Here is a 111,228-nt window from a genome sequence, read left to right on the forward strand (position 1 = left end):
AAACACAGCCATGTTTGCAAAGTGTGAAAATATTTTCTCGTTGGACCTGAGGGGAAGAAATCCAAGCAGCCGGGGCATTTAACAAGCTTCAGGAGGCATGTTCTATGAGATTCCACTGACCCCATTGTGAGCTCATTGTGCGGAATGGGCGTTGAATGTGCCTTTTTAGGGACATATCAGCCAGATTCTCTGCTGATGGAAATCAGTGTCTCTCCATGAAACTCAATGGACCTATACTGATTTACAAGGGAGTGACACTGACTTACGCCGGCTGAGAATCTGGCCCAGAATCTTCTCTTAAACAGGCACTCTCATGCTGTGGAGAGGATCAGCCTTTTAGGGTTGCTTTTTCACAATGTTTTTTTCTTCCTGTGTTTGCTTAGTGCCAAAGCTATTTGTGTCTAAATGAGGGCGTTGGCTCTTTCACAGCTTACTATGCTCCTCTAGAACCTACTGTGAAGCCAACTCTGATGAGGTGTCTCATCCACCTATTAATCACCATGCCATCTGGGCATCGGCAGTATTTTGGATGTTGTGAACATTCCCGGGGCGCGGCCCAGATTGTGATTTAATTGCAGGAGCAGCCATGAAGGCTGCGGCTGTCCTATCAAGTTCCATCGTCGTAATCTGCCCCCAGTGGAAATCCACCAGCGGGGGCTGTAGTTTGAGTCCAGCCTGCACATATAGCTTCTACCTTTGCGACTGATGGTGGAGCTGCACCCATGGTGAGTTCTAACTATAAAGGGCGGCTGGACTGGACAGACGGGGAGGTAGGGTGACCGGACTTCCTGATATTAGGGGCTTTGTCTTATATACGCAACTACACCCATCCACTCTCCCACAAAAAGTGTCCCGATTTTTCATACTTGCTCTCTGGTCATCCTTGGGGGAGGGGGTGCCGGAGGCCGGGCTTAGAACACAAATACCTTTGAGAAGGTGGAGAGGAGCTCAGAAGAACGTTGACCTTTGTGCAGAAATGTTCTCCTTTCACTAGATGAGAGCCTCCTTTGAAGGGAGGAAGCTGATTGGGTGCCATGGTAACACTCACCTCTGCTGCTAGGGCTGAACAGCCACACCCACCTAGGCCCCACCCATTTCTGCACCCAGTTTGGCTTTGCTTCCAGCATGGTTATGGCCTGACTTCTTAGAAGTGCATGGTCCCTACTCAGACTGTTTCCTCATGGACCTCTTTCTCAGGGGAAGGCTCATCCTCAGTCCTGGGCTGGATGGATGCCATACAACACCCACGGGACTTTAGTAATAATAATGAGCCACCTGAGCATTTCCAAGTGAAGCCGTTTCCCTGCAGAGGCTGGGGCTTTGGCTCTTTTTCGTCTCCCAGGAAAGGAGAATCCTGACAAGGAAGAGGCGCTCCAGCCTTTCACATCCTGCCCACCACGTCTGCTTTTAGCACCCGCACTTTAGGGCCCTGCTAGCATAAAATGGATTGGTTTTGTGCCCCGGTCTCCATCCCCAGCTCGGCCCAGAAACCTAGAATAGGTCTCCATGCTGGTCTTTGTCTGAGTAAGCATTGGCACAGTACTAAGCTGCCGCCTTCCTTTAGCAGCCATATCAAAATTCCTTTATCCCTGGTCAGGTCGTGGATTCCTGGGTCTTCCCCAAACTCTCCAATTCCTCCGAGACAAAGCACCCTCCATCACAGCAGACTGGCTCTTCTTTGGCTTCCAGAACAAAGGGCACCGCCTCTCCCCCGGTAGCCCGGTCGTCGGGGCCAAGCCACACTCCATTATCCTCCTACTTCCCCTGTCTGTCACAGGAGACCACAAGCAACAGCTGTGGTGACAGGATTTGCTGCTGTGGTTTCTGCTTTGTAGGCTGGAGGAGGTGGTGGTGGCAATTCCCTTCTGAGTCTCGGGAAGCTGCCAGCCTGTCTGCGGTAGCATCTCTTATGTCCTTGCTGTTGCTGTTTCCCTCAGCCTGGAAAGAGACAGGCAACTTTAGCCCCCTCCTACCCCCATTGCCACACTGTCTGTGGATAGCTATGCTCTGAGGGGTGGAAAACACCTGATCCCCTGAGACCTGTCCTGTAGGCTGTAACACGACACCATCCCATCGATTTCGGTTACAAGAGCAATGCAGTGATGGTATCACGTCACAGTCCACCGTAAACCGGCCTGTCCATAAGCAGCGCTAATGTTATCACGTCTTCTGATGTCTTTGGAGCAGCTTAGGTTTGCATCTTGCCACATCACTGAAAGAAAATGGCCTGCATTAAACCCCTGTGAGCCTCATGCATGAAGGTTCTGTGGTCTGTGGGGACCTACATGGTTAAAAAGTCGCTTCCCTGGTCATTTACCCTGTAGGTTGTTGGGAGGACATTTCAGGCTCTCTTTTCTACAGCAGAAGACAATCACTCTGCCCAGTATGATGAGCAAAGAACTAGTTCCTGACCCCAAACCCACCGTGACCATCACCTAGTGTAGCTTCACTAGGGAGCTGGACAGGTCAGCAAGCAGCAGGCATAGGGTGGCGGCCCATCCTGGTGTTTCCAGGATGGCTCTGCAGTGGTGCTGTGGAAGTCCAGCTGGTGCAAATTCTCTTTGATCAGGTGTTGAAGATAGAGGTAACGCTATATCTAATGTTTGCAGTGGGGCACCATGACCACAGTGCCTGTGGAGGATGGTGACATTGTGTCTTTAAGACAATCCTGATGTAGTCATGTGCCCCAGGAGTAGCTTTCCCCTGAGAACAGCAGAGATGCAGAAGATCACGCAATTAGCTCCTGCAGACATCCCAGGAGCATATTTAACCCTTGTTTCTAGCCCAGAGAAATACACCTGTTGGTGTTCATGGCCGTGTTGGGGGCATATTCCCTTGGGCACGCTCAGCTGGGTTTTCAGGAAGTTCTTTGTTTGGCGGTATATGCCTACATTCCAGTAGCTTTGGGCCCACCCCCAGATTGCCTGGCTGGGGATCAGTGGGAGGAGATTTGCCAGGATCCCCAGAAGGTAAGCACTCTTGGTGTGAGCCCCAATTAACCCTTCACAGACACAACAGCAGTGGTGAAATGCAAAGAATAAGTGGTCGCATCTTTACAAACTGTTCATAGAGGGTTAACAAATGACCGCAGACAGCACAAGCATCACAGACACGAGCAATAAATGCCATAGAAGGTTGTAGGCACTTCCTCAGAAGAGGTTATAGATGCTTAAAAGCTACCTGTTGGAGTCTACAATTGATGAACCATGTATTAAAACATCTTTTAACGCTTTATAGTCTATTGATACAGGGAACCTTAATATAAAGTGTAACAAAAACACCTTCCTGGCCATGGATGGAGCCTGGAAAGAAGGGCCTGCTGTCTGTCCCCATTCCCATTCAGTGCCGTAGGGGACCCAGGTGGTCACAGCCCTTCCCTGTAGATCCACCTGGCTCCCCTCCCTCGGCTGAGCTTCCTTCCTTCTCCTCAATTCTCGCACGGCTGTGAACCATCCACCCTTTTTGTAACCGTGACACCGGTGAGGGAGGGTGGGGTTCCAGGGAAGTGGGGTGTTGTTTATTGACTTGTTTCTTTTGGATTGTTGTTACTTTTTTCTAACTGTTGCACAATTTTAGGGCTTTTGAAACATTTTTGGAACAAGCAGGGAAAATGTTAACAGTGGTTTAAAAACTATAATGAGATATATATAGATATATATAGATATATACATACAGGAAATCTCTATGGAAGTATTTATTTCACACGACTGCAAAAAACAAAATAATAAAAAAAAGGGGGGGGAGCTTTTTAATGTAACAAATGAAAACCCCAGCGAGAGGCTGCGGTGTGTCCTCTCCTGATTGTAACTCAGTGTGGTTGGACTCTAAGACTTGTGGTATCTTTTGTAAGTGAATCCGATCTGTAAAGCGGCGTTTCCGTGTTGGATTCTTTGTTACAGTTTTTTTGAACCTGTGGCTGTGAACAGAATGATCACTGCTCAAATTTTATGCTATATTTTTGGGGGACTTGGGGTGCGGGGGGGAGGGGAATTGTCAGTTTTATTCTTGGTGTTTCAAGTGCAATAAATAGCTACAAACTTCTGAGCATGGAAAGTGATGATTTCTCCCGCAGTGACTCAGACGATCTGCCACTTCGTCTGTCTGTTTCATGGAGTCCAAAGGGTTGAGACGGGAATTGAGTTTAGAGGGGAGAGAGAAGGGATCTTTATTATTTTTTATTTGTATTACCAGACCCGCTAGGCGTCTCACTCATGGACAAAGTCTCCATTACGCTTTTCCCTAAAATATTTAATTAGCTTTAGGAAAACCAAATAAATATGCACATAGACATGTCCAAATCATGGTCATTTATTTATTGCTAGCTAGCAAGTCCGTTGTGAAAAGTGATACTTGTATGTTTGTTAATATCACTTTTCACAACAGACTTACTCAGCCCTGGCAAGCCTGGGAACAAATTAAGGGCTGAATGGAGGGTCGGGGGAGGCAGTGGAGGTCAGGGGAGAAGGCGGTGGGCGGCTGGGGGAGGCAGCAGGGGGCTGGACCCTGAAGCCCCATGGCCGGAGGACAGGGCCCAGGGACAGGGCCCAAAGCCGTGTGGCTGGAGCCTGGGGCCTGCCGCCACGGAGCCGGAGCCCAGAGCCCCACGGCCAGAGCCTGCTGCCCCCCCACCCCAGCGCTGAAGTCCAAAGCCTGAGCCCCACCACCTCTGGGAAGGTGGGGAACTCACCCACTGCCTGCTCCTATGGCGTTGTGCCCCAGCGGACTCCAGCTGGGGGCAGGGCCTAACCCCTGCTCGTGGCCACAGCAACCCCCACCAAGGTGGTGCATCCAGGAGCAACAGGGAGAGGGAGGGGGCGCTACTTTCCCTGGTGGCCGCATGCAGCCACAGTGTCCGTGTTTGAGAAATGCTGCGCTAGGTGCTGACAAGCAGAGAACAAAAAGGAAGTTGATGGCCCACAACTTAAGAGTGACTCGCTCTCCTTTTGTTTATTTCTTCTTCGGGATGGTAACTGAAAGAGAGGCGATCTGCTGCAAAATATTTATTTATGGGAGACTGACTTTATTCCCCTCTCTTTAAACACCACTGGCTGTGACGATTTCCTCCTAAAATAAAATTGTTCCAAAGGATTTTTCTTCTCCCTGGTGATACTGACAAAGCTATTGAGTTTTTTTCAATGGGGCCCCGATTCAGCCAAGCATTTAAGCAAATGCTCACTTTTAAGGTAAAGTTACGTATGTGCTTAAGTGCTTTGCTGACTCCGGGCTCTGGTCCGTTTTCCCCCTGTTAAGTGCCTCCATCTCAGGGTTTGTACTTTGCCCATCCCTGTAACGCAGAGAGAAATACTGAACCTGACTATCTGCAAAGTAAACCAGAATAGAGAATCTTTCCCCTTTCTCCCTCCCCACACACACACTAATTTCTTTCAGCAATAGTCTCCTTAGGTGCTAGTCATAACTAACAGGGACAACGTTTTCAGAGTGAAATGCAATGCTCATGCTGATGGTGTCCCTTTAAGTCAACTCTGTCTTAAGCTACCATCCATCAAGCCAAGAAAAAACAGTCACCTAGCAGAGCTGGTCTTCAGGGGCAGGTGCACTGATAAACCTGGGGGCTACTTTAAAATCATCCCTTCAGACCAGAAGTTGCCTAGAGGAGATGGATGGCTAAGGCAGGTTTCACTGTATTTTCCAGTGTCGGCCAGGTAACGAGCTCCTGATCTGATAAGCAGGCATCACAAAGTAGGGCTTTAAAGATAAAAACTGGTGGCAAGTTGTGTCCCTCAAAGAGACCCCGTCAAACATCTTCAGCCTTCCAAGAGATACAAGGATTATCTCTGGGCTGCAGGGCAGATGCACACAAGCCTCCAGCCGATGTTGGACTCCATCTGATTGATTTCCCTTAGAGTGAGCAGCAAGGGACTTCCCAACTCTATGCCTGCTGGAGCTGCCCTGTCCTTAGTACAGCCCCAGTGCCCACTACTGCTTCCTCTGTGAATGCCTATAGCTGGGGCTGCATCTTTCCTGCTGCCTTCACCCCTCTGGTGGAGCTGCACCTGCCCTTGCAGAAAACGTGGTGGGAGGGCGTGGTAGTTTTTATTGACACTTTCCCTAGGAGGAGTAGATGGCTCAGGATTCCCAGAACGAGCTAGGGAGGCTCCCACATCTAGATCATTAGAACCAATCTGCCCTGGATCAGTAGTGACAGAAAGTCATTATGAGCTGGCAGAACTTCAGTCCTTAGCGGCTGGGTGCCCATATGAGAGCTGGCAGCCTCAGCACAGACGAGGCCAGGGGATTTCTGTCTGCTACTCAAGATTTTAACAAGAATTTGAGCTCTGCTGGCCAGCTGGACCCCAGTGATGCACAGGGTGTTTTAGCGGCTGGGAGATTTGTGTAAGTTCCTTGGCCTTTGACTGCTCTGCCAAAGACAGCTGAACAGAGGCCGACTGGCGGGGTTCAGCCTATCATGTCTGGAATCCAACATGGGGAATGTGGAGTTTGCCCTGGGGGGCTCCTCTGTATGCACCACATGCTGCCCTTAGGCCAGGGTGAGAGCCAGGGCATAGGTGCGTATCTCAGAGTGGTCTAGATCTGCATCCATCTGGCAGAGCAGGGAGTAGGATAGTGCTGCAGTGTGCTATAATATAACGTCACAGCCAGGAAAAGCTGCAGGAACAGCATTTAAAATCCCTGTGCAGGAATGACTGCAGGTCCCCTGATCAGGAGATCGGAACTGGTGAGATGGATACAAGACAGGACCAGACAATGGCATTGGAACAATAGTGGGGGGTGCTGAGAGCCATTGAACCAAACTGTAAACCTTGCATATGATGGAAACCACTTCAAGCCAGGGGAGCTGCTGAACCCCCAGCACCCCTAGGTCCAGCACCCCTGGGACCAGGAGGCCATGTGCAGTCAGGCTGGCAGTGACCCAGTGTCATCTTCCTTATATTATGGCTACTCACAGCCCGAGCTTGCAATACCACAGTCTGTCTGCCAGGGGGCGGTGAAAGACCACTATCTGCGCAGCTGCCTAGTTCACACAGGTAAAGTGTGTGAAGATGGAGAGCGGAGGGAATGTTTCTCAATAGGGCTTTTGGGATAGGAGCTAATCAGGACAGGGCTGATACCTTTGGAAACCCCATGAATTGGGCTGACTCGCTCAGTAGCTCACGGAGACTTCCCTCCATCAGCTCCTCCGTCGAAAGTGAACTTATCTTCCATTGGACATAGACCTTCATCCGTGTGGCGCTCCGCAGCGGGCAGCTGGAGCCATCAGAAGCTCTGGTCTCCCACAGATGCATGGTTTGGATTTAAGTTTGCTTGGCCTCTTTATCCAGAGCGTGAGGACGCTTAGCCAAGAGGTTCTCGTTTCCTGTCTCATGGGGGAATGACAGCGTCAGCAGGGCTGGCTTTGCCAAGACACTCTGGACCAGCCTGTTTGCAACAGGGGTGTTAAGGGCCCCTGGGGAGAAAAAGAGCTCCCACTCTGTGGTGCTTGCAGTGCTGGCCCTGTACAGAGCCAGAGGCCTTGCAATCTGGGGAGAAGTGTTACCCCAGAATCCTGCTGTGCAGAGGTTACTGGCCAGGATCAGAAATAATTATTATAATAATTAATAATATCCTAAAGCATTTTATCAACTGCACGTGGCATCACTGAACTGCAGCCACCTCTGGAGTATAGCGTGGTAGCTGACCAGCACAAGAATGGGTTGCAAATGGAGAGTGGGGGTGAAAATTTGGCCCAGCTCAGGACACAGGGGCAAACCCCCTATTCTTAAGGAAATTGCCAAGGGATTTTTAGTACCCGGAAGGAGCAGAAGAGAGGCCTCACCTGAGAGACCCACGCCCAGTTAACTGTCCAATCCCACTGTGCATGCCTCACAGGGACAGAGGCTGGGCCAGCCCTGCCAGGATTTAAGCCTGCGCTCCCACAGAGTCCAAACCCGCTGTTGTAAATAAGAGCCTCCGACTCAGGGGAGCTGCAATCACCATCCACTTAGCTTTTCAAATGCCATCAAGTCAAGTGTTTTCTTTTTCTTGCACTTCAATCAGGACAACACACTAGATCAGAACGTGTCACAGAACTTGACAGGGCTTGTTCTGCACTCTGAAAACTAACTGTGAATAAGCCAGTTCCCTGGGGACTCAGAACTTATGCTGGCTGCTAGAAATAAAGAGCAAAGCCCAGTGCAATGCTCTCCACCTGGTCTGTAATTCTGGCCTGCTGGGTGCTGATTTGCTTTCTGCCCTGCAACAATAACCAACTCAGCTTCTTTCATTATTGGCAAACTTGCAGGGTCATTGAAGTGTCTTATTACCCTGGATTATCCCCCACCTCTGCTATTCCAGGGTCAGTTTTGCTCCCACCAGTAATTCTGGCTGCATCTGTGCTCATGCCACGAAACGTGGTTGCAAACAGAAGTAGTCAGATGGCTAAGTAACTCACTGATCTCCAGAGGCAAGCAGAGAGTTCGTTAGCATCACGCTGCTGTTTTCACCTGTGCATCACTGCAACTGAAAAAAGTCACACGTTTAAAAATTGCACCTGCTGCAGCCCAAACTCAGACCCAAATGTTCCAAATTCACAGCTGTGCGAAATGCAGAACTGAACTTCAGCAGCTTGTTCTCACCACCAACCAGCTTCCCCAGGTGAAACGGCCCCCAGTGCAAATTCAGCTAGAGGAGCTTCCCCAAAGACACCCTGGGCAAGCTTTTCAAAATGGACTCATGATTTTGGGTGCCCGACTTGAGACACTTTCTGTGTGCTCAGCACTTCCCGAAACTCAGATCCCTTTAAAGTGTACCACGTTGGACCTCCACACGTCACTCGTTTTGGGCTCCTATCCTCCACTCTACCCAGCTGTCTGTACCTGCCAGAGCTTCTTCCCCTGCTCTGTCTCATCCATCTCCGGTTCCTGATGGCTGCCTCCTTCTGTAACCAGAAGCCAAACAGAGATAAGGGGGTGCCTGTGTGTGAGACTTGGAGCTAGATGGTCCTTGGCGAGTTCCCCACAGGGAATGGGACCTCCCTGCTGAAAGGTGTGCTGTGAGAGGCCTGTTTGTGGGGGAAGGTGCATGTTAGGCGGGAAGGGTGATCTTGTGCCTAAAGCAGAGGCCTGGGCATCAGGACACAGAGACCTGGGCTCTATTCCTGAGTCAACGAGGGGCAGAATGTTCAAAAGTGAGCGTAATTTTGGGTGCCTCTGGTTCTGGGTGCCCAACTGGCGACATCTGGGGCCTGATTTTCAGAGGTGCTGCAGTCAGGTGGGTTTGGGGGCTGAGATGTTCAAAGCTGTCTATGCCATTTGGACCCCAGGTCTCGAATTGGGTGTCCAGCTCCCCATGTTAATGGCGTGTGGGTAGCCATGTGTGGGTGTGAAACGATCTCAGAGTCACACCAATGCCTGGGTTGGAGCTATAAATAACAGGAGGGTGTGAGCCGTGGGGCAGGCTGTCAGCATGTTGTATTTGCTTTCTCCCCTCCACCCCCAAGAGGAACAGTGATGTATATTTAATTGACATGTGAGGCTGGCTCTGGGTAAATGTTTTGTAGCCTCATCCTCTGCAAGGGGGAAGTGTTTGCTTAATCCGGGACAACGCCACCCTATTCCCATGGGAATCAAACCTCACCAACTGTGGAAGTCAGCCAGCAGCAAGCCTTTCCCATCCCTGAGGAACCCCACCTGTCCCTAGCAGAGTGGGGGTAGGGCAATGGGTGCAGCCCGTCTTGGGTGGGAATGAGCAGTGTGAGCCTGTCTCCGCTGGCAAGAGGCCACCTCCCCAGTGTGTGACTCCTTGCGTGACCCACAGCCTGCCCTGCACCCCCCCCCCCCGCCCCGAGCTCGCTGCACTGGTTCTACCAGCAAACGCACCCCAGCTGGCCAGCGAATCGGTTCAACTCCCTGCTTTGCTGCCCTAACCGCCAACTCCCCCGGCCAATCAGCCCTCGCCCCGTTACTTAGTTCCCTCGCTGTTAGCCAATCAGCTCTCGGTCTCTTTCTCCTCTACCCAATCCACTCCTGGGTGCCCTCGCCCTCGCCCAATGGCGGGGGGGGGGGCCGGGGCAATAAAGCTGCACGCTGACGCCTCCTTTTGGGTAAACAGTGTCAAGGTCAGAGCACGTCGTTGGCTGCAGCCGTAAATCTTTATTGCATCCCCCTTCCTAGGCCCTGCCAGAAACGGAACTTTCCATAACCCATCCCTTTATGGTGGGCCGCTAATGATTAACTCCGCTGGTGCTGGAGCGCCCCTGGGCAGGGGGAAGGGAGGTACGGTAAAGGAGGGGGTTGCTCATGCACAAAATATAGGCATCCGTCTCTCTTCCAGGGCACAAGCTGCATCAGGCAGGAGGGGGGATGCTTTGCCTTTGGGGAGACCACGCCCCACAATTCAGTGCCCCTTAGAGCGGAGTAGGTAAAATCTCTGCGCCGCTCCCCCCGCAACCTAAAACGCTAAATAGGCCGCGGTCATCTGAGGGAGTTATTCCTCGGGCCCCTTCCCCTCCGCGTTCACAGCCCTCTTCCAGCACACCAGCCGGAGGGCTTGGCCCTGGTGCACCTCCCACCGGTGCCTGGAGCCTGTGATTTCAAGCGGATGCTGTCCTCCAGCCGGCCATGAGGCAGGGGTCACATTGCAGGGAGCCCAGTCCATGTCACAGGGAGGAGGCAGGCGCTGGCTGGGCAGCGACTATGCAGGCAGCAGCCATGGTGTGCACAGCGACAGCTCACCTAGAGCCGGGGGACTCCTGACAAGAACACCAGGGTCTGCCTCAGCGCAGACAGGACAGTGCCAGTGTCTGTAGTTCCCTCCGGGAGGCCCATCAATGCAGAAAGGAGATGATTGAATTCGTATTTCAATGTAATGCTATCTTATCCCCGCTTGTGTCCGTTACCGTAGCATCCCGCAGCCCCAGACACAGAGCAGGACCCCGGTGCGCGGGGTGCTGTACAAACCCAGAACAAAACAACGGTCCCTGCCCCAAAGAGCCAACAGTCTAAGCCAGGGGTCGGCAACCTTTGAGAAGTGGCGTGCCAAGTCTTCATTAATGTAAGGTTTCACGTGCCAGTAATAAATTTTACATTTACAGGGGCCCCCAACAGAACCCTAGACTGGCAGCGGGCTGAGCGGGCCCGCGGCCAGGACCCCAGCTGGCAGGGGGCCGGACGGCTGGAACCCCAGACCGCCAGAGAGGTGAGCAGGGCCGGCGGCTGGTATCCCAGGCCGTTAGCAGGCTGAGTGGGGCCGATGGCCAGGACCCCGGCTGGCAAGGGGCTGGCGGCCGGAACCCCAGACCGTCAACGAGCTGAGCAGGGTGGCGGACAGAACCCCAGACCGGCAGCGAGGTGAGCGTGGCCGGCAGCTGGTATCCCAGGCCATTAGCAGGCTGAGTGGGGCCGATGGCCAGAACCCCGGCTGGCAAGGGGCTGGCGGCCGGAACCCCAGACCGTCAGCGGGCTGAGCAGGCGGCCTCCGGTCTGGGGTTCCGTCCGCCGGCCCCGCTCAGCCACTGCCGGCCAGGCTTTCCATTCACTCAGGCCAGCAGCGGGCTGAGTGGGGCCGGCAGCCGGGACCCTAGCTGGCAGCAGCGTGCCAGTAAATATTGGCTCGTGTGCCGCAGGTTGCCGACCCCTGGTCTAAGCAAATGTCCCGCTCTCTTTGGAAGAACAGCATCGCTAGTCTCACAGCGCCCTCTGTTACTGCATTGCCTTGGGCCTGAGCCCAGAATCCACGCATTGCTAGGCCAGGTTGCCAGCAACTGTGTCACACATGCAGCTGGCTAGGAAGCATCCATTTCCTTTGCCCGAGATGCTGCAGATTTGCCATGTGCCATGAAGCAGTCCGTGTGAACGCAGCCTGGTTCTCTAGCTGCCACAGGGAAAGGAAGGCCAGGGGAGCAGGACTAATCGCGGTATTGTTGGAGCAGAGCATAGACAGTGAGGATACCAGCTGTCTGCATGGAGAGGAAATAGGAGAAATACCAACCAGAGCCACACCGGAGCTAAAGCTATTTTAGTCTCCAGGGCTGGGAGCTGCATGCTGGGGACCTGATCCTGGGAGGGGCTGAACCCCCTCAAATCCCCAGTCAGCTCAGTGGCAATTCATAGATTTCTAGAGTTTAAGGCCAGAAAGGACCAAGCTTATGCCTAGATTGCCAGCACCTCAGGGCAGGGCCCGTCTTTTTGTTCTGTGTTGTACAGCGCCTAGCACGACGGGGTCCTGATCCGTGACTGGAGCTCTTAGGTCTTTTGGTAACCCAAATAATGAGAATTAGCTCATGTAGCCTGGCCTCCTGTATATCCACAGGATAGAATTTCACCCAGTTTCCCCAGTGTTGAGCCCCACAACTTGTGTCTGACCAAAGCCTACCTAGCTAGCTTGGGGCTCTGTGCTGGCACCCAATGCTGCCCCTCTCCGGCTCGGTGTCTGAGCTGCAGCAGCCATGCCGGGATTAGGCAGGGAGGCGAAGGGAAGACCCTCACTGCTGGGGCCCCTCAGTCTCTGGGCATCGAGAGGAGGATTGTGGAAGTGAGTCAGATGGAGTAAGTGTGGAAGGCTAGACGCACGAGGAAAGCAAATGGTGACCCAGTGGAAAGTGGGGCAGGGTGGCCCTGACACTGAGCCACCCTCCCCTGAGTCGCTCGCTCTGGGCACCAGGTGCTGACTGTTGCTGGAGGGGCGGAGAAGGCAGCGCAGGACATCGGGGTGCTCTGGGGTAGAACAGGTCCCAGCTGTCCTCAGTATGGCGTTCCGCATTCACTGGGGCAGGCAGAGGGAGCTGTTAGACAGGACAGCAAGAGCCATTCGAGCCCTTCCCTGGGCTCTGAGCTGAGGGAGATGGCACATTGACAGGGGAAACAATTAGCAGCGTCACCTCCATTAGGCACCAGTCATAAAGGGGAAAAGCAGTGCTCCGAGTGGGGAATAGCTGCGTCTCTCTCGAGTGCCCACCATTAACCCAGCCTCGTGTGCACACGCAGGACGAGCAGCCGGCCAGCGCGGGAATGTCTCGCTCCCAACCGCTCGGGGCTCGATCGCTGCCAGCCGCAGGTGCTGGGATACCTGGGACTCCAGAGGGAGGCAAGAGCTTTATTTCATCGTAACAGTATTTACACTCATTGTCACGTCCCCCTGTGTGCGCACCCATGGCCATGGCCACGCCAGTACACGTTCGCTGTGGCACTGAGGAAGGGAGCGGCATGTGGGAGATGCAGAAGAGACCCCAGGAGATGCCGGAGTCAGTTATATGCTGTCCCTGGGCAGCGCACGGGTGGGTGGCCGGGAGAGGGTTGTCTATCTCTTCCCAGTCTTCAGCGCAGAAAGGAACTGAGATGAGAGAGGACTGCAGGGCAGGCCTGGCCTCGCTGAGGAAGGGCTTCCATCCTGCTCCTTGGTTCACAGGACTCTCTGCTGGCATCCTGGGAGCTGGCTGTTGTGTGTGGGCAAAAGATGGCACAGCCACTCAGAGAGCACTTTCCCTTTCTGGGCCGGCTCCCCAGCCAGGAGCCTGGATTGCAGGGGTTGCTTCTTGTGTATTTATCTTCTTCAGGGCAAAGGTCCCAGGCGGGAAGTCTGCAGGGCTTTGGTCAGCATGGCCACTGCATGTCCAGTGGGGCAGAGTAGCTGCCCACAACATGGTGACTCGTAAGGCCACCAGTGCTAGAGATTGCATTTAGCAGTAAGCACATGGTACCACAAAACTTTGTTTACCCATGAAAGCCATCTACAATCAAACCCAATCCAGTCCAGGATAAACCTCGGGAACACACAGCCCTTCAAACCCCAGTCCAGATTGCCCTGGCCTCCAGGGGATGCAGTAGCCCTCAGGAAGTGGGGAGGTTCAATTTGGATACACACATGGAGCTGAGCTATTGGAGCTGGAGACAGGCTCAAATCATAAAATCCAGGTCCAGACGGAGACTTTAAGCCCATGTGGGGGTCGCTGGGACCTGGGGCTCAGCTGAGCCCACTGTAATGATAAAGGGCCACTTGCAAAATTCAGCCCTGGGTTCAGAGGTGTTTGGGGCCAGGATTTGGCCCTGCTCCATCTCGAATACAGCCGTGGAAATCAGGGTGTCGAGGAAGAAGTCCAGCTTTGCGAGCTTCCCAGCTGGAAGAACCCCCAAGCACAACCTTACTGGTGGTACGTTGGTGTGTCTGCTTCTGGTCTCTAAGGGTGTGTCTCCCATGGGTTTTTCATCCCTGTGTAGACGTACTCAGCGTCTACACAACTGGCTGTGCAGAGGATCATGAATATGAAAAACAACAGCCCAAGACCCTCCATGGGGCAGCTCTCTGGGTGGTTTTGGGAGATGATGCACTGGGCTCCCTGGCCTCTAGGAAGGAACCGGTAGGTTTGGAGCCTGTGTTCGGGTTTGAGCTCAGGTTAAGGGAGAAGTTTGGGCCCTTCAATGCTGTGTCTGAACCACTGCTCAGCTCGAAGTGGAAATAACCCTCCTCCCCCACAAGGTGGCGTCTAGCCACTACACAACTGGTGCGTTAATAACGCAAGAGCGAGCGAGCTGGGGAGCTGCCCGGAACCAGCCCATTTCAAGCCCAGTGTGCAGTGAAAACAGCACGCACAGAAGGGTGGATCTTCATTTGTTTGCAATGTTACACCAACGACACATGGATACTCGAGAACACACGTCACAGTAGGCGAACACGGGGTACACTACAAACCACCAGGGGGGCAGCTTAGGTATTGAACTGCTGCTCCTTAAAAGAGGATGCCCTGCACCCTCCATACACAACAGCACCGGCAGGAGCTGAGCTGCTGACGCACAGACGCACAAACACACAGTGGCTGCCAGGACCCTGCGGGGGGGGCTTTCAAAGTTGGAAATCACATGACCCAGAATGATTGACGCCCTGGCTACGCTGGAGCAGGACGGGCGAAGTCTGGCGCAGAGAGACGTACCCCGCTAGCTCTGATCAAGCTAGTGCGTTAACAGCACTATGTACCCGCAGCAGCAGGAAGGCCTAGCAGCCTCAAGTACAAACCTGTGGGAGGCCCTCGGCACCTACTGGGGGGCAGCTCCCCCCTCCCACCGCAGCTCATTGCTGTTTTTAGTGCACAAGCTCTGATTGCGCTGACATGGGATTGCAGCCCCAGCTCGAGTGCGGATATCCCCGCACTGCACCGTGGACCTGGGCTTGTGGACTCAGTGTTTCCAAGCCTGCACTTGAGCGTCCACACTGCATTGTAAACCTGGGTTCACAGCTGCTGGACCCGGGTCTCACAGCCATGCAAATGCTTCCATGCTGCGCTACGCAGACCTTCTGACTTGGGTCTGCGGCTTGACCTGCAGCCACGCTGCAAATTGCCAGGGCTTGGACCCACGTCACAGCAGATCGCAGACTCTGACCCACTCCCCTAGCAAGGTTCTAGGATCCAGGTCAGACTGATTTGTGTGTGGACAGAAGTGGGACTTGGGCTCAAACCTGAGTCAGAGCCCAGGCTTAGGTTATGTCTACACAACAAAGAGCCTAGGTCAACTGATGCAGGGTTCAAGCTGTGGGCTAAACATAGCAATGTAGATGCTCAGGCTTGGGCTGGAACCTGGGCTGTGAAACCTGGCAGCAGGGGAGGGTCTCATATCCCGGGCTTCAGCCTGAACCCGAATGTCTACACTGCTCTTTTGACCTCCGCAGCATGAGCCCCACAAGCCCCAGTCAGTTGATCGAGCTCGGAGACTCGCTGCCACAGATTGATTGACTGATTTTTGCTGTGTAGATGTACCCACAGTGCAAAGGTAGACATACCCTCAGACTGCCGGGGGAGGAAGGTGTGGAGAGCTGTGTGTAGCACAGGGTGAGCAGGAGACCTGATTTTATAGGGACAGTCCCGATATTCGGGGCTTTGTTTTATGTAGGTGCCTGTCACCCTCCACCCCCATCCCGATTTTTCACACTTGCTATCTGGTCACCCTAGTGTAGAAATTATAACAGGCCATGTGGGGAGAGGACTTCCTGGAGACTTTGACAAGTCAGGACATTCCTGGAACTTTACTCCATGTCATGCAAGCAATGACTGCCAGTCCAGGATTTTCCTATTACCATGTGAGATAAGGGGCACCCTCCCCCCAAACTTCAATAACAGGGACTACAAGGGAAGGTGATCCGTGCCCCCCTTGAGTGGACTCTGGCACTGGAGGAGAAGAAGTGAGACTGGATTTCTGTCCCTGCCTGGAGAAGACTCTGGAGGCAGCCCCTCAGCATGGGGTCTCTGTGCCCAGCGAGTGGGATCTTGCAAAGAGCCCATGCAGAGAGGTTTTTTCCATTCCTTTCTGTGAAGTTATTTTAGTAACACTTCCAATAGCTCCTCATTCATAATTCACGGGCTAGTCAGCGCAGCACAAGCCCTGCAGCACAACGGACCACCGGTGCCAGAGAGCGCGTGGCTGGTCCTGCTGCAGTCTTCACTCGGCGAGTCAGCCGACCCCTTCGCATTGCAAACATGGAAAAAACACACGTCAAGTGCCCCCCACCCCGGCCTGCACTCTGCTCCCAGGGCTTGTGACTGGGGGGGCACTGCCGAGATTAGACATCGCCCCCTCCCAGCCCCCACTCTGCTCCACCCTGGGCGGGAAGAGGGGAGGGACAGCCACAGCCAGAGGCTCTGCCCCACCACCAGCTGCAGTCCACGGAGGGGTTAACCTGACGCAGCCTCACCCTGAGGTTCTGAATTCAGCTGTGTGAACAGGGGCCCAGAGTGCAAATGGCACCTCTTAAGAGCAACCTGCAAAGGACTGATTTATCCCAGGACCAGGGTTTACCTTTCTCTGTCGTGCACAGAAAGGCCTGTCTGGGGGCGGGTTGGTTTGTTTTATAACATGGGTTTTCTTTTCCCTAGACTTATTTATTAGGAATGGCCACTCTGGTCTTCCCTGGTGTTGCTGGAGGCTCCCAGTAGGGGCGGGACACACGGGCACCATGAGGACTGGTGTTGCTGGAGGACCCCAGCAGGGGCGGGACACACGGGCACCATGAGGACCTGGTTTTGCTGGAGGACCCCAGCAGGGGCAGGACACACGGGCACCGTGAGAACCTGGTGTTGCTGGAGGACCCCAGAAGGGGTGGGACACACAGGCACTCACACCCCTCCACTGACAGGGTGGGGTTAACAAAGACATCCTTTCTCCACAACGTCCGTGCGTCATTGGAGTTAAACAGGCTTAGCAACAACAAACACCACCACCAACTACTAGCCTTGTTCTCCACTGCCTTGCTCACTGATGCCTGTGCAAAAGGAGTGCAAAGTGGGTGCATGTCGCAGTCTTTACACAGGGGTCAATGAGTCATAACTCTGGGCAGAGGGCACCCAGGCAGGGTGGGGCGGGCCTGGAGCAGGGTAAGGTGCAGGCAGCTGGTCCCAGACACTGGAGAGCTAACACACACATTCATTACACAGCTTGCCACACTGAACAAAAATCTCAGCAACACTGGGATTCTCAGCAGCATTCTCCTGGAGAGGCCAGAGCATCCCGTGGGATGCTGGAAGGTCAGCAGCTCGCAGCTGCCTCTAGAAAGGCCTGTTAACTGGCCCGAAGGGCCTAAGTGCAACTGTGCAAGTTCAGGGGTGCAGTCCCCCATTCTCTGCTCCCCACCGGGTTCGTGGCCTCCTCACATCATAGACTCCTCTTCCTCCTCGATCTCCCTGTCCACCTCGATGGCTGTGTTCTCATAGCTGGTGATTCCCCCGTATTTCCTCATGTGGACCATCAAGGGTTTGGGGGACTGGCTGCCGGCCAGGGTAGCCACGTACATGCCGGTTCTGTTCTCCTCCAGAGAAGGGCCCCAGTCCATGGCTGGCCGGCTGGCTTGCTGGATTCTCTGTGGTTGAAAACAGGAGATGAACAGCAGTGTTACAGAAGCACCCGCTAGGCACTAAGGCTCAGTAATGGTGACAGATCACCAGGTGAGCGCTTCAGACAATGCCCCAGCATCCAATGCTTTGGACTAGACTCACTCCATAGCTACTGTCAGGGCATCAGAACCAACGGGGACCATCTCTAGCCAGCCCATAGGGGGCACTGTAATCACATGGGGCACCACACCATCTCTAGCCAGCCCATAGGGAGCACTGTAATCACATGGGGCACCACACCATCTCTAGCCAGCCCATAGGGGCCACTGTAATCACATGGGGCACCACACCATCTCTAGCCAGCCTACAGGGGGTACTGTAATTACACGGGGCACCTGTCCAGACCATCTCTAGCAGCCCATAGGGGGAGCTGTATTTGAGTCTGGATGGAGCAATTGAAGCTCTAAAGGTGCCCCAGCCAGCACTTGTGTGTGGACAAGGATTTGCTGCTGCTCTGAGCCCTGTTCCCAGTGGCTGGGCCTCTCCTTGGACAGTCCCCCTGGCTCACTAGTGCCAGTGCAGCACTAACCCAGCACTGCCATTTCTGTGTCACCTGGCCTGGAGGATGGTGAAATTGCCAGGGAACGCTAGTGCCATCTGCATCGGTGCCCTGCACCGTCGCTGGACGCTGGGAGACTCCCTGGGCGCAGTCAGGCCTAAGGGCGCCTGCGGAGATTCCCCAGGGACAGACCAGCTGCAGAAGAAAAAGGGAACGTCGTCCCTGTATTGAAGCATTCCCCGAGCAGTGAATGACGCTGCGTGCCAGGAGCCAGCGGACTCAGGCCCTGCTGCCTGGGGCTGCTGTGTGTTTGGATTAATGCATCGGGCACTTTACTCACTGCTCATTGGCCCTCCCAGGGGTAAAGGCACTCCCAGGAGCCATGTGATCAGCACCCACACAGGCTGCCTGTCTGCCCAAGTCCTGCAGCAGTGGCCCGGGGGGGGGGGGGGAGAGACACACTCCCTCCCCCTCCAGACCTGCATCTCAAAGGGCTGCTCAGCTGGGCAGCTCAGGGGTCTGAGCTGCTGCACTCTTCCTGTCAGGTTGTGACCTGATGCACCTGAGAACTAATCAGCAGGGTGAAAGGCTTTGGGGGCAGAAGCACTGGGCAGGGGGTGCAAGGAGGAGGAGGAGGGGCTTCCCCCTGAGAAGCAGCTTCCCACTATTCTCCTCACATCTGTGTGATGAGAGCAGCAGGGCTCAGGGGACACCAGTCCAGTGCAGGAAAATCACCACCCACCAGAACTGCCATTGCTTTGATGAGTAATCACCAGCTCGCAGCTGCAAGTGACCAGCAGAAACCTCTGCTTGCACAAGAAGAGGAGGGGCCACTCAGGCACAGAGGGAAGGGATTGGCTGAACCACCCTTCCATTAAGGACTGGAGAGGTCGGGACAGCCTTGTCCCAAGGCATGATGGGAAGGCAGCTCAGTATAAAACCCCTAGCAGTGGTCCAGCAAGCTAGCTAGCAGAGTTGTTTATGGTGTATGGGGAAAGGGGGGGGGGGGGGTCTGAATTAAGTGGCTGTATTTGCTATGATTTGTCCTAGGTGCTGTGGCTTTGCTATGCAGTAAGTAGGGACTGATAGAGAGTTTCCTTTATTTTATTAGTCTGTATTAGAGATTGGGCCAAAGCAAGAACCCAGCTTCATCCCTCTCTTGTGGCCAAAGCAGTAGAGAAGCCTGGATCTGGGTGCAGCTTTGCCACTTGAACCCTCTCAGTTGTGTGTTTTCCTCTGTCAGGGAATGAGGAAGTTCGCTGAAAGAATCAGACCTCCCAAGGCCACTTACATGCTGCTATTTTGGGAGTCAGCTTGGTCATTTAACCTCAAGAAAGCAGGTGTCTGCCTCTCTTTGCAATGGCCTCTGGGAGCCCGGCTGGGCTTCATGCTGATATAGGGCACAAGTGAACTAGCATCCTGAGCTCTAATCCTACTCCCTAGGGGGTGTTTGTTGCCCAGAGCCCCCTGTCTCTGCCTGTGGGCAGGCAGGAAGGGTGTGGGCTTCTGGGGTGTGTTAATGGAGTCAGAAAGGCTGTTGCTATGGCTCAGTGTTATCTACAACAAGAATGTAGCTCCTGTCAAGAGGGAGGAAGAACGCTGCGAAATGTACACCACAATAGCAGAATCTTCAGAGCACTGGCCAGGAACAGCTGACTTGACTGACCCAAGCTGCTGCCAAACCTGGCTACCTGAGCCCATCCCAAATGCAGCTGTGGCCCTTTGTAGGAGCATGTGCTCAGAGAGGTTGCTTTTGGGGCAATAGTGAGCCACAAGGGGTAATGGTTATCTGACACAGCAGAGCTGTAAGCATGGACCCATTAAGGCTCAGCATTTGGACAGTTGTGGGGAAGCCTCTCGCCTGACTGAGTTAGGCATTTGTTATTTCTGTCTCTTCCCCTTTTGTTGTTCATCACCATATGATGCTAAAGACCAGGGCGAAGTACTACACTCAGGAAGGAAAAATCAAATGCACAGCTCCGAAGTGGGGAATAGCTGGCTAGGCAGCAGTGCTGCTGAAAAGGATCTGGGGGTTATAGTGGGTCACAAACTGCATATGTCAACGGTACAATGTGGTGGCAAAAAAGGCAAATGTCCCTCAGGGCTGTATTAACAGCAGTGTCCTAGGTAAGACCGGGGAGGTAATTGTCCCACCCTGTGTGGCACTGGTAAGGCCTCAGCTGCAGGGCTGCATCCACTTTTGGGTGCCATGCTTGAAAAATGATGTGGACAAATCGGAGAGAGTTCAGAGGAGAGCAACAAAAATTAGATGTTTAGCAAACCCTGATCTATGAGGAAAGGTTGAAAGAGTTGAGTGTGTTTAGTCTTGAGAAGAGAAGGCTGCGGTGGCATGTAACAGTCTTCACATTTATAAATGGTGGTTCTGTAGAGGACGGTGATCAATTGTTCTTTATGTCCACCAAGGGTTGAACAATAAGCAATCAGCTTAGTTTGCAGCAAGGGAGATTTAGGTTAGATATTAGCAAAAGCTTTCTAGCTACAAGGACAGTTAAGCACTGGAACAGGTTACCTAGGGAGGTTGTGGAATCTCCACCATCAGAGGTTTTTAAGAACAGGCTGGACAAACACTTGTCAAGGAAGGTCTAGGTTTACTTGGTCCTGCCTCATCCCAGTGGGATGGACTAGATCTCTTGAGGTCCCTTCCAGCCCTATGTCTCTATGATCCTGTAACTCAGGGAAATCCTAGGATGAGAAAAGAGAGGCTTGAGAGAGCTGTATATGGAAATCTGTAGCACCTCTTTAGCTGTAGCCTCTGCCATCAGAACTTCACTTTCCTGAGGCAAATCCACTGATTTACACTGGTTTAACCGCATAGCCTGCTATATTAATGTCACAAAACGCACCAAGAGGTGCGAACACACATGGGTCTGTGGCCTGCTGTCCGCTGTGCAGCATGCACCAGGAATCCACCTACAGCTATCCCCAGGGACGCCCCGGTGCAGCCATCCCCCCTCCCTGCACGTGGGCTGCATTCGGAATCTGTGCACAGGCTCCGTCCACGCGTGAGCCATGAATAGTGATATCACCATGTGTTGCCATAGGGCCTGGCAAAGAAGTGAGGCGGGGCCTGTTTCCTCTCTGGATTATCATTCCCGTTCTACATCCCAAATAAGCATGACTTTGTGATGTCCCATGCAAACCACTAGAGGGTGCCACACACCCTTGTAAATACACAGGAATAAGCTGTCATGTACACCAATTCTCAGGATTCGTGGACAGGGAGAGTGGGATGGGAACCCGTGCTTCCGAAGTGAGGCCTTTGTCCTTGCTGGGGCAGATGCATTAAATCCATTCTGCAAAGGTTAGACAATATGGGTATGCTGGGGCCCTCAACTCCAGACCAGGCAGAGCTTGTGGGGGAGCTAACAGGGTGAGCCTGGAGAGCGGAAGGATTGCCCTAGACAGGCTGCAGTGACAAGCCACAGGTTGAGCAGGCCGTGAGGCAGCCCAGTCTGACATGATGCTCAATTCTCAGCCCTCACACCTGGGAACAGCCCAGGAGCTAGCCCCCTTTGACCTATGGCTAGAACGAAGACTCCAAAATGAGCAGGAAGGGGGTTGTCTTTTACCCAGCATGACCAAAGAGCAAGATTTCATGGCACAGAAAACCAGTATCTAGCAGTGGGGAGAGCTGGGGAACGCAGCCAAGGGAAGAAACGCCCTGGAGGGGTAGAGTCCCCTCCCTTTTTACAGGCTGCCGCCCACGTCCATCTGCCACTTACCTCCCACAGCGTCCCTTCTTCTCTGAGCACCGCGACCACCATCCCTGCGGGGATCATCAGGCAGGAGAACAGCCCCATCAGGATGCCCAGGACCTCAGCCCAGTATGGGAAACGGTAACTCCCATACTCTGAGGGCTGGTACTTGACTATATTGTACACCAGCAGGGCCTGCAACACAGGGAGAGAGTCAAAGGGCTGAGTCCTTCCTGGGGCTGTGTGACACAAGAACCCCTCAGTGCCAGCTGGCCAGAGGGTTACAGGAATGACCTGATTCTGGGATGCACATTCTGGTTCACCAACATCATGTGAGCTCTCAAATGAAAGCCAGGGTCACACCAGTCACTAATCTCTTTGTGAACTGTATGTACAGGTGCTATGCAAGGAGTTATGTGTGCACACAACACGGCCAATACATTCTTATTTTGTATCACAGCAGAGGTGGAGAACCAGGTTTTCTGCCAGATGAGGTGTTTATTCACCTGTCCCTCTGTTGACTAGACAAGATGGGTAAGGGAATATCTTTTATTGGACCAACTTTTACTGGTGAGAGAGACAAGCTTTGAAGCTACACAGAGCTCTTCTTCAGGTCTGGGGAAAGTATGCAGGGTGTCACAGCTAAACACAAGTCAAACAAAGAGTTTAGCATAAGTAGTTAGCACATATTCTAAGGGCCCATTCAAGGTGAAGTGGCCCATTTACACCTCTGCAGTCATAGGACAAAAAGGGGGAGGGGGCTAGTGGGTTGCAGATTGTTTTAATAAACCACAAATCCAGTGTCGCTCTTCAGTCCATGACTTGTAGTGTCTAGCAGAGTTGTGAATTTAAGCTCCCAGGCTCGTATTTTGGAAGTGTTGGGCAGATTTCTTTGGAGGCTGAGGACTGAGAGGTCAGATAGAGAGTGATCACTGTCAGAAAAATGTTCTCCCACAGACAACAGGGTGGTTTTGTCTTTTATCATTTTCTTGTGTGAGTTCATTCAAGAGCATAGCAATTGACTGGTTTCCCCTACTTAGGTGCTGGGGCATTTAGTGGGCTGTTGTGATAGGCATATGTGGGGACCCATGGATTTTGACAGGTGTGTTGCGGAGATATGTCTGCAGGTCTGATCTCTGTTGGATGTGAATTAAACATTGTAGCTAACACAATGGATGCCCCTTTACATACAAAATTATTGAAAAGATGTGATGTCAATAAGAGAGCAGCGCACAGGAAACACAAGCCACGGAGGGTTATCCTGTCTCTGAGGATAGACAACAAACTCTGGGGATACAAGTAGAAGTCAAAGAAAACACCCCTTTATCCTGCCCCTAGTAGGTAAATGGGCAGTGCTATTACATTCATGAAATCAGGATCGCAGCCCAGCTGGACTGAAGATGTTACAAAAGGCTTTGAGTGAGATAAAATTTATTAGACAGGAGGCTAACCTGATAGTTAAGGTTAGTCTCTAGAAAATGGGCAATGATTTTGTTTCCAGTTTCCTTACTCATGATCACTTGAATCTTGGCGCTTTGATAGTAAATGCATTGCTGTTTTCACTATCAATGTATCTCAGTGCGGTGGTGTGAAGCTAAGTGCTGGGCCTGAGTTGAATCGTACACGCTGGTGTGCGTACTGTTCCTTTGGGGATGGCAGACCTGGTGTTTTTGGGAGTGTTCAATGGAGAAGGGGCTGAATGCTATGGGGAAACGCTTCAAAGGGGGTCAGAGGGTTGGGGCACACCTAATGTTAACCTGCAAGGCAAAGCTATGGCTGGCATAGCCCAGAGCAGAGGGCTTGGGTGGCGATCAGGCTGGGGATGTGAGGGAGCAGACACCCAGTTAAGCACAAGCAAGACTCTCCCATGCTGGCAGCAGGAGGGAAACAAGGTGACTCCCAGACTTAGCTACCCCGAGGACCATCACAGGCCGTCATCCAAAGTCTTCTGAGGGTTTCACACCCAAGCCCAGCCCTAGAACTTAGTGACACCTCCCCCGCACCCAGAACCTGGGCTCCCCAGGCTGGGATGGGAAGGGGCTACCTGGACCCCACCGAGACAACGCAGGTTGGAGACCCATGCTGATATGAGGGTGCAAAGACCATTCCATGCTGCTGGCTGTGAGGGGGAGCCAGGCGAGTTGGGAAAGATTTTGTCCCAAAGGGACTAATCCAAATGGTGCTGAGACCATGACAATGGGGAGTGGGCAGAGTAAGGGAAGCTCAGCAAACGTCGGCAGGGTCACACCAGTTACCATCATCATTGCCGGGGACAGGAACATCCAGCAGGCTTTAAAGTACAGCCCTGGTTGGAAGCCCAGCATCATGTGAATATCCCGGCAGAACCGCTTCATGCCTAGAGAAAGGAGGAGGAGGTGGCATCAGAAACCAGCCAGCAACTCTAGCTGCGGGTTCTCCTGGCGAATCCCTTGGCTCCAGAGAGGCACCCCACCAGCTGTGTGAGCTCAGGGATTGGGCTGTCAGCCACGGGGGCAGAGAGAGCCAGGAGAACAACGGATGTGTTGTTTCTCCTTCTGTATCACGTGACTTTCTCTGCTCTGCTATGAGAGCAAGGAAGGGGTTAAACTTAGGTATCCGCTACCATTGTGATGACACAAATGTCTCTGGCTTGATCTGGAACTTCCATCCAGCTGCATCGACCCTGGGAAGCAGCAAGAGCCTGGAGCTGAAGTGTCTAGCCCTCTGCCATGGGGTTCATCTGCACAAGCTGGAAACTACACCTCCTGCTCCAGTTCAAATGCCCACTGAATGGATGAGTTTCTCCCCCCGCAGCTCTCACTTCCTTCTTCCTCCACAAGCTTTTGCATGAACCTCTAGATGTTTCACCACTTGCCCTGCTCAGGAGAGTCCATGGAGGCCAGTTCCCCTTACCATAGACACGTGTCACCACCAGGCAGGTTGTAATCACCACCACCATGAGTCCAAACCCAGCACTGTAGTCATCCAGCAGGACTAGCCAGTACATACCCCCCTGGAGAGAGAGAATGACAAGCAGCCAGACCCTCAGTGAAGGACCCGTTATCACCAGAGCTGGTCAACAAGCTCCCACCCGTGTTCCCTCGCCTTTTGGGATGAATTCTCTTGTGCCCCTTTCCTGGTCACATTTGGGAGGCTGAGTTTTAGGGGCCTGAATATTCATGGGAAGCGAATGCCAGTATATCCATCCTTTTTGCATGCTCATCCAATCAGGGGACAGAAGTAATGCCACGCCACATATTAGATCAATTGCAGCTTGGATTTTGAATCTCAAGTATGGAATACTCACAGCGAAATGTTAATAAACATGGGCTCTACTGATTAGATAAATTATTCCCTGCGAATGATTCACTCTGCTCTGAAGTCACCTAGCGTCTCCACTCGCACGGCCCTATCTGGTGGGACGCTCCATCCATTTCTCTTCCTGAGCCCCCTCCCACTCAGTCATAGTCACAAATGATCATGGATCTGACAAACGTCCCCCTGTAAATCCTCAGCTAACTGAGCACTCAGACGCCAGTCAAAGTCGACTCTGACAAGCTGGCCTGTGGGAAAGATTGCCTACCTCTGTCGTGAGAATGAGCCCCATCAGGTACATGGCGATACAGATGATGGCTGAGAAAAAAGCCTTCTTGGGCCGCAGGTAATAAGGAAACTCATCTGTCACTGCAGTAACAATGGTCTCCATGAAGGCAAACTGCACATAACGGAAAACAAGCCACCCTAAGCGTGTGTGTCTGTGTGTGGGGGGTTAACGTATAAGGTTCGGCATGCTGTGTCCTTACCTGGCTGTCCAGGCCCAGGGTCAGCAGCATGAAGAAGAAAAGGAAAGACCAGAGTGGAGAAAGAGGAAGCATCGTCATGGCCTGGGGGTACACCACGAAAGCCAAGCCAGGACCTAGGGGACAGGCAGAGGATGGGACAGTGAATGGGATCGTACATCAGACACAGCTGTTACCGCTGGGCAGGCGGAGGGAGTGTGCCAGCCCAGGCAGGGGATGGCACCACTGGGAGAAGGGGGGGGCGGGAGAGGCGTCCTACAAGAGCAGACAGGAGGTGTTCCCATGTGTGGGATCGAGCAGAAGCAGGCAGGGGCCGGCACCGTGGGAGGGGGCAGGAATCCAGCCTCAAGGCTTTTTCATGCTATTTTTTTAGATAAAAGATCACGATTGCCTTTTCTTGATCAGCAAGAGTGTCGCACAGCGCACGGCAGGCAAGGAGAGCCCCCAACAGCGGGCACCTCCCTCCTGCCCGGGAGGTCTCCCCCTGTCACCCACGGCCCTAGGTTTTCAACAGAATTGTACGCTGCCCGCAGCCTGGGAGATGCCCTGGCTGTGGTGGCAACGTCTCCCCAGCAGGGGGCACTGTAGGGGAGGCTACCCAAGGGGGAGCTGCTAAGTCGCTCATGGCTTCACCCGCCTCCCAGTAGGAGGCCCTATAGGGAATCCCTGGCTGGTGGGAGCTCCCAGCTGGAGGAATTGCAGTAGCCTGCGGATGGAGGAGGTCCCCAGTACCTCAGGTCTCCCCACTCACTGCACGAGCGTCTGCCTCCAAGACCCGGGAGGGAGCCAGCATGGAAACGGACGTTAGCCCTTTGAGAGGGGAAGCTGACGGATCACAGCCTCCAGGAGCCACTAGAGCGGGACTCTCCGCCCTGCCTAGTTCCTTATCGCCCCGCCAAGGCCCTGAACGAGACAGCTGAGCATGATGAATGCCCCACTCCCCCCAAACCCACTCGTCTGTATCAAGCTGCCATTGCTACAACAGGCAGCGCTGGCTGGTGGAGCCGCGTGGCTTTATTCAGCCTCTTGTCTGTCACCCCACCACCACCCAGCTAACATTCCCCCCTCTGCCAGCCCCGGGTTTGTCCTGGGAACGACATCAGTGCATGCAGGAGCTCCTGGGACGTCTCACTAAGCACCGAGGGACAGGGTTGTCACTCGGCCCATTCCTGTGGGACTTGTCGCAGCAGCTCCTGCCCCGATGCACTGGGGTGGCTCATGTCTCTCGTAAGGTGTTTCCCCCTGGGCCCCCAGTCAGAAATGGGCTTTGCAGAGAGCCTGGAGGAGCGAGAAGCTGGCTCTGGTTATTGTTTCAGTGCTCTGGCCTGGCTTTGGAGAGCTAGGCTAGTGCCCACAGCTGCATGCTCAGGCTCTGTGTCTCCTGCTCCATCCCTCCATGTGTCAGAGCCTCCCCTCTGTAAGTAACACCATCCCCTCCTCCACCCATGGCCTCTGGGCAGCGCCTGGTCCCCACCACGCTTGGCAAGGAGAGTCCCAGGGGCTCCCAAGCCATCTCTCCTGCATGGCAGAATGAAGAGCTGGCATCACACCACCAAACCGCCCTTCTCTTCCTCTGAGCGTTCCTTGCGTTCTCTGACACCCGCTGTGGTTTTGTTTCAGTGCCTGGCTCCTCTGGTTCCACGGGTGCCCAGGGAGACATATGTCCCACCTGAGCCCAGATTCCTCCCTGGGGCTCCGTGAGGCGGCTTCAGCTGTTTTATCAACCTAGACCCCTTTGTTACAGTCCTACCAGACCAGCTGACACTTGGGCAGCAGCCTGGACTCACTGCAAGGGAAGGAGCAATGGCTCCCTGCACACAGGAAAGGATAAGGGCCTGATGACTGCACCAGAGGAACTGCTCTGGGGAGTTCTGTCTGTGCTCGGAGCTGGAGAAATAAAAACGACTGGGAAACAGCCACCATTAAACGCTGATTTCAGGCCCCATTAGGTGGCCACATAAACTGTGCTCCCAAATCCTGAATTTGCGGCTGGGCACTTAGGCGCCTGCTTCCCCGTTTTGCCCTGGTGAGGGCCCATTTGTGCACGTAATGAAGGCAGCTGCTTCTGATCCCCAAACCATCATCTCCAGGAAATGGCAACTCAGTGGGAGCTTAGGCTGGACTCATGGCGAGGGAGAAGGAAGACCTGGGTTCTAACGCCTCCTCGGCCCAGCCTGCGTGGCCCGCTGTGTCCCACCCACCAATGGAGGATTTTTCCCACCCACCAATGGAGGATAATACCACCCACCTTCATAATGTGCTTTGAACTCCTCCAGTGAATGGCTCTTTATCCATGCAAAGTCTCATGGTTATTATTGTTTTAAACTATCACACCTGAGTCTTATAAAGCACTTATAAGCCCGTCCCCTCTGCATACACACCCCAACCTACATATATCCCCACACACACATGTATTCACACACACACACACACACACACACACACACATGTTCCCGCTCACACAACAAGAAAAGAGGGAAGGAATTATTATTTTTTGGTCTGACCTGCTTTTGCCACTTGGTTAACCGGGATGCCCAGCTCCTGCGACATGTAGCCCAAGACGGAAAAGATGGCAAACCCGGCCAGGATGCTGGTGATGGCATTGCCCAGGGTGACTATAAATGTATCTCTGCAGAACAGACAGCAGCTGATCTGAACGTGTCCCCATCAGAGCCTGAAGAGACTGCACTGCTGAGAGCTTGCATGGTTTCCAGAGGAGATAGAGGAGGCAGCGGCTGACTGGGGAGGGGCACCAAGAAAAGACCCACTTTGGGGGCACAAGCTGGCTTTCTGCGCCGAGCTGAGATGGGTTCCCCAGTTAGAGAGGGGACAGGCTCTTTTCTCTTTGCCAACGTCCGCATTCAGGAGCCTGTGGGGAGCTGGACTTACAGAGAAACTAAAAGTGCGGAGATGACACTGGGCAACTTCCCCACCTGTTTTGGGTTTTTATTACGAATATCAGGGAAAATCAGTGGTGGAGGGCAGCAAATTCAGCTGGTTCTCAGCTCAGCTCGGCTGTGAAACACCCCTCTCAGCACCGGACAAGGCAACCCGTTCCTCAGCATCTGCTCGGGGCTGGAACCAGGCTAGGGAAAGTGGCACTCAGTGCCTGGCTCGTGCCAAGACAAGGGCCCCTCCTGCATGCAGATGAGGATGCAGGTGTCTCTCCTTACAGGTTGCCACTGGGCTCCATGCATCCCTATCTTTCTGCTTGTTTCTTGCCTGCTTCCTTCTTCTTATCCACCTTATCCTGACCCATCTGTTCCCTTTAAAGAGACAGTTGGTGCTTACCCGTTGGTGCCCCATGATATGCAGCTTCCATTCCGGGAAGAGAGGTTGTAATAACTCTAAGGACCCAGGTCAGTTTGAACCCCACTGTGATTGTCACCCCGAGACTCACCTCCATTTCCTGTGTGAGGACTGGAAACCCACCTGTAAATATTCTGGTGGAAGGTGTTATAAGACGCAAAAGTGAGCAGTCCCCCGAAGCCCACCCCAAGGGAGTAGAAGATCTGCAGAGCCGCCTCTATCCACACCTGGGAGGGGGAAACAAGGAAGAAGAGCTCACTGCACCAAAAGGAGTGCAAATCTCAGCTCCACTCTCAAGAAGAGAGTGCTTTCCGGGCGGGATTCCCTCTGCTCCAGACGGACATGCTGACTCCTTTTACTGAGCATATCTCCACTCTTTGTCTGCATCGCCAACACTGATTCCATCCAACACGGGTCTCTTAGAGTCAAGTGAGGGCAGTTCCCATGGTCCTTCGCTTCTGGGCTTCCTTCACAGAGAACTACCAAATGCTCCAGTGGACTCCAGCCCTGACCTGGTGCAACCACCTTGGGCAGGTGTTTGGAGTCCATGCTTGGACTTCTCCACCTGCTCTGAAATGGAGACCCCATCGGATTTGGAAGTACCGACATGGAGGAGGGAATTCAGTCTAGTTGCTTATTGATTACCCTAGGCTGCTCCACCAATGGGCCATCACCCTAAGGGAGGGAGAAGGGAATCAGTCCAGGGGTTTCTGCACTGGCCTCCAACCAAAAAGCCAATGGTGGAGAAGAACTGCATTTGGCCTCTTTGTTCGGGCATGCTTGGGCTTCTCTTAAAGTGCAGGCTGTCCTGGGCTTCCTAACAGCTGCTATTCATGCTGCTGATGTGTTTGCCGTACTTTATGCTGTGCGGTGAGATCCTGGTTGCAGGGATCAGGCTGGAAATGATTTCCTAGGTTTTCTTTCCTACTTTCAAAGGCAGGAAATGATTTTGCATCTTGTTTGCATGCCAGTCAGCTGGTAAGAGTGTTAATTAGAGCCATGAATAACCAGATTGACCTGCCGTGGCATTAAATGTCCTTATACAATGGAAGCTTTTCTTTTACACACATGTCAGATTTGGGGATTTCCCTGTTTCACAGCTCTGCTTTGCTTGTCATCATCACTTGAAAGCAGCGGCCAAAAGACTGGATCCCAGCCTGATCCAAGTAACTGAACCCCACAGTATATTAAAAGTGCCCTGTCCCCTTCTCACCTTGGAAGACAGCAGGTGATCAAACTGGGGTGTGAGGTAGAACTTGATTCCTATCCAGGCCCCCTCCAGTGTCACACCACGAATGAGCAGCATGATCAGGATGAAGTAAGGGAATGTGGCAGTGAAATACACAACCTGAGGGAAGAGCAGATGGATCTGAGTTGAAGCTTCAGCAAGACCTTCTCTTAACCGTACTGACGCACAGGGGATCTCTGCCCACTGGACAGTTCCGGAGTCACTTGCAGAAGAGGCGTGCCCTTTGGGGAGCGTCTCTGTTCAACTAAAAGTCTGCTTTATCTTGCACCTCACTGCTGTGTGGGTTTATGATGTGGGCAACGCAATGTTGGATGGGTCACTGTGGTGTATCCATGCAATTTACTGTGGCACACGGCCATGCTAATTCCATCGGAAGCAGAGTTGTGTCATTAACTACATTCTAGCCCTGAATAGTGGGCAGGCATTTGATGATCTGCAAACTACCACCCTCTCCAAATTGTGCCTATTGATAGCCATTGTATTTAGCAAGAGAGCTAGTTATTCTAATTGATATTTCCAAGATATATATACACAGCCACACACACACAAATACTGTAGATCACGGAAAATGACCACTTAACCTCGCCAGGTTCATTCTCGTGAAGCAAAAGACAGGGGGCTGCAGGAGGAGAATGACTCCTGGTCTTACCTTGCCGGAGGATTTGACTCCCTTGAGGATACAGAGGTACACGATGACCCAGGAGAGCAGGAGACACAGGCACAGATTCCAGCGGATTCGCCCAGGGTCCCCGATCCCAGAGCTGCCTTGGATATGCAGAACATAACGACTAGGGCAAAAGGAGAGCCATTAATAAACAGGTAGCATCCTCCCTTCAGCAATGTGCCAGGGACCAGAGCTCCTGTCTGAGAGCCCGTACTTTATGCTGCAGCACCTTAGAACCTGGATCTAGCTTTGACTCTGACAATAAAAATGATACTGAAAATCCCTTTGCGCAAGGGCAGCCAAGGGTTTGATTCCTTGGGGGGGGAGTTAATTCCTGACCACACGTTAATGAACTGAGAGATCCCCAGGGAAAGGCTGGTTTTTAGCTTAACTGTCTCAATCAACACAAATGAACTATTTTGAACATAAGAACATAAGAACGGCCATACTGAGTCAGTCCATCTGGCCCAGTATCCTGTCTTCTGACAGCGGCCAATGCCAGGTGCCCCAGAGGGAATGAACAGAACAGGGAATCATCAAGTGATCCATCCCATCGTCCATTCCCAGCTTCTGGCAAACAGAGGCTAGGGACGCCATCCCTGCCCATCCTGGCTAATAGCCATTGATGGATCTATGCCTACATAGGCTACATGTTCCATTTTCACAAGCCCGTGTAAATTAACCCTTCTGCTGGGTCACATGATCATTCCATACCATGGGAGACTCCAACATGGCCAGAGAGTGCAGAAGTTCTTGACCTCGCAACTGAGAACGTCTCTCCCACACCTGCCCCCTGCCAGAATGGGCACTTAGGGTGGCATGAATTTTCTATGGGATGGTCACCCAAGTGTTTGGACCCTCACTAGCTACCAAGTGCTCTGTGCCTGGCAGGGTGGAACGGGCACATTGTAAAATGACATCCAGGGGTTTTGTACAGCCACAAAAGCTATTCAAATATCAGCCTTAAAGAGTCAAAGAAGAGAGAGAGAGACACACACACACACAAAGAGAATGACTGCATTTAAAATAGACAGTAGAACTGTCGCTAATGGTCATCCACTAACCAGGGTCACCCATCCTATGTAATGGCTAGTGAAACTTCAGTCCCTGCAAGTGGTTAATCTCGTCTGACCATGCAGCCGCCTGTCAGAACAGCCAGCAACATAGCCAGGCATTTGGTGGCTAACAGGTTCCACTGAATCAAAAATACACATGGAACCAAGGCCGATTACACACAGACAGGACCAAACCCAGGCCCCTTTTGCCCATAACCACATGCCCCTTCCACCTAAACTACAGCTTCCTGTATCTGTGAGTAAATAACAAACTGTTAGATAGTGAAGCCAGCCATGAGAAGACGCCATGATCCCAGGTGCTAAGCTGGCATATAACATATACGACCACTGTCTCAATGCAGCGACGCAGTCCAGGTTGTGCAGACACGCTGGATAGTGCTGATGACAACAGCCGCACGCCTCATCGTGCACTTGGAGAAGGCGGGTGCCCATCAAGCCATAGCGTGTGTGTTGCAGACCCATCGCCATGGTTCCTACACCAGTCTCACTCACTCCAACCCCCACCCTGCTCTGCCACGGTCTCTGGCTAGCCTCCTTACTTCCAGTACTCCTCGCTCGGGCTGACGGTGTTAGTGATGTTGAATGGGATGGCAGCATTCCCTGCCTTGATGACCTGGTGATCCAAGCAGAGGTCGGTGTTCCACCAGTTGCCGCAGTGCTCCCAGGGCAAGTTGCTTGTCAGGGACGCGAAGAGGTAGAAGAGCACGTAAGCAATGATCATGTTATAGTAAATGGCCACCAGAGAGACAATCAGGATCGTGCCCATTCCAACACCTAAGGGAGGGGAGACGTAAACACAGCTCAGTGTGACGGCAGAGAGACACCCCCCAGTCATCTCTCCCAGGTGCTGCTTAGCTACTGCAATGCTACCACAGGCATCCTAGGGGCCCAGTCCTTGGTACAAGCAGACCAGCTGTTAGGAATCTAAAATGAACCTTAAACCACAGCCATGAGCTAGATCAAAGCAGAGCTGCTAGGTTATTGTGCAGGAAGGAACAATAACCCACCATAGCGAGGGGGATGTTGCATGAGACCATCAAGGATCTGCTAACAGGCTCATTGCTTTCCTTGCTTTTCCTGGCTCAGGCCTAGAGCCGAGAACTCTGCTCCAGCCACGTCTGAGCCTTTCCTCCTGAGATCGCTTTGAAAGCCACAGGCACTGGTGCAGAAATGTGATAGATCTATGCAAGGGGGAAGCTGCCTTCCAATGGGGAGAACTACTCTAGTTTCCTGTAGACAAGTGTCAGCCAGAGAGACTCCTTTTCCCTTGTCAGAACTCCCTTTCCAAAGCTTAGCAGTGGATTGGGGGTTTGCACTGGGTGAGAGAAGTAGCGTATATGCGCATACAGACCTTATATAAACTTTAATGATTTTTATATCTTAAATGAGTTTCATCTTGAGCAGTTTTTAGGTAACTTTTCTCTTTCAAGATGAAACTTTCAGAGCTGTGTTTGCCTTATGGCCCAGCCCCTGTATACCCAGCTTGTCTTATTTGCATGAAGAATGATGGCATCTGATCATAAGATGTTCACGTTTATTTTTACTTTTGCTGATGGATGGACATTGAGTGGCTGGTTGTTGCCTAGAGTCTTTTCAAGCCATTATTTTTATAGGATTTGGGGTCAAACTTTCCATAAAGTGGTGACATAATGTCATCGTAAGTTCTTTTCACCCAGCCGAGGCCATGTCAGCCTTCTCAAAAGTAATCGTATGTTCTCTACGTTTGATATTTGAAGGAGTGGAGGGCGGCTGTCACAGACGTACAGCCTCTGTGGTAGGCAAACAGTGAATATTTTTTAAATTGCTGGCTTAAGCAGGACTTTTCTCCAAATTGACACTAGCTAAGCATGATCTAACTCGAACCTGACTGGAGCAAGTTGCATGGCCATGCAAGAATTGAAATTGAAGGAAGGATCTTTGGCACTGAGGTTGAGGTTCAGTCATTAGATAACAATTTGGTTTCAGTGTCAAAATATTTAAAGAGCACCAAGTTATAGATTCGATTGACTTTGGTGAAGCTTGTTAGCTGGGCTTTATAATGAAGTGGACAGTCAGCTCCTTAGATGCTGTCTTAGAATTTAAAAGGGTTGATTACTTGTTGCATTCATCAGATGATTTAACTAAATGATGAGTTAATTACAATCCAATATTGAAACTAATGTGTTGCTTTGACCTTGATTTGATGGCTGCATTGCTTTATTCTTAGGTTAGTTTAATATTTGTAACAACAGCTTAGCTGTGGTGATGTCCTCTTGATATTTATTTTTGTTTAATAGTTGTAATAAAATTTATGAAATTGACACTGAGTCACATTTCTTTCTGGAAGTAACGTGGGTCCAGAGCCCTGGAGGACCTGGATGGATAGATGCCAGCTAGTCAACCTAAAAGCCTGACTTGCTCCCCCTAATTAGCTTGTAGTTCTCACAATTGCCTTAAAGATCAAAGGATGGCAATGCTAACATGTCTCACCATCAGCCCTCTGTTATGAGGGCAGGAAGAAGGAGGGAGGAGAGAGCAGGATTGGGGTTCATCACGCACCTTTAAAGAGTGGGCTTATCTTCCAGACTGCAAGTGGCCCCAGGCTGGAGAACTGGCCTAGTGAGAGCTCCATGAAGAAGATGGGGATACCACATATTGCCAGCATGATGAAGTAAGGAACAAGGAAAGCTCCTGTAGGGGACAAAAAAGGCAGGGAGGGTGAGCCTGGAGCGCTGGTGCTGGGACAGGAGATTAATACAGTTTTATAAAGCTCCTGAAACATCTCAAAGTGCACAGAGCCAAAGCCTGGAAGGTGATGAGTACCCACCACTCACATTAAAGAGTCAGTGAGGGTTGGGATTGCCTAGGGCGTCTCAAGATTTGACCCTGTATATGTAGGGATCCCTCCCCCCACCACTGCAACACAGTCCTCTCTGCAGCAAAATGCTGTTCCAGCGAGACTAAGCATCAGTTCTTAGGTCAAGGAGTCAACGACTGGGGGAATTTCAGCAGGGAAAATGTCATTATTATCTGCTAGAGTATGGTCAGGACCCCAGGGTTAGCACCCCACGAGTGTGAAAAGTTCTGGGAAAGTTATAGTAAGCACAAGTAAGTCACAGCCTTCATTTTACATCTCTTCTGCAAAGATGGCATCTCCAACAGCAAGGCACCCCTTGGTGTCATATTATCGTGCTAGCTGGATACTGACTCAGCGGGATGCTGCCTGCCAAATCATAACCATTTACTGCAGCGTCCGGGAAATTTATTAGAGGCATTCCAGGACCAGCTCTGACTCTGCTTAGCTTTTGGAATCTGGGGCAATGAGAGCTGGGCAAATAATGCATCAGGAATGGTTTATTTCCTGTCCTTGAACTCTCTGCAAACAGGCTGTCAAATTCTCCAGTTTATTTACTATTCCAAATTACTAGCAAGTATCTCTCTGGAATAATTCTTCATCTGCGGGCTGTTTGCAAATACCCTACTGTGAAGATTTGTGATGATGTGCGGGATGGCCATATCATGGTGGGTCTGATCCTGGAATGGATGACGCATTGTGACCAGACAAGATGCCTAGATGCTGCAAATTTGTTCCATAAGTGAGATGAATACCCGTGGGAAATGTTTGCCAGGATCTACAGAGGTCTGGATTGGACCAACAGCAATGTGAGGTGGCTTTAGAGGTGGTGCCAAAGACCAGGAGGGACTCATAGCGTTTAAGACTATCAAAGCCCAGTCCACATTCCCATTTTAAGGTCTTTGAATAGCAGGCCCCGTGGGGTGCTGTATTGTCACACACAGAGTGGGGGTTCCCAAGCATGCACTGTATATCCTTCTAGGGCATCATCAGATGAAATCATCCTTAGTCCATGGTAAGCCACTCCTGTACTGAGATACCAAGCCTCACAGAAGTGGACTGGTCCACTGAGATAAATCCTAGGCTGTTCCTCCTGACCAGTCTGAAGAGAGACCAGGCAGTTGCAGGGAAATCATCTGAAAGCCAAGAATTTCCAAGTAACTGCAGATTCCCAACCCTGAGAGGGAAGGGGAGAAAGGGACATAAGTGAGGCTTTAGTCCAACATGAGGGGATGGAAGTGGTGCAACTGAACCCATTAAAGAGCGGATGATCGAGCATGTACCTCCCCCATTGGTGTAAGCTCTGTATGGAAACCGCCACACATTCCCCAACCCCACACAGTAGCCAATACAGGAGAGAAGGAAATCCAGCTTCCCGGTCCAGTTCCCCCTCTCTGCTGGGTACTCCATCTCCAGGTCCCCATCTCCTTGGTCGCTGGGGCTCATCAGCAGGTCTGGAATTATGGGCTGACCGAGAAAGAGAAGAAGGGGGAGGAGGGTAAGGGAGTCGGAGAGAAGTAGGCCAGGGAAGGAGAAAGAGAGAATGAATAAATGAGGGGAGAGGAGAGTGCGGGCCGAGACAGGAGAGAGGATGAAACGAGGGAAGAATGACAGAAAGGCAGAAAGGGTTTGTTGTAGAAAGGGAGAAGGTGGAAAGGGAAGAGGTATGAGAAACAGGGTTAGAATTCATGCGGCTGATTCACCAAGACTTTAACCCCAAGGAAGGGTCCCCTAAGAGTCCCCTTATGGTCAGTTCCCAGAGGGCAGGCTGACACAAGTGACTCCAGGAGACCCTTGGCTGTCGTTCAGTGGAATACAATCCCTTCCGCGTTTCTTCCCACTCCTGGCTGAGCTAAGGAGTGCCATGGGGACTCTCCTTGGGTGGCCAGAACCCATCTCCCAAGCACTATCCTGCCTGCTTTTCCCAACCAGAACATTCAGAGGTGGTAAAGCCAGAAGGGACAATGATGAACATCTAGTCTGACCTCCTATAGCACAGGCCAGAGCATTTAGGAGGACAGAATGAGAAGAATGGTCTCTACATTGCCACAGACTGTCACATACCCACTGAGCCTGTGCTGGTAAGAACTGGGGTTGACCCTGCTTATATCCCCTTGCTACATGGGACACGCCATGCTAAAAATGCTGTATTTATTTCCCACACTTTTGGCTTAGGGTGACCAGATGTCCCGATTTTATAGGGACAGTCCCGGTTTTTGGGTCTTTTTCTTATATAGGCTCCTATTGCCCTCCCACCCCCGTCCCGATTTTTCACACTTGCTGTCTGGTCACCCTATGTTGGCTTGAAGTACAGTGCTTCAGTGATAACCATGCGCCTGGTGCCTAAGATCCCTTCCAGGCTCACAGAATCTGACCCCTGATCCGCAGAGTGCATGCTGCTATCACATGGCAGGATATTAACCCTTTCCTTTCCCCCAGGATCTCAAAGCTGGGCCACAGCTCAGCAGGATTGTGGGGCAAATCTTAAAACACAGCTAGTTTTGCTCACGCTCTTTGATCTGAAAGTGTGACTGGATATTTGGCTTTGCAATGAGATATCCAACCCTTCCTGGTGAGACACGCTTTCCATAGCCAAAAAGATGGCAGAGCCTTACTTGGGGGATTGGCTAGATCAGGGGTTTTCAACCTTTTTTCATTGGCAGTCCTTTAAAAAAATTCGAATGGAGGTGCGGACCCCTTCGGCATCTTAGACAAAGTCTGCAGCCCCCAGGGGGTCTGTGGAACACAGGTTGAAAACCACTGGGCTAGAAGATTAAGGCTGGTCCTTACTTTATCTGAAGTCATGCACCCAAATGACCGAACCTCCCTGACACACCATTGCCCGATGAGATCCCTGCACTGGTATGTCCCCCAGCAAGGGCTCTCTGCCACCCACAGGCATCACAGACCAAATGTCACAGGGCCAAAGCCCAGTGACAGAATGAGGGGCTCTCAGCCACTGCTTAGCTGCATGCTGAATATTCTAAGCCCCCAAGCTGCCGCCGTGTATCATGCTCTGACCAGTGCTGTGATGGCAACGAGACAGTGGAGTCAAGTAAGGCGACAGGTGTCATGGGACCACAACAAACTCACTGGCCAATAGAATACACACGGGTCAATGGGATGACGTCCTCCTAGTTCTAGCCCCTCCAACATTTGTACTAGGCTCTTACAAGAAAGACCCTATAAGGGTTTGGGAAACATCTGTATGAACATCTGTCACACAGCGGGGAATCTGCAGGGGGCACCTGGTCCGTAGTTCCGTGTTTTCTGCCCAGGGATGGAGATGGCAGAAGACCCAGCTGCAGCTGTAGAATCCCTTTTGGTCTGCCCCCCAGAAAAAAAAACAGACCAGCAACTAAAAGGTGGCTGGAAAGCCCAGTGCTGACCCTGCCACTGACTCGCCTTGCCAAACCCGCCCAGCACTCAGACAGCAGCCATCCCAGCAGGTGAAATGCTGGTGAAGCCTCCCCTGCCTGTCCCCCGGCCCCCTCTTCCACGTCTCTCCCTCTCTTGCGGCTGAGTTCCTGCTGCTCAGTTTCCATGGAGACAAGGAGTTGTTCGAATGGAGAACGCATGTGTGATGTGTAGCCAACCTGATCATTAAACACAGACCTGCCTGGGACGTGTGGGTTTGCCCAGATGGTTACACACCTATATGCCTCATGCCTGCCTAACATGTACTTCCATGCATGCACACATAGACATACTTACACATGGGCACACATCATGCACACACATCCACACGCCTGCGTACCCATGTGCAAATACACACACACACATTCTGGCAAGCTTGGGAAGAATATCAACCTAATACAAAGCAGCAGCGTCCAGCAGTTTGGACAGAATTCTTCTAAAGTCTCAACAAAAAATCCAGCCTGAAGAATCTAGACTGAGACCAAAATAGTATCACTAAAAAAAAAATAAAAAAAATGCAATGATCATTGAAGACACCATTAAAAACCTACCAGTCCCCGCTGGATGCCCCTATAACAATACAAGGGCTAAATGAAAACCTCCAAAAATTCAAACTCAGAATATCAGGCAGCCCTGTTAGTATATCAGATGAGTGGCTTGAACGCAGCACCGACCATATCAAGGAAGCCTTTCTGAAGCAGTTTCACTTAGCTCTCCAGTTCAGAGACTTCCCTGAGGTATGGTCACAGACTAATTACCCCAATACACATAAGCAGCGGTGACTTTCACTCACAGAGGCACCTGGGTTTGCCGTAACACCAGCGAATTATTCTGTAACCTCCTTAATGAAAGATTTGACCATTAAAGAAGTCAGCCAGGAGGGTCGAGCTGGATTCCTCACTGAGAACCACCCCCCCACCAACCCCATCCTTACCACCCAGAGAGCACGTTCACAGATGTGTGGACTGGTAACCAGACAAGGGATCTGTCTGCTGTGGAGGTTTTTAACAAGCTTTTGACTCAACCTGGTGCACAGGGCTGAACTTAAACGGGAAGGAAAGGGAACGAGTGCCGCAATGTATGACCCTGTTAAATCCATAGACCAATCATCAAACATAACTTAAAAATAAACAGCACAAGAAACGGAAGCCCTTTAAACAAGAAAAGGCAGCAAAACAACTGGGTCACCTCAGGCTGCCCTTTTCCATCACGAATGAGCTTGGCACTCCCACCAAAAACCACAGTGGCGGGCAGGTGATCCGCTAGCACCTCTGCAAGACAGTCGCCAAAGGCATTCGTGTGACAGCTGACACCAAGCTAAGTTTGACACTTGCCCAGTCCAGAATCAGTGACTGCACACAGAAGTGGAAGCCAGGGGAAAGCAAAGCAATGCTGGCCCCCCCAGTGAGCAGTGACTGCGAGCAACCTGGGGTGGAGATGAACTCTCTACTGTCATACACAAAATGCCAGGGAGTGGGAGAAAGAGATTCCCTCACATTATTGCAAATAAGAAGCACATTAAAAAACAATGAGGAAAAATGATGCCTAAGAATGGAGAGACCCGGCAGAGCTGGCGTCAGGGGACAGAACAACCTGCTACCGGGTCAAGGATGACAAATGGACCTAGGCGTTCAAATCCTCATAATCCTGTGAAGCTCCATCTGGGGTAGACTGTACCTACTTATAACAGCGGCTGGAGGGTCTTTGGCAATACTTGTATTTGGCACCGTTAGTGAAATTCAATAGTGATACTAAATCTGCACTGTCTGGGGAAAGCTGGGATTCATCAAACATTGGACCCGCTTCACACAGGGACTTTCATGAGCTGTGGGGCCCAACCGTGCACAGCACAGGGGCATGGTGTTGTATATGTGAGTACACGCCGTAAGGAGCGCTGAGGGGGCTGGGGAGTGCAGCGGGACCTGATCCTGCATCGCAGATAGCACTGCTGCCCAATGACGCCAGCCTCACAGAAGGAGTGCAGCCGGGCGGTTTGCCCCAAAGCCACTGAAATCAGTGGCGGGGCCCCCATTGATATTTGGGCACTGAATCACGCCCAAACAAAGACGCCCGTAGCTAAGAACCTTGTGGACATGCTGCGGTGACGATTAAGACTCTCTCTCCTCAGAAATGCCCATTCTCTGCCCAGGCTCAGCCTCTCTCTTACCCTGGCACCTGTGAGTAAGGCACGCAGAGGGGCTCTAGACTTCTTTCTGCTCTGTGCAAAGGGCTACACCTCAGACTTAGCTTTCCTCACACCTTGTGCAGCCTCCACCCGCTCTTGTGCTGGACGGAGCACAGCAGCCTGGCACATGGGCGGTGAAATACAAGCAGAATGGACACTGACCGGCAGTGCCCCCGGGGAGTCTTTAAAACAAGACTTGAGTGTAAGAGAGGGGTCAGGACGAGGCCGAACCTCACATCACAGCCCTCTCTGAACTTCCTGGGACCCACCCCAAATCCCAACCCCCAGCTCTGTTTGTGAATTTTGGGCCCATCTCCAGCAAAACCCAACTCAGACCTTTATGGAAGCACTGGTTAAGGGAAGTCGGGTATAAAATCCATCAAGCATGAGAGATGTCTTGTTTTCTGTTACACATGAACTTCCATCCATTTCGGGAAAAGACCTTAAACTCCCAACTCATGAATGGAAAGTGGATCAAAATCAGAGGGAAAAGCTCTTGAACTATCCGAGATGTGACCCCCCCCAAAGCCAACACTGTGTAAAACCTCTCAGCAATTGTACTGGGCTCCTTGGAGGAAACTTGATTTAAGAGATAATAACAAGTGTTCAAAGGTTCTAGGTGACAATGAACACATGGGATTGTGGAACGGTTAAAAGGCCTGATCCTGTTATCCCCCTGCCATTGAGTTCCATGAGAGTTTTGCCAGGATAGGGCCCAAAATGTTCTGTAGCAAAACAGCATGAATAATGGGGAAAACAATCCTGGAGACATACGTTTTTACTTGAGCTGGTATTTCAGGAACTAAATGTGTCCCTGAATCAAAGTTTAAAATGGATCTCTATCAGCCGCAGTGATTGCTCATATGGAGACTTTGGAAGGGGGTAGGAAAAACTTGCCTATATGAACTTTTAATGGATCTGGCAGTCACTTTGTCATCCAAAGCAGTAATTTATGGGAAAGTGAATGAGAGGGAAGAGCCCAGCATAAGCTGGACCCTGCACTGAAACATCAGAGGGAGGGGGGGGAAACGTAGAAAAACATCCTACATTGTGCTGGGCAGCATAAGAGAAAAAGTGAACTAGGCAGAGACTTACAATGGGCAAAGGATCATGGGTAAGGGGTGATTTTACTTTAGCTCTCTAAACAGATATATATTACACAGATTATTCCAGGGAAACCTGTTGCAGGAGGTCAGACTAGAAGATCACAGTGGTTCCTCTTGTCTGGGAATCCATGAATCCAGGCTCAGTTACAGATGAGAGCAGGAGTTCTCAAACCTTTTCATGGTGTGGCCTACATTTCAATAGTGAGATTATCTCCTAAACCTCTCCCCTCCCATTCACTACAGTACATCCCCGCCTTCTCTCCCATTCCCAATCCTGCAATGTCCCTTTGGTAGCTACAGGAAAGAAACACCTGAATGTCTGTCTAACTGTCTTTTAATGTGGATTGGCAGCTAGAAATAAAGAGGAGCCTGAACCGTATGACTAGCTCATGGAGGATCAGTCCATCAAGGGCTATTAGCTGAGATGGTCAGGGATGCAACCCCATGCTCTGGGTGTTCCTAAGCTTCTGACTGCCAGAAGCTGGGAATGGACAACCAGGGATGTATCACTTGATAACTGCCTTGTTCTGTTCATTCCCTCTTCTGAAGCATCTGGCACTGGCCACTGTCAGAGACAGGATACTGGGCAAGATGGGCCACTGGTTTGACCCAGTACGGCCATTCTTATGTTCTTAGCTAGGTCACTGCAGACCATTGGTGGTCAACAGAGCACAGTGTGAGAACCTACATACAAGGCTGTAAATGGCACCTATGGGGTGGAACAGTAATGGTAGTATGTGTAAATAGAGAGAGAGAGGTATGGAAAGAGAGTGTTTATACCTCATTCATTTACAGAGAGGGGAATTTAATTTTCAGTAGATTGAACTGTCATTATTTGAGACAAAATCACTGACAAAATAATTATATATATTGAACAATAAGCAAGCCCTCCACGAGAGCAGCGAGCGACAGGGCCAAAGCAGCCAAGGCTGGTCGAGTGACCATATGTCTTGGTTTTACTAGGGCAGTCCTGGTTGTTCATACCATGTCCCGGTGTCTTAGGAACTTCTTTCATCATACCTGAAATGTCCCACGTTTTCGTTTCAGCCATTAGGCTGCTTGGACTTTTAAGAACTACAGAATATGTGGTCAAGACCAAGCTGGAATCCAGTCTAACAGGAAGAGTCGGGCGGCATGAGCACCCAAATGGGAGAAGGGAGCAGTTGAGCAGGCGTTCGCGACACTTGTAACACGTTTTGTGATACGCTCAGACAGGCACTACGCCGAGCGCTATTCTAGCAGGAGCAGCCCCAGCCCACACTTCTTAATGAAGCGCACTCTTCTCTTTCAAATGAGCGTTGGGGATCTGGCGGGAGATTGGGGAGCAGGGCGCCGTGGCAGAGAGAAGGGCTCGGTGCAGACGGAAAAGCTCCACACGTGCTGGAGAAGAAACAGAGTGGTGGAGAAGAGAGAGAGCCCAGAAGCAAGAGGAAGAGGGTCAAGAGGAGAGACAGAGTCTGCGAAAGCAGGGCCTGAAAGCAGAGGTTTAATAGTAGGTTCCTAGGCTGAGAGTTCCAAAGGGGCCGGAGAGGGAGCTGAGTGCCCAGCACCTATGGGATGACAGACCCCCTCAGGGCCCTCTGAACTCCCACCTTATGTGAAGAAAACTCCCTTCATGAGACCCAGTGTAGCCAGGCATTAGGGCTCAGTCCTGTCTGGAAGCAAAGGGAGAGATGGGTGGGAGAGTGCCCCAGTCACATTCACTCCATTGTTTGGTCCCCTCGCGAGGCAGAGGAAGAGAGGCAAGTGGAGGGGAAAGGAGAGGTTTCTGGGGGTTGAAAGGTCTCTGAGAAAGGGGGGTGCTTCGGTAAGGGCAGGAGGGGCCACGCGAGCTGAGGGGGGATTTAAAGATGAGACGGGGTGAGACAATGCCCGCTTTATTTGAAACTATTCTGTAAAGAGCCTCTCAGCATTCTCCATGTCTTGTTAGCTGGATTCGTTTAAAGAATCCCACCGGTTTCCCTTAAGGTCTCCAGATGTTCCCTGCACAACCTGGGAATTGCAAAGAAACCTGCATCCGACTGGCCGTGAGGCTTCAGGGCCCAGGCAAGGGAGCTATGGAACCTGACAGGAATGTGCCAAAGGGGTGACATTTCCTACCGGGGTGACATGTTTCCCTTTCCTACCGGGGTGACATTTCACCTCAGCTGCCAGGCTCTCATCCAGGGCAAATGGAACATTTGTGACCTTTTGTGGTCCTGCCCCTGTCTGGGAGGGGAACACCACTCCCAAGAACTAGACTTTGGGCCGGGGGGAGTCTCTTTATCAGCCAAAAGTCCAGCTGCTGGCAACTGAGGCAGGGGAGCTGGCTGGGACATGCCAGGGAGAGGACCAGTGCCATGTGCCTGCATCCACCCCACCCTCCTTGAGCAGTCTGAGAGGATTGCAGGAACATATTCTCATGCTGGCAGGGACAGGCTCACGGGAAGAGATGCCCTCCCATCCCTGATCCACCAATGCATTTCTTTTAAATACATTCCCTGCCACCTCACAAGGGACATAACCTCCCCACACACCCTTCCTAGCCGCCCCCCTGTCCTGCAGGGTGCAGAGTGTCCCCAAGGGACAGGATGGAAACTCCTCCAAGCAGTTTGGAGCTCCCTTAGGCAGGGGAGAGGCCCCGTCATTCACCCCAGACCTCTCCATCCCCCTGAGTGCAGGAGCTCTTGGGAACCTTCAGAGAGCTGCAGGTTTACAGGGGTCCATTACTTTTTCAGCCCAAGAGGAGAAGCCACAAAGGGTAGAAGCCAGGGGAGGAGCCAAGAGAAGGGGGAAGAGCCAAAGGAGCCAGAGAGAGAAAAGAGGGGGGGTCTGGGGAGGATCAAACTGCTTCCTGTCCGCTGGCCAGTCTGCTGATCCCAACAAAAGATCGCTCGGGCCCTACTCCCTCCCCAGAGCACCTGGGCCCGCCCCACATCCGCTGCACCTGTCCCACCTTGGGTGTGATGCCAGGCGTGCAAACCACCCAACACCTCGAGGAACAGCGTGTTCCACCTGAGCACCCGCCCCGACACAACATGAATCATCCCGACGGAAACACCTGCTCGCTAGGAAAAGCATCTCCACGACGAGGCTGGCGGGCGAACGCGGGACCAGCCAATTAGCTGCGCAGCGCCGGGCGTCGCTATTTACTGAACTTGCTAATTAAAGAGAGCGAGAAGAGCTCGTTACGAAATGACAGCCACCCACCTACTTAATCTGCTACTGAGCCAGCTTTGGCTCCCCGAAACAGAAAACTCTGCTCTTCCCAGGTGCAACAAATGACCGTTAATAAGTACCCGAAACAACCCCCCTACCCCAGGGGGAGAGGAGATGGAGGTACTGTGAGGCTGAACGTTAGTCCCCTCGACCTGCCTGGTTTGCATTAAAAAGGCATCCCCATGCTGGTCAGCCCTGCAGCTTTCCCCCTCCTCTCCTTCCCTGGCATCTCATTCTGTATGGTTACAGATTGCTGCTTCCTACCTCCCGGAGATGGTGCTCCTGGACCTTCTTCATCTCTGAAGCCCTGCTGCGATGCTTCCCCTGCCTCTCCGCGCTCTGACACCTTCGCTCGCCTCGGAGACCGTCTCTACGGCGATGGGGAGGGAGACGAGTCCGAAAAAGAAAAGGAAGAATCCTACTTCTCGCTCTCCGGCTCTCTCCTCCTCGGCTGGGTGTTCCTGGCACAGACAGAGGAGATGTTAACCCTGTCTAGAATGAGGCAGAATGAGAGAGGGATGTCGGGCAGGCAGGGTGCAACCAGCAGGGCTGGCACACAGGTTTGCTCTGAGTTGGAAATCGCTGGGTGGGGAGCAGCAAGTGGGAAGAGGAGGGATCCCAGCAGGCTGCAGATGGGCTCTCCATCAAAAGGGTTTCTGCCATCTGCGGGTCTGTGGGCTGAGTCCTGCTTCGGGAAAACAATGAGTTCCAATGAGGACAACCCCGGTGGCTCAGGGCCTGGAGATCCTCAGTAACCCAGTGAGGGAATGCTCATTGGGTGGGAATAAGGAGGAGACCAGAGCTGCATCACATGTGGAATGAGTGTGCTGGATCTCATTGTGGTCCATCCCGGTCATGGATCCGGCTGGCAATCTGCCAATGCTGGCCACCAATGCCCGGAAGTGGCCCGGGATTGGATCAGCAGGCCATGTCACAGGTGAGGTTTGAGGTGGATGAGCTGTGGGGGGCACTGGAATAGCGGGGCACAGTAAGACGGGGCTGAAATGCTGCAAGGGGGGGCAGGACTTTAATAACAGGGTGTGCTGCAGGTAAGGGTCGAGCGTATCAGCAGATACAATGGGATCAAGCCATTAAGAGTCGGCCTAGATATCCAGAGAGACTAGACTCATGGGGTTCATCCAATCAGCACTGACTGGGCCCTTCTTTATGCAGGCCCTGAGATAGCCCATGCACAAGGCACCCCGGGGTTCTCCAAACATCCCGTAAGAGATGGGCTCTGAGACAGGGAACCCCGAAGCACAGATGTAAATGGCAGACACTGGCAAGTGCCCCAGCAGCCTCCCTGGACAGCGCGACAGCCCAGCAACGTACAACAGGGTTAGTGTGTCTGTCTGGGAGCAAGAGCTGATTCCCCAGCAGGAGAGGGGAACATGTGAGGGAAGTCCCTCTTTCTGGTCGTAGAGCTGCCGGGCAGCATGCAGTTGCAGGACAGAAAACCAGACGTGTCACGCTGCACCTCCCGGTTCATTCCTGCCCATATTTATTTCCCTTCCCCCAAAGAGACATTGCCACGGGAGCTATCGCCTGCAGCAGCCGGCGCTCCAGGGAACAGTGCTAGGACAGGGGCTCTCAAACATTCTCATAGCGCAGAGCACCTCTTCCTAGAGAGATGGGCTCCCAGACATCTCCCCTCCTGCCATGTCCCTGGGATAACTACACCAACTGCCAACCCACAAAAGGAACCTGAGGGACCATCAGCAGCTGGAAATAAGGAGGAGAACATGCCTCATTTACTTATTGGCTTTTCTCTGGAGCAAATCACTGGAATCTGAACATCTCACATATGCTAATGAACTAATCCTCAGAGCACCCACGCCAGATGAGGAAGTATTATGACACTCTTATTCTGGGGAAACTGAGGCACAAAGTGGTTAACTGATTTGCCCAGGGTCCCAGAGGTCTGATGCAGTGCTAGGAAAAAACCTCAGACCTCCTGAGTTCCAGCCCAGTGCCTTAACCACAAGCCCATCCTTCCTCCCACGCAATTAGTCAGCTCTCCAGGAACCACCTGCAAGGGTTGCATAAATCATCAGCTGTCCCTGGATCACAGCTGAACACCTGCTAAGCTAATGGGCTGATGCTGTGACTTCCTGAGGCAGGACTCTGGGCACTGGCATCATACTGCGGTGGCAATTTCCCAGTTGCACAGAATCTAAGACTGCATGCACATAGGCACCATCCCTTACCTCCTGCTTCCAGAGCAAGAAAATCTTTAACATCCCCAACTCTGCGTTCCAGCCTGAGACCCCAGCACAAACCGAGGCTGCAGTGAGACACAGAGGGACAGTGCTGGGATGTCGGGGAAAGATCCGCCCCGGGGCACAGGCCACATCCCCCCATCCCCAGGCTGGGGCATGAGAACGACCCAAGCAGAGGCAGCTCCCAGAGAATCCATCCCAGAAGCTCTGAATGGTGGGGGAGAGCAGTTGGGCTCTTTACTTGATCTCCTGCAGACAAGCAGCCATGACTTAGGTGCCCGACAAAGCTGCCTGGAGTCTGTGTGTTTAGTGAAGGCTCCCAGTGACCTCAGCCTTAGGCCCCCGTCTGCACAGAACTGGGCTAGCGCTCGGCTCTGCCTCCCGGTTCTATTGCGCGTTGGCCCCGTCCGCACTGACCAGTCACAGCAGGTTAGAAATGGCTTGAAATGAGTTCCAGACACAGGCCCCCACCCGAGGGGGGCCAGGGGACCCTCATACCCACAGGCCAACCAGACTCCCCCTAACATGGAAGGGCTATGGAGAATATGGCTCTTTCCCTGCAGTCCCTATCCTCCAGTGAGAGACCCCGCTGGGCTGTGGGCTCTCTGAGGGGCGGGGGCTGTTGCTGCATACCTCAGCTGGTCTGGACACCATGATCCTGCCCACCCCTCCCCTCGCCCTGTAAAATCCGACGGATCAGATCAGATCTGGGCTCCTTCTCTCTCCCTTTCCCCTCCCTCCATCGTGGCTCTGCTGCTGTCATTCTCTCCCCCTCCTGTCTTGCTTTCCTCCCTTCCCTTCTCCTCCTCCCCTTAGCCCTCCGCTGGGTGGGAGCTGGTTTCCAGCCCTGCTCTGCCCAGGGGAGTTGGGATGATGGGCTTTGGCGGCTGCCATACCTACAGGGGTCTCTGCACAAGGCCCAAACCTGGTGTCCCTGCTCCCCCTGCTGGCGGAGCTCTGCAGCAGGCCCAGTTCGGAGAATTCTTGCAGCATGGGAGCAATGGAAATAATTAACTGGCGGGAGGGGTTGATTTTAAGAGGGGGAGCTGCTCCCTGGTGGTTAGGGCTGTCAGGGGCAGGAGCAAACCCCAGGAGGGGAGAGGGGTTATTTAGGGTGGCACGCAGGGGTATAGTTCGGGTGACATGTAGCAAGCAGCGATGTAGGCGGGTGCTCAGCGGGGACCTGCTGGCAGTGAGCTGCACCAGGCTGAGCCATACGATCTCCAGCGAAGCGCTGGGACACTGGGATATTTTAGGACATCGGCCCCTTGCTTGGGGCATTTTGCTCCCAAGCGGGCGAAGTGCTGGACAATGCAAGGACCAGCTCTGCAGTGGGAGGGGACCAGCTCCCCTCAGCAGGGCTTGCCCAGCTCTTATGGCTCTGTTTTGAGGACGAGAGGCAGGAATCCGCACAGTAAGGAACTGGGCGGCTCTCCCTTGCGTCAGGGCTTGCTCTGCCGGTTGTTAGAAGCCCAGCAGGAGGAATGGGCAGAGACTTCTTCAGCCCAGACATCTCTGGGGCATTTATCAGAGTGGCTGCAGATTTGAGGGATGGGCGGGGGGGGGTGCATCTGGAAGGACTTGTTGAGACTGGAGAATAATACCCAACAGTGCTGAGCGTGAGCCCGGCATGGCCATTGTAACAGTGGGTAGGGTGAGCCAATGGCCTGAGTTACTGGTAAGACCCCACTTTTATGGAGTATCCCAGTGAATTATAACCGTGCTGGTATCTTATCCCATGGTGTCTTATCCCACCCACACCCACTGCTGCAAAGTAACCCTGGAACCGCAGTGGAAGGGCCTTCGGGCTGGGCCCCTGAGTGGCATTTCCCTTTAGCGCTGGTCCCGTTGCTCTCTTCTAATCCACGCGTCTCTTCAGCCAGGCTTCTCTGAGTTATGGGGAGCAGACGCCAGGGGGAGGCTGCTTGAGCTGTCATTGGCCACAGGCAAAGCACAATTCACATTCCTGGGTACTTGGAAATCCCTGCTGGCTACTTAGTGGGACCAGGTGTCCCTGAAACCCAAGGATGTCCCTGTTTTCCTCCCATCATGTTGAGCCAAATCCACAGGGGGCTGAGGAGGACAGTTGCTTGACTGAGGAGAGGAAGAAGTGGGTCCCCTTCTCTGTCTCAGCCTCCCTGATGGCCACCAGAACCATCTCCAGTGCACTATCTCCCCCTCTCCAGGATAGCTGTCCTGGTTTGCCCTGTTAGAGGCAGGTAAGTGCCACATCCCTGAGGCTAATCAAATCTGGCCTTTGTTTTCTGCTCTCCCTCCCCTGCCACCGGAGCTGGGTTCTACATGTGCCCTCTGCACGACAGGGGACGTGTTACAGGCCAGGACATCATAGAGCGAATGGCTGAGAAATCCCTACAATGTGCCAGCCCTTGTGGGAATTAACTTGAGGACCCCTCTGAACATCACTGAGCTCCTCTGTCAGAGCTCTAGGCATGAGGGGGCAGGACCATCAGAGCATGGTGGCTTCACAGACATGGGTAAAGATTCCAGGATAGGTCCCCCCACCCCAAGTACCTTGTCAAACATGATCTGTCCAATACAGGGCCTGGCAGCCATGCTGCAGTGGCTGCTAATCTAATGGGAACATCCCCAAGAGCCGCTGAAGCCATGATATCTGCCTCCTGCAATCTGACACTCCATGTCTGTGCGTGAGAGCAACTTTGCCCATAGCCGGCTACAGCAGCATCTGTCCTCAGATGGCAGGAGCATTGGTCTTGCAGTAATGCCCAAAGGTTCCAGTCAGGATCATTACGGCTATAATACTTTGCGTACAGCATCCACAGATCTCAGTGTGAGTTATGAACACCCATTAGCTAAGCCACACAACACCCCAGGCAGGGAGATCACCACCATGGGTTGGTCTAGGACTCTAGATATATTTAATTCAGTCTCAGCATGGGATGGGATGGATTAGATGGCCTCTTGAGGTTCCACCTAGCCCTACATTTCTGTAATTATCCCCATTTTACCAGTGGGAAAACTGAGGCATGGAGCAGTGAAGTGACAGCAAGTCAGTGGCCAAATCTGGAGTGGGATCTTAGAGTCCTGACGCCCTGTGCCCTGCTCTAATCTGGGCCACAGATGGGCTCCTGTGGAGGGGAAGCAGCTACAGGCACTCCTTAGGGAAAGACAGAGCAGCGCCTAGAGAAGGAAATAGTCCCTGGGGCTGGTGGTGCCCCCAGAGCTGGGATCCAGTTTTGGGAAGGGCCTCACGCAGGCAGAAGCAAGGTGTCTGCACTTCCAGGAGCTCTCACACCTCCTTGGCACTCGCAGCCCAAGAGAGCAGGGGGTCTGTGGCTTCAGGGACTGTCTAACGGGATGCTGGCCCGGTGAGCATGTTAAAGACATGGAAGCCACCTCCAGTGAACAAGGACAGCTTGATGCCACCTGGCTGCAGTGCCACAGCCGACGTGCTATTTCTGAATTGATGAGAGCAAAGAGGCCAAGTGGGTCGGGCAAGCTGCATACATCACTTTGAACGGAGGTGCTCCCTTTCTTGACTGCTGGAGGCTGCATCATCACCGATGCTAACGAGGCTCCTATAGATCACCCATGTCTGTAGCAATAAGTGTATGTGACAAAATATTTGTTCAGTGCAACCCCCTTGCCGTCTACAGCTTGGCAGCCAGCCATCTGATGTGTAGTACGGGGTGCCTGGATTGGAATTCCTGCTCTCTCACGGACGTGCACGAAGCCAGTGAATTGTACCCAGGTGACATCGCCCTCTCTCCATGGGTGCTGGAACTAGGGGCGCAGGGGCATGCTGCAGCACCCCCTGACTTGAAGTGGTTTCCATCATACACAGGTCTTACAGTTTGGTTCAATGGCTCTCAGCTCCCCCACTATCAAAATTGTTCCAGCACCTCTGCTTCTCTCTGCTGTCTGACATTTGGATAAAACTTTTCACTGGGTGGACTTGTTTTGTGCTGTACAGCGTATAATAGCTGGGTAGGCCCTTGGTGACATGGGGGGCGGGGGCGTTATTTGGATCACTCTATCCAGCTCTGCCTTGTGAATGTGCAAGCGTTCTCCTGAACCCTCCGACCTGCTTAGGTCTGAGGATGAACAAGGAGCGTAGAATTTGTGTACGTTGGGGAAGGTATTAGATTAAACGATAGAGAGCGAGATTTTCAAAGTGCCCAGGGATTTAGGAGCAAATCCCATGGATTTCCAGTGGGATTTATGCGCCAAAGTCCCTTTAAGCAGTTCTGAAAATCTACCCCTAAAAGGAAAAGGCGCCTACACATAAAAAGAATTAGCTACAAGAGCAAAAGGATGATGCAGTGCCTCAAAGTTTGCACAATTTACCACTTGGAGTCTACGTTTTATGATCTGAATTTCCCAGTGGGAGTGGGTGGAGCTGAGTGAAAAATGTATCCAGTGAATTTCTCCTCTTATCCTGCTATTAGAACAAACAGAATGCCAGATCCCGTTTTTTTCAGCTGTATTCCCTATTTGGAAATACTCCGTGACTGCCCCCGCCGCCCCCACGTACACCAATTTTGTTAACTCCATGGATCGCTCATGAACGACAGCTCTTTGCAGATCTTCACTTTTGAGCTACATTGGTAGGCTGTGAGAGGGCAAAGAAGTCACATGGTATTTCTGTTCCCGGATTGGCTGAGTGTGCAATCACGTAGATTCATAGATTATACAGCCAGAAGGGACCACCCAGATCATCTAGTCTGACCTCATGCACAGAACGTTCCTGAATTAATTCCTGTTTGAACCCCAGCAGACCTTGTAGAAAATACATCCAACCTTGATTGAAAATTTCCAGTGCTGGAGACTCCACCCCAGCCGGTGGTACGTTGTTCCAGTGATTAATTACCCTCAGTCTTTCAATTTTGCACCTTATTTCCAGTCCAAATTTCTCTAGCTTCACCTCCCAGCCGTTGGATTGTTGTCAGACCTTTTGTCTTTTAGCCCGAAGAGCCCATTTTCAGAGGTCTCACTTCTGGCTTACACTGTGCATCGGCAGAACCAAGTTTCTCCCATGGTTTGCATGTGCAACTTTGAGCTTGCCTGGAACATTTGTGCCAGTGAAAGCCAATTGCATGAATGTTCATGGACAGTGGAAACAAAGCACCTGCCATGGGCAGTGGGTGAAACTCGTGATGTCAATGGAGTTGGGGCCATTTGCTCTAGCAGAGAATTGGGTCCAAAATGGGTGTGGGTGAGACAGATGCAAATTCACTTTGGTGCAGACCCGTGTAAGGTGTTCTGCAGAACCGGCCCAGCTCTGGCAGTGGGAGGGAATCTGCCACTCCAGCCGGTTTGGGCCCATTCAAGAGGAGAATCTGAGCAGATCAGGGATTGCAATTTGAATGCTGCTAAGATTAATATCAGGTAATAGGCTAAAAACCCAGACCTGGTGCAGGTGGCAGGGCCTCCACTGAGTTTAATGGGCTTCCTTCAGGGCTGCTGAACCTGGACCAACACTGTAGCAGAGATGGGAGGGACTGGGGGCTGGATCTGCAGATTGGGAGGCTGGGATTTGGTGATGGGATAGGTCCCGCAAGAAGGCAAAGTGGATCTGGGACCAAGCCAGAGGCAGAGGGGCCTAGGAGCAGCCGCAGTTCTGTGTTAAAACCATTGTGATTCCCTGTGCAGATCCCGCCGAAGTGCCGCCTTTTGCTGCTTTCCCACCCTCCTAACTCCCCAGACGCACCGGTTGCGTGTCAATTCTCAGCCCCAGAGTGGAATTTATGGCCACTTTATAAACCCGTGAGAAGACGCGTTTCTGATGGAACGGCTGGCACTGTCCCCGCCCTGCCCCACTGTTCTGTTCTGTCCCGGTAGAGTCTGCCGGTGCCTAGCCAGCCCCCCGCACTCCTTCCATCATAACCCTCTCTGCACAGCTCCCGAAGGCCGCCAGGGAAATAGGGCCGTACAGGCACTTTGACTAATGAGGAGGCAGACACTTTCTATGGAAATGCCCGGGGAAATCGCTTGGTATCGCATGGCAGCTTTCCAAGGACTGAATGGTGCCAAAGGACCAGGAGAGGGTGCTACGGGGGGAAGAGGGTGCAAGGAGGAAGAGAGCCCCCCCCCCCCCCCGGTGCACACACAGGCTGAGCACATTTGCAGTCTATACAGGGTGGTGCAAAGTTAGCAGTACCCGCAGCGCCCCAAGCCTCTCCTAAGAGGGTGGGCAGGGGCATGGTCATATCTCAACTCCTCCCTTCTGTGGCTGTTGGCTGGGAAGGGATGGTGCCGCACCCTGCAATTGTGCAGTGCCCCAGCCATGCTGCCCCGCCCAGCGCCCCCAGCCATTACTTATTATTATGCTATAGAGCAGGGGTGGGCAAACTACGGCCCGGGGGCTGCATCTGGCCCTCCAGCCATTTTAATCTGGCCCTGGAGCTCCAGCCAGGGAGTGGGGTTGGGGGCTTGCCACGCTCCACATGGCTCCCAGAAGCAGTGTCATGTCCCCGCTCTGGCTCCTACAGCCAAGGGGGACAGCTAAGGGGCTCTGCACGCTGCCCCCGCAGCTCCCATTGGCTGGGAACCGCGGCCCATGGGAGCTGCAGGGGCGGCACCTGCGGACAGGGTAGCGTACAGGGCTGCCTGGCTTCGCCTCTGCGTAGAAGCAGGAGGGGGACATGCCGCTGCTCCTGGGAGCTGCTTGAGGTAAGTGCCACCCAGAGCCTGCACCCTGCCCTGACCCTCTCGTGCACCCCAACCCCCTGACCCCTCCCTCCCTCTGAACCCCTCGGTCCCAGCCCAGAGCATCCTCCTGCACCGCCAACCCCTTATCCCCAGCCCCAGCTGGAGCACTCACTCCCCCCCCCCCCCCCGCACCCCAACCCCCAATTTCATGAGCATTCATGGCCCGCCATACAATTTCCATACCCAGATGTGGCCCTCGGGCCAAAAAGTTTGCCCATCCCTGCTGTAGAACCTCAAGGGTCCACCTGAGACTGTGTGTACCCATTGTGCCAGGTACTGTCGTATGTCAACCCAGAGTGCCTGGCACCATTGTCCTTCCATCGGGGCAGTCTGCCATTGCACCACTCCAGGGCTGGCCTTTGGCCTAAAGTCACAGCTGAGCACTGACAGGACAAGCCTGTACAGTATCAGGGGTGGCACATATCGCTGGTGAAAGTGAGGGGCCGATTGAGCTGGCTGGTGTAGCCAGCCACTGTGCAGCTTCCCCTGCAGCTCTGCCCCTGCCCGTCTGTCCTGCAGCACCCCCCCTTCCCCCCCCCGGCTAGTCCCACTCACAGGCTCACTTGAGCAGAGGCTACGTCACACGGGCATCTTGCAATGGGAACGAGTCCGTAGGTGACAGGGATGAGGACTGCAAACACATTTTACCCAGGAATTGGAGCCAAGGCCCTTGGTGAAAATTGGTGCAGTAACTCCCTGCACCCTGGCTGGAAGGCGGTTTGTCGCTGTGCCCACCTGGGACTCCAGAAGGAGTCGGATGTTTCATATCGGGCATTGTCACAGCTCCACCCTTTCCGTTCCATGCACTGATGCTTTGTTTGCATTTCGCCACTTTTTGATCGCAATCAACCTTTTGACTTTTTCCCCAGGGATCCACCTAAAACACACAACAGCATTAAAGAGAAGAGGTGGGTGTCTGGTTGTTAAAATTGCCCCAGCACAATGTCACCAGGGCATATACCTAACTGATTAAAAACAATGCAACATTTAGCTGAACTGATATCAAGCTACGGGCTTGTTTACAGGGAGGAATTTTACCAGCAGAACTATACCAACATAGGTTTCAGAGTAACAGCCGTGTTGTCTGTATTCGTAAAAAGAAAAAAGAAAAGGAGTACTTGTGGCACCTTAGAGACTAACCAGTTTATTTGAGCATGAGCTTTCGTGAGCTACAGCTCACTTCATCGGATGCATAGCATATCGTGGAAACTGCAGAAGACATTATATACACACAGAGACCATGAAAGGAAGTTTTGTTTCATGGTCTCTGTGTGTATATAATGTCTTCTGCAGTTTCCACGATATGCTATGCATCCGATGAAGTGAGCTGTAGCTCACGAAAGCTCATGCTCAAATAAACTGGTTAGTCTCTAAGGTGCCACAAGTACTCCTTTTCTTTTTTCTTTATACCAACATAATTATACACTACAGTGATACTGGTATCGCTCCACATGGGAACAGTTTTATTCTGGAATAAGAGGATCTTTATTCCGGTTTAGTTTATGTCATTTTGAAAGCAATATAATCACACTGGTATAGTTTCTGGCCAATTTACCCATATAGACAAGCCCTAAATGTAAAGAGATTCGCCTCCACCATCAGCAGAAGTATGCCCTGGCAGAACCACCCACATGGGCAAAAGCCTGAGTAGCTAAATGAACTTTGTCCTTGTTCTGAAGGTCAACAGATCTGAGCTCCGTTCGAGCATTGAGGGCCCTCTTCTGCAAAAGTATTGCCCTAATGTGTCTTCCTGCAAAGAGAAAAACAAATACTTTCATTCAGAAATGAGAGTAAAGAATAAAGAAGGAACCAAAGTAGAATCTCTAAGAGAGAGCATGGTGTAGGGGTCTCTATAAAGGGCTGCAGCTACTCTGAGAACAAAATGGCTGCACACAGGGAGAGATCTTAGGCTCTGGAAGGTGCAGCACACCTAATAATAGTAATAATAATACCAAGCTTTGTTCATCCATAGACCTCAAAGTGCTGTACAAAGGAGGGAAGCATCAGTACCCCCATTTTACAGATGGAGAAACTGAGGCACAAAGCAGGGATACTTGCCCAAGGTCACCCAATCACTTAAAACCTAAGGCATCAGTTTCAAAGCTGCATACACTGCATGCCCCAGCGCCCAAATGTTCACTGCTCGGGAGTGCAAGTGACAGCACGGCTGCCGATTTTGGCTGCTGTGACAGAGCATGAAGAGAGCTGCTTCCTCTTGTGCTTCCTGCTGAGGTGGTGCCAATGGCCAGAGCTCTGAGGGCAAGGCTGGGCTGAGCTGCTGAAAACATTTGCCCTGCTGGGGTGGCAATCCCAGCAACCACAGAGAAACATTTCACAGTTTTGCAACAGATTTTCCTGGCAAGCTTTGCCTTTGGCCAGACTCACTGTAGCTTTACGTGGGAACTGAACTGGCCTGGGTGCACAGGGACTTGTGACAGACCAGGCCATTTATGGCCAAGAAAACACGTCCGTCCCTCCGGTGACTAGCTGAGTGCTGTGAGAATGCTCCTCTCCTTCCTCCACTTTCTTCCTTTGGGGCAGTGCTTAATTTGTGCCAGGGCTCAGCCCTGGCACTTCTAGGCTTGGCAGTTCATAGCTCTGGCACCTGTGGGCTTGCTGTGTCAGTTATGAGAGTACAAAGATTGCTTGAGTCCCGGCACCTCTTTCATTACAAATTAAGCCCTGCTTTGGAGGAATTGACTTTGGGATGTAAAACATCATAACTGAGGAGCTGGCCCTTCGTGTCAGTAATGGGGCTGTGGATTGGGAGGGGAGTAGGGAAACATACCAGCCTCTGCTCTGGGCCCATTGTACTGATCCCAGCTGCCTCAGACCCTGGGCAAGCGGGGGCTATTGTTATTTACGTGATTGGTGCTTTACAGCCAGGTCTGAAGAGCAAATATCAGTTCTCTGCTGGTGTGAACAGGCAAAATTCCATTGATGTGACAGACGCTGGGGTCATTTGTACCAGCAGAGAATTTGGCCTTTCAACTTCTCTGTCCCAGAAAGCTTATAAACTGCACCGTCCTGAGCCAACTAGTCTAGCTGCTCCGCTACCATGCCCCAGCCATCCTGCAAGCTAGCAGAGAGCCCCTGATCTCGGACACGGGTGTCCCAATTCAGTCTCCGCTTTGCAAGACGTAAGAAAGGAGACAGACGTCTCAGGGCACCAGGTAGTCACTGTTTGGTAATGTACCTGTTTGGAGACTGTTGGCAGGGTGGCTGCGTGTTGGGCTAATTATATTTTGTGGGTTTACTTTGTAAAGAAGGTGTCTCCATGCAATGATTTACCAGGATAGCATGAGATCAAGGAAATGGTGCTGAATGCCTCTAGGAGCATCGAAAATCCTGACGTGTAAGGTGCTGAGATATATACACACACCTGCAACACACACACAGTGTGGCCATGCTCCTTGGCCTTCCTCAGAGCCACCCTGTAAGTGCCAGCAGCCCAGTCTCTGTCCTGTCTGCCAGCGCTGGGATGAACTGGGAGCAGACTGTGCAGTGGCCGCTGGCAGCTGGTAGGGCTGGGGAAGGAAAGTGAGTGCCTGCCACCTGCTGGTGGTGTGCCTGTCACGGCAACACGTGGCATCTGGCAGAGCTGCCCGGGGGGGAGAGTTTGTGTGTACGTGTCTGTTGGAGAGCTGGCTCAGTGACTAACGATCAAATTGCTCCCACCTTCTCCTCCAGCTACAGTCATTGACCAGTTCAGGACAAACAGCAATATCCCAATGCTTCCGAAACCTAAAGCAGGGTGGCCCCCGAGCCCCAGCAGGGACCTGGACAGATGCATTTCATCACCCTGGGCAAGGTGTGTTCTGGGGTTGGGGGCACATTTATTGCCACTTCCCGAAGGTGCCTGCTCCCTGCACACACATGGCCAGCAGGAACCTGAGGGCACAGCGGCTTCATGGACTTTTACCCTGCTATGCAAACAGCCAGGCACCTGATACGAGTATCAGGTGGAATTTCATCCCGACGTCGTAGTGCAGGAACAACCTGCAAACGCGTCTTCTCTCCCTCCCCCAGGGCCATCCTGTCCCAGACCCGTCCCTCCACCCCTAGCTCTCCAAGATGCCACCTCTCCTTCCTGCGGCTCTCCCTGCAGTACCACTGCTCCTCCCCCATGGCCGCATCACCGTTCCCTTTGCCCACCTGGTCAGGGCCCACTCCCCTTCCAGCCCAGTGCCCTTCCTCCCCCGCACACCAGTGCTCGCACACGCAGACTTGCACACCTGCCTGTCACACACACACACACACACACACACACAGCGTGATTAGCCTGCTATCTCCACGCCAATGGTAGGATGATGGCAGAGGTGCCAATGGGCAGTGATGGAAAGACCTGTTCCAGCCACTGACTGGTGCGTGCCAATGAGGGAGCGGCAGGGGCCTTGCTCTCCCCACCAGCTCTCACAGGTAACCTGGTGTGTTACCAACGCAGGCAATCCACAGCACCAACATTCAGCTGCAAGCCTGGGCTGGCTGGAAGGAACTTTGCTGCTTTGTTGAATGCGCTATTTGTGTAACTTACCCACCCCAAACCTTGGCGTGATTCCCCCTTCTCTTAACTTTTCCCTGCTCTTGTCCTGCCGGTTGAGAGGAGAGACAGCTCCTTGAGACGCTCCAGGTCCAGGCAGCACTGGGGAATATGTCCCTGCACAACTGCCCCTTCCCAACCCCTCCCCTCCTATGAGACCTTCAGAGCTAACCCAGAATCTCTCCACTGGCAGATACCCTCTAGTGCAGATATTAGCCCAGGTGCTCAGAATCTCCCATCTCCTTTACCCAGCTCGCCCAGACCCAGCTCAGGTGTGCAAGGATGGTCCAGTGGTTAAGGTGCTAGACTGGAGCTTGGGAAGGAGGGTTATTTCCCGGCTCCATTGCAGCTTTCCTGTGGGGTCTTAGGTGCGTCACTGAGGGCTCATCTACCTGGGTAGAAAGCCCCACGCAGCTGGTGCTGAATAGCTAATAGCTATTCCACGCTAGTGCCCCTTTGTGGGGATCCGGCTAATCTGCTCGAGCACAGAATAAGAGTGTCTACACGAGGCGGTAGTGCAGAATAGCTATTGCACTTTAAATTTACCCCCTAGCTCTTGCACACTAACTTCCTTGTGCATTCCCCACGTAGGCAGCCCTTCGTCTCCACGTCTCAATTCTCTTGCTGCTAAATGAGGGACACAAATATTTATGGCTGGAAATTGAAGCTAGACAAATTCAGACTGGAAGTATGGTGTACATTTTTAGCAGGGGGTAATTAACCACTGGAACAATTTACTGAGGGGGGCAGCGGATTCTCCATCGCTGAATATTTTACATCAAGACGGGCTGTTTTTCCGATAGATCTGCTCTCGTCCAGCCAGGGATTCATTCAGGCCCGTGTGAAGCCGGAGGTCAGACTAGATGGTCACAGGGATCCTGTCTGGCCTTGGAATCTGTGAGTCTATGAATAGCTGCTGTGATGACCACCCTGGTCATGTCCCCCTCCCTATACTGCATTGACCCCCCCCGTTCTATATTAACTTCATCATGCCCCTTCTCCAGAGCCCCGCGGAGCTCTGCCCACCTCTCTCCCTTCACCTGCTCCCTGCATTCTCCCTCTCCCACTCGCTACCCCATCTCTGTACCTCCAGCCCCTCCATGCATTAGGCCTGTAGTAAGCTCCCCATGCTTCCCCCGACCCCACCTGCCAGACCCACCTTCACTGCAAAGCGGCTTCCCCACGCCATGCAGGTGTTCCCACCTCTCTCCATGCCTCCGGGGGAGGGCGCCGTGTTCCGTGGGGTGAACAAACAATAAAATGCACTGCTGATTAATACTGGAGAGGAGTCCCAGGCGTGGGCAATGGCTGGAAAGGGGTTTTCAAAGGCACTCGGCCTTGCCCTAACTTTGCCATTGGCAGAGCGAGGCCCCATGTTGAATCCTACAGACAGCTCCACCCCAGCATGCCTGAGTCTGGATCTCCCTCTCTAGGGCCGTGGCCCACAAGGCACTGGGTTAATATGGAACCAAAATGACTCGTACCATCCAGTCCTCCTCACACCAGCTCCTCTCCCCTTCCCCCTCAGGTTACCCCAGAAGCTCTCTGGTGCTAGCAAGCTGAGAACAGCAGGGGGAATTGGCAGGGGGAGTTGTGGGGCTGGGCGGGTGGGAAGAGGGGAGGGTGAGGACGGACAGTGAAACCGCGGAGGAAGGGCGAGACAGGGAATGGGAGCAGGACCAGGATGTGTTCCCAGAGCCAGTCGCTGCCCATCCGCCCCCGTTCTCCTTCACCATCCCTTCACTGCGCTGCCGGGCACCGGTGCCAGCTGTTCCACGGGCTATCTTGCATCTTCTCTCTTTGTTTATTGTTCTTGACTGGGGAGGGTATTTGGTCTGTTAACCGCCATAAACAGAGATTAGAGGTGAGACAACACCTATCAGAGGCTGCCACGTTTAGGGGTGGCTGGTGGCCTTGTTCTTTGTTCTTTCCCCTCCCCCACGATGTTACAAGATTACAGCCTTCAGGGAGGTTCCCCCAGGCACGGCAAACTGGCCCAGGAACTGGTAGCCAGGACTCTAGCTGCGTGACAGTCTCGGCCCACTGATGGAGCCACCTGATTCTTGCTAGGGCCTAGAGGAACTAAATCTCTGTGCACTGCACCCAAAACGTGCCCGCATGTGCTAGGGGCACTGGGCACTAATGTGCCCATATGGGCCAGGAACACTGGGCACCAGGGAAATGCCTGTATGAGCCAGAGGCACCAGGCACTGGCGATGTGCCTGCATGGGCTGGGGGCACGGCACACTTCATACGTACCCCTGGTGTTAAGGCCCGGAAAACGATCACACTAAAAACCATAGAACCCTTTATTAATGTGACACAGACACTTCAAAACGAGTCAACAAAGGGGACGAAGGGTCCCTGCGCAGACAGCACCAGACACAAGCGCGCCCCCCCAGCCATCGATGTCGGCGTCGGTAGCCAGGTGATTGGGGGCATTAACTTGGCTGGGATCGTTGCCTTTTTCCCAGCCTCCACCAAACCCGGCATGATGAGATGCCTGCCCAAATCCGACAGCCAGCGGGCCGGGAGCTGTGCGGAGATGGTCAGCATCCTGCTGGCAGCTGGGAGGAAAGCAAGAATGGCAGTGTCTTGCTTTGCTACCTGGAAAACTCTCATTAGTTTAGATCACATCATGTGAATCTGGTCCGAAGCTTCCTCCAAGCCTGTGCTGGATACTAACTGAGACCATGAGACCATGGGGGTGGGAACTGGCTAGCAACAAATTCACAGTGGGCCGGGTTCTGGCACATTTTTATTTTTCAAGCTGTTTTTAAAAAAAGGATTCCACCGTATGTACAAAACCCTGAGCCGAAGCCCTGAACCAATATAAACATCAACGTTTTGACCCCTGACAGCAGCAGGCAGGGGGTGTCCAGGGGGCAGTGCTCACGTGTCGTGGGATGGGAGGGAGCTAAAACTGCACTGGAGGCTGGACGCAGGAGCAGGGCTGGCCCAGGGAACAGTCCAGGACCCTCTGTGTCATCACTGAGACCTCAGTTTCCTTCCCCCATTGGACCTCTTGCTCTCTGGGCTGGAAGTTTCTGGCAGAACCACTGGGGTATTAACCTCAGCCCCAGGGGACTGGGAAAGGAATGCATGGTATTCACCTGCAGCCCCCAGCAACCGACGGGCTGAGTGATGCTGGGGGAGATACAAAGTGGGTCTCGTCCAGTCCTCAGACAGAGGTTGCAATGGCTTGTTATGATCCCCACAGAACTCCAGGCCGGAACGCTGCACCAACCCAAGAGACAGACCCAGAAAAGGCCATCCCAGCTTTGAAACAAGGCCCAGTGAGTGGCAGGACAGGACATCTTCAGAGGGTTCCTGTTCACTTCTGTAGTAGCAGAGCTGCAGATGCTCAAGCAAGCTGCTAGTTCTTTACCTTGGTACTGAGGCCCAGACCCCAGGCTATAATTAAGGAGTGCCCAGCTCAGGGTGGGGGTTGCAAGGCTGGACACAGTGCTCCCCTGCATAGGGCAGCTGGGTGCAGTAACTGTCCCCTGATGTGACAGGGTTTGTCTACACGGTGCCATAGTCCAAACCAGGCCCTGCTGGCATGAAAATGGGACCTAGTTCACATTGATGTAGTCCCGTTTCAAACAGGACTACGTTAAAGTGAATGAGGGACCTTTGAGTTCATGCCAGCGGGGTCTCCATGGAGCAGTTAAAGCTCAGAGCGTTAAGAGCGCGCTACAATTCACACACACACCCCTAGTCCGGACTCCGGCATCATGTAGACAAGCCCTTAGAGCATCCTAAGGGCTAATGTAAGTTACGGTGACTGCCAATGGCCTCAAGGGGCCAACGTGACAACAGTGGCTCGGGGAAAGAAGGGCCATCCTAGCCCTGCGCCTATGTGGGCACCCGGGAGCGGGGGTGGTGTAGAACTCATGATGCCAGCTGCACACCACCTGAGAATTCTCCCGACACTGGGTGATCTTCCTGAAGCTGGTTATGCCAGCTGTACGCCCAGATTGCTCTGCCAGTGCACTGGGGTCTGGACCTTTTCCGTGTTTATCTGGAACACAGTGTAGATGAGTGACAGGAGCAAGGGGCTTTGCAGCAAGAAGAGGGCGAGGGGGATGGTGGTGAGGAGAACAATGGATGACAACCCAGAGGGCTCTGTGGTGTGCAGGACTCCACTGAGGCAGAGAAATGGGAAACAACCATGCTTGCTAGCTTTGGAAAACCACAACTTATACAGCATCTTCCTGGAGCCTGCATTTCCCCACACATGCGGATGCCACTGTGTGTGCTGTCCCCTCACATCCATGGGGTGAAATCCCACCTTGGTCACCAGGCTGGTTGCATACAAACCCGATGCCACAGCAGCTGTATTCATTGTCACGCGTCATTTAAATCCTCAATTCTGCACGCTGTACCAAGGGACGCTCTAACTTCACACACTCCTTCCCTTTGCACTTTTATCCTCCTCCACTTATTGGCTCATGCCACAAGCTGCAAGAGAAGAACTACTGATGGCTCCTGAAGCCTCCAGTAGGACATGCTCTGTGACTAGGACCAATAAGAGGTGCCCAATGGAACCAGCATGACCAGCAGGAAACTAACAGACTATTGCATCACCTCTGTAATAGCCCCATTCTGAATTTGCTTGGTCACACGAATCTCAGATATGACTTCCACCCCCCCGCACCCAGCCTCAATTGGTTATGCTGCCCAGATATCAAACCGCAACACAACTACAAATACTCTTATGCTCAGCTTGTTCTCCTTACAGTTCAGACTGCTCCTACAGGAGGACAGATCTGCAGACCAGATGCGGAAATCTCTCTGCATTTAAAGACTTCTTAAGACAAGAATGAGCTAGCTCTGGCAGTTCCTTCAGTCAGCGTTCCTCTCTGGCTAACCCCAAAACCAGGTTATTTCTTGCCACTCACATTACATATGGAGAATTATTCTTGATGCTCCTTGGAAGGGCGGGATGACTCTGTTGCCTAGTGGATTTAGGAGCTGAACTGTCACCTCTGGAACTCAGCTTCAGCCTTTGGCTTGGAGCACAGTAAAATAAATGTGGGCGAAGGTGGGCGGGTGGTGTCATTTGTCCACTTCTGGGCATTTGTCCACTTTACAAATCAATCCCTATGCACCCGAACCCGGTATCCCAGCTGTTCAGGAGACATGCAGGACTGGAATAGCATTGGCAGAGCTGTGTGTAGGGAACCTGGGACTAAATAGTGGGTGCTGCAGATGAGGACAAAGGTATGTTAGTGGAGTTCCCGCTCCTAGCCCAGTACTAAGAGCCCCTTGTTTAAAGGAGGACCAAATTCACCCTGTTTAAAATAGCCACCTTTCCTGGAACGGCGCTTACTCCACCTCCCACTTTCATGCCTCAGACTTACAAGAACACACTTGCTCCAGAGAACGTTCCTAGCTTGTCCCCATGTCCCCTCTCCACTTCTGTTCTCCCTCCAGGCACCAGCTGAGTGTCTTCTCCTGGCTAATCCCTTCAGTCCTGTCTCCTGTGTGCTCCTCACCCGATTCTCTGCAGAAGGACTTCCACTGCTTCTCTCCCTTCTCCCGCTCTGTGACTGTGGGGGATGCCGGAGACTGATTCAGAAGCTTGTTCCCAGCAGCACATCTACCTAGTGGTTAGTCCAGTCTTGTCTGAACGGCCCCATTCCGCCTGATGTGCCGAGGGGAAGTCATTCCTGACCAGTCTCCTGAACCGCCAGCCAGGAGCCCAACCTGTCCCCCTCCTGCTAATGACATTTTCTAGGCCTCACTGTCTCCTCCCATCCCCCAAGCGCCCCCTCTTGCATTTGATTATAAATATTTGAGGCCCGATCAGTGTTTCTTTCCTACCACAGAGTAACAGTAACTAACCTATTGTTTTTATACATAGAACTGAGTCCATGACCCCGCCACAGAGGGGTCGTCTGCCATCAAAAAGAAAGCTTATTCTTCCTCCGGAGAGAGAGGAAGCGGCTTTATAGGCTCAGCCATTGCAGCATCAGGTCTTTGTGAAGGGATGGTCAGTCTCCAGAGCTCCCCACCTGGTTCCACGCCGCTGCACGGCACATCTAGCCGTGTCTTGCTGTCTGCTGGCCTTACGGCATGAACTCTTCTTTGATAGTCATTGGGGAAGAGGAGACCAGGTTGGTGGTGCTGCTGCAGATGCCGCCAATGGGACCCGGGGTGCCAACGGCCGGCGGGGTGGGAGTGGTGGTGCTTGTGGGTTGCGTCTGCTGCTGCATCTTCTTCTTGTTCACCTTCCTCTCCTTGGCTCTCCGGTTCTGGAACCAGATTTTCACCTGTGGAGACGAGATGAGAGAGACGGATAGGCATGCGGGGGGGGCGGGAGAGAGACAGGGAAAGGAACAGCAGGAGAGAAGCAGGCAGGATGAAATATGGCAGTGAGCGAGGCCAGGGACAGAGGGGGAACGAGCATTTGGGAGGGAAAGAGCGTGTGAGGTGATGGGGACGAGAGGGTTGGAGGGAGTCAGTGCAAGGAGTCAATTCTCTGCCGGGTTAGTTTTTCTGTCTTCACTATTGTTCCTCTGGCACACACAGGATGGAGAGACTTTCCGACAGGGGGCGCCAGGGGATAGGGTGACCATATTTCCCAAAGGACACCGTGCAGGGCTAGCCTGAGCCCTCCCCCCCGGCCCGCGGGGGGGCTGGCATCGCCATTTCCCCCCCCCACAGGCACATTCCTCCACACCCCACATTTTTGACAAAAGTCGGCACTTGTCCCATTTACTCTTGCCAACTGATCAAGCTTGGCAAGAGCAAACAGGACAAATGCCCACTTTTGCCAAAAGAGTCGGGACAGGGCTTAACAAAGGGACTGTCCCAGCCAAAACGGGACGTATGGTCACCCTAGGCAGGAAGGAACGAGGAGCCGTGGTGCGGGGCTTGGTGGGGAGGTCTTCGTTTTATGAGCCACGTCACCGCTCTGAGCCTGTGCCCGAACGCGAGCCTCCCGCCCCCTCAGAGCGCCCCTGATTCCTAACCTCGCTTCCCCTCTCCTCCATAGCTTTCTCATCTCCCCTACAGCGTTCCCATCTCCCCTAGAAGGTGCCGACTCTGCTGTTTTATAGGATCACCCTAAGAGTGGGGGGGTTTCAAGAGCTCTCCGCATTGGCCTAACTGTGCACTCAGGAGTTTTACCGCGGACTTCAATGGGTGCAGTTAGGCCGAATGTCCGAGGCTGCCTGCATCAGCCCATCCCACGGGACAAGGCAGGCGCCACGTCTCAGCTGCCGGGGATGGGATCGGCTGGAGGAGCCCTTAGCCACTGGCAGTGGTTGGATGGTTACCCATCATCCTCCCATTGACGGTAGCTGGTGGGGCGAGAGGGAGAATAACCCCAGCCCGGCCCAGCGAGTCGTGACTAGCGCAGCACTGACCTGCCGTTCGGTGAGCCCTAGCGTTGCCGCCAGCTCTGCTTTCCGCCGGATGGTGATGTAGCGGCTGTAGTGGAATTCCTTCTCCAGCTCCAGGCGCTGGTGGTCCGTATATACCACCCGGTACTTGTCTTTTGTTCTGGTCTTGCCTAATGGGAACAGCAGAGAGGACAATGTCCAGTGACTGGAGTGGGGACTCGGAGTGCCAGCTGGCAAGGGATGAGTGTGAGAACATTACCCCCAGGGACCTGCTGGCTAGCCCCAATGCAATGCCATGGATCGCTTGGTACCACTGCAGTGCCCTGGTACCCAGAGGGTAGTGGAGACATCAAGCCCTTTCGGAAGGGATGCGGAAATGCTCTGCCCAGCAATTGCCCAAGTCAGTCCACCAGGGAGGCCCACAGACTCCTACCCGCTGGCAAGCAGTTGCTGGAAGAAGAGAGCTGGCTGGGGCGGGGGCATCCAAGAGAGAGATGACACCGTAGACTGAGGAGGAGGCTGTGTGGTATCTAATTGCACCCAAGGAAGAGAGAGACACACGTTACGGCACCAGAGAGAGACAGAGCGCCAGAGTCAGGTGTTGGAAGGCAATGATGGACACTGGCTAGGAAATGTAGAATGAACTGGTTTGAAATGAAACCTGAGAATGCAAAGAAAACCGGAGTCCCTTGGCCATAAAACTCCAAACCCAACCTCTTGGAAGAAGGTCAGGTTTGATCGTTTTAAGATGCATACGCTAGAAGCCAGGGAGGGAAAGTGTAGTGGAGTCTAGGGGATGGGGCAGTGGATTGGGAATCAGGAGACCCGCACTCTGTTCTTCTCTCTTCCTCTGACTTGCTGTGCGTCCTTGGGCAAGTCGTCGTTCCCCGCTCCAGGCCTCGGTTTCCCCTCCCACCTTTTGTCAGTCTTATCTACAGAGATGGTAAGAGCTTCAGGGCCAGGGCTGTTTCTCGCTATGTGTCTGTACAGCGCCCTGCACAAGAGGGCCCTGCACTTGGTTGGGCCTCCAGGCAGTACTGCAACCTGCACAAGAAATAATAACAGGAAAAGAAGATACCAGCAGAGCTAAAGATTTTCCCCCGGGAATAACAGCAGGATTGCAGATGGGAACAGCAGCTATGTCACAGCAGTAGCCCCAGTGAGTTTACTGCCAGCTGTTTGGGGCCAGTTCTAGGGGTGAGCAAGCAGGGTGGTTTCTGGGTGCCAATTTCCAGGGGCAACATGTTCCTGTGCCCCTTGACTTTTTCCCCCTTTCTCTGCTGCATTGGCTGACCTGGTTTTTCACTGCTACTTGGCCAGCCGGAGTTGGTTTGTTTGATTTTCCCCCTCCACTGCTGAGGCGGGGGCGAAAACGTTTTCCACCCTGGCTGGCAAAATGGCTAGGGCCGCTCCTGCAGCTGCAGGCGAAGAAACCTAAGGGCCGAGCTCTGTTCCTGGATACCTACCCGAGACTTCTAGCAGGTGACCCCAGCAGGCAGTGCACCTAAGGAGGGAAGAAGGCCCTGAATTGCTCACCACGGCCCCTAAGTAATAGTGAAGCAAAGGGGCGGCTTATGGAATGTGCTATGAACACACGTGTGTCACTGCCTTTGGGACAGGGCAGTACCACTTTTTCAAAGGGCAGCACCTAAGTTGTGTCTGCAAATGTGGGTTTTGTGCACAAAGCAGATGCAAGGGTATATTTTGCAGGTGCAGCTTAGCTGTCCACCTTCAACCAGCGTTTAGCGAGACAAAGCGTAGGGCAAGTTACTTGTTTGTTTGTTGAATGAGTTAAATATGTTCTTTGGGGATATTTGTTGTGAATCTCTGCATCTGTTCACTGAATAATTGTTCGCAAACATATTTTTCTGTTACTCCGTTGGGCCCATTGATTTCAATCAGGAGTTCAATAGGGCTCTTTGTAAGCAGCGGATTTGATTTCAATGTGTTGATACATTTCACATGTAACACTGGAAAGGAAAGTGAACTGTTCTTCAGATCCATCACATGGTAAGTTATGTGAAAGTTGATTTTCTTTAGAGATGGCTGCTAGGCGGTAATAGAATGATGTATAAAATATCTAGAGCCTATATACTGTAATAGAAATGATGATGATGATTAATAATAAAAGACAAAGCAGAGATGGAGCCCCCAAACCCCCAAACTCCACAACTGGACCCCACACATTGCTTCTCAGCCCCAGCCATAAGTAATTTAATTCCTCTGTATAACTATTTTCTCCTAAATGGAAAAATAAATGTAGAGGATGATACACAGGTCTCCTGCATTAGCTCATTCAGTGTGTGACATATATTTAGGGATAATATGCAAACCAAAAGATAAAGGTTTAATGAAAATATACAGTAAGAGAGAGGGCTCTGTCTAGGAGATCCTGTGGGATTTTGCAGAGTAAGACCTAACTCTAACCACACAACAGGATAATGAGATGTATGCGTCAAAGACCAGGCGTTGGTCATCCATTTTGCTAATCCACAAAGGTTTTGTCTGACAATCCTAGGTGTCCAAAATGTAGCATATTGGCTTTGTTAGCATTAAATACAAATGTCTGTTGAGCAATCCACATCGCTATCAAACAGAAGCCTAACTGCAGCAGACCATTCAGCTCCGCAATACCACGAGGCTGCCTGAAGACAAATGAGTCATGCACAACAGCGTCCTTGTGTACAGACAAGCAGTGACTCAGAAATACAGCAAATAGATACAACATAGGCCTTTGATGGTCCTGCCATCTCACTTATTACATTCCTGGATCAGTGGACATAGGTCCTTTCTTTCAAGACGTTTTAAAGAAGAACTGGATATACCCATATCAACAGGCTTACTAATAAGAATGTTGTGATTATCCCTACCAAATACCCAAGAGAGAGGGCAACAAACACAGCCATGAAAGTTTGTTTCATATCCAGAAATCAATAAATTCTGTTCCAGAATGGCAGGTGGGTCATGATGGTGTTTTCAACTGCATATTCAACATCCTCCTGCCTGGGAATCAGTCCATTTGTCTTCTTGGAAAACACAGGACAACAGATGTAGATGCCTGTCTTTTCCTAAACTTTTGCCAAAGAGACTGGAGCTGTACCAGGGAACAGTGGGTGCAAATCCAAAGCATCTTAATGAATTTCAATTGAGTTGCTCCGGATTTACATCAGTGTCACTGAAAACAGGGTTTGGCTGTGTGTTTTTTGACCTACAGAGGTTCTCCAGAGCTTGACACAGCAACAACTAAGAGATTTCCAAAATTCAAGAAGGCAATGGGCCAAAATCTGCTCAGTTGCACTGGTGTAAACATGGAGTCACCCCACAAAAGTCCATGGAGTTACACAGATGTAAATCTGGAGTAATAGAGGGCAGGATTATGTTCAAGACAGCTCATGCTGCATGGTGATTGGTGGTGCCAAAGCATGGAAAGCCTTTTTCATTTAGAGGACAGAATATTGTCACCTCCCTCTTTTTTAATTTGGAAAAGCATGTGAGTGTATTAAATATGTTATTGGAGTGTCAGTGTAATACTGTAGCAGTGAAAGGAACCATGAAGCCCTTCCAAACTAAGAAGTGTCAGCAACAGATTACATAAATCATCACAACCAGTCCCCCACGCCCACTCCCCTCCCCATATACAGCTACCAGATACTTTTACTTTTAATCAGGAGGACATCCTTATATGGAGGGCCCAGTTCTTAGGTTGCTTGACACCCCTGCATGGTACAAAGCAGCTGGAAACCTGGTGGACACTGCCCTTCTGAAGATTCCCTCTGTGCAGGGGGAATCTGTGAGTGCCATAAAGAAAGTTTAGTGCTCTCTAGCATCCCGTCCTGGGACAGGGGACCTGGCCAGGGGGAAAAGGGCATGAAAAGGGATGTGAGAAGCCCACTGGAATCTCTAAGAGGGGAGTTATTTGCTTTAGTTTTGTTTGTCTTTATCCTTCTTTAATAAAAAAAAATGTCCCTTTCTCCTGATACTGGAAGATTCTTGTATGGCTTGTTGACTCCATCTCTCCATGATGACGGCCATCAGTCACGCTTGGTAAGACTGGCATAGTGAAAAGGAATGGGGGAGCTATGTATGATGCTGTGTATACCACTGCTGTGGAAAGTCCAGGCCTGGAGACCAAGATCCATTCCTACAGAGCAGGACAAGGTAACGGGATACAAAGCCTTTCACTTCAAGTTCTCTGGTTCACGTCTAGTCCAAGACAGGAACGTTGCCTTGCTCTAGAGCAGTGATCCTCACACCTCAGTGATTCAGGAGCCAAATTAGTGATCAACATTACCCAAAAGAACCACAGTCGTGTGAATTCATTGTTTCATTTCCTAAAGTACTATCGAGTCACATGTAAGCAGTATGCCAGGGGAATTGTTTAGTATAACATAGTAAAAACATCCTGACTGGTTAATAACTGAGATTGGCTAATAATTAAATGACCCAGTGTTTTAATACCATGTACTGAAAACAGCTGCAGGAGACACGTTAAAGAGCCACTTGCGGCTTGGGACCCTCAGCCTGAGTATCACTGCTCGAGAGGCATGATAACATATTGTTATATTGTCAGACAATTCTAGGCGTCCAAAATGTCGCATAGCTCTCCTAGGTGAAATAAATGGTACCTGGTGGACAGGTATCAACATCACCACAAAGCATGGGCAGCGTGGTATTCTCATGGGCATGTCTACTCACCCCAGGAGGGGTTCCTCCAGGAGAGGACTGGGCCCCATTGGCGGGCAGTGGAGGAGAAGCTTGAATTGCTGCTTTGGTGCTGTTCCTGTTCCACCGAGAGATGGCTCAGCCTTCCTGGGCTGCCAGCCTGGAGCCTTTCCACAGCACTACTCAGGCCTGCTCTTCACATCCCTGTGCCCCGCTCACTGTACCCTGACTCTCTGGGGGCCTGGTCTTTGCCCAGACTGCAACACCATCTTCAGAGAGCTAGAAATACAAGCATACAGCCTGCCTGGCTGCTAGTCGATTTACTATGCCCATCACCGGGGTATCCGAACGCCAGTTAAAAAGGTCAGCATCCATGGCTCATGTGGAAATGTCCTGGAGGCTCTGCTGTGGGACAGGCTGATTTGTCTTATTATTAATCCCAGCAATCAAAGAGGATTATTGACCAAAGGGAACTGAAGCAGGAGAATTAGCGCAGCAATGGAAGCAGTGGTGAAAACGGGGCAAGATTTGCACGCAGAGTGCAGGGACGACCCAACTGACTCAGTGAGCAAAATGCAAAGCCAGTGGCAAGGGACTGAAAAGGTTCCACTGTGAGTTGCTCATTTTGCATCAGTCTGGGAATTTCACGTGGCTCCGTGTCATAAAGGCTCCAAGACTGGCACTTGGCCTTTTCTGGCCATCAGTCAGCTCCTTGCGCACAGGAGGGTAGCCCACAAAAGGAAGAAAGCAGAGGAGGAACAGGGCTCAGAGGAGGAGACACACACTAAAAAGGAAGAAAGTGGCCATCACTTATGCCCATCACTGTGGTATCTGAGGGCCTTGCAGCTAATGCCTGGCCGGCAAACCCAGGCCGATAAAATATTAACTGGTCCCTCCCTCAAAACCTTCCCCTAAAATATGAGCAAGCCCATTTCTGAGGGTAAAAATATAGGAGTGCGTGTGAGTCTGTCCTTTTTTAATTTATGAGCAGCAGCCTGGGCATTGCCTGCTGTCGGCCTCACCCTCGGGATGGAAAGGCCAAATGGCAACGGAGAGGCTCTTACTGGTAAGGGTGGGGCCGGGCGTTATTACACCACCTCACCTACGCGAGGCTTGGTGTTGATCGTACCAATGTTTGAGGGTGGGAGCAGGAAGCTAAGCCCCTTGCCCCAGTCTGGTCTCCCTGTGCACTTGGAACACTTTGCCCAGCAGGTTCCAGCCACCAAGTTGCCCCTTTCAGCCTCTCCGGCTTCCTTTGCCGCCCCATGGAGGGTTTGGGAGGGGAGGGCCCGAGGTCTCTGCAGAGTACACCAGAGAAGGAACTGCTGGAGTGGAAGACGCAACGCCCCCCTGCAGCCCTACCCAGCTGGATTTTTCCCTCACTCCGGGAGGCCTCAGCCGGCCGGGTGTGTCTCTTCTATACCTTCCCCATCTCAACGAGATGGGGATTTTTTCTAAAACGGTTTCTTTCATGGAAAGAGGAGAGGAAACAAGGGTGAGCGTCATCAGAGGGCAGCGGCTCTGTGGCGGCCTGGGGCTCGCCCTGGGCCATGGCACAGGACCCCAGAGGGAAGAGTCCTTAGGAGAGATGTTGAGGGCAGGGTCACCCTGCTGAGTGATTTACGAGGGATCAGCCCACTGGCGATAAGAGCAGGAAAGGGCAGCCACCACAACAGGTGGTGTATGAGCGTCGGGGCAAAAAGCAGCTGCTTTTCTAATGAGTAACCAAGCCCAAGCCAGTTTACTTCCTGCTTCCAGTTTGCCACCAAGCCAAATGCAAAAGTGTAAGCGTGCGTCAATACATTCATATGTGTGAACGCATGTGTGAACCCGGGGGATGTGCCTGCATATGGGCGCAAGTGCTGGGAGACAGCTGATCCTGCTGGGACGTGACCTGAGGACCCCCGGCTACAAAACCGGTGGCTCACCTTTTCAAGTGGAAGCAGGATTTCCATCACTGTACCACTCACCGGGGCTTTTGTGTCCTCTCTCTAGGCCTCTGGCTGAGGAGGCCATTGAAGTGCATGTACTCGGCAAACAGCCCGAGCGTGTGCTTGTGCATGCAGCCAGGTTGCTCATCCCTGTGTCAGTGTGTGTTCGGAGGTACACAGCCGTGGAGCATGGATTTGTATGAGCACCTATGTGGACAGAACAAGAGTGGGATTGCATATAGCACCTTTCATCTAAATAATAATGTGCACCTCTATGCAGCCTTGCATTAGAGGATCTCAAAGCAATTGACAAGCAGCAATTAAGTCTTCCAAGAACTCGGCGAGGTGGGCAAGAGCACAGCAAGTCTGTAACACTGCCAGGAATAGAACCCAAATCTCTTAGAACTGGGCGTTAGCCACTAAATCACACGTAGCAGAAAAGACCTAATTTGATCATCACTTTCATCCCTTGCCAGTAGAAGGGAAGCAAGGTAGTAAGACTGGCTCACGTCATATCTGCTCAGAAGAGAGCACCTAAGTTGGGCGCTGGGACGATTTTTATAGGGATTTTATACTGAAAGCCACTGAACAAAACTCTAAATGCTGCATGTGATGGAAACCGTGCACTCGGATGCTATCATTACTTCAAGCCAGCACCTCCAGTTCCAGCGCCCTACCTCAATTCCTCGTCATAGCTAGCAAGACCGAACAGCTTGGTGACCACTTGAGAAATGTGTTTCAGTGTGAGAGTAAGTAGGTGTAGTTGTGCAAAAGAGAGATTTTATGTGTGTGTGTAACACGTGCAAATATAGAGCGAGACAAACACAAGGTTAAGAAAAGGGGCCTTATTATATTATGGACCCACCATAGCAAATCCACGTTTACTGTTGTAAGACAATTTGCATTATAAATCTGATTTCCTCCCTCTAACTTCCACAGACTATAGGGCCTTTCCATCTGAAATTTGCATCTATATTCTCCTGCTTAGGGGGATTTTTGGTGAGGTTTTTTGCAATTGTGAGGTGGATCGCACCGGCTGTGTATGCAGCATGTGACTTCAAAAATTACTGATAAAAGTTTTGAGCTAGGAACTCTAAAAGTGTTGCAGTCACTAGATGCCAGAGAGAACTAATGCACAGATGTGTATGAAACTGTGCCCGATGGATTATTGAAAAGCTATTAGCTAAGCAACAGGAAAATGGAACATCTTGGGTGCCATTGCTCCACATATTCTCTGCAACAGCGATAACTTCCGTGCGGAATTCTGTGCCTCTCACAACTCCTGCAGGAAGACTTTGTGGACAAAGTGATCCAAATTGCTCCAAGTCTCTAAAGTTACAAGCTGCGTAGGTGCAGCCTGAAATTCATTACCTGGTCAGGCACCCCTGGTCCTGAAATTTATAAATTCCGTTCATTAATTCTTAAGGGTCCTCTGCGTAGTTTATAAACTCTGCGGGGATTCTTGCAGAGTTAAATTTTGGAAGGACTCCTTCCAAGTTTATAAGCACTGTTGGGCTTACAAGCCCAAGAATTTATAAACACAAGGAGTCATGAAGAAGTTGTAAACTCCACATGATCAGTGAGGTGGAAACCAGGGCTTCTACTCATGCAGAGCATATGGAAGCTCCATGGGAATCTGACTTCTAACTCTCTTTGCCCTGACTATTGTTGTGGGGGCGGGGGAGACCATTGGGAAGAGAGGAAATAAGATTAAAAATAAATGTTTGAAAGTCAAAAATCAGATGGTGGGTGAATCCTGAACGTTCCATGAATTTTAGCAGGAATTATTATTCATCCAAAAGTCCCTGCGGGAAATTAGTCATTCACTGTTATTTGCTGTTCACCAGGTCTCATTAATTAATTCTCCTCTTTGTTTCAAATGTTTCAGTCATCTAATCAGGCAGATGAAACAATACCATGTGACTTGAGCGACCAGTCACTCACCACAAACATTATTATTGACCTTGTTTATTACGTTAGGGCCTAGCAGCCAAGCAAGAGTGGGGCCTCATTGTGCTAGTACCACACAAGTACAGAGTAGACAGGTCCTCCCATGTGGCACTTACAATCTAAACAAAGTAGCAAAGGTTGCACATTCAACCCAAAGACTGGCGGTAATTCATCCCAACTAATGGTCAAATGCAAATACATCTGCTGAATTCTAAAGTGGATTGTGGCAGATTTAGAGGCAGAAGAAAAGACCGAAATAGTACTCACAATGAATAATTCAACTCTCTTTAAATACAAATGCAGAGTTGCAAACTTAATTCTATCTTTACAGTGATTTTTGTCCATAACAGCAGCGCAGACACTGCTGTCAAGCTCACCTCAGGGCCTGAGCCCAAACGTCTACACAGCTGGTTTTCGTGCGATAGCGCAAGACTCGCTGCCGTGGGTTTTCAAACACAGTGTAGACGCACCCTCCGTGGTGGGTGTAGAAAGAGAGAGGGCTTCAACCAGGCATTTGTGGTGTCGAGCTCTTATTTGCAACAGAAAGCGACTCGTCTGAGAGATGAATGATGTGCTCGCTCCGCTCAGTCGCATTGGAGTGAATTAAATCGTTGGTGGCTGGGACAGAAAGCCACTCATTATGCAAAATCCTTCGGCCACCAAAGATTTCACCTCAAGACAGCTTTGCTCTGTTTGGAAAGACCAGAGCTATAAAACTGGACCTTTATTTCCAGCAGTGAAGATGGGAGACTTAATGTACATACTCTAGTGATGCACATTATTAAAAATCAAATCACATCTCCAACTACCCTCATCCATGTCCCTCTTAAGGTGTGGCACCCCTCCCCCCCCGCCACACACACACACACACACACACACACCTGAGTAGACAGCCCTTCCATACTGCATAAGCTTCATTTAAACCCTTAGGGGCCAATCCAGTCCCCTCCGTCATGGCTGCAGAGGCTTCCCTGGCAGGGCATTGCGCCAGGGTGGGCCAGGAACACATAAAGGACGTGCTCCCCTAGCATGGTAGAGAGCCCAGCTCTGCATTGCCCACTGCACTGCAGGGCACTGTAGTGCGTGGGGTGGGGCAGGGCAAAAGAAGGTTGGGAAGGAGCCGCACCAGAAGGCAAATGGCGCAGCCCTGAGCTCTCTCCTCCTCCTCGTAAAGGGGTAACTTTACTGCCACTCACTGTGCTGCAGCCTCAGAGTCGCAACAGCAGCTGCAGAATGATTCCGCCGGCTAGGACTTCCTTCCCCGCTGAGCAACCCGCGTAGCTCCCCAGCCCCCGGCGCAGCATCTGGGCTCTGTGCCGCGTGACTACGTTTGGGCCCGAGGGCAGAGCTCCCGCGATCGTGCACAAGCCCTCTACACCGGGCCACACCAGCCTAAGTGTAAGACTCATTCACGCGTGATGCAAGCCTGCAAGGATCGTGCGTGGAGTGTGGATGCTCCCCCGCCCACGCTCCCCAAACATGGAATCTTAAATTAAAACACAACCCCCCGGGGCCCAATGCTGTGTTTCATCCCCAGCTGTTTAAACTGACCGCACGGTGCTCCCGTTCTCCAGAGAAAGGTCCGGTGTAGGGGCAAGTGCTCCAGTGCCCCGGGCCCCTCAGGAGCCACAGCAGCAGGGAGGATGGGCTTTAATGAACAGCCCAGAAGCCACAACCAAGGTCTCCATGAGCACTTTCCACCCTACCATTAATAAGTGGGCACATGTCAGCTAAGGAAGCTTACAGAGCCACCTGCAGTGTTGCCTACAGCCACCCTTCTCTTCGCCCCCCCGCCCTCCGACAAGGTCTGAGGGGAGCGCCAAGGCCCCCACATTGGGAGCTTGAGCCAAATGAGGGCTGAGGGATCGCTCAGTGGTTTGAGCATTGGTCTGCTAAACCCAAGGTCGTGAGTTCAATCCTTGAGGGGGCCATTTAGAGATCTGGGGCAAAAATTGGGGATTGGTGCTGCTTTGAGCAGGGGGTTGGACTAGATGATCTCCTGAGGTCCCTTCCATCCCTGATATTCTATGAGTCTTTTGGGTAGCTCTCAGGCAGGCCCAGTTGCGTGCCATGGAACCTGGCCTCAGGTTCCTGAGAGTATCAGCATGAACTCGCTCCCTCTCCCTGACATCAGATTCTCGCTCGCCACCTTTGCTTTCTAATTCCCCCCTATTCCTTATGAATGAAGCCCGCCTCTCCTGACAGCCTGGCCACGGGCCTCCTCAGGCCTGGAGCCCTTAACTGGCCGCTCAAATTTTTGAAAACGTTATCACAGCCGCTTGACAATCTGCAGCCAAGTCAGGCCGGCTTCTTTTTAATCTTTCTCTGTCCTATCACAATCGTGGCAGGTGAATGACCGGCCGCAAGGAGCCCTTCACGAGGCCAGTGGGAAGGATTTCAGCACCAGGATCAAGAAAGGGCCAATGTCTGTGTGGGGAGAGGGTATCATTATCTTTGTTAATATATAACTCTAATAGCCCTCACCTTAGCCATGATTAGATAAGGGAGCAGCTTTAATGTGCTGTGGAAACCAAAAGGGACTCACTTCTGAGCGTGTGCACGCAGAGACACACACCCACTCGCACACATGGGGAGGGGGACGGGGATGGTAGGTTGGGTCCAGATTCTGAGCTGCACCCAGCATCCACCTGCTGCACTGCCTTCTCACAGATAAGGCCTCGTGGGCTCTGCCCGAGATCGCGCTCACTCTGAGACAAGGAAGGGAGCTCCGGCCTCAGCTCCAACGCACGGCATGTCCCATTATACCACGTCTCATCAGAACACACCTCTCTCACCATCTCCCAGCAGACTGGGATTGGCTGCGGCTGGGTTTAGGAGCTGGGTCTCCATCCATGCAGCCCCAGACAAGGCGCGCTTTGTCGCTCCCTCCTAGCAGGGGAAGAAAGGAGAAATAAAAACTTCTTCCTGCTTCCTCTATTCCGTACCCTGGACTAGAGCAGCCTGCGTGAGGCCAGCAGATAAATGAGGAAGTCAGAAGTCGCTGTTGGGGCTAGAAAGCAGAGTTTGGCCTTCAGTGAGGTCAAGGCGAATGGAAGATCCCACTTGCTCATGCCCAGAGAGGCAGCAGTAGTCAAGCCTTTCTCCCCAGGATTGACCTCCTCTTCCTGCTTCAAGACAGAGTCCTCAATGAGGAGCCTATGAGACTAGGCACCCAAAAGAATACTTTGGCATTGAATTGATTGTGCAAAGAACAGAATGATTCAAGGAGTTAGGTCTAAACTCGAAGGAATGGGCAAATATAAGGATGTTCAGATTAGGGTGGTATTAGGAACTGGAGGCTCAGGAAATACTTCGGAATATTCTGTTTTGGAATGGAAATAACTTCATTAAAGAGTGACGGGCAAGGGTGTAAAGACAGAAACAGCATTGGAGGAGCAGGCAGAAGCAGAGGAGGGGTGAGACTTGTATTTATTTAACAGAGGTGGCTGTTTCCTTCAAGAGATAGTTACCAGAGATCCAGCCAGCCCTGGGTGAGGAGGGCACAGCTGATGCAGCAAATGGGAATGGCTAAGAGGTGGGCACCATTGTGTTGGCAGGTGGATAACAGGCATTCGGCATACACTGCAGCAGCAGGAGCAGCACAAATGCATACAGAGAGGACAGGAGAACTGTACAATTTTATGATGGTGATGGACTCATGAGCACAGTGATAGAAAGAGACACAGATTGGAGCAGGTTGTGTTGTGTCCCTATATAGTGGCTGCTCCACATAGAGGACAAGAGCCTACTACTGCTACCAGCTAGTGGAGTTACTCCTTTAGCTCAATTGGTAGAGGCTGGTGCTGAAGGTTCAGGATTATATGCTCGTTGACAGCCCCTGGTGGGGACCCTCTCACAGGGGAGAGCACAGTGTGGGGGCTGGGGTTGACAGTTATTAAACCAAAGTAATTAACACTGGAAACTCCAACGAGGGAGAGTGACCTCGAGAAATGCCAGCTGGTGGATGTGGTCAGGAGCACAGAGCGCCGAGTCCAGCCATTTATGCCTCAGCGTGTAGCACTGCTGATCAGCTCTGTGCATGTGGCTTCACTCATCCACCGTTAAAACTAAAACAAAGAATGTAGGTTTCCCTAAACCATATGAATAACGTAATAATAGACTGGCCTCCAGAGTCAAAAGTCAGAAACATCCAAAACTAAACAGGCAGAACCTGCAGCAAGCGAGCTTGAGCCAGGCCAGCTGTCTGAGAAGGGCACAACGCCCTGTGTTTGATGGGTGTGTAGTGTGGGGTGCCTGTGTCCACCTCTTGCTAATGCTGCCTTCTCTGCCCCTCACCCTGCACTAGCAATGAAGCCAGCAGCAGAGCCTGAGAGAAGGTGGCACTTCTGTCCATCCATCTCTCTGTCCCCATAAGGATCTTCTCTCTCTCTCTCATGTAGCCCTTTCCATAACATCTAGCTGCCATTTTTGTTTTAATTTTTTTTATGATGAAAATCCGTATGTATCCAAATACAACCATGGCACAAACGTCGACTAATTACACCTCTCACCACCCCTGTGAAATAGCTAAGTACCTACTATCCTCCCTGTTTTATGGATGGGGAAACTTAGGCAGGGAGGCAAAGGGACTTGCCCAAAGCGACACTGCAAATCAGTGGCAGAGTCAGGACTGGCTCTCAGAAACTACGGACTCCACACCCTGTGCTGACTGCTCCTGCCTGCACTTGCTCCAACTTTAAATCAATGTCTCTTTTGTAGTTTGGAATAGGAGCAACCTACTGGTTTTTCTCCTCATCTCCTGCATGAAGCACAGAGAGGAAAGCAGCAGGCAAACGACTCATCAGTGATGGCAAGATGGCTGCCACATCGGTTACATGACTGAGATTGCAGATCTAGACACTTATTGGTTCTCATGAGGTTTGAAGGCCTCCCACTGGACTCTAACCCTCTCAGGCAGTCAACCATTTTCCAACCCTTTCAGTGTGAATAGTCCTGAGGTTCATGCTCGTCGGCCAGTGTATGATCGCAGTGGCCCCTCCCTAACATACATCCCTTCCGGCAGCACCCAAAGCAACAAGAAGAAGCCAAATATACAATACACCACTGTCAACCATGGCACATCTTCCTAAGAAAATCACAGAGAAGAAATGTAGAAGGAATTTGCTGCAGGGGCAGTTACTCTATTCTTTACTGTTGCAGCATTATCCTGGGTCCTAAGAAGCTTCTGCAGCATTTCAGTCACACAAGACCGACAATCCTTGCACTACAACACTGTGGGGTTTGTAATACTGAGCCTGCACCCGTCACAACTCGCTCCAGCCTCTTCCACCAGGCCCACAGATCCTCAGAGTATGTACCCGTAGGGTCTATCACTATTATCTTACCCCACAACTCTTGGTAAATCCCACCAGGGTCCGTGAGAGCCACAGTCCCTTACAATATCATCCAGCCGGATTGCCCACAAGTAACTATGAATCCGGTACCTTAAGGGTATTTCCATGGGCTGACTGAGAGAGAAGGGGAATGTGCCAGTAAAGAGATGGTTTCCTATTAAAGTCTCTAAACTATACATGCAGGTGGGGGGTGGGTATTTTATTATTGAGATGGTAGGGGGCTTGATAGCTCAAGGGGCTGATAATGGGACATGGAGAATTTCGCCCCTCAGCCAGTTATTCCGGCCTGGGTCAGGTCAATAGTCAACCACAAGCTGTTACCAACTGAAGGCTGCTCAGTAACCTTATGTGAAATGTTTGACGGTCCCAGTTCAGTTCTCACTGCAAAAGGGCTCCCATCACCGATAGAAATAATGGTAATTGCCTCCTAGTTCACAGTGTCACCAAAGAGGCCAGGAACTGAGCAGGAGGACCTGGGACCTGGGCTACACGTCCTTATGGAAGCACAGTAATCATAACGCTTTGCACTGATACAGAGCTTCCCCTCAGAAGAATGCCACACACTTTCGGCACATTATCTATTTTGCTAATGAGGTTGCATGGGGAAGCTGTTACCCATGGAGCTAAGTGTTCCCTGGCTAAAGAGCGGCCATCAGTCCTCAGGACAGTCAAACCAGCACATTCCACCATCACTAAACCCACTTTGTCTGAAGGAAAAGAAAGGCTGAGACAACAGCTTCCGTCTGAGAACCTGTGAGCCCCGGTAGCACCTGCCTTCCCTATTTCTACCCACGCTCCTTTGTCGCCCTTGTATTTCATTGACTTCGGGCAGGAGCTCACGGTAGCTCCTACAGGGTGGGGGAGCCAAACGCACGATGGTTGAAGGACACTGTCCTGGCTGTGAATCAACAGGCCAGGTTTTCACAAGCCCTCTCCTACCCTTTCTCAGCCCCCCACCACAGGAAGTGGAGTAGCAAAAATATAGATGGTGGATGAAACACTAGGGGTGTAATCTCGCTTTCTGAGGGGAAGGGGATGTCAGGTTGTAGGTGTGGCCAGCAGCCGGTGTAGGAATCCTGAGAAAGCCCCTCCAAGTGTCCAGCAGCCACCATTGTACGTGTTCCAGCAGAACTTTCACGTCCACTGAGTGGGAAAATTCCAACGTCCCATGTGGGAGTTTTCATTGCAAACAAACTTTTGTTTCATATGCACAAGTGTTACTCCTGGGGAATTCTGTGCCACTGTGCAGAATTTCCTTTTCCCCACAGAAGTGCACTGCCGCCACTGTGGGCTGCCAGACCTGGCAGAGCCTAGCTTGCACACCGAAGACACTGCTGGCGGAAGGGAGTGGGAGCTAGAGGGTTCCTGGTAGCTGCAGTTCCCAGCCTGCACACGGGAAACTCCGTGCAAGCCTGGGACTGAGCATCAGGCTCTTTCTCCCTCTGGATCCCTGGGCTCTGAGGAGGGGGAGGGAGGCGGGTGTCTGGGCTGGGGGCCCGGGGGCTGTGGCTGGGCTCTGAGGTTGAGAGGTGCAGGTGTATTGGCTGGGGGGTGCCTGCAGCTGGGCTTTGAGGGGAGGGTATCTGGCCCCCTGGCTGGGCTCTGGGGGGGTCAGGGAGCAGAGAAACAGTAACTGGATTATCATAGGGGTTTCTTTAACTCTACTCCAGGGGGAATTTTTGTGTGCGTCTCTATTGTTACAGAAATGCTTGCTAACAGGTATTATGAAACAAATTACCAAAATAATTGAAACTGGCGTGATTATGTAGTTTGTTATTTTGACAAATAAAATTTCCAGAATTTTGCAGAATTTTTGTTTTTTTGGCGCAGAATGCTCCCAGGAGTAAAGCACAGTGTTCATCTAGTCAGGGAACAGAAATAATGCCATGTGACTCATCTTATCGGACCAATCACAATTAACCGCTACAACTCCAGTGCAAACTATTCACAGAAGACTGGCTGCAGTCAACTATTATTTACAGAATTGTAGTTGATTTGAGGGCTTTTGTCTGAGTGGGGGAAAAAGTGCTTCCAGAAATATGAATTATTTCCCCAGTTTTGTGCCTATCGGAAAGTGGTTGTCAAAAGCTCCACAGTGCTCCAAAGCCAGGCTTAGTTACAAGTTAAATAGAGAAAAACCCAGTCCCTCCTGGATCTCACCATAACATTAGAGGAATCTCACAGCAGTGAGGAAGGATCAAGAACCTGTGAGAACTGCAAACCAAAGCCAGGATTTCTTAATACAACCCACAATGAAATTCAGGATCCAGCCTAGGAGATGGTAGAACAGCTACAGTTTTCTATGTCACCCATCCCTAATCATCATCACCCCCCCCCATTTAATGGAAAATGCACTGAAAATGGTGCTCTCTCTGAACCATAGGTGGATTAACTGTTAGGACGACATCACAAGCAGACCTAGGGCATGTATTTCACGCAGACTCGTCTCTCCCCTTCCAATTCCTCAGAATTCAGCATTGATTTTGGCACCTGGCTGATTCTTTTGATTGCTCGCCCGGCTTTTCGTTAGTACACTGCTAAACCTCCCATCAACCGTACCTGCTGTGTAATGTCATATGTGGGAAGGTAGAGCTGAGGCAACAAACAGATCAGCTGGAGGGTGGGTGTATTGTGTACCAATTTCACATGGTTCGCCACACCCTGGCTAATGAAGCATGGGCCTACAGCCCCAGCCTACCGTAATTCAGCACCTCTCAGGATTTTGCCTGCTGTGTCAGAAGGAGCAGTGCCTTCCTACAAAGCAGCTGCAGACAGTCCCTGAAAAAAGAAAAGGAGGACTTGTGGCACCTTAGAGACTAACAAATTTATTAGAGCATAAGCTTTCGTGAGCTACAGCTCACTTCATCGGATGCACTGAATGCTTATGCTCAAATAAATTGGTTAGTCTCTAAGGTGCCACAAGTACGCCTTTTCTTTTTGCGGATACAGACTAACACGGCTGCTACTCTGAAAACAGTCCCTGAAGATACTACAAAAAGAACAGGAGTACTTGTGGCACCTTAGAGACTAACAAATTTATTAGAGCACAAGCTTCCGTGAGTTCTTTTTGCAGATACAGACTAACACGGCTGCTACCCTGAAACCTGAAGATACTAGCCCATCTTTACAACGTTTTCTACTCTTTTCTCAACTGCTTTTCAGCTCCCAGCCTCTGCGCCACAGTCAAACTGTCCAGAGCGGGCCTGATTCTCCTTGCGCTTATAAATCAGGAGCAACTCCACTGAAGTTCATGGTGTGACCCCAGTGTAAATCTGGTGTGACAGCAGAATCGGGCTCCCTTATTACCATGAAAGCACGGTGTTGACAGAGCGGGAAGGTGGGCATCCTTGAAGGTTCCCCCGTAAGAAACCTCCTCCGTTGGCCAGAGGTTTTAAGTGTCCCTTCACTAATCTCAGGGTATTATCTGGCCTGGCCTGTCACGTAGGTATCTTTAATGCTCAAGGGAAGCCCTTTTTTGTTCAAGGAAAGTCAATTCTAAGAAAGTTTGAAAACTCTGTACCTTGGACAGGCGACTAGCTGCTCAACAAATCCCTGGGTTAATAATTTAAGGGTGGCGGGGGTGGTTTGGGTGTGTACGTGCATGTGTGTGGGTATATAGTGTGTGTGGAGGGTGGGGGGTTAATTGTGTTAAGGACTTTAACAATGGTGCATCATTTACTGAAAACGCCCCCCACACACACACAGTTTAGCAGGCTGAATGAAATATACTGACCTCCTCAGATGAGACAATCCCCCTGTTCACGAAGACATTGGGAATGGCTGCAAACGTGCCATCCCTGAGACTTCCTGCAGCAGCATTTCCAGAGCAAAACTTGCCACAACATCTCAGTAATTAGATTTTCTCCCCTCAAGATTTTGGGGTTAATACCAGAGCTGAGCAAATAGCGTGGGGAAAGTTCTGAGAATACTTGTTTGAATTCTAGACACATTTTGATTTGACCGCGCTTGCAGCAAGTTTAACATTTGCTTCCCACCAGCATTCAAGCGCTCAAACGTCACTGACATGAATGTTTGCAAAAAGCAGACTTTTTCCACTCATGGATGCACCAAAAAGTGAAGTTTTAATTGTACAATCAGCTGCAACATTTGAAATTCACACCATGTTCATGAGTTACACAAATCTTAGAACACAATCCATACCATGCGCTTTATGTAACTCACCAGCACCGCATGAATTTCAAAGTTCAGATCTGAAACATTTTCAGCAAGCCCTTCCTAAGCTATTTCCAGAGTGAGGTGAAATTCACAAGGAGGTTTGCAAATAACTGTGAACCATGAGCAAGCACGAGACTTTCACACTCTGCTTGTGAACATTTTATGAGCAGAAAAAAGAGGTGACGTTCGACAAATAATTTGTTAGGAATTATGTGTTCAATTCTATTGAATGCTTGGTTTCTTAACCAATTTCCCAACAACACTTTCCCTGAAGTCTTTCAATTCTCTTGCATGATACAGACAACTGGGACCTCCCCCCCAAATAGTTTGATAGTTCAATTGGAGGAGAACATGGAAATATTTAGCGATAACTATATAAAATGTTCCCTTATTTAATTAAGGCCTGTCCAAAGCTCATCGAATGACTCAACTAGAGACTTTTCATGGGGTCCCCTGGGCTTTGGATCTCTCTATAGGATTTGCACCCCTTTCTCCCATATAAAGTGTGATGTTATTACAGTATCTTATTACCTAGGAAAAACTCTTTCCCAGCGGCTTTCAGGCTAGAGACTAGTAGCTCTTTATTCAAGGAGTGACAGAGAGGAAGGTGTAATTTATAACCTTCTGAAGTATTATGATTTATAGCACTCATAATGAAACTGTTGATATTTATAGTAAAAATGCTGTGGAATCAATTTCCTATTTCTTTTGCAGCAAGGTGGGTAGTTAATCAATCCAGGCTGATTAATGCCCAGTTTATTGATTGCAATAAAACAGTTCATTTAAGCATTTCTCCCTTACCTGTGCCAAACCTGCCTCTAGGCTGATTACTTTTTGTCTTAATAAAGAAAGTTTCTGAAGCATTTGCCTGTTTTAAAAAAGAATGGCCCAGGAAAGCCCTCAATATTTTATTTCCATTAGGTATGAAGGACCTGATTCTGCAAACGCTCTGCATACACAAATCCCACTGAAGACTGGGGTATATAAACAACATCTAATTGGTGCTAACTGATACAAGTCAATGGGAGTTTTGCTATTGATTTTGGTGAGGATTTCACCCAAGATCTCCCTGCAGGATGAAACTGCAGATTCTTACTAAGAACCCTGCTGTCCTACTCAGGCAAAAAATCCCACGTGTGGAGTGCTTGTGCATGGAGGAGAGGGACAGAAATTCTAAGCCAATTTTCGAACAAAATGAACCGGTACTACTGGATATTGTCTGATTCGGCAGCTCTTTCCCGGGGGAAATGCCCGTGGACTTTGCTGGGAATTTATCTTGAGTGAGGCCTGCAGGACTGACTTCCCGAGGTAAGGACTGCAAGAATGGGCTTGTCATTAGAAGCCAACGATGCACTGGGCAGACGCAGAACTTGTTTTACACCCTCCTGATTTTAGACATGGCTGGGGAGGGGAATTTCCTAATATGCATTGAAGGAGACAATGGCTACTTTATTTGGCCTTTGGTGTGTATTTAATCTAAGAGATATGAACTGAGCACCTCACGATATTTTTCACAATTCAATCAATCCAATTGTCATTTAACTCAATCAGAGGCGCTTTCAAGCCCCCATTTTATCTTAATTCCACTCCTGAGTGTAAAATTATTAAACAAGGTTCACCCAGAGAAGATGTTTGTTGGTTTCTTTCTCCCTTTATCAGTTGTTTCAAACTTCTGCCCCTCCCAAGTTTCTCCTCCAAGGGCTGACCTAAGAGCCCAAAACTACCCCGTGCAGCTGGCTCTTCTTTTGATAATGGTGGATCATGGAGTTTTGATCATTCCAGCATCTCACTGAGCACTAATCAGAATGGGAATAAATTCCTGCCCTGGTACCGGGGGCTCTGGAGTCATCCACCCAGATAGTAATATCATGATTCACTCATCACCTGTCCTCTCCAAGGCCTCAATTCTGCTATTTGCTGAATGTGCCTATGCAGAGCCCAGTGGGAAGGCAACAAGCTGCAAAACTGGGCACAGTATACGACAAAGAATTCACATGTGCCCTGCTCTAGTCAATTAATAGTATACATACAATTAATTCAATTAGGATTCCTATTGTGTAATCAATTATTGTTGTTGGAGTGCCTTTAATCTCAAAGTGTTTCTCAAGCTATGTACTTGGAGCACCACTGAAATGCGACCACCTCTGGGGCAGAAATGCACAAGCAACTCTTGCACAGTACAACAGTACTGAGGGGATGGGGTATTTTCGGCCAAAGATATCTGCGCAAATGCCATTGCCCCTGAGAAATGCCAACAGATCTTTAGTGTCCACATAGAGCAGAGAGGGTCTCATCTGAGAACGCCGCACCCGCCATCTTACCCCGTGTTGAAACCCTCCTCTCCCAAGCCAGTCACTTGGGAGAAAGAGTTCCCATTCCTATATCCTGAGCTACTGCTTCATCCAACTCATGACAGCTGCACCCATCCTGCTGTAAGAGGGAGAGGGCATCTGACCTGGTCGACATGTAGGTTTTGTATCCATATAACTATTTCGGTTAGGAGTGTGACTTTTTACTGAAATAATGACACTGGAGTGCGATTACACTGGCGCATCCCAAGTGTGGATGCAGTTATACCAGTATAAAGATGCCTTGTAGCAGTAGAATTTATTCCCCTTCCGGTATGGGACTAGCTGTACCAGTATAAGCCCTTTTATACCAGTATAACTGCATCCACACTAGGTGGCTGGTACTGCTGTAATTATGTTGCTACAGTTGAAGCCGTACAATTTTTCTGTGACAACAGCAGCAAGAGATGACAACACAGCTCAGCAACGGGACCTTCTTGGCAGATGAGAACCCCCCATGGCCATATCTGTCCGCTTCTCATTCCAGCAGAGACTGAGGCTGTCCCTCATGACAGCCCTTTTCCCCTTGGACTCAGGTCTCCTGCATGGCAGTGCAGAGCTCTCTCTCTACCCGCTAGATCATTACCCTATCCAAGCCACTCAAACATGTTGGAGGGGGTTGTTGTCAAAACTTTGAAAAGCTGCATAAAATAGGAAGTGCAATATTTAGATCACAGCCAAAGTGAGACACGGAGCATGTCTCATTTTGGCTTCTATTTTATTTAAGTTCTGATACCACCCCCACCCCCATGGCATCTGGATAGATGGATGAAAAAGATCTTCAGTGCTGGTGGATCACGTTCTAGCAGGGACATATTTCCAAGTTGAGGGGCTGGTAAACCCACTCAGATTCATTTGATTTGTAAAAATTCCCTTTTCAAAAGGACACCTCCAAAACTCTCTTGACCATGAAGCGTTAGGTACCTGAATTTTAACTCGGAACAATTGGGTGGAAGTTAGCAGGAATTCCTGGGTGCTGATCAGTGGCCCACCTGGACATTATTGGCCTGATTTTCAAATGTGAAAATCATAGAGATGGATAATTGCAGCTGAGTGCTGGGCAGTTTTGAAAATAAGGGTGTGCACCGATTTCCCAAAGCAACTTTTGAATCAGAATCTTCCCTTGCTAAGGTATTTATTCTGTGTATTGTGTGCTCCCAGATATGGTCAAATTGGTGCAGATTATATGATTAGTGTGTAAATGAAGATTTTTAATATTACCAAGACCCAGTACTAGTGGGGGGGCATCCTAAAAATTTGTACTCAGATACGTAGAATTTATACACAGCTTGATCTTTCTCCCACTGCAATCAACGGCAAGATTCCTACCGATTTCAATAGAGCAGGATCAAGCCGCAAGCTGTCTGTTCTGGCCCAGATCTGTACAGCCCTGCAACTCCACAGAAATTCACTTTAAATCCAGATGCAGATATCTGTGGACCATTTTTGCGGCTCATGGATCAGATGTGGATACAAATTCAGATCGGCCCCTTTTGCTAATGTTGAGTAGTACCTTACTGAGCTACAAGCCCCAGGAGAATTTGAAAGCCCACAATGCTTCTCGGCTGTATTACTACTTGAGGAGTAAGTAAGGCAGTACTCAGTCTAGTAAGGTTCCTGGATTCGACCTTCCACTGTCATCTTGGTCAACTCTGAACCAAATCCAAACCAATCACGGTAGATGCAGACATCTAATGCACAAATGGAAAATCAGGGATTCCCCAGCCTGGGAGTGTGACTCCCCAAGACAGACCATTGAACATATCACCACCTACTACACAATTTATAAATATGAAGGAGGCATTACTGCAATAAATTCTGCTACCGCTGATGTAGCCATATGGCTTGATCAACTTCAGGGGAAATTGTAGATGCTGCTCTACACCAGCCATAGGAAAGAAGAGGTAAGGAAGACAGAACTGGACCCCTTGTAAGGGCAATTTAAGTGATGGGCTGGTCTACATGGGGAAATTTACCACTTCTGGTCCGCAGCTCACTCTGGGCAGATTCCTGTTGCATGTGAAGCCAATGCCAGTAGGATCTGCTCCTCTGATACATATATTTTTTAATAGGAGTCCACTTTGAGTTTGATATTGCTGGGGCTTTTGGGTCCTCACACCTGATGATGATAACCCCCATCTGAGGGGCAGTGTATGTAGCTGGTAGCCTTCCCGGTCAAATCTGGCTCTCCCCATGTCCCCTGAAGCCGCCCACCTAACTCCAGTGGGGCTCTGAGATCTAGGGAGGATCTAGGCAGCAGGATTTGACCCAAAGGCAGAGCGGGGAAGGGAGCAGAGAAGGATAAATCCCAAGCCGGGCTGGAGATGCGGGGCAGCCAGCCATGGGTCCAAGCCACTCACAGCCGGCCCCTTTCCAGCCTGGATTTCCCAGTCGTGCCAGAGCCCTGCCGGGTTGGCGATGGCAGTGGGAGAAGGCCCCTGTGCCGCAGGCTGGGGAGGTCGGCCAGCAGGAGCTGGTTGGGCCAGTCCCCTACGCAGCCTAGGGCCGAGTCGGGGGCATTGGCCAGGCCTTGGCCGCCCCGGCAGTGGGAGCGGGGAGATGTCTCTGGGGCGAGGCCCTGCCCCGCACCGACCTCTCGGCTCGGCTCGGAACATCAAAGAGCAGAGCAGGGGCGACAAAGGCCGAGGACAATGGGGCTGCTGGGCGCCCCGCGCCTTCCTGCAACCCGGAGTCACTCCGGATCTGCATGACAAAGGACAGCGCTTGTAAATTTGGGCTGCCCCCACTTCCAGCCCCCCTGCCTTAAACAACCGCGCTGCCTTTGAACTGGGCAGCCGGGCGGCCGCGGAGCGTGTTCATTTGGGTTGGCCTGGGGAGAGACTTCCACCTCCTCCCCCCCCGCCAGCCCCCCGCCTCCGGAGGGGTCAGGAGTTCAGCTGCGGCCCGGAGCCTGCGGGAGAGGCAGCGAGGTGCAGCCTCGAACCAGGAGCGGCGGGGCTCGGGGCGCTGCGCCACATTGCGCCGGGAGGCAAGGGGCCGGGGAGAGCAAGCCTGGAAAGGGGAGCTGGACACACACACACACAACCCTGCACACCTCACACAAACCTCCTCTCACACACAAGAGCCCACACAACCCCTACACACACCGCTCTCTCACACACAACCCCCCCCCCGCACCTCCCACACCCCAACTCCGCTATACACCCCCCCTTCTCACAGACACACTCACACAACTCCCCTTCTCCAGCCCCCACCTCACCCACACACAGCGCGGGGGGGCGGGGGCGCTCTCTAAAATCAGTGCAGGTCACTCCAGTGACTCGTGCAGGGTCTGTCCGGGATCTCCCCCAGAAAGGGTCTGAACGATCAGAAACTCTCTTCCCTCCTGCCGCTTCCCTTGGGGATGTGCGCTCCCAGCTCTCCGGCCCCAGCCCTGATCCCAGTGGGGCTTGGGAGAGGCCCCCAGTCTGTGCTTAGAAGCCTTTTGCTCCGAGGGATAAGCTCTGGGCATTTCTTAACTACACCCGAAATGGCAAAACTAGAAGCCACTGGGCCGCCTGAGATCGAAGCTCGCCCGTTCATAATGCCTGGCTCCCAATAACAGAGGACAGGAGGGGATATAGGCTGCCTGGGTCTGATCCTGCATCAGCGGCACACCCCGCACTCGGGGGGATTGGGGCCCTCAGAGCAGAGCGTCCCAGGCTGGGAAAAGCCAGCCTAGCACCAGCGTCTCCTTGCCGGTTTGAGGAGAAACGGGTAAAACACCCAGGCCCTGGAAAATTGGGCCCTGAATCGGCCCCTCTCCGAGGACCATTGGGCTTTGGATCAGGTCTTGGGTGTTTAACAGAATGGCGTGACCCGGATTTGGAGCTAAACTCTTTGGATTCCAGTCCAGGCGGGCTCCAGGCAGGGCCGGGGGTTGAAGAGAGAGGTCTTTGCAATAGGAAAGGAGGACTTGTGGCATCTTAGAGACTAACAAATTTATTTGAGCGTGAGCTTTCGTGAGCTACAGCTCACTTCATCGGATACATCGGATGCAATAGGTTTCCCCTCAGCTGCCACACCGGGGATGGCGATATTGCCCCGTGGGGACTGTCACTACCACAAAGCAAGAACAAAGCACTTTTATGCAGCTCTACTGGGCAGGGGGAAATGCACTTTGACTCAGGGCCCGCACGGGCCAGCTCTGGGGACACGCTTGTGAAAGGACCCGCAGGAACCTGAGGCGTTGCAAGCAAAGTCTCCGAGATTGTAATTATCCCCCGAAGTTCAGATGGACGAAACCGCCGATATAAACTGCGTGTAAATATTAATTTACAAGCCCTGCGCTCTCCGAAATACCCTGGCACGTTACGGTGTCATTGACCAGAGCTCTCTAGGGTAATGGGCATTTGAAAACTCAGCTTCCCCCAGGCCGAATGCTGCCCTCCCTTCCTGGCATTGTTGGGGTGCAGGATTGCGCCCCAGCTACGACCTACGCAAAGACAACCCCGAGAGGCCGGGGGGCGAGAGGGGGTCCTTACCACTGCTGCTGCTGGTTGGGACGCTGCGCCTCATCCACTCATAGGGGGTGCGCCTTTGCGCATTGGGGGAGAGCTGGGCCACCGAGCTGTTGATGGCTGGAGGTAGGAGTCCAGAGCCTGGCGGCTGAATTGGGTTAAAATCAGGGGGGCTGAATCCGAGCTGCCCCGGGTTAGCGACGGAAGAAGCGGCTCCAGGCCCGTAGGAATGCCAGTCCTCCTTGGTGGGTGTGTATGGCGACCCCCAGGCGCCCGCAGGCTGCCCATGGTGCGGGTCACTGTTAATCCCTGGCACGTGATGGTAGCTGGCAAAATCCGAGTATTGAGGGGGCGCGGGCACGTAGTTCTGGGGGCTGAGGTTCAGGCTGGGGTGCCTGACCGGCGCAGGGTACATGTTAGTGTCCTTATCCAAAAGATAGCCCACATACATCATCCCCGGCTGGCTCTGCGCGCATACTGTGCCCCTGCGGCTGCCTCTGGCCTGGCCTGAGCTCCCTGTAACAGCTCCCACTCCTTCCTGATAAGCGGTTCACCTGAACTTCTTGGGCAGCTTTCCCCCACCTCGCAAAGGCCCCTCCCTGACGAAGGGCTTTTATTGGGCCAACCTCCCGGAGCATTTGCATTGAAAGGCAGGTTTGCATTTCAAAGTGCAGGAATCAAAGTGGCAGGCAGTGGGGCGAATTCAAACGGTACAAATCGCTCGCCCGGCAGAAGGGGGGAAAAGGAGGCCCATCCTGTGGGAAGGTTTGAGGCGGGTGGGGAAAGGCCGAGCGGCTCCGGGAAACACGGAGACCTCCGGGCTCAATGACCCGCTCAAGAGAGCGGAACTGCTGAAGCCCGGAGAACATTTACAAAGTCTCCCCTGCCCCTGCGAGCACCTCCATGATGGCAACGGAGCGAGTCCCTTTCTGGTGGCACCAGTACTACTAGGGCCTGATCCAAAGCCCGATGAAATCAATGGAGCCTTCCCATTGAGTCCAGGGAGCTTTGGATCGGCTCCCCCGCCCCGGGGACACATGCCCAGATTTGGGTTTATTTCCCTTGCTGACGACCTGGCGCTGACCCTGGGTCCGTGTAACTTCGCAGCTACTGGGGAAACGTTGGGGCTTCTGTCAAGGGTCTTGTTTTCCACCGACTTGCTGGGGCTGCTGTCAGGCGCCAGGAGGGCTTGGCTGGGGACCCGGAGGAGTGCGCCTGTTATGCGCAAGATATGGACCTTCATAAGAACACAGCGAGTGTAAAATACCAGACTTTTGTGCCCCTAGAAGGGCCCAACTGTCACCATTTTAAACCTACACATTACAAAGCTCCGGGGTCTAATCGCAGTTGGGATTCCAGTTTATTTATTACCCACAAAAAATCCCCCCTTTTCTGGCCTTTTTCCCTCGGGCCTGACTCAGGCCAAATGTCAGGACGCTAATGGGGAGTTTTGTTTGTATCAAAAACTTCCTGACCTGAGAAACCCTCTTAAATGACGAAGGGAGGGAGTGAAATGAGCCACTGGCTTTGTGAGGGTACCATGATCACGTTATCTCCCCAACACACCAATGGCTGGACCTGTATTTATAAGGACGTTGGCCTTCCCAGCTCCAAACTACGTCCTCCAGTTAGTGGAAAGCCTCCTTTCCCGACTGGGGCAACCGCAGGCTGCCGGTGCGGGGACAGGACTGGCTCTGTCGGCCTGGCTCTGCCCTGTAGGGACACTGGAGGGCGAACGCTAGTTGGCTGGTGGGGAGGCTCTTAACCATGGGATCTGGCCGTGACTTGGCGGATGGAGGGAAAGATCAGATTCATCTCCATGCCTGAGAGGGGAATATTGGTCGTCCCCCCACCCCAGCCAGGCACACTGCTGGACACAGTGCGCTCAGCCGGTTCACCCCCTCCAGTGCTGCGGGGACACCCACCCGAATGGGCTGTCCATTGCCCGTGTCACCCCTGGCCCAGACCCTCCAGCCATGTGCCCGAAGCTTGCCCCCTGAAGCCCCCGAGCCTGGCAGTCTCCCCCCGCCCCACCCCATCTCTTTCCTCTTGCTGGGGCAGCTCCCAGAACAGCTTCCCAGCCTGGCTCTTGTGGCGGGGGAGGGACTGGGGGGAGGGAGGACTAAATGGGGAAATCACCAAATGCAGAGCAGGGGGCCCCTGGCCCCACTGCCTAGTTCCACCTCTTCTCCCCTGGGCAGAGAACCACCTCCCAACGCCCCTTCGTGCGCTTGGCCAGGGGCCGGGCAAGTCAAGTCCTAGGAGGGGGCTGAAGTCTCTGCAGTGTATGTGGATTACAAGAAAGGCCCCGGCTCCGCTCAGCCCCTGCCCCCCAGCCTGAACCCTAGGGTCGCCAGGGGATCATGCGCGGAAGCTCACCCCCAGAAGAGGAGTATCCCAAACACAGCCTTGGCCTGCAAACCGCAGCTGGGCTCCGGCTCCAGGGCGCTCCACCCCCGGGGGCAACCTCCGAAAGGAGCCCGATCCCTTCCGCACTGAACGCGGCAACAACCCCCCCCCCCCACATTCGCTTCAGTGGGAGAGCAGCCCCTGCTCCCCGAACCTCCTCGGGGGGATAGGAGTCCCGGGTGAACCAGAGTCCTTGGGCGGAGGGTGGGTGGGTCTGGCTGGCCTCTCATCAAAGGCTCGAAGTGCGGCGGAGACTGGGAAAAGGGCGAGAAGGAGAAGGAAACAAGCCACGATGGGCGGTTGTTAGAAGGAAATAAACAAGGTGCCTCAGAAACACGTGGAAGCTCTGTCTGTAGTAATGACAATGTAATGTAACTGCGTCTAGCCAGAGCCGGAAGGGACCATCAGCATCTACTCTGACCTCCCGCGGAGCCCCGACCTTACCCAACACCCCCAGCCTATATTATGGTGTATATAGTGGGCTGTACATTTCATATGAGGCACCCCGGGGTGCTTTAGCAATAATCAGGACACTGGCCATTGGCTATTCTGGAGAACAAAATCGACATCCCTTATATGCCTTGTTCCTTTCCGCCTTTATTTTCTTGGGAGTCAGAGGTTTCATGTAAGCCCCGGTGTTTCTTCGAAGCATTGTGACTGAACCCCTTCAAGCATAAAAACGATGTCCAGTTTAAGCACTTGTTTTGTATCTGGCCATCCCGGGCTTTTAAAAAAATGCCTTCGAAGCTGGAATTTGACCCTCACTATCTTGTGTCTCAGAATGAATTTTTCCAGCCAGGTGAGGAAGAAACGTTTTCTCAGCCTTCCCCATCCCCCCCAGTTTAAAAAGTTTGTATTGCGTTCTAAAACAAAAAGGGGGAAAGAAAAGAAAAGAGGAACTATTCTATTCTATTCTGTTCTGTTCTGTTCTGTTCTAAACCATCCATTCATTTTTATTATATGAGCACTAAATGGGTGTGGAATTCTCTCTCTCTCTCGTAGCCCTCCGCCATGGACAAAATGGTTTCACTCCAGCATGCTGATTCCGCGGACAGCTTGGTCCCAGCTCGGCACAGCCCTGCTGTTTATTTCTTACCCACATTTGAAAACCAGAACCACACTGGACCCATTGGCATTTTGGCGCAGACCGTGCAGAACAAGGGCATTTCCTCCCTTTTTTTTAGCCTCATAGATTCGAAGGCCAGGAGGGACCGTAATGATCATCTGACCTGATCTCCAGCATGACACAGGCCAGAGATCCTCCCCCAGTAATTTCGGCACCAGGCCCATAGCTAGCGGAGCTTTTAGCAGGACAGCCAGTCTTGATGTAAGACGGCAAGTGAAGTCTGATCCCCGCATCCATAGGGCAATTGTTCCAGGGGTTAATTTTACCCTTCCTGTTACTTTTTATTTCTACTCTTTATTTTGTCTCGCTTTGGTTTCCAACCACTGGATCGCATCATCGCCGTCACAGATATTAAATTATTATTTTCATCAAGTCCTGGAGATTTTTTTAAAAATCCATTACAGTGATTCAAATGAGAGGAGCAAGGAGATTCCCCTCTCCTACACTGAGCCTGCATCTGCTCTGCTCAAACGCAATGGCAAAAGGCCTATTTACTTCAGCTGGAACAGAAGTGGGCTTTGATTGGAAGCTTCTTGGGGCAGAGACTGAATTTTTGGTCTGTGTTTGTCCAACACCGAGCACAGTGGGGTCCTGGCCCAGGACTGGGGCTCCTAAGTGCTATCAGAACACTAAATACTAATACATCATTCTTGGCCCAGGATGGCAAAGCAGTGCCCTTGATAGGGATGGAGACAGTGTAGGCAAACTGAACATGTAAGAGGCTGGAGAGAGATTGTAATGCAGGAATGGAAATTTAGATCCTCAGTGGAATATTAAAACCCGTGACAGTTCCGATCCCGTTTGAGGTTACGCGGGACGGACACTCCCATATGCCCTTCAAGAGCTGGTGGGGGCAGTGACTATTTCTGCAGCAGCCGCTCCTCTGTCTGCTGTAGTGTAATGTGCAAAGATTGTTCCCCTTCCCCGCCCCCAACTTCCTGCACGACCCTTTGATGTCTGTGATGTTATAGCCCTTCCAGTTCTCCCATGGCCCAGAGCATACTGCCAGACAGCCCAGGCCTGACGTTTGATTCTAAAAAATAAACAAGACCCGCCCCAAAATTGGAAAATAGAACTCAAACCCTGCTGAGCCCGTTTAAAAACAGAATGAAGCCGCAGCAAAGGCCACCGAGCTGTTTCTCGCCCCCCTACCCCCCGCTGAACAGATGGTTATTTGTGCGTTTGAAGGTCCAGCCTGTAGGATAGGATCAGGGCAGAGAGTGATATAAAACCCTGGACCGATTGACAAATAGATACATAGGTTTCTCCCAAGCACAATGGTAAACTTGGGATTGTTTTGCAAGGGCAGGACTGGGTCCCAAGATCTGTAGGGGTGAAGGAGGGGTAAAAGGATAACAACAACAATAATATCATAACGTTGAGAGCCCCTTTTATCTGAGGTTCTCAAAGCCTTTTACAAAATATTATCTCCGCTTTCCAGGTGAGGAAATTGAGGCACAGAAATGGTCAGTGACTGGCTCGGAGCCAGGCAGCGAATCAATGGCAGCCAGGGACAGAACCCTGCCCTCCTAACTTTTAGTCCATTGTTCTAATCACTGGATGCTGCTGTCTCTCTCCCCTCCTCCATATAAAAGAGGTTCTTCGCAAAAGTGTCTTAAGGCTGAACTCATCTATGGTTACACAGGGATTTGAGCTCCCAGAGATGCTGTGGAAATGCCATTATTTATTTGCTTAAGGTGGGATTTTCCAAGGGCTCAGCCTCAGCCTAACTTTGTCCTGCCACTAAAAATAGGTCAGCTAAATGTGAGAGCTAAAGATGGGCCAGACCACAGCCCAGCAGCAGCCCCAGCCCCAGAACGATGGGCCCAGTGACTTGCATTGCAGACACAGTCCCAGCACGTCTGATCCTAGTTTGCTGGTTTTTTTTCATTTTTCTCGATTCAGTCTGAGATTAGGCAAAAATATTTCATGTGCTTGGAAACCCGTTTTTATCTTCTCCTGCTGGGAAGCTGCACCAGCCACATGCGCTCCCTGCAAAAGGGTGAAAAGTCCAGACTGAGATTAAAGGGAAATATGAGGCCGAGATAAGGGCCGGGCCTGCAAGGGGAACCCTGCAGCTCAGTGACGCGCAGGGGAGGCTGAAGCCACAGCAACTGGAAATGAGCTCCTGGCACTCGGAGGCTAAAAGCACAGTAGGTGATGCTCGGCCTTCGAAGCAGGGAGTCTGAACCCTGCCCTGGCAGAGCTGTGCAGCGTCTTGGACTTCCGTGTAACTGAGGGCAAGATTGTTCTAAGCACAGCTCAGCCCGAACCGTTACTAGCAAAGACGTGCCAGCAGATCTTGCTACACCCCAGCCACAGCTGCCCCGGAGACGTCTCCACAGAGAACAGGACGCAGCCCCAGACTGTTCCACCACCTTTTCCAGGGATTCTCCACAGGGCAGAGCGGTGTGGTACCCATCCACCCCAGCCCCGCCAAGGCCGCCCCTGCCCCGCTCACCGACTCCTCCCCAGGCCCCAGCTACCCTGCCCACAGCACAGATGCCGGACTTGTAAAGCAGCTGTTGCAAGGTTTGAAGGTGGAAGACAGTGGTGCAGAGATGGCTGAGCCCACTCTCTGTGCAGGTGTCAGGGGATCTGCTTGTGGCGGGACCTCTCCATGCATGGACCTGGGGGCGGGGGGAGTCAGAGCCCGGTAAGGAAAAGATCCTGGCTTGACAGGTGGAGGATACAAAAAATTTAAAACATGTAAATCTTTCCTCAAAGAGTTTTTTGTTTGGGGTTTTTTTTGTTTTTTTGTTTTGTTTTTTGGGTCAGATTTGCAGCTTCATGGAGTTTAAGGCCAGGAGGGACCATTAGCTCATCTAACCCGACCTCTGGTATCGCACAGATTGTAGAACCTCATCTAGTGATCCCTGTACCGGCGTGTGGCACGCACAGAATGCATGATGGTGTGGCCTGGTACACAGGCTTCACCGGGGCTTGGATGCTCTGTGTTCGCTAGTGGGTTCCATCCATCATGCGTAAGAAATGTGACCATCCAAACTCATGCAATAACAGCTGCACCGTCGTGTTTGCTCTCTCTCATATCTACTGGTTGATTGATGGATCAATAGGTAGGACAATTCCATTTATCGCAGATCCTAGACTTGCTAACAGCTTTACTTAAACCCAGAAGTCAGTGCCCTCTTCCTCCTCCCGCTCTTTCATGCAAAGAAGTCCCCAGCTCCCACTCCTGTGCCTGAGATGAAAGTCCGGGTTGGACAGAGTAAAAAGAAAAGAAAATACCAACCAGAAGAACAGTGGGACAAGCGAGTGAACTTTATACATTGTTAGACAGCTGCTGTGTTCCTCCCCAGAGGTGGCTACATTTCAGCCATAGGTTGACGTGGTGCCTACATAGGGCTGGATTCTCTCCTACAGCTAAGCTCCACTCTGTGCAAGGGAAAGATGTGGGGGGAGTGGTTCAGTGAGTTGGTTATGGTTGCCTGTTCCTGAAGGCTGGTGTGTGCCAGTCCCAGCAAGAGTTAGAGCAGCCAAGGGGCTTGTTTAAGTTACACCCCTGGCCTAGAGTCCCCAACCTTTGCCAGTGTGCCCCTGTTGGGAACTGCAGGAAGCACCTCCGGGGGAGAAGGGGACTGGAGTATGTAGTTAAAAGCAGGGAGCATTAAAAGGATGTGGCAAACCTCACTTTGCTATTGCTCCATATGAGGAGCGATAAATAAGACTGAGACTTTTCAGCTAGGAAAAGAGACGACTAAGGGGGCATATGATAGAGGTCGATAAAATCATGACTGGTGCAGAGAAAGTAAATAAGGAAGTGTTATTTACTTCTTCTCATAACACACAAACTAGGGGTCACCAAATGAAATTAATAGGCAGCAGGTTTAAAAAAAAAAAGAAAGTATTTTTTTTTCACATAACGCACAGTTAGCCTGTGGAACTCCTTGCCAGGGGATGTTGTGAAGGCCAAGACTATAACAGGGTTCAAAAAAGAACTAGATAAGTTCACAGAGGATAGGTCCATTAAGGGCTATTGGCCAGGATGGGCAGGGATGGTGTCCCTAGCCTCTGTTTGCTAGAAGCTGGGAATGGATGACAAGGGATGGATCACCTGATGATTCCCTGTTCTGTTCATTCCCTCTGGGACACCTAGTACTGGCCACTGTTGGAAGACAGGATACTGGGCTAGTTGGACCTTTGGTCTGACCCAGTATGGCCGTTATGTTCTTATGCTCTGTTCTCCTCCCCCTGCAGTTCATTCTTCTGCAGTGCCCTTTGTTTCTTCCTACAGGCCCAAACCCGATAGCTGGGCTTGGGTCACAGGTAGAAAAAGGAAACAAAGCTACTTCCTTCCATGGCGCTGCTCACGTGTCCGGAGACGGGATCCTCCCGCCTGGACACAGGCAAAGCTCCCACAGAAGTCAGGGGGGATTTTGCCCTCATGAGGCCACAAGTCCAGGCCACAAAACTCCTGATTTGTAGCAAACAGTGTCAGGGAGAGAAGCTGGAGGGTGGCAAAGGCTCAGAAGCAGGGCAGACCCCAGCAAGGGCCTAGGGCCTGGGGCAAACCTTACTGCCAAACTCTAGGAACATCAATGGGTGTGGGGAGCCAAGCTCTCCGCTTGGCGTTGTTTGTGGTCACACAGGCACCTGCCCTCGCAGCTGGGGAGAAGCAGGTGGAAGCTACAGCCCAACGCCCATTTGCCAGGCGCTTGCTAAGGACGACTCCTCCAGCTCTGTGTGAGTTCCCTCCGCAGGGAGTTTACCTTGGTGGGAGGGACTGGGGGGGCAGGGAGAAATGACTGAGGAAGACAATGGTGCCAAGACAATGGTGTCATAAAGATCTGGGATGATAACATCTCTTTTCCCTCCATTTTATTGCCACTCAGGGTTGTGTTTGGAAAAGTTTGTTCGTGAAAAACAACAAGTCCTTTGTGGGGCTGAGAGAGGAGCTCGGTCTATGGCAGGCTGCACCCAGAAGACCCTAGATCAGCCCTTTGGAGGGCTATCTGTGGTGGCTGGTCCACCCAGCTCTCACTGGGTGAGAAAGCAGCAGACCCCTTGGGGGGAAGGGAATCAGAGCAGCTTTGATGTGAGTGCTGATGATTTAGCGGGTGTGTTAGACTTGGAGGGGCCCTGGGCCAGATCCTCAGGTGCACTGCGATGGGAGAAGATGGCATAGGTGGCCTTTCTGCCCCCACCCTATCCCCTGGGCAGCAGCATCTGGTCTGGATCACCCTTGGCACAGTTTAGCACAGCCTCCGGGCTTCTCTAACTCGCTGGCAGTAAAGGCCTCCTGGGGGCCAGAGGCAGCAACACCAGCTTTACCTCACCTGGGGGTTTTCCTTGGCCAGGGACATCCCTCTGTGGCAGGTTAAGCCAGCTCCGCACCCACTTTGTGCCACGGCAGCAGTACCTAGAGGGTGGAGCTGGGCTGAAGATCTGGTGCTTAGAATAAAAGGCTCCAGGCCAGAATCCTGGGGGCCAAAACCTAACGGGGTCCTGCAACCTTGGGCAAGGGACCAGGCCTTAACCTTCCTCCTGCATCCCCCTGACCGCAGATACAGCCAGATCCCACAGGCCCGGCTTGCCTTGCCTCTCTCACCCAGTGCCTAGCCCCAGAACAGCCGGAGGAATGATACGCTGCAGAGAGAATGTGATGAGTTCAATGGTGCCCACTACCCTGGTCCCTGGGCGCCTCACAGCTCTGTCTGGCTCCGCTCAGGCCTGGCTCTGATGGGATCTAACAGGTGAGCTATATGCAGTGCCCTGAGGACCCCCAGAGTCAGGCCTTGGTGCATCACCAGAGGGAGCAGATGCCCTAGGCAGAAGTCTTCTGGTTGGAAGCTCATTTGCAGGATCTGACAGCCCAAAGCCCTAATGGGCCATAAGGTCTAGGAAGGGACAGAGTACAGAGATAGGCTCTCAGTGAGCCCGGGCCAGACCACTGAGGGCTTCAGAGCTCACAGCCAGTCCCTGGGAGGTGCCTTCTCCTCACACATTTATGCAGGTGTCAGCCCAGGAGGGGGGCGCTCCTGTTGGACAGGGTATGTCGTAGGCCTCCTCCCCTTTTCGTTGCTAGTGCGTTGACGGGAGGGGACTGGGTGAAGATTTCCCTGCCTCAGGGGGGTTCCTCTGCCTCTCTGGTTACCACTAGCCCATCCCTGTGGGGTGGGGGGATCTGTGCCCCTGGGCCATCCAGGGTGTGCAAACTCTGCTCAGGTGTATGGTAAATCTGAGTGAGCCTGGGGGCCTTGGGGATTGTAAATTCCTGTCCTCTCCCCACCCCCTTCCCCTGCCACTGGCAGGCACCCAGTTTAAAGCAAATCATCTCTAATTGCTGCCCCTGCTTGAGCTGCAGGGACAGACAAGTTTTGCTGTGGGATGCCCAGGACGGCATGTCGTTTGGTTCCCGTCGTTCAAGGGGATGACACCCTCAGACTCCCCTTCAGGACCCCCCCAGCCCCTGTGCAGATTACTCAGTCGAAACCCCACTGCAAACAAAATGTGGGTGCAACAGCTGAGAAGCAGCCGCCTCTCCTCACAGTAGAGGTAACTGACACAAGAAGGAATGAGGCAATTCATTGTCCCATTAATCGGCCCAGGCTGGTCAGGGGTGGATTGAGGCAGGATCCCTGGATATGGCCCTGGAGGCCTGAGCAGGCCAGGTGCCACAGGGAGGACCAGGAGGAGGAGATCAAGGAGTGAACAGATCAGGGAATGAACAGGGAGGAGGAGTCTTTGCAGGGCCTGGAGGGAAGCACATGGTTTTTGGGTGGCCCCAATGTTTGGCGGGAGGCAGAGCCGGGCTCCGGTTAGCATTAATCCAGCACTGCCTTACGGTGTTCAGTTATGGCGAGGCCCCAAATTCCTGGCGGCGGTGCTGCTTTGCTTCGAACCGGTGCTCAGTCAGGCCGAGCGCACGGAGACAGCGGTGCTCCTCGGGCAGACGGAGGCCAAGCAGATGCCAGGCCCAGCGAGGCTGCGAGGAGTCCACAGCACCGCACAGTTCCCAAATCCAGGGCCTGGGCTGGGTTTTTCCCTGATTTATCTGTGATCTAATGGCACCACCTTGTGGAGCCAAAGGGTCTTGGTGCAAACAAACCAGAAACCAGGGCAGTGAAAAGGTAAAGCTGCCACCAGCCCTGGGTTATGACACCGGCACAGGAATCATGCAGTAAGAAGAGGGGTGAGGATTCCCCCCGCCCCAAATGTTCTGTGAGTCGGCATTGATGGGAGAGGAAACCTATGTGGCAGACGGAGGGGGCAGGGGTTAAATATCCTCACAACTCCATGAGCACGTCGGAATTGCACCAGGCTGCCTCCACTACCCAGAACTTCACTGTGGCAGAAGGTACAGAACTCAGAGCACCAGCCCCTGACATCTGAAGCTTCTCTTTGATAGACATATAGGGGCTATGACACACAATTGCTTTTCTGATTGCACCCAGCAGAGGACAGTGGTACATGCGCACACACATACACACACTCTTTCTCCATGCTGGGCACAAGTCCTTGACATGCTGCTGTCATATCACAGACCCTTCATTGACTTCTCTTGGCTTTTACTTACAGTTTTCTTGCATCAGTATCTCTAAAAATTCCAAGGAGGTACCATACCTACCTACTGATGCCCAGGTTCACCTTCAGAGCCCCACCCCAACATTGTCACACCCTCACTGCGCCTTTGCTGTTTTATCTCCCAGCTTTTCTAGAGACAAAGGGCACTCAGAACCATCAGCCCAAATGAGTTTATTTTAGAGGCCGGGGAAAGCAACAAGCCCAAGAAAGAACATAAGTAAAGTCTCCCTAAAACAGGACAGTGCATGAGGCTAGGTCTGAAACTGAACGCAAGGTGGCAGCTGCCTGCAGCAGGTGGCCAGTGTCTGGAAGTTTAAAGGGCATAAGACATGGAAAACAATCACAGTAACTTGTAGCTACAGTATGCACACCTCACACAGCTCTTGGGCAGGGGCTTTGGGTATCATGGGCCATTCAGGACTGAGATGGCCAGGATAAGACCAGTTGGAATCAGGTGTGATCACAGTTTTGGGCATGTGGACGCCTTTCCCCTAAGAACTGAATGCAGCCCAACAAGCCAGCATTAGTTGGGCACTGCTGACCCGGCTGATCTGCAGATTAAAAAATCTCCAGCTCCTATTCCCAATCCTTGAGCCTGCAGGTGTATATCACAGCCCAGTGCCCTGGCACTACCCCACTAAGCTTTGGGTCCCGGGGGATACTTGATATGTGAACAGAAAAGAAGTGACTCCAAGACTGAACGTGAACATGAGCCTAGTCCAGCCCGGACCTGGGCTTGGAGCTGTTCCACTTCACTGCCGCGGTGTGTGATCATTCCCACTTCCCTGCCGTCCCTGCGTTCTGGGAGTCTGCTGGGACCAGGCGTGGAAACCCAGGGACCCAGCGAGAGAGCTGTCTCTGGGCTGTTGCAGGTATTGCTTTTGGGCCACGTTTGCAAAGCAGCTCGGCCCAGCGGGTGCACGGCGAGCTGAAAATGGGCTGGAGCGAGGAGCTCCCAGCAGGCTCGGCAGCAGGCCTGTTCTCGCAAGATTCCCAGCCTGGCTTCTGGGCTAGGAGCGCAGGCAGGGGGTCAGACTTGGTGGAATACCACCTTCCACTTCCCCCGTGTGGTCCCCAGCAGAATCTCCATGTCACTGATGTGTGGGAGGAAGAGCATGGCCAGGCAGACGGGGCACAAAGCCAGCACTGCACGCTCCTGCCTGGGAAAGACGTCGCTGGCTGGAGGCCAGTCAAACCAGCACAAGATATAGCTTCTGTGGGGACACCACGGTGTAGGCAGCTGGGGGAAAGGGCTGGCAGCCTGGTACCGAGCCAGCTGGGAGCATTGCAGCACCAGGGACGCTGCTCACACAGGCCCCACGGTCCTTGGCGTGGGCCTCCTGACTGCCCTGCCCCATCACCGTCCCTGCCTTCCAGATGTGGCAGACCTTGGGAAACCAATGATCAGAGACCTATGGGGGAACACAGGTGCCAAGGTAGAGGAATCATTTTGCCCACCTCTGGTGTGGAGCTCAGCCACCAGTGAAGAGCGCCTTGTAAGACTCCACAACAGCGTAGGGCATGAAGAGAAGGCAGGATAGCACCTCGATGTGAACCACAGGGGGACGAACCTCATTGCCCAGATTTGAGCCTGGCCACCAGCGTTCACAGCCCTGCTCCTGTGAACAAATCCCGAATGACGGCAAGTCTCTCTGGCTAGGCTCACTTGTCACCGGGGTATCCACTAGTTGCCAGGACCGCGGTTTGAAAGAGAGAAAGAACAGGTTGGCGGATCATAACCAACCCACCAGGTATAAGCGTCTTCAGGCCAGTTCCCCACTGTGTGGGGACAGTTCCCTAACAGCCCTCAGTTGTGGAGCCCCGGCAGGAAATCCCACAGCCTGAGGCACGCACATTTCAGCGTGCGCATGAGAACGGCATGTCCCTGCCATGCCGAGGGCCTCCGAGCCAGCCCCCGCTCCCACCCCCAGCCAAACCATGCGGAGCACATTGCTCTCATTCCTGAGGCATGTGGCTCAGGCTCTTCCTTCCAGGGAGCTGGGAATGGGGATAGAGAGGAAGGCAGAGTGTGGCCTTTGCTTTCGGTCGGCTCAGCTGCCCTACGCGGGGGGGCTCCACATCCCATTGCCCTCGCAGGCCTGCAGCTGCTCTCTGGAGCGGAGGAGAAAGGAGAGATGCTGAGGGGACGTGGGAGCAGCAGATGGTCAGTGCCCTGAGCCAGAGCTGGGACCATTAATAAACAAGGACTACAGACAGGGGGAGCAGGGAACAGCCATTTCCCCTGCCCTGCTAAAAGCTAAAGGAGACTCCCCCGCTTGGCGAGGGTGAGCAGACCCCTCCCTCTGCTTGGCTGACATGCTGAGAGCGCCCCCTCCTGGCTCCATCTCCGTAACCCCCTGCTAAGGGACTTCTCTTGCCTCGCTGGATTCTACTGCTCCCTCCACTCCCTGACACTGCTGTCTCCGGTGCCATCCACGGGCCCCATCCAGGCCAACCAGTTTTCAGCGCAGCATAACTCAGGGCTCTGTCGAGACTGCCGAGAGCCGCCCTGCCCTCCCCAAGTGTTGCACAATCATGAGCCTGGCCTCCAAAATCATGAGACTGGCTTAAAAGTAACGAGAGTTCTTTTTGAAAGTGGGGCGCTTTAGGGTACACTCAGGTCCCGTTTTCTGGCTTTTCTCCACCACCACAAGGGCAAGAAACTTCCTTGGTTACAAAAGGAGCATTGAGAGTCTCATCTGTTTATACAACTCCCAGAGCTGGAGCTTTGTGAAAAATCCTAAATATTGCAATCCTCAAGATAAATTCACGAGCATTGGCAGTGCTGAGAGAGTGCCCTGATTCTTATGGGTGTACTGCTGTCGAAGTGGCCTTCCCCTTCTAAGTCTTCATTCCTGGCATCCCTTCTTCCCTCACCTCTAAGGTATATGAAACAGGCCCCACACTGGAGGATACTGGGATCAGGAATTTGGAGCATGACACGCACTGTTATTGGCATTAGCATTATTTATTCCACTCCATAGGTGTGCTCAGCCTTACAAAGGATTAAAAGGCCGGAATTGTGCATGTAATCTAGCCAGCCACAGACGTTTGCCAGTCAAGGGGGGGCTTTTTTTTGCACACTCATCCAGCTGTGCACATGCAAAGTAGATGTGCAAATGCCTGTCTACAACTACAAGCCTACCTGGGTACTGCAAACCACCATGAAGACCCGTATTGTACTGTCTAGGCTAGACTTAAATCTAATCTCAACCAAGTCATCACTGTAGAGTCCCATGGTCCTTCTCTCCAGATGCTGGTTTTCTTTCTCTACACCCCCACTTCCTTCTCCCCTAGGTTGTTGCTTCCATCCTGCACACCCATAATAATGACTGGGAAAGCGGTGAATGGCTTTTTCTGCTGCAGGCATCCCCATGGAATGCACAGAACTGGCCACAAGAGGGCAACAGGTGCATTCTCCCAGAGACCTGTGGCTCAACACCCCATTCACCTGGAACAGGGTAAGGGAACCCCAGGCTAGCAGATGAGTGACGCTCAAGGGGCAGGACTTTATGTGTGTGTGTGTGTGTGGTAGTATTCACAAAGGTTGCAAGGAACAGCCACTGGGCCCCTAGATCTGCCTCTTCAGCCTCTTTCTGAATGCGCCAGTGAAGAGTGTGTTATGCTGAAAGACCTCAGAATTGCCAGTGGATTAGCAAGAGTGCTGGTTGCACATTCCCATTGGGCTAGCATGGGGGCAGGGTACCTGTTCCCACTGGGTTAGCATGGGGGCAGGGTACCTGTTCCCACTGGGTTAGCATGGGGGCGGGGTACGTGTTCCCACTGGGTTAGCATGGGTGTGGGGTGTCTCTTCCCACTGGGTTAGCATGGGGGCAGGGTACCTGTTCCCACTGGGTTAGCATGGGTGCGGGGTACCTGTTCCCATTGGGCTAGCATGGGGGCAGGGTACCTGTTCCCACTGGGTTAGCATGGGGGCGGGGTACCTGTTCCCACTGGGTTAGCATGGGGGCGGGGTATCTGTTCCCACTGGTCTAGCATGGGGGCGGGGTACCTGTTCCCACTGGGTTAATATGGGGGCTGGGTGTCTGTTTCCACTGGGTTAGCATGGGGTCAGGGTACCTGTTCCCACTGGGTTAGCATGGGGTCAGGGTACCTGTTCCCACTGGGTTAGCATGGGGGCTGGGTGTCTGTAATCCCTCCGCTGAGAATGCCTACGGTGGCTGCAGGTTTTGTGATGTGGACACGCGTCTCATAGGCACTGGATTGACACCCAGCCACTGGTTTCACACACAGGCTCATTTCACACAGAGCAGCCAGCCTTTCCGAGTTACTCCTTATTCCCTGCAGCAATATAGTTGGTGGGACCGTGCGTGTGTGGCAAGAAACAATCCTTCTTTCACTCCCATCTTGACTGATCCCTGTTACTTACATTGACCCTGCTGCGATGGGCAGGGGAGAGTTGAACCCTTGCCACTGAAGCTGGAGAAAAAGGGCAAGAAGCTAATGCAAACCTGGGCCCTATATCTATCTGCCCTGTGTCAAGGACCAGGGAACAACGCTCTAAACCAAACAGCAGCTCCCAGCTCTTCCTCTCCAGCCGGTGAGATGCCTGGGTCCTAGCTCTGGCTAGGGATTGCAGCAAGGACACCTGGGACTAGACTGGCCGGACGCAATCTGGCCCCTGCTCTGTGGCTGCCCCAGCAGGCTCAGAGAAGGGGCTCACTTGGAGATGGGGAGATGAGGCTACCTTTGCTAGATGTCTCCTGTGGGAGGAGGAAGGGAGAGGAGTCCTTGTCATTCCCTTTAATGTCAGGAGCCTCTGGAAGTGCAGGCATGAGGAAGAACCTGCATTGCTCTTCGGTCTCCATTATGGGGATCCAGGGAAGGGCCCAGGGTAGCAAGACCCCTTTAAAGCCCTGCTAGAGGAATGAAGGGACCAACTCCACAGTAAAAGAAGTGGGGTGTGTGTGTGTGTGTGTGAAAGGGAGACAATAGAGTGGTTGGAGGCTCAGCAAGGAAACAATGGAGGGCCCAGCCCACACAGGATGGGAGTGGCCGGGAGTAGAGGTCTCAGCGTTTGCCCTGGATTTTGTCTGGCTCGTCCAGGCATTGCACTAGCTGAGCTTGCGAGGGGTTAAATATTCCAGAACGTAAGTGGCTCCAGATGTGTTGGAACGTCTGGGTGACCGGAAGGAGCTGCTATTATTATTCACCACTGGAGTTTGCTGCCTCTGAGAACAGGGCTGAGCCCACTGAGTTACAGGGCAGATCTCCCGTGTAAGGAGGGCTCAGAGAGCAGGACAGGCCGGGGCTGGGAGCTCTCCGCAGCCATCTGGGGGGAGAAGGTGGCGTGAGTTTGCCCCGAATCAACCCCCCTGCTGCTAACGAGGGCTGTTTCTCTCTGAACAACCAGGGGCAAAGTGGGCATGAGGTTCCTGAGAGCATGGGGGAGAGGGTGGTAGGGTTGCCTGCTGGGGCCATGGGAGAGGGTGGGGGGGGGGGCTGCACAATCCCATCAGGCTAGTGTGATGCTGCCTCTTTGTGGCATGTTGTCACTGCGTCCCTTTTAGGACAGGGTGATGCAGTGGCCTGGTATGGTGATGCTGCATTTGAACGCTCTTTGACTGCCCTGCTCACTGGGCCAATGGGATGCAGGATGGGCCAATGACACTGAGGAGCATCCTGCCTTTTACAGGGTGGCTGACAATACTCCAGCCCACAAAGGAGTTAATATGAATGAAAAGCTCCCTCGCAGTCCCTGGCATTCGTCCCTTGGCCAGTGCACAAGTGTGCAAATCCTCAGGACTCTCGCTCTGCCCCAAGAGGGGGAGGGATGCAGAAGGGGAGTGCTGGATGCCCTTGTTTTAGGGATCTGCGCTTTAGTGCCTGCTCATGTGATTGCTCCCGAAATCTATCCAGAGCTTCCTGCCTGCCTGGGCTTCCTTTCAAAACTCACTGCTATCACTGCAGAGAAAATAAACCATTTACTTTTTTTCTGGGCGCTGGCATCCATTTCCGCATCAGCCCCATGGACCACAGCATCAGTTCCCCTACAAGCATCGCTTGGGAGGAAGTGCTGAAAACTGTCCTTGAGAAGTCCAGGCAAAATCCTTTTAAAGCCTGGCTCACAATGCGTTACGTGGGAGCTGGGTGCTCACACCCGCTGGATGGGAGGAATGCTGGGTGCTGTCTGTGGGTTAACCAGGTGTTATTCTGTGCACCCCGTAGCCAATGACCAAACTTTACAGCTTCTTTCACACGGTCTGAGGCTTAAAGGGCCTCCCTTTCTTTGCTTAAATCTGCAGGGAAATTGGCACATCCCAGGCCCATCTTTTCTTTCCTAAATGTTGGAATCATTAACTGGGCTATCTCCATCCTTTTGTGGCCTCTAATGCCTACTATTAGAGCAATCTTGTGCCCTCACTGAACCCCCCTCACACAGCAAACCCAGGTCAGGGGAAAGGCAGTGCGGGGGAGGGAAGCTAACAAATTGCTGCTCCTCTCCATGGTGGCAAAGGGGTGATGACTGTTGTCAGGATCAGCCCCAGGGTGTGAGTCTTTCATAGAGAGGCAGAGTCCCTGTCCGTAGGCTGGATTGGAGGTGCGGTCCAGCTGTCCGTCAGTTCTCTCCTGGGGGCAGGAATTGGGGAAGACCAAATCCAGATGGGTCTCAGGCCTTCTCTGCGCTAGGGATTTAGCCCCTGGTGTAGCAGCACCAGTGCAAATCCCTGGTGTAGACAAGCAAAGCTACTGTGAACCACCATTTGCACGGGGCAGCTTGCTGTGGTGTCCAGCTGCATGAAGCTGCCCTGCTGCAAATCACAGCTGCCAGCGGCTGTGCCTGAGCTCCCTGCAGCAGCACCAGTGCCCAGAGTGCCCCGGGGAGGCAAGGCCTAAGAGAAAAGTAGCTAAACCCCTCGAGCAGTGTGGCCAGAGCCCCCTTAGACTGGTAGACTGGAGCAGGAAATAGAGGAAGGCAGTGAGAAAGGACTGGACACAGAGCTAGCAAAACCAACCCAACCCAAAGCAGAGACAAGCTCCCCTTCCCCCCACCCACTTGGGTTACTCTGGTTTTCATGCTTCCTTAGAACAAGCCTGTCCCAGGAGCCTCTTTAGCCCAAACAATCTTTGCTTCTGAACAAAGCAACCTTGGACACACACTTGGGACGCATCAACAAGGTCCGGTTCTCATAACAACGTTCCCAGCATGCGTCAGGCCCTCCTTAGTGTGACTTTGTCTATGTGATTTTAAGCCTTTTCCCAAATCCCAGGGTAATAGGCCAATGGTCTTGAGCCCAGTTTGGTCTCTCTCCCCTAGGTAGGCCAGTGCCAGCTGCCTGCTACCATTGCCTGGGTGCCAGCTTTCACTGCATAACACAGGGCAGTGCACTGAAGATTCTCACCCTGAGTTCATTCTGGATGGGAGTGGGAGCTAGGGGATTCCTCGGGAACAGGTCAGCCATTTGGGGGTCCAGCACTAGGAGTAGAGAGTTCCCAGGAGTAGAGAACTCTCCTGGCAAGTGACTAAAATCTACCCCATGCCCCTTTCCAACTCACTGGTAACACAGGGCTGGCCTGTGGCAGGCTGAGGCCTAAATCTCCATGGAGCTCAGATATTCTGATCCTGGAAACCAGGGAGGGTTTCACTACACAGAGTCTGTTCTAGGGCTTGGCAAACCGAAGCAAACACAAGCAGAACCCAAGCATGGCCCCCAGCCGGCTGCTTTCAAGCCTGATCAACGAGAAAGCTGCCAGGTCAGCTTGGCAGGGACCTCATAGACGTTCGCATCACAGTGTTACCTGGTGGCACCAATGGGCAAGAGAGGCAGGGTGGGCAGGGTGCCCCCAGTGGCAGGGTGGGGAACCGCAGTACCTGCACCCAAAGGTCACTGGGTTCATCCATCCCAACCCCGTCTCCCCTCACTACATGCACATACAGCTTCGTGCACTTACCGGAGCCATGCCCAACCGTCCAGCGAGGAGGTCACCCCTAAGGATTTATGACTTCCCTCTGAAGAGGTATGTCCACGGGAGCTGGCGCCTCAACGCAGGGACTCAGAGGGAGCCAGCAGCTAGGGTAAATCAAACTCTCTTTGAAATTGATTTCCAGCAAAAATGGCACAGGGGAGCTATGGGCTTTCACTCACCCAGATCTATGCCACATTCTTCCACTAGCCCAGCCCCGCCCACCCTGACCTCCTCAGCAGGTCTCTGCACAGGCTGGTGCAAGAATCTTCTCTACATCTCCTGCCCTCTGGGAGGACCTCCCTTTCGCCCTGTTCCTCGCTTCCCTCTCTCTATTCTCAGATCTCAGCTGCTCACATCTTTCCTCCCTGGCCTGTACCTCTGGGTGCTATGGTAATGGCATTATCTGCCCATCACAGTGGAGTAGCACTTGTGTGCAAGATACTATCCCACATGCAGTGGCATTGTATGGTAATGGCCTGGGGTTTGAACTTTCCTCCCCTCAGCACTCAGATGAGATCGCTGAATAAACAGTCTGTACTTGGATTTTCATCAATGGGAAGACAAGAAACGGGGGAGATAAACCAGAGATAAATAGCAAGGGTCTAAACTGTTAAGGCTCACGAATTATTAGTCAGCTCTATTGTAAACACATCCCCGTAAGGAACTACTAAATGATGACTCCCTCGTGTAAACACGGCAGCTCTTAGGCCTGGGCTACAACTGTTTTTGTACTGGTGCAATTATGTTAACTAGGGGGGTGACTTTATTACTTTGGCCTGGTCTAAACTCAACATTGCTACTAGCAGAGCTATGTAAAATCGGGATGGGATTTTTTTACCAACACAGCTGCACCGGTATAAGCCCTCGTATGGGCCCAGTTATACCAGCGAAAAAGCCCTTTTGCTGATACAGCTTATTTCCTTTGGGGAGCTGTTCTAGATGATACAGGCAAAAGACCTCTTGTGCCAGAATAAGGTGCGTCTCCACTTGGAGTGGAGTGAAGACCAGGCCTTGCTACGGAAGACGGGCCTCTGAAAGTTGTACCAACACAACCCTGGCGTTGATGCAGTTACACCAATATAAGGGGGCCTGAGGTCTCATTAACACTAGCAAGTTTTACCATCAGACGGGCCTGTGTCAGACAGGAGTGTGAGAAAATCGCGGCCCTGGCCAACCGAGCTGTGCCAGCAGAAGCTCTAGGCAATCACTTCAGAAACCACTCTGTGACAGCGGCTGAGTCGGGGCCATCCCACAGCGATTCTGTCAGGGCTGGAGACGCTGTGGCAGTCCTGGGAGGGCATATGCAGTCCCTTTAATACAGGCCTTCTTTAATAAAACCATGAGTCAGCTGCTGGCGTGGGCAGTGGATTTTCTAAACATCCCCTCATATCCTGAGAAAGGGGGGAAAATGGAAAGCGGGGGGAGGTTTGAACAAACTACAGGGAGAAAGGCCAGAACTGAAAGCAGACAGAGAGAGCTTGAGCTGAGCCCATTCTTGTTTCCTCAAGCCCAAGGAGGAAAGGCAGGGTGCTTGTCTCCGCTTTTGTTTTGCTTTGAGCTGGGCAGAGCTCAGGTCCAAGCCCTCCCCCCGCACCCCCCAGCTCTCAGTGAAACTCCCCCTTGGAGCTCGGTTCCTTTTCGTTTGTTTTGAATCGAAAGTTTTGGAAAAGGCTCCA

The 111,228-nt window shown here is 52.1% G+C and overlaps 2 protein-coding genes across 2 annotated transcripts; both read right to left on the reverse strand.

Annotated features, from left to right (window-relative positions):
• Positions 1-15,836: 15,836 nt before the first annotated feature.
• SLC6A7 (solute carrier family 6 member 7) lies at positions 15,837-45,483 on the reverse strand. Its single transcript, XM_074960302.1, has 14 exons — positions 45,126-45,483; positions 36,239-36,422; positions 34,661-34,792; positions 32,662-32,896; positions 31,032-31,170; positions 30,347-30,481; positions 29,257-29,360; positions 28,329-28,453; positions 25,828-25,940; positions 25,608-25,739; positions 24,938-25,037; positions 24,301-24,401; positions 22,073-22,240; positions 15,837-17,796 (listed from the first exon to the last, which is right to left on the reverse strand). Exons 1-14 carry the CDS (start codon positions 45,156-45,158, stop codon positions 17,587-17,589), a joined length of 1,911 nt encoding a protein of 636 aa, XP_074816403.1. The 5' UTR covers positions 45,159-45,483; the 3' UTR covers positions 15,837-17,586.
• An 18,901-nt stretch (positions 45,484-64,384) lies between these two features.
• CDX1 (caudal type homeobox 1) lies at positions 64,385-90,994 on the reverse strand. Its single transcript, XM_074962071.1, has 4 exons — positions 90,588-90,994; positions 88,926-88,951; positions 65,687-65,832; positions 64,385-64,588 (listed from the first exon to the last, which is right to left on the reverse strand). Exons 1-4 carry the CDS (start codon positions 90,992-90,994, stop codon positions 64,385-64,387), a joined length of 783 nt encoding a protein of 260 aa, XP_074818172.1.
• Between the last annotated feature and the right edge of the window lie 20,234 nt (positions 90,995-111,228).

The sequence above is a fragment of the Natator depressus genome, chromosome 8, assembly GCF_965152275.1.
Source record: "Natator depressus isolate rNatDep1 chromosome 8, rNatDep2.hap1, whole genome shotgun sequence".
Taxonomy (NCBI): Eukaryota; Metazoa; Chordata; order Testudines; family Cheloniidae; genus Natator; species Natator depressus.

What these genes read in the sequence shown, in the direction of transcription:
- SLC6A7 (XM_074960302.1), bottom strand. Translation starts at nt 45,158, where the DNA reads ATGAAGAAGGTCCAGGAGCACCATCTCCGGGAG. An exon ending in ATCACCTGCTGTCTTCCAAG is followed by an intron (nt 29,361 to 30,346) that starts GTGAGAAGGGGA and finishes TCCCCCTCCCAG; the next exon opens with GTGTGGATAGAGGCGGCTCT. An exon ending in CCCTGGGCCTGGACAGCCAG is followed by an intron (nt 25,740 to 25,827) that starts GTAAGGACACAG and finishes CGTTATGTGCAG; the next exon opens with TTTGCCTTCATGGAGACCAT.
- CDX1 (XM_074962071.1), bottom strand. Translation starts at nt 90,994, where the DNA reads ATGTATGTGGGCTATCTTTTGGATAAGGACACTAACATGTACCCTGCG. An exon ending in GAGTGGATGAGGCGCAGCGT is followed by an intron (nt 88,952 to 90,587) that starts CCCAACCAGCAG and finishes CCGGAGGCGGGG; the next exon opens with GGCTGGCGGGGGGGGAGGAG. An exon ending in CGGGGGGGGAGGAGGTGGAA is followed by an intron (nt 65,833 to 88,925) that starts GTCTCTCCCCAG and finishes TGTTCCCATTAG; the next exon opens with GCAAGACCAGAACAAAAGAC.